The following is a 144,179-nucleotide window of genomic DNA, read 5'->3' as shown; positions in this document are numbered from 1 at the left end:
AGAAAGCAAAGGTTTTGAGAATAATGATGGCAACAAATGTAGAAATGTGCTCGACACAATGTATGTATGGGTTGTGATAAGAGATGTGCAAGCTCCTGATAAAATGATACAAACAAATACATAAATAAATAGAAAATAACTAGAGCAAAGCTGTATGTTTCATTGTTGCTCCACTGCACCCTGAACACCTCTTCTCTTCCCACAACCGTTCTGTAAGGGGATGTCCACTTTCCTTCAGATGGGTTTTGGCCTCGTCCCTACTCCATACCCTTCCTCATTCACAATGATGTGATTTTTTTTGTTCTTTAATGCCTGATCCCTTCAACACCTCGTGATCACACATGCTGGTGTGCTTCTCCCACGTGGGCTTTGCTGTTTCTGAGCTAGATCGCGGATTGTTTATTTTCAAGCTTTTAAGGTGAGCATCACGGCATGCCAGTTCAATAGAACAAAGTGTTCTTGCAATTGAGGGAGAAAAGAAGTGGAGGTCCAATGTCCATCTGCTACCTTAATTCTAAACCTATCAATATTAACAAGGGTTTAGGAGGGAGGGGGTAGGGAGGGAGATAGAAAAACGAGGAGCTGATACCAAGGGCTCAATTAGAAAGGAAATGTGTTGAGAATGATGAGGTCAACAAATGCACAAATGTCCTAAACACAATGGAATGATGTATTGATTGTGATAAGGGTTGTACAAGCCCCCAATAAAATGATTTAAAAAAAAGGGGGGGACTGATTACAAGGATTTACATATAACCCCCTCCATGGAGTTGCACAACAGAAAAGTGGATGAAGGGAGATGTGGGCACTGTAAGACATGACAAAATAATTGATAAATGATCAAGGTTCCATGAAGCAGGGGAAAAAGTGAGGAGCTGATATAAAGGGAGTAAGGAGAAAGCAAATGTTTTGAGAATGATGGCAAAAATGTACAAATGAGCGTGACACAATGTATGTACATATGGATAGTTATATGAGCCCTCAATAGAATGATTTTTATTTTTAAAAAAGGGAAAAGAGGAAGTTTCGGGGGGTGTGGGCGGTACATCTATTCCAAGCTATGCTGCTCCCTAAACTATGTGCTCAGATTAGTATTGGAAAATTCGTCTCACCTCATGGATAAAGTCAAATGGAACCCCAAGGACTCTTTCCGGAGGGCCGCGTTCCACCGGAAGAAGGCACCGGTCACCGCCTCCCCACTTCCGGTCATATTTCTGTACCGGGTATGGAATTGTCCCTTTGCAACCACCGTAGCCACGCAACCTGCGTCCTTGCCTTCCCATTGGTTGGGGATTTTTACCGCCAAAGCGCAGGCGATTTCCTAGACCTGCGCTAATAAGCGCGGCGCGAACTAGGCTGCAGGGAGCCCGCAGACTCTTCGGTCAAGTGGGCGGCCGACAAGGAGGTCCCGGTACCAGGTCTACCCGCCATGTTCTGTGAAAAGGCGACGGAGGTGGTCCGCGAACTGCACCACACGCCAGAAGGGCAGCTGCCCGCCTTTAATATGACGGGCTGGACGGCAGAGGGCGGGATGGAGGTCCGGGGAGCTTGGCTGAAAGGGGCTGGAGGGTGAGCGGGATCTCCCCTGGGCTGCTCTTTTCGCGGTTTGCTTCAGATTCCCCTGAGGGTGTGAGCCAAGTTCCCGAAGGGAAAGTAACAGCATAACAAAAGGTTACTGTGGGAGAAAGAAGGAAGTTACTGTACAACTCAGCAATTGCGCTTCCTCAAAGTCTACTTCCTTCCGTTTTGCTTCATTTTTAGCTTTGTTGCTTTTCCTTTGCTTAGCCAAGTAAAAGGTTGCCTAATACGAACTAAAGTAAATTCGAATCCACCTCCATTCTGCCGAAGAAAGCTGGAAGCTTTCTGTTCTTTTAAAGATTGACAGCCTCAGAAACCCACAGAACCAGTCGTTTTTATTGGATCTAGCGTTTTATGCGCGTTAGTGTGCGCGCACGCACTCAGTGAGCAAAATGTGATGATGAAGTAGGCCTCTGGTGCCAGACTGAGATTCATACTCTGTTCGATCACTGTGGACTCAGGCTTTCTGTGCGTCCAGTGTTCTCACCAACAAAAATGGGCATGATGATGGTACAGAGCTCTTGGTGTAGTGAGGAACTGTACCTGACACACCCAGGGCTGAGTCCCTGTATGCTGTTTCTACAAGAAATAATAATAGTGCTAACAGTCGTATTGTTACTATTATGATTATTTGTCCACTACAATAACATGGAAGTAGGAATGATGTTCAGCACTTAGCTTGCAATTGTCTCTCCTCATCATTGTGTGAGATCTGAGCTGTCTCCCCCCACCTCAAACATGTGAGTGGAGAATTGAAGTTAGGAGATTTGTCAGTGGTGATATAGCCAGTAAAGAGCAGAGCTAGAGCTTGAACCCTGGAAGTCTGGCTCAAGAGCCTGTACGTTTAAGCATCGTAGTAAACAATCATAGGGCAGCAACTAGATAGATGTCAGTGAGAGGACCAAGAAACACAAGTGAATAGAATGCAATGTGGTAAGTGAAACTGGTGTTGCGTAGATGGGAGCATAAAGAGAAATGCTACTGGGGGGTTGGGAGTGGGTGTTCGAGCCTTGTATGAAGTATTAGCCCTCACACAGGCAGGTGATAAACAATGGCTTAAGACTCATGATCACAACTGGAAAGGTTATGTATGGAGATGTCAATGGTGGGTTCTAGGATTAGAAAAACTTCGGCATTATTCCACAGGCATTTGGAATCAGGTAGAGGTTTTCAGGTAGGGGTGTGGCGGGATGTTTTTATATTTTGGAGTACTTATTGGCAGTAAAATGAGGCCTGGAGTTATGCATTGGGCTGCTAGCCTAATGGTCAGCAATTCAAACACACCAGCCATTCTAAGGGAGAAAGATAGCCGCTTCTGTAAAGATTTACAGCTGTGTAAACCATAGGGAGCAATTTTCTCCGTCCTATAGGGTCATTTAATCAAAATGTACTTAATGGAAGTGGTTTTGGTTATTGGCAATATGGAAAATGCATCAGAAGAGAAGAACTAATGGAGGCAGAGAGATGAGCTAGTGGTGAGAAATGTGGATGATTGAAACTCAATTCTACAGATATTGATAAATGAGTTTTTTAAGTGATTGAAGACTAGCAGGACTTGTAACTTTTAGAATTGTGGAGATGAAATGGGTAATAAATGACATCAAGAGTAAACAAGGCTATTCATCATCATCAGATATTTTCAACATATAATTGGCTACAGGGTTGGTTGAACCCAAGACTGTATTTTGGCTGAAAGAATATGTGATGTCACTTCTTTTCAAATGGTCAACTATCTTATTAACATTTATGAATTTTAGAATTAAAACATTTTATTTGTCTAAGTGAAAAATTTCTATCTTAAGGTAGATGGTAGGAAAAATTCCTTTGGCTTTTCTTTTCTTGCAATACAAACCAAAACTGTGTCTTTGGGGGAAAAAATTGGGAGAAATATTTTAAAACTTGTATTTGTTGTTTTTGCAGTGAAAATGTGTACTTTCATGCTCGATTAAGCCTTTATTTTTGATATAGGTACATAAATAGCCAGAATTTATGCAATGGCTATGGATTTTAAATAAATTATATATATAAATTGAGGATAAATGTAGTACAGATAGATTTAGGGGATTAATTGAATGCATTGGGGAATCCATGGATATATATCAAAAGCAGTTTATATATTCCAGGAGGATGGACTCAGACAAATTCTGGAGGAGATGAAGGCTTTATATGAACAAAACCAATCCGATGTGTAAGTTTTCATAAGATTTTTTTTAAGTTATCAGAGTTAAGAATTAATTAGAAATAATATTAGCTAGTTGATTTTGCATCATATTTGGGGTTTTTTTAATCTCTGTGCACCTGATTATATTCTAACTATATAATTTAGCCCAGCTCTAAAGGACTTAATATTGCTTATTGTTATATCTGCATTTTGGGTGCTTTAATGCATATTTGTTGGTTGATTGATATGACGGAATTAGGATAGACCCAAATTGAGATACAAGTGAGTAAAAGCACTAACAAAGTGGAATACATACATTTTACTTTTTTAAAAAATTAATAGATGTTTTAATGCATTGAGTAAAGAGAATAGACAATATATAGTAGGCAGTATAGACAATAGACAACATGATAGCTACATGTTGGGCTGCTGACTGCAAGATCAGCTGTTTGGAACCATCAGCTACTCTGAGGAGGAAAGATGAAGCTTTCTACTCCTATAAAGTGACAGTCTTAAAAATCCAGAGGGGCAGTTCTACCCTGTCCTATGGGCAGAACTGCTTTGGGTGGAAATCAACTCACTGGCAGAGTTTGGTTTGAGTATCGGCGCAGTAGAGATTATTCATAGTTGGAGTGGAGTTTATACAGAACTAGTGCTGCAGAAAGCTCAAAAGGTTTCTAGATTTACAGATAGTAAAAGTTCAGCCTGGGATTTGGCACAGTGAAGAATTTGAGCTGTAAGACAAAGTAATAGTGCCCTGTGATTTGGTCAAAAAACAAACCAAGCTCACTGCCATTGAGTCAATGCCGACTCATAGTGACTCTATGGGACAGGATAGACTGCCTGTGTGGGTTTCTGAGCCTTTTTTAAAACAGTTTTATTGGTACTTAATCCACATATATCACACAATTCAATAGTTCAGTCATATCAAGAAGACTTACATAATCATTAACACAATCAATTCTTTAGAGATAAAATTACAAATAATGAGTAAGAAAGAAAAGACCACCTTGTCTTAGAACAAGCAAGAAATGCTCTCACCTAAACAGCAGTTGTCAACCTGTTGGTTACTACCCGTTGGGGGTCAAACAACCCTTTCACAGGAGTCACCTAAGACCTGAAAACACATTTCCAATGGTCTTAGGAACCAAGACACTGTTCCTCTAGCTGTCTCTAGGCAGGGCTGCCCATATGCAGATATGCCCACATACGAGTAACTGGCGTGAAAACTGTTACCCATGCTACACTATGCTTTACAACAAAATTAATTTCATTTGTAGTTAGAAATTAGTCTTTCACAATAGAAAATGTTTTTGTGATTAATCACTCTGCTTTAATTGTGTTCAAATTGTAACAATGAAAATACTTCCTGCTTATCAGGTTTTACATGACGATTCATAACAGTAGCAAAATTACAGTTATGAAGTAGCAACAAAAATAATTTTATGGTTGGGGGGGTCACCACAATATGAGGGACTGTAGTAAATGTATATTAGGAAGGTTGAAAACCACTGACCAAGAACAAGTTCAGGTTAGAAGGGAGGTCATCTGACCATGTATCCAGTTCATTCCAGCATAATCACACTTACAATGATCTCTATCTGATAGAAAAGCTGTTCGAGACACTTTCCTGTGACTAGAGGGGATCTGCTGGTGGCTTAATCTGACTAGATACTCTGCAGATGGGTTTGGGGCCCCCCTATCTTCTATAGCATTCTATAAATTGGGTCTTCGAAATTTGGGCTCTGATACTTTTCCCTTTGTCATTTTTGAATTTTGTTTTGCGTGCCTTTGGGTCACGCAAGCTGGTGTGCTTCTTCTTTGTGGACATAGTTCACTCCTCGTTTAGATGACTACTTGTTTGAATTTAAGACTCCACACACTATTCCGATTGATAGTGAGCACCATTTGTTTTCTTCACCACACTTAGCTATAGCACCCTTATCTTCAGTGATTATTACATGAGGTGGGCAAGGCCATGTTATCCAAACTAACTGTCTTTGGATTGGGACTAAAGTTAAATTGGGGCCAGAATCCATCTGCTTGTCCCTGGGATATGCATAGCTCGGGTTTACTTTGACAGCCATACTATGACAAATTAATACCCTGTAAGACCAACTACCCCACCAACAGCAGCAAAACAACTAGCAGACAACTAAAGAGAAACACAAACAAAACAAGCAAATGAAAGGCAGGGAAAAAACCCATAGAAACAGAAAAGTAACACATTGTCAATCATTCCCCCTGGAGTATAAGATGATTGCACTGGCAACACCATCAAGTTTTCCGATGACACATCATTCTGCTGTAGGTTTGAGGAGTCTGCAAGTACAGTTCTAACTTGAGCCGAAACCCATGAGTTGTTGCTCCACACAGTTAGATCTCATATTCAGTTGAATTCTGTTTACCCTAAGCAGGGGGGATCGATGCCAGGGGAAACATCCTGGATCAATTCTTCCAAGTTTAAATCCCTGCCTAACAGATCAAAGCCAGTCATATCACTGAGAGGGGAGCATCAAGGTACTAAATATATGGTGATTCTGAGTCCCTTTTGATGGACTCCAACCAAATGGGGTTCCCCCCAAGGTCCAATGACCATCACTTCCACAGGTCCAGGGCAGCCACTCTGCTTCCTCTTCTATCTAAGCACCCCAGTCCTCAGTCCAAGGGTACAGGCACCTTTGAGGCCAGGCTCAGTTCATTCTGCTGGGCCTCTGTGTTAAGCGCTTGTGTAGCCCGAGTGATGCCATGCTGACCACAAGGTTTACCGTACCACAAGGTCAGCATCCAGTGACATCTTGGTGTTTAGTCCATGGCATGTTTTATTGAGCTTTGGCTAGAGACATATTTGTAGTGTTTACCCAGGAACATAAAATCTGTCCCTATAGGTTCCCTACAATCATTGTTTAGCACCCCTTCCCAATGTGAGGATATTTCTCCCCAATCACCTACCATGCTCGCCAACAGAACTATCAGTGATGTTCCTCTCCCCTGGCCTAAACTTGATTTCCTGGCAAGGTTCTTTCATTTCTGTGGGGATTTGCCCCAGCCTTGTCTTGGTGTAGACCCTCAGGTGGATGGTCTTATCCCATATCCCACCTCTTTGTGGAGTGACCCACTTTGGAGGATATTTTTGGTTTAAGGATTATTTTAGGACTTGGGTTTTTCCAGTTTACGTGGCTCTAGAAAGTCTAGAGTTCTTGGTAATTTGAAATTCAATTTTGAGTTTTTCCCTTTTGATCAGCATTCGTTTATAGATTCTTTAATCAAAAAGTTCACACTATCAATAGAATTGCCATGTGCCCCTGGGGGTGATTGATAATGTTCTCTAATATAAAATTACAATGATGTCTCTTAAGATTAACCAGAGATGTACGTAAACCATAGATAACATGAATGGGATTTAGACTTGCATTTAATTCTAGCCCAATATGAGAATTAGTTCTTGTGACTTGGCCCTTTTTGATGCTCACTGAAGATATGGATGCTATAGCAAAGTGTAGTAAAGAAATTTAGATGGTATGATTTTTAGAAAGAATGGCGCATGGGGGTCTTATTTTTCAACAAGCAGCCTTCTGAGTGAAATGTCACCTAAGTCCACATGGAAGAAGCACATCAGCCTTTGTGACCAGAGGAGTGTGAATAATTAAAACTCAAATATGAAGGAGGGAATAGTATTAGAGCTTAAATTGTGAACACCTGATTTGCAGAAGGATATGGATGACAGTGGAAATCCAAAATCATTTGCAAGTTCCACACAAGTGGTTTAAGATTCCGGTGAATCCTCTCTGACTCAGTTGAAGGATGTCAGTAGTCTTGCTATCAGACAGAGAGTGTTATAGAGATGATTACAATAAAGCATGATATCATTTGACCTCTGTTTTGACCCATTTTACTTCAGTAAAAACAAAGTGCAGGGGAAATACGTATGGATAAAGCTCTGTGAGTCCTCTCTGAGCATAGACAAGTGTTGTGGTTAGCCTTGCTGTTATGCAGAGTGCATTGGAAAGTGGATTATTGCAGATGCAATTCCTTTAAAATTTAGCACCATAGCCATTGATCTCCTTTTTGACCCATTTTAAATTGATTTTAGTTTTTTATATTTTCTGTCTTTTCAGTTGGGATACTTTTGTTTTACTTTGTTATTTTTAGTAGGTTTTTTGCTGTTTTTAAATGTTTTAGTGTATATGAAATCTAGGGTAGGTATATCTATTGAGACAATATCTTGATTAATGGTTCCTGAGTTGTGGCCGGGGCGGTTTGAAGGAAGTGAGTACAATAATAACAGTGAGTACAAGAAGGAAGAAAATGTTCTAAATTCGATTGTGGTAATGATTGTACAACTCTTCTTAATATGATTGAACCATTTAATTATATAATTTGCGATGGACTTTTTAACAGTTTATTGGTATATAATTCACATATCGTTGTAGAATCATCACCATAATCAGGTTTAGATATTTTCTTCATTCTTGGACTCATTGTTATTAGCTCCCCATTTCCTCCCCACCTCCCCTGCCCTGCCCCAAGGAACCATGAATCCAGTTACTGCCTCTGATTCACCTATCTTGGATTTTATATACAGAAAAACAGTGAAAACAATAAAAACAACACTAACAAGACTATGAAAGTAAAACAAAAACCTCAGTCAAAAGAAAGCTACAAGTATCTTAAGAACTAGAACACATTTAGATGGCTCATAAGGGAGAGCAAATGGTGGGGTGCTGAGTTTGAACCTAACCGCATCCGCAGGAATCCACTGCGCTCTGCATGCTAGCGAGGCCCTCCACCCCTCGTCCATGGTCACAGTGAGGCTCCAAGGGTTTGCTTCATGAGTATTTTCCCTTCACTTTTTTTTTAAATTGAAACAGCTTTAAAATGGGTCCAAAGGAAAATCAAATAAGATATACTGCATTTTGATCTATGTCTGACATATTGATTTACAGTGTCTGATAATAGAGCTCTTCACATCCCTCAGCTATAACGAGAGGGAATTCACAAGAGGCTTGATCTCTTTGTGGACCCTCTAAATGGATTTTGGGCTTCCACTGACAACCATAGCCTTCTACAAACCAATTGTTCACAATTTAAGCTTTGATATCATTCCAGCCTTTAGATTTGGATTATGTTCACACAGGCTGATGTGCTCCTTCCATGTGACACCCCACTTAGATGGCTGCTTGTTTGAAAACAAACCTTTAAAATCCCCAACACTATTTTTTCTAATAGCTGGGCACCATCTAGGTTCTTCACCACATTTTGCTGTAGACTCATATCTTCAGTGATTTCTTCATGAGGGCAACCACCAAGCAGGACCATGTCATAAGAACTAGCTGTTCTTAGATTGGGACTAGAATTAAGTACAAGCCTAAAATCCACTCATGGTTTATAAATGACTCTGGTTCACCTAAGAGACATCATTGTCATTTTATGTTACAGAACATTATCAATTATCATCCCCTTGCTGACTCATGACAACTTTATAGGGCAGGGTAGAACTGTCCTGTGAGTCTCCCAGCCTGCACATCATCACAGGAGTAAAAAGCCTCATCCTTCCCCCACAGACTTGGCTGGTGACTTTAAACTGCTGATGTTTCACTTAGGAGTCTAATGTGTAGCCGGTACACTTTGATGGTGTCATTAGTTTAGCCAATGTTACAGAATTTAGAACATTGTCGAGAAAGGGAAATTATACAAGTATGGGCCAGCTGTGAACTGCAATACATGAATTGTTGACTTGTGTAAATTAAACCTTTAAGTGACTGAGCACTATTTACAGAAACAACAGGAGTTGGTGATAGGGCAAACGTTCCAATAATATTTACAACAGCAGAGCCACACCTGCCATAAAAAGCAAAGAAGCATTAAAACAGACTGGTAGTTCTGGGCCACTGTTCTTGGTGGCAAGAGATTGAAACCAAGTCCCGTGCTGTGGTTGACTTCTTTCACTAGTTTAATGACATCGAGTCCCATCCATATTGTAGATTGTGCCAATTCTTCATTTCTCCGATTGGCTGAGTAACAACATCAGCAGCAGCAGTAGTGTGTACACATATATATCACATTTTCCTATTCATGGGCATTAGGTGGTTCTTATCTTCACCCATTGCAAATAGTATAGCAAGGAATGTTGGTGTACAAGTCTGTTTGCATGTCTTTTCAAATCTGGGTGTAGTAGATCAGATTTTTGTTGAGCTGCGACACTACTACCTACATTAGCGATACCATTTTACATTCCTACCAGCAATGGATACAGGAAAATTTTTTTTTTGGTAGTGAGTTTGGTTAGGGTTATTTATTTTATTAAATCATTTTATTGGGGCCTTGTATAACTAACTCTTTGCACAATCCATAAATCCATCTATTATGTCAAGCACATTTGTTGCCATCATCATTCTCAAAACATTTTCTTTCTTCTTGAGTCTTTGGTATCCGCTCATTTTTTACCCTTCTTCTCCCTCCCTCCCTACCTCACAAAACTTTGATAATTTATAAAATTTTTTTCATGTCTTACACTGTCCAATATCTCCCTTCACCCACTTTTCTGTTTTCCACCCCCAGGGAGGGGGTTATATGTGGATCATTGGTTCCTCTTTTCTCCCCCACCTTCCCCTTACCCTCCTGGTATTGCTGCACTCATTGATCCTGAAGGGTTTATCTGCCCTGGATTCCCTGTGTTTCTGGCTCTTATCTGTATCAGTGTACAGCCTCTGGTCTACCCGGATTTGTAAGGTAGAATTGAGATCATGATTATTGGGGGAGGAAGCATTAAAGAACTAGAGGAAACTTGCGTGTTTCATCAGTGTTATACTGCACACTGACTGGCTCGTCTCCTCCCTGTGACCCTGCTGTAAAGGGATGTCTACTTGCCTACAGATGGACTTTGAGTCTCCACTCCGCACTCCCCCTCATTCACAATGATGATTTTTTTTGTTCTTTGATGACTGGTACCTGTTCCTATAGATACCTCGTGATCACACAGGTTAGTGTGCTTCATCCATGTGGGTCTCTATCTTCAAGCCTTTAAGATCCCAGAGGCCATATCTTTTGATAGCTGGTACCATCAGCTTTCTTTTTCACATTTGCTTATGCACCTGTTTTGTCTTCAGCAATCATGTAGGGAAGGTGAGCATCATGGAATGCCAATTTAATAGAACAAAGTGTTCTTGCATTGAGGGAGTATTTGAGTAGAGTCCCAATGTCCTTTAATACTAAACCTATAAATACATGCACATTAGATCTACTTCTCCATCATCATATATAAATATTGGCATGTACACACCTGTATTTAGACCTTTAAATACTCTTTGACTCCTAATTCTTTCCTCTATTTCCTTTTGCTTTCTTCTTGTCCCACTATCATGCTCAGTCTTCATTTGGATTTCAGTAATTCCTCTAGGTTATACTGCTCTTGATCAAGCCCTACCAGGCCTCCTGCACCCTCCTGGCCATTGATTTTGAATCACTTATTGTTCCCTTGTCCCTAGGTTTGTTAACACCCACTTCCTTTCCCCCCACCCCCGCCTCCCCTGCTCCCATATCTCCCCAGAACCAGCAGTCCGTTGTTTTCTCCTTCAGATTGTTTATCCCGCCTATTTTTTCTAGATAGAATTGCAGAGATAATAATATGCACAAAAAACAAGACAGAGCAAAACGAAGCAACAAAAGAAAACCAAAAAAAGACAAAAAAAAAAAAAAGAAAAGCCTGTAAATAGTTCAAGGTCTGTTTGTTGACCTTTAGGAGTGTTTTCCAGTTGAGTCTGATGGGGTGGCACACTCTGGCCCCAAAGTCTATTTTTTGTACTCCCTCAAGACTTCTTTGCTCTGCTTCCTTTGCTGTTCTGTTGCATGGCTCTTAGTGTTTTGCCTCAGTGTGATGGGGTCAGATTGGGCACAGTTCCCACACTGTGTTTCCAGTGTTGTCCCCTGGTAGCACTATGGGTCAGTGAGGTACATCGTGTCTCATAGTGGACTGGCCATATGGTCCTCTCTGTGCTTTGACTTCTCTGAGTGGAAATATCGTCCTCAGGGCTTGGTGGGCCAGGATGTGTTCCACTTTGAACTACTTTCTTGTATTCATAACACTTGTAAATTCTTGTTTTAAAAATTTGTCCCCCATCTTCCTGATGTCCTTCTGAGAAAACAATCACTGTAAGCAATGTCTGGTTAAATTATATATCAAAAGAAATCTTTTTATTTTCCCACCTATAAATGTGATTTTTTTTAGGACATTTGATGTATGTTTTTAAGTACTTGGTATTAGGTGTATTTGTGCTTAGTTTGTACAATGTAGACCATAATCTGGTACCCATAGAGTGACAGCAGATAGAAAAACCTAACAGCACAGGGTGTGCATTTTTCCTGTTTTCATGGCCTAGTGCATTATGTGGAACAAAGCATGGTGGACCCTTTTTATATTCATCTAATTGCTTTAAAATGCTAAAGTAGATACTTACTCCTTTTGTTCTTCTGGTTTTAAAATGTGATCCATATCAAGTGTCTAAGAAGATGTGCATTTTATAGGGTGAAACTACTTCCTCTGTATATGAAAAAACCCTAAAGTATAGTAAAAAATATAGATGGGGAAATAGCAAATATTTGTTGAATGAATAAACTGCTGACTCCATGTCCAGCTACAGTAGTGTGGTGAGGATTCGGAAGTGCTCCTAGAAGCGGAGTGCTCATACAATAGAAACATCATGTAAGACCACCTTCTTCGGGCCATGATGTCAGGTTTTCTCTTACCTCAGTGAACAAATAGGACACTTGTCTTTTGAAATAATAGAAAGCAATCAGTGTGCAAAACTGTACAATACCAAATGGTTAAAGGAGATTAAATCATTATAGTATCATTGCATTGACAAGTTAGTTAACTTGGCTTTTTCTTACTTTAATCTTGTAATGTGTAAATAAAAGTTCTGAAGTAGAAGCAGCACAATTTGCTTAGGTAAACTGTTACGTACAAATAGGTAAAAATGTGTACGTGTATCAGTCCTTTGAAAAATATCATGGAAAAGTTAATTTTTTGGTTCTGTAGTGCCAGGAACTGGATTTAATGGTTTCTTGTGGGGATTGTAGGGGTGGTTGGTGGGAAACAGGAAGCTAATAACAATGAGTACAAGAAATAAGAAAATGTTCTAAAATTGATTGTAGTGGTAATTGTACAGTTTTTTGTACAATTCTTAATAACTATTGAATTGTTTGATGTGAATTGTTACATGTCAATAAAACTTAAAAATTTTTGTTGTTCTGCAGTGTATTTATCCTTTTTCTCTTTAATTCTCTTCCTAGTAATGAAGCAAAATCAGACGGAAGAAGCAATTTGATACCAACCATCAAATTTCGGCACTGTTCTTTGTTAAGAAATCGACGCTGCACTATTGCGTACTTGTAAGCTGCTGTGATTTTACTTGTAGTAGCAGGAAACAAAGAAGAGTTTTCCATGGGGTTTCTCAATTAAGTTTCTGGTTGATAGCAACAGATCTCAGATTTATTTATCTCTGTGGTTATGCATGGAGCCCTGGTAGCATGGTTACTTGTTGGGCTGTGATCTACATGGTCCACAGTTCAAAACCACTAGTAGTTCCGAGGGGAAAAGGCCGTGTTTCTATTCCTGTAAATAATTACAATCTCGGAAACCCACAGGGGTTTGCTATGAGTCAGCATTGGCATGATGGAAGTGAGAGTGTTTTCAGTGTTTATGCGCTGGACTGTTAACCAGAAACAGCATTTCAAAACCACCAGCTGTTCTGCGGGGAAAAGATGAGGCTTTCTACTCTTAAAAAAGAGTTACAATCTCGGAAACTCACTGGTGCGCTTCTATCCTGTCCTTACAGTGTCAGTATGAGTCAAACAACTCCATGTGGCAGTGAGTTATTTCTTTTAAGTTTGATTTAATGTAAGCATTTTAATTTCGTTTTTCCAGTTTAAAATTTGTATTGTAAAAGATTGCACTATTCTTGAAAGCAGAGAGAATAATATAGTGAAGCTCCTGGAGTTGTCTTATAAATTTAACAATACATTTTCCATAATTTATGACATATGTATGTTAGGCTACTTAAAACTAAGTACTAAACATCAGATAACATTTTACCACTATATACTTTAGGATACATCTCTAAGAAATAAGGGCCTTTCTGATCTTTTTCCACATTACTGCTGTGTCACCATCACAGTTACGACAATGAACAGTGCTAGGGGCATCAGCCCAGTTCCCTATTCCCGATTTCTGGTAGTCCCAAAGATGTCTTCTTAGAGTAGATCTATTTGCATCAGAGTCTTAAAAAAAAAAAATCCACAAATGACAGTTTAGTTGATAAGATCCTTGAGTCTTACTGATAGAACAGTGTCTGATTTCCTGCTTGTTTGTATGCTAATACTCTCTCAATGTCCTAGGTATGACCGGTTACTGCGGATTCGTGCACTTAGGTGGGAATATGGCAGTGTGTTGCCTAATGCTTTACGATTTCACATGTCTGCTGAAGAAGTAAGTTAGCACTTTTTCAAGTTAATGATTTTGGGAAAATACTGAGATCCTGGCTTTTTTTTTTCTACAATGATGTTTACTAGTATTTCTCTGTTTTCTGTAAATTTTCTATATTTTGTTTGTGAGAATGTGTAGAGGTAAATATAAACTACTAACTCAGCAGTTTGTATATATAATTTATTGACACATACTTTTTGAATTAAGCAACCATTCTTACCATACTTTTCTGAGTTATTCCTCACTAGCATAAGCTTACTACTCCAAGATTCCTAGCTAATCTTTTGAGTTGCTATCATTTGATCCATGATTTGATCACCTTTTCAGCAATAAGTTTTCAGCGTTTTTTAAGCAGTTAGTACTTACTGCGATAGGCATGGGAAGTATAAAACCAAACTCATTACTCTCAAGTCGATTGTGACTAAAACTGCCTCAGAGGTTTATAAGGCTATACATTATTTTTGTTTTGAACTGTCTTATTTGGCACATAATCCATATACACTATCAATCTTTATGGAAACCAACTGCCATATTTTTCTCTTACAGAGTAGCTAAGTGGATTCAAATTGCCAACCTTTCCATTAATAGTGACAAATGTAGCAACTGCCACTGGGGTACCCTCCTGGAAGGGAGTAGTAGTAAGTAATTCTAGTGCTACAGGGAAAACTGACAAACAATAAAAAAAGGAGTTTCTTTTATTTATTAGTGATTCATCAGTGGAGTTGAAAAGCCGACATTATTCTTAGGAGATATGTAGTTTTCTAGTCAGCATGAATAAATATTCAGAATAAGATGAGTATTTGTCACTGAAGGTAGGGTGCTAGACCAGTATTTCAAGATAGAACATTAGAGTCAGAACACTTGGTTTCAACTCCTGACACTGCTTTCTAATCTTGGGCAAGTAACCTCATTGCTCTGTGTTCACTCCTTTATTTACAAAATGGGGTCATAGTGTGTCCTACTACAGCCTTGGTTCTCAACCTTCCTAATGCCACGACCCTTGAATAGAGTTCCTCATGTTGTGGTGATCCCCAATCTTAAAATCATTTTTGTTGCTACTTCATAACTGTAATTTTGCTACTGTTGTGAATTATAATGTAAACATCTGATATGTAGGATATATTTTTAGTTTACAAATTGAACATATTTAAAGCATAGTGATTAATCACAAAAATAGGTAATTATATCTTGTGAAATACTGATTTCTAATTATAAATAAATGAAATTTTGTCTTGAAGCATGGTGTAGCATGAGTAACAGTCTTAATATAACAATAGTGAACTACATTGCTACATTTTGCGACAGTGTGCGTAAAAAGCCAGAAGGTTGAGATAGTTTCTTTCTCACTAGATCAGAAATTCTCCAGACAGTCTTTGCAAGAGCACAAGATCATCTTCCACAACAAATCTACTTCTTTATTTAGACTTGATAACAAACAAGCTGGAAAACCCTGTTTCACAAAGATAAGTTGTTGGAAATGGAAGAAAAAGGTGCAACACAGTCTCCGACAGAACAGGACCTGACTGCAAACACTTGATCCAGAATTTTGTAACTGGCATTGTAGAGAAATCAGTTCTCGCTGCATCGCTGTTAGTTCAATAAACGTCTCTTGTGCTATCTCAGGAACATCTTCAACTTTGACTGCAAATGGGCTTCTGGCAAGTGCAAATGAGGTGTCGGGTAGATTTGGAAAGTACGATGAAATTTCATCTGCAAGCATATGCAAGTGTTCTTTCACAGAAATTGTAATCCTTTTGTCTGGTTCAGTGTCATGTTCTTCAAAGAAAACAGATAGGGTAGGCATGTAAATTTTATTTTCTTTTTATTATTTTTTTGGTAAATTTTATTTTCATCCAATTTTTCCCCCAAAGCTGATGTTTCCTTTGGAATGGTCAGATATTTTCAGATAAATCAAGGCATGTTGCATTTTGTCCTTGCAGTAATAAATTGTAACTCATTCAAGATGGCAAAGATGGCAATCAAACTATTTTCTGTATCTCACTTTTATCGCTGCAAAATGCTTTGAACTGCGGTCATGTTTTCTGATAAAAAACGTTTTGAGTTCATCACCATGCTCAAAAACACCTTTTAAAACTTTTCCTCTGGACAACCGTCTCACTTCAGTTGCGAAAGCAGTAGACTGTTTAAAGTGCTCGCCTTTACAAAATTGACAGAATTTATGATGCTTCTCATTACTTCTTGTAACTCTTTTGGCCGTGTATTTGTTGCTAATATTTTCTGATGAGTTATACAGTGAGTTCCGGTGACTTTCGGTGACTCAGTACCAAACGTTGAAATTCAGATTGACATCCTAGCATAGTGGAGCATCATCTGCAAACACCACAAACCTTTTCCCAAGAGATCTTATGCTCTTTCAGAATGAACCAACTATCAAATACATCACGTGTAGTAGTTGCCATTTTAAGAGGTTTGCAAAAAAAGAAACTCATATTTAAAGTCGCCATCATTAATATGCCTCAGGTAAACAGTAACTGTGAACAGTTTGCAACGTCTGTAGATTCATCACGCTGGATGCTAAATATTGGAAGTGGAGCAGATTTACTTTCCTGGATTATCTGATCAAGAATATCAGCAGCCTTGTCTGCTATTCTTCTGCAGGCAGTGTCATTTGATAAGAAAATTGCGCTCAATTTTGTAACAAATTCATCTCTGATCATAACTCGAACAATTTACTGGCCCCTGGCAACAGTGAATCCTCAGCAATGGTGTAGGGTTTCATAGCGCTGGTGATTCTGAGTGCCACCAAATATGAAACTTCAATGACTGCTACGTTTTGTTTGTGGTACTTGCCACCAGTGTCAAGTCTGGCTTTCTTGAGTTTATCATCAGCTTTGCTTTTAAAATAGTTGGTATCCTTGCCAGCAAAGCTCGGATATTTGCTATCAAAATGGCATATTAGTTTGTTCAGCTTCATAGATTCAACTAATAGAACTTCACAACAAGTAAGACATTGTAGTTTCTCAGTTCCTGCTGTCATTGAAGTAAAACCATACCATAAAAAATCCTCACTATCTTTTCTTAACGTTCTTCTACATGATCCATTGTCATGGGATGGTTGGCTAATGAAAATAATATATAACCATAGCTTTAATAATACAAAAGATGGCTCTCCCTCCTCCACCACTGCCACCTCCTCCTGCTGTTCCTGCAGCTGCCTGTGTGCTCGTTTGGTGCGGACCTGGTACCTCTTTTGAGAAGACTTCAGCATTCACCCTGGCCAACAAAAAACTCAAGGGAGGAGTCAAGACTGAGAACAATGATCAGATTAACTTGAAGGTGGTAGGGCAGGATGGTTCTGTGGTGCAGTTTAAGATTCAGAGGCACACCCACTTAGTAAGCTAATGGAAGCCTATTGTGAACAGGGTTTGTCAATGAGTCAGATCTGATTTGATTCGACAGACAGCCAATCAATGAAACAGACACACCTGCACAGTTGGAAATGGAGGATGAAGATACAATTGATGTGTTCCAGCAGCAGACAGGAGGCATCTTCTAAGGGAGCCTGCTCCTTTCCTCCAGAACTCTCTTCCAGCCGACCAAGAATCCATTCTCGATTAGAAAACCACAGTTTGATTCCACCACCTCCTGACAACTACAGTATAGTTTTCTCTTTATTTCATTTCCCCTTCCTCATTCCTTTATTGTACACAAAGTAACTGGTGCATGTACACAAGCATATTAAATTTTTCCCTTTGTTTATTTATTCGTTTACTAAATCACCAATGGTATGTTTTGATCAACATCAGGTGGAGATGGGATGGGGAAAACACTGGTTCTGTGAAAGCTCCCCTTCTCCATCAGTGGCTTGCTCATTCAGCTTCTCTCTTTGTATTTCAGTAGGTTATTTTGCTCTCACTGTTTAACAAAAACAAAAAAAATGACATGAAAAAAATCCTTGCATGCCTTGTTCGATTGAAGAATTTTTATGTTTTTCATTTATCATTGTAAAACCAAGGACAGTTTTATAACATTTTTGTATGTAGCTATTACATGTAGGGCAATCTGTCTTTAAGTAGGCGTAAATTACTCTCAATGAAGCCTAGATAGTTTTCCCTTCAAGTCAAGCGTCTTGTTTAAATTTCTTATTTAAAAAAAAATAGTACTAAAGATGATACATGGCACAATTTAGTCAATACAGTTTATTAAAATTTCCTATGATTTAACATTCTCTATGTTGAGTTTTTACATACCTGTTACTATCACAAGGAGCAGTATTCACATCAACCACAGCTGAATATAAAAAGACCAATCAGCATCCAGATAAAGTTCCCATGGTACAGATATCGATTTTTTGCAGTAGTTTATGATTTTACCCAGAAATAATAATTCATGAAGTGTCATTTACCACCAATACTGCTGCTTTTAACACTGTCGCTGCTTTTAACACAGTAGCTGCTTTTAACACAGCAGCTGCTCTCTACGCATGTGTGACTTGTCCACATAAACACATTGTGGTGCCAACCCTGTCACATCCACCTTTATTTGTACAAGTTGAATGTGATGGGGTTGTCTGATTATGTCATTACACTGCGTACTCGTATGTGGGCAGACCCTCCTGGAGATGGATAGAGGAGCAGTGACTTGGTTCCTAAGACCATTGGAAATACATGTTTTCCAATGGTCTTAAGTGACTCCTGTGAAAGGGTCCTTTGACCCCAAAAGAGGTCGTAACCCACAGGTTGAGAACTGCTGTATTAACAGGGTTGTTACAGGATGATTAAGGCTGCCCATTTGGAACATAGCATAGAACGGAATGTGATCAATGCTGATATTGTGTGAGTTTGGTATAGTATATCACTTATGAAAGAAAGTGTTAGTCTGGGTTGACTAGAGGAACAGTCATACACTCATGTGTATAAGAACTTTATATAAAAGAGCAATTATATATTGAGAAAACATCTCAGCCCAGTTCAGATCAAGTTCCTAAGTCCGATATTAGCCTATATGTTCGGTACTAGTCGATAAATTCCTCTTTAGATTCACAGTATATGTAATGATGCCAAATGCAGGAATATCGCAGGCCAGTGGGTAGAAGGTCTTGTGGATCCAGTGGCAGTGTATGCATTTCAGTGTTGGCACGGGTCTCCTCCAGCTCTCTGACTGTCTCAGCGCAGAAAAGGAAGGCAGAGAGACTGGGTTTGATCTCCATTGAGCTACTTATTTCTGTCATGCCTCAAAATGAGGTCATCAAGCTGCAATTTTATTGACAGGCTGACAGGATATAATGTAATTGCCACGGCATGTATTCAGTAAATTTGCCATGAGTTTTATAAACAATTTACTTGCTAACTGCATTTAAAAAATTTAACTTGAGTTTAATTGACATAATTCATATACCACACAACCCAGTGGTTTAAATATATTAAAAAGAGCTGTGCAGTTATGATCTCCATCAATTTTAGAACATTTTCTTCAGTCTTAAACTCACCATTTGCCCCAGCCTGCCCTGTCCTAACCCAAAGAAACTTAATCCATTTATAGTCTTCACAGTAACTAAGTCCTATCCTAGATTTTACTTAAAGAAAATCATATGCGTATGGATTGTGATAAGAGTTGTATGAGCCCCTAATAAAATGTAAAACACAAAATAAAAAAAAACACCTAACTATCCTAAGTCATCATGGCAAAATATTGAATGCTCAATAAACCACTGAAAACTCCAAAAAAAAAGAAAGAAAATCATATGCAAAAAAAACAGCCCTCAATCCAAAAGAAAATATAAAAACTAGAACAAATTTAAAAGGGACCAAAAGAGAGAAAAACAATAACGTTAAAAATTATCTGTGTTAACCTACTTTCCAATGCACTCAGTGTATAACAAGACTATTTCCATTCTTTGTTCATGGTCTAAGGAGATTCACTGGAGGCTTAATCTGTGTGGGAACTGTGCAAATGGAGTTTTTGGGCTTCCACTGTCATCCGCAGTCTGCTCAGGTTTTAATCTCTAATACCATTGCCTCCTCTGATCTTGGATTGCTAAGTACATTTCCATGCTTTATTTTTATTCTGTTCATGTTCTGGAGAAAGAAACAAAGTACCTCAGCTTCTTGAGGGAACTACTAAATAATTACGTTACCAGTTAATTTTTCAGGTTCTTTTTCCATGGTCTTTGTGCCGGAATCTTACATTAAGTGGACTTGAGGGGTGCCTCTTTATTATGGTGAAATGAACAGAACATGTTCTTTCTCTAATAACAATAGCTATAGTATTTTTTTAAAAACATAGAGTGTTTAAGAGTAATAGTTCTTGTAGGATTTTATCTTAAAATTTAAGTAACCAATAGATGAGGATTTTATTTTAAACATAAATACATGAACTTGTCGTGCATAAACTTTTTTAGTTTAGTACAAGGTAGTCATGACAAGGCACACAAGTAAGACTTCAAGATGCTGATTTTAGAACCAGAAAATTATAATTAACAATTATAATGTTAGTCTTGAGATTAGATTTCCATACTTTAGACTTCATTTTGACCTTGAGTTCAATGGAAATCCCTTATAGCTGGGCTCCAAATTCTGTGTTAATAGAGTCTCTACAAGGTCTAGTCTATGGAGAGAATCACTGCCTCTGCCTTTTCCTTCTCAGAGCATAAACCGAAATTCAGTTTCTATATGTGAACATTTCACTTTGAACTCACCGATAAGGGATAGGTGATGCCATCTTTAACAAAGATTAGTGTATTATTTTTTTCCATGAAGGTAGACAAATAGTAGTTTACAAGTTAGAGACTCCAAGACACTTTAGAGAGAGATAATCTTATGTCATAATTTCTTTTTTAAAAATCATTTTATTGGGGCTCATACAACTATTATCACAATCCATACATACATACATTAATTGTGTAAAACACCCACTGCCATTGACTTTTAACAATCCTTAAGGATGAGCAAAGTAGAACTGGCTCTTTAGGTTTCTGAAGCTGTATTTCTTTATAGGAGCAGAAATCCCCTTTCTCCCTAGGTGTAACTGGTTGAGTCAAACTGTTGACCTTGGCTTTAGCCAACACATAACCCAATACTAACCAACATAGTAGTGGTGGGTGCCTTCTCGTCAGTTCCGCCTCATAGTGGCCCTGTCTAGATCAGCATGAAGTACTACTGGACTCTGCATCCTCACAATTGTTATGTTTGAACCCATTGTTGAGTTACCGTATCAATTCATCTCCTTGAGTTGTTTTTGTTTTTCCCACTGACTTTGCACTGTACCAAGTATTGTGTCGTTTTCTAAGGACTGGTCTCCTGAAAACGTGCCCAAAACTTGTGAGACAAGTCTTGCCATACTCATCTCTAAGGATCAGTCTGGCTGTGATCTTCTGAGACAGATTTGTTTGTTCAGTTAGCAGTCCATGGTACTTTCGGTGTTCTTTGCCAACATGCTAATTCAAAGGCATCTATTCTTTGGTCTTTATTAATTGTTGTCCAACTTTCATATGCTTATGAGGCAATGGAAAATCCCATGGCTAAGGTCAATGGAAAATCCCATGGCATTGCTCAGTCCTCAAAGTGTGACATCCTTGCTCTTCATCACTTTAAAGTAGAATTTCAGAAATCCAAAATATGTTTAGTGAAAGAAATTTGTCACAAAATAATAAATACTGTGTGGATCTATTTAAAGTACAAATAATGAACAGCACTAAACTAGTGTTTTAGGGATGCATTCTTGGGTGATAATGTAAAATTTTCAGAATGGAACAAAATGATAAGTCTCCATTTTGGGGCTGAGGATGTGTTACTCCTTGACCAGGCTGTTTCTTAATAATGTCATTAACCTGTACATCTTTGTTTTGCCTACCTTTCTGTAATTATACATAAATAAGATTCTGAGGAGATTGCAACTAATGTCACAAAACAAAATATATATAAATTATTGTATAAAACATGAGTTTTCTCTGTAAACTTTCACCCTAACCATAATAGACTTTAAAAAATAACAAATGCCTTTTATTATTATTTCCTTCCCCCAGCCCTTTGGCAACTCTTAATCTACTTTTTTACATTTATAGAATTCCGATGACTGACTTTCCTACAAATGCAGTCATAAAATAATGTGACCTCTTGCGCCACTTTACATGTGATAAAGGTTTACCCTTGTCAGATACAACTTAGAACTGAATTCCAAAGTAAGCCTCACTATCTTCTATTGTGTGCACTCCTCATTTTGCTTGTCCTTCCTTCTCTTTGGGGACATTTGCATTGTCTGCTCAAGCATGTTGTTCCATTCTTATAAAAAGAGTCCGTGCAGTATTTAAAGCGACCATAACTGAATCATGTGTTTTTCGTAGTGTTGTTTCTGGTTGAATGGTTTTTTTAGATCTGTGCTTAGGTCTACTGGTTTGTAAGCTATGTGATAACAAGAATTTTGTCTGTTTTGGTTGAATGCTCCATCCTAAGTGCACAGACAGTTCCTGACTCGTAGAAGACAACCATTAATGTTCGCTATATAAATACAGGAATGCCACACTCATGATCTACATGGGCGTATGTGCTGTTTGAAGTCACGATTACACAATGTTGGCAAGCTTGTTTTCTTTGTCACTTGGTAAAAAGACCATTTTTCTGTTTTCAGATAGAATGGTTCAATTGTTATAAGAAGTCCCTTGCTACTTACATGAGGTCATTGGGAGGAAATGAATGTTTGGACATAACACAGGATATGAAGCCTCCCCAAAGCTTATATATTGAAGTAAGTTTTACCTCTTGAGAATGGATTTTATTGAATGTGTGGATTATGCTCCTATTATGTAAGAAGGAGATATGAATATAGTTTTGTTAGGTGCCACCAAGTCCTATTCATAGTAACTAGATGTACAACAGAATGAAACACTGCCTTGCCCCGCACCCTCTTCTCAAACATTGCTGTTTGAGCCCATTATTGCAGTCATGGTGTCAATGTGTACCACTGAGAGGCTTCCTCTTTTTGACCATCCAGGGACTTGCCATCCAGATGACATATACACGGAGTCGGCCTCTTTAAGGGGCACTCCCGCTGTAGCTCTTCCAGCATAGCTTTGTTTGCTCTTCTGGCTGTTGATGTTTTGTCAGTGCTTTTCTGCGATATCATAATTCATAGTTATCAATTCACCTCTGTCTTATTCATTGTTCACCTTTCATATACATATTAGGTGATTAAAAAATAGCATGGCTGGGGTCAGATAAACCGAGGACTAGTTTTCATAGTTTTACTGAGATAAAAGGACCCCTGGTGGTACAGTGGTTACACATTGGGTTGCGATCAGCATGGTCCGCAGTTCAAAACCCACAAAAACTCTGTCCCTTGACTCCACCCCTTGAGGGATAAGATGGGGTTCCTGCCAGGTCTAGAGGCCAGGTGTGTGGATTTCTCACCCAATGGGGGGGGGTTAAATTAAACCTCTCAAGTCTACTTTGAGATTGGTGCGGGAAGTGCTAGGCTTCTCTTTCCCCCTTGCCCCCTAATTGTGTTGTTTTGCTAACACATTTCCTGCTTGGGGGTGGCAAGGTGAGGAATGTTGAGCAAGGGCTGGTGGAACTGTAGAACAAAGCAAAAGTTAAGCTTGGCTAGTGACTGTCTGCACCAAGCTGACTCTGCAAAGCTGTTCTTCACCAGAGGACAGCAAGCCAAGAGGCTTGGTCAGCTGGGTTAGCTCTGGGACCAGAAAAAAATGGCTATGCCAGGCAGGAGGGACGCTTCCCCAGCGTGTGGACAGCCTATAACAAAGAGGGGAATCTGTTAGTAGTTGCTACTGCTCTCTCAGTTTAAGAAGCTTGGATGTACTTCATATTGAGATTCTCTTCCATGAAGTTTAGGATATCGCTCCTAGTGGACCTTCTCTATAATTGCTGAGAGTTGTCCGAGTTTGTTGTCTGACAGTCATTTTGCTGACTCTGCTGCTCTTTAACACTTTAAAGAAGTCTTTTGCAGCATTTATCTCATGGCTTGATTTCTTCACTAATTCCATGAATGTTGATTATGCATTGAAATAAATGAAATCCGTGTCAATTTATTTTTTTCTCTTTTTATCATTGTGTTTATTGGCCCGAGCATGAGGCTTTTTTTTTCCATCGAGCCATAATCCCTACAGAAAGCTTTAGTCTCAGTTCTTCATTAATGTGTTGAATCCTCTTAGCTTTCCATAAGCAAAGTTGTATCATATGCATATCACAAGGTCTCTGCTTTTACACTGGACATTTTAATACTTTCATATTGCAAGTTACTACCACTAAGGAAGTACTTACCAAGGAGCTTCAAATGTTTCTGGGACTTTTTTCAGTTTTTAAATTCCATATTTGCACACACTTGAAGTCCCTGTCATATAGTTGTCATTTTGTTACTTGTTAAGTGGGTTATCCTCTCTTTGCTCCTCATTTCTTCCAGTAGTACCACGTACTTTGGCGCTTAGTTAATTTTTGGATTTTGAACCATCTTTATTATCCTCTTTTGTATACTTTTGAATATTGAATAAAGTAGACCAAAGAAAAATGTTTGCATTCAACTTAGGTGTTGGCTAAATATGTTAGGTAGCCAGAATAGGGGCCATAAAGGGGGAGTGTTAGTCTGGGTAGACAAGAGAAACAAATTCATAGAAACTCATGTTTATAAGAAAGAGGTTTATATAGAAGAACAACTGAATATTGCGAAAACGTCCCAGCCCAGTCCAGGTCAAGTCCGTGAGCCCAATATTAGCCCATATGTCTGATACCAATCTGTAAAGGCCTCGTCAGACTCACGAAACATGCAATGACTCCGATTGCAGGACGATCTTGAACCAGCGAGTAGAAAGTTTTTGGATCCAGTAGCATTGTAAACATCTCAGCGCTGGCAGGGTTCTTCTCTATGTAGCTTCTCTGGCTCCAGAGGTCTGTTGCATCAGGGTAGGTCCGTGTGGCTTTCCCAGGTACCAGGACGTAGTGCCATGTGTCTTGCCAGTAGAGCATCTCCAAGGAAGTGAGCTGAGAGAGAGAAGCGTCTCCTGTTTAAGGAGGAAATACTGGAGTTCCCAGAATTCTCAGGCGAAGGCAATGCCCACACAGAGGCCTCACTGGCTATCCTGATTGACCAACTAGACTCCACCACTTCACTCTTAATCCTCTCAAGTCCCAAATTGACATCAGATTACATAAGCACCACAAGGGGGTTGTCTCCGCAGTAACTGCATAAGGCTAAAGCAAAAGGATTGGAAGAAATCAGGCATCCATTAAATTTTAGAACAATCAAACTGAGCATGCTCAGACAAGAGCTCCCTCCGCCCCGAGGGGAGGTCCACCAGGGCACACAGATTAGGCTCAGTTACATTACCTCACACAGGTGGGCCTAAACTCAAGCCAGTGGAACCAACCAATACCTTCAACCATGCTTCCCCCAGCCGTTGTGGAGAGGAGGGAATAAAGACCCTGCCTTGACTTCCTTCCATTCCAGCATTCTCCACAAGTGGGGGGTGGGAGCCCTTTTGGCCCCTGGGATTTCCTGGTTCCACGTGCTGGGTTATGTGTTCCTGTTCTTTCTATGTGTTTTTTCCCCATTCAGCAGTGAACCCATGTGCAGTTCTGCGGATCCTTGTATGCTTTCTTAAAACAATGTGTATTATTTGAGGCTGTAATACCTGAAACTTCCCTTTTCCCCATAAAATCACTTGGATTACAAACCTGCTTCTGCTGTGTGAATTCTTTCAGGTACCTGAATCCAGGAACCTAACACCTTTTTCTCTATATTGCTTCATCTTGCAATCTACTCTCCTTGTATTTCAATCTAAAGGAATGTCTCAACATTCCCTCAGGTTTTATTTGTTTTCTTGAATTTTATCCTCATTTATAAAGGAAAGTTTTGCTGGCTATAGGAATCTTGGATGGCTGTTCATTTCTTTCATTATTTTAAATATGTGACTCTATTACCTCCTGGTTTCCAGGGTTTCTATATATGTAAATTGGTACTTCATTTTATTTGATATTGTCAAGATTTTATCTTTTTTTTAAAGAGTTTGATGATAAGATATTTTGGTGTGGATCTCTCAGGCTTTCTTCTGATTTGGAAATTCTTAAGTGTCATTGATATGTACATTCTTGTCCTTTGTCAAGTTTTGGTAATGTTCTGCTGTTGTCTATTAAGTTTTATTTAGTTACCCTTTGCCCTCTTCTGGGACTTCCATAATATTTGCATTGATTTGCTTGATGGTGTTCCTTGGGATCATGTTTCTTTACTTTTGTTCCTCAGACTCAATAAGCTGTTCTGTTCTTCTGCCAACTCAAATATCCTGTTGAGTTATCCAGTAACGTTGTTTCTCTTATTTGTTAGTGCTAGTAATTGGATTGGCTTCTTTAAATGTAGGAAGACATATCAGAGGGCCGTATTTGACTTTCCCTGGCTTCACTGTTTCCATGAGGCAGAGTTCAGACATGCCTCCATCCTTCATCCTTCAATATCTATTCTGACACCACCCACTCCTCCCTCACACACTGCCTTTCTGTCGGGTTCAATTATCGGTCCCAGTTAGCCTCACAGAACTCACAGACAATATTCACAATTTAGTGGGCTTATTAAGGAAGGTAACTAGTTACCACAAGTCAGCATCAGGAAACAGTAAGTGTACCTCTCCTGTCATCCAGCAGTCATGTCAGTCTTTAGTCCTTAGCCTCTCAGTCACATAGTCCCTTTGCCTCTTTGGGCCAGAAAGGCAGCCCACTGCTCTGCCTCAAAGTATCATAGTCTCAGTATTGCTCCTCTGTTTTATGTCATGGGCGCCTTGCCTCAGCTCTGGTCTTGGCCTAGTCCCTCTGTTCTGTCCCATGGTCTCTGTGATGCAGCCTTTGATGCCTCCATCTCAGTCTCTACCACTTCAGACAAAGATCTCAAGTATGTCCCACTAGGGCCTCTTACACCTTGATGGTCCAGCATTTCTCTGTGTTCCTGCTTCTGAGATGGCTTTTCCACATAACCATCCCTCCAAAATGGGATTTTAACCATAGCCATATAGGCTAGAATTGATAATACAATGCATAAGAGATGATGGCTAGATGGGCCTTATTCATTGACTACATCTCTTCATCTCTTTCTTAGGATCCCTGCTGGCATTGTAGGATAGGCATTGATTGGACTGCTAACCATAAGGTTCCAGAACCAAACTCTCTGGTATGGAGTCAATGCTGATTCCTAGGGATCCCCTATGGGTTTCTGAGTAGAAAGCCCAGGCTTTCTCCTACTGGTACTGGTAGTTTTGAACTGTCGACCATGCAGATTGCAACCCAGTGATTAACTGCTGTACCACCAGGGTTCTGAGGTTCTTACGGTTCAAATTTACCAACTGTTGCTCAGGGGAAAGATGAGACTCTTAGTTTCTGTAAGGATTTACAGCCTTGGAAAACCAATATAGGGTCATTGTGAGTTAGAATCAACTAGAGGGCAGTGATAGAATCTCTTTATAGATATTTTAATTTATGTATATATATTGCTAACCCAGTTTTCTTTTGTTCTTTGGGCCTGTTTTTTTTCCTAATTGTTTTATTAGGGGCTCATAGAACTCTTATCACAATCCATATATATACATACATCAATTGTATAAAGCACATCTGTACATTCTTTGCCCTAATCATTTTTTTACATTTTATTAGGGGCTCATAAATTCTTATCACAATCCACACATATACATACATCAATTGTGTAAAGCACATTCCTACATTCTTTGCCCTAATCATTTTGAAAGCATTTGCTCTCCACTTAAGCCCTTTGCATTAGGTCCTCTTTTTTCCCCCCCTCGCTCCCTTGCCCCCCTCCCTCATGAGCCCTTGATAATTTATAGATTGTTATTTTGTCATATCTTTCCCTATCCGGAGTCTCCCTTACCCCCCGCCCCCCCACCCTTCTCTGCTGTCCGTCTCCCAGAGAGGAGGTCACATGTGGATCCTTGTAATCAGTTCCCCCTTTCCAACCCACTCACCCTCCACTCTCCCAGCATTGCCCCTCATACCATTGGTCCTGAAGTTATCATCCACCCTGGATTCCCTGTGCTTTCAGCTCCCATATGCACCAGTGTAGAATTAGGATCATGGTAGTTGGGGGGAGGAAGCATCCAGGATCCGGGGGAAAGCTGTGTTCTTTTTTTTTTCTTTCTTTTTTTACATTTCATTAGTGGCTCATACAACTCTTATCACAATCCACACATATACATACATCAATTGTATAAAGCACATCCCTATATTCTTTGCCCTAATCACTCTCAAAGCATTTGCTCTTCACTTTACCTTTGCATCAGGTCCTCTTTTTTTTCTCCCCTCCCTCATGTGCCCTTGGTAATTTATACATTGTTATTTTGTCATATCTTTCCCTATCCGGAGTCTCCCTTACCCCCCCCCCCCACCCTTCTCTGCCGTCCATCTCCCAGGGAGGAGGTCACATGTGGATCCTTGTAATCAGTTCCCCCTTTCCAACCCACTCACCCTCCACTCTCCCAGCATTGCCCCTCATACCATTGGTCCTGAAGTTATCATCCACCCTGGATTCCCTGTGCCTCCAGCTCCCATATGCACCAGTGTACAACCTCTGCCCTATCCAGTCCTGCAAGGTAGAATTCGGATCATGGTAGTTGGGGGAGGAAGCATCCAGGATCTGGGAGAAAGCTGTGTTCTTCATCGGTACTGCATCGCACCCTGACTGACCCATCTCCTCTCCTAAACCCCTCTATGAGGGGATCTCCAGTGGCCGACAAATGGGCTTTGAGTCTCCACGCTGCACTTACCCCTTCATTCACTATGGTGTGTGTGTGTGTGTGTGTGTGTGTGTGTGTGTGTGTGTAAAATTAAAAACTTTTATACAATAGCCTATACTCCAGGATAAAGTGTAGCTATCTGCTTTGTACTCCTCCTGGATCATTGCAGTATCCCCACTTTGGGAAACACTGCTATAGAGGGACAGGAGTATGGAAATGCTTATAGTGCCCTCTCTGCAACAAACTTTGATTCACAGTTTTAAGGTAATAGTGATGTGTGAGCTGAACTATATTAAGCTTACATTTTATAGGTCAAAAATGATTGGATGTTGGCACTTTAATTTCAAGCATCTTAATGTAATCTAACATTCCATCTTCCATAAATTTTGTTTTATTTTTAAAATACTAAATGAAAATTAATTGATTGCTAAGTTACTGTGTAAGCAAAATGAAAGAGCATGAAACTGAATCTTTTAAATGTATTTTTAAGTATTCCTGAGAAACAAGAGATTGGAAGACTTGATTTCCTTTGAAAAACAGTTTGTTCACTCACTCAATGCATGAATATCTCCTTTTATTAAATTGGAACTCTATGATGCTCACTCTCCCAACGCAACGGCTGGAGCCAAAGTGGGTGAACAAGTAAATGTGGTGAAGAAAGCTGATGGTGCCCGGCTATCAAAAGAGGTAGTGACTGGGGTCTTAAAGGCTTGAAGATAAACAAGCGGCCATCTAGCTCAGAAGCAACAAAGTCCACATGGAAGAACACACCAGCCTGTGTGATCGAGTGGTCCCAAAGGGATCAGTTACCAGGCATCAAAGAACAAAAAATCATATCATTGACTGCACACCTCCATGATAGGATCGCTGAAGACAAATGGGTGCATAAGCAAATGTGGTGAAGAAAGCTGATGGTGCCTGACTATCAAAAGAGATAGTGTCTGGGGTCTTAAAGACTTGAAGGTGAAAAAGCGGCCATCTAGCTCAGAAGCAAAAAAGCCCACATGGAAGAAGCACACCGGCCAGTGCGATCACGAGGTGCCAAGGGACCAGGTATAAGGCATCATGCAAGGCCCAAGTGTCGGCCAATGGAGATCCCCTCATAGAGGGGTTTAGGAGAGGAGATGGGTTAATTAGGGTGCGAGGTAGTACCGATGAAGAACACAACTTTCCTCCAGATCCTGGATGCTTCCTCCCCCCAACTACCATGATACGAATTCTACCTTGCAGGGCTGGATAGGGCAGAGGCTGTACACTGGTACATATGAGGGCTGGAGGTACAGGGAATCCAAGGTGGATGATACCTTCAGGACCAAGGGTGTGAGGGACGATGCTGGGAGAGTGGAGGGTGAGTGGGTTGGAAAGGGGTTACTGATTACAAGGATCCACATGTGACCTCTTCCCTGGGAGAGGGACAGCAGAGAAGGGGGGTAAGGGAGACTCCGGATAGGGCAAGATATGACAAAATAACGATGTATAAATTACCAAGTGCACACGAGGGAGGGGGGAAAGGGGAGGGAGGGGGAAAAAATAAAAAAGAGGACCTGATGCAAGGGGCTTAAGTGGAGAGCAAATGCCTTGAGAATGATTGGGGCAGGGAATGTATGGATGTGCTTTATACAATTGATGTATGTATATGTATGGATTGTGATAAGAGTTGTATGAGTCCCTAATAAAATGTAAAAAAGGAAAAGAGAAAAATATGATTAGGGCAAAGACTGTACAGATGTGCTTTATACAATTGATGTATGTATATGTATGAACTGTGATAAGAATTGTATGAGCCCCAATAAATTGTTAAAAAGAAAAACAGTTTGTTTTTAGGTGTATGTTCTTTTATCCTGATGGATTATGGGAAGGATCTGGTCAATCTAGTTGAGGTAAAATGCTCTTTTCTTTCTTGTTTGCCACTGTTATGTCCCTCATTTTTATTCCTTCTGATTAATATAGTGCATTGTTTGAGAGGAAAACGTCCAACTATGTAGTCTCCTTTTATCTAAATCCCTGGTTTCCTTATTGGTAATACCATCCATGTATACATTTGCAAAGCTTATGTTTCCCTTCCTGGTGACGTAGGAAATTGAGATCTTTAGGTTTAGGACCACAGTAAATATCTGGGAATAGTAAGGGTCCTAAGTACACAGAGGAGGAAACAGACACATAAAATACAGTACTTTTACTGTTCGGGCATTTATATAATCCCACTTCATGTTATGATCACTGCATATTTTAAAAGGTAATTTGGATAAAATATCTGATTTTCTTTTCAGGTACGATGTCTAAGAGACTACGGAGAATTTGAAGTTGATGATGGTACCTCTGTGATACTAAGAAAAAACAGCCAGGTATTTATTGTCTTAAGAATGTATACTTTGAACTTCAATAAAAGTATTGAATGAAGAAAATGTTCGAATCAATAGTAAAATAATTACCTTGTGATGACAATTTATAGCACAGGCATTATGTTTAATATAGATCACCTTGTTTTGTACTTTTTGTAAATGTTAAGACTTACAGATATTGAATATACAATGGACTGCAAAAAGTGGGAAAATTCCATTCTGTGATTCCATTTATCTACCATGTGTTCTAAGCAATGTACTAGTAAAATTTTTATCTATTAATTACAAACAGATATAATTTTTATGAGTATATTACTTTGGCTTTGTTTGTTGTTTTTTCATTCTCTTTTGTTTTGTTTTTTCTATAGCACCTATATCTTTAGTGACTTCTTTAAGCATTAAAGAGGGCCACATCCTAAGAACTCATAGTTCTTAGATTGGGGCTAGATTTAAATGGGAGCACAAAATCCATTCACATATCTGTGGTTTATATATGTCTCTGGTTCACTTTAGAAACAACATTATCATTTTATTATAACGAAAACTTTTCAAACCATCTTCCTGGGACATAAGGTAACGATAGTGTTATTCATTTAGCTAATGATACAGAATTTAAAACACGGTTGAGAAAAGCATATAGAAGTATAGGCTGGTTTCAGACATCAATTCATGCTCGAATTGTTGACTTATATAGATTAAATTCAAGTTTCTGAACAATTTATTAAAAAATCTTTTCTGGGGGGACTCATACAGCTCTTATTACAATTCATCCATACATACATTGTGTCAAGCACATTTGTACATTTGTTGCCATATAATTTTCAAAACATTTTCTTTCTACTTGAGCCCTTGGTATCAGCTCCTCATTTTCACCCTCCTTCCCCCACCCTCCCTCACGAACCCTTGATTATTTATAAATTATTATTATTTTGGCATATCTCACACTGTCCAACGTCTCCCTTCACCCACTTTTCTGTTGTCTGTCCCCCATGGAGGAGTTTATATGTAGATCTTTATAATCCCTTGCCCCTTTCTACCCTACCTTCCCTCCACCCTCCCGGTATCGCCACTCTCACTACTAGTCCTCAGAGGGTCATCTGTCCTGGATTGCCTCTGTTTCTAGTTCCTGTCTGTACCAGTGTACATCCTCTGGTCTACCCGTATTTGTAAGGTAGAATTGGGATCATGATAGTGGGAGGGAGGAAGCATTAAAGAACTAGAGGAAAGCTGTATGTTTTATCTTTACTATACTATACCCTGACTGGTTTGTCTCCTCCCCAAGGCCCTTCTGTAAGGGTATGTCCAGTTGCCTATAGATGGGTTTTGTGTCCCCATTTCGCACTCCCACTCATCACAGTGATAGGACTTTTTGTTTTTTGATGCCTGATACCTGATCCCATTGACACCTCGTGATCACACAGGCTGGGCTGGACACTATTTACACAAATAATTAGGGTTGATGTTGGAACAAAACTTTCAACAAAATTCATTCCAAAAGGTAGCAACATGCATACCTGACTAATACATGTCATAACAAAATAAGAAGAGCATTAAAGTAGTAAATATTTGGTATTCCTGGATCACCATTCATTAGGCACCCTGAAGGCCAGAGAGTCAAACCAAAGTCCAATAACTGCCAATTCCATAACTTGGGATAGCAGTCATCATCTTCTCACACTGATGAATTTCAGTCTTAAATCAAAGGGCTCCTGATGAGTTTGAATGAAAGCCCAGTTTACAAACTCCAGTGAATGTAGCTTCCACATGGATTCTTTCTGGTGTGGCCTATGAAAGATATTGTGTGCCTCCAAAGAACAATATTAAGTCCACGAGTCTGTAGCACACACCCTGGATTACCAAGAGCTGGATAGAAAGTAGGTCCAAAAGGTCCAATTAAGTGGGCCTCTACTCAAGTACTCCCTCAACGCAAGAACACTTTGTTCTAGTCACCTGGCATTCTGTGATAACCTTCCCGCCAGAATTGCTGAAGACAAATGGGTGCATAAGCAAATGTAATGAAGAAAGGTGATGGTGTCCAGCAATGCAAAGATATAGCATCTGGGGTCTTACAGGCTTGAAGATGAACAAGTGACTCTCTCTAAGAAGCAACAAAGCCCACATGGAAGAAGCACACCAGCTTGTGTGATAAAGAGGTGTCGAAGGGATCAGGTATCTGGCATCAAAGACCCAGAACAAAAAGCCTTATTGATGTGATTGAGGGGGAGGGTGGACTGGAGACCCCAAACCCATTTGTAGACAGCTGTGAGAGTAGTGGTAACAAGAGGGGGCACTGATCACAATGTAACCCCTCCTTGGGCATGGGCAGTAGAAAAGAGGGTAAAGAGAGACCTCGGACAGTGTAAGACATGAAAAATTAATAACAATTTATGAATTATTAAGAGTTCGTGAAGAAGGGAAGAGGGAAAAATGAGGAGCCCATGCCAAGGGCTCAAGTAGAATGAAATTGTTTTGAAAATGATGATGGCAACAATGAACAAATGTGCTAGACACAATGGATGGATGCATAGATTGTGATAAGAGCTGTATGAGCCCCCAAGAAAATGATTTTGATCAGAATTGTGTTCTATCTATAGATTTATTGCTTTCAGTAATATTCACATTTTGATTTTTCTGTAGTTTCCTTTGTACAGGTCTTTTGTTTCTTTGGTTAAGTTTATTCCCAGGTATTCATCTTTTGTATGGATATTATAAATGATATTGTTTTCTCTTTTTTTATTTTTTTTCTTGATGTTTTTATTTTGGAGCTCTTCAATAGCATATTAAAATTGATTTCTGCTTATTAATCTTGTATGCCATTACTTTAACAGATTCGTTAGTACTTTCCAACAATCTTTCTGTGGAGTCCTTGGGGCTCTCACTATGTAAAATCATACTATCTGCAAATAGTGACAGCTTGACCTATTTTTTGCCCAATTATATTCCTTTTATTTTAAAATTTTTTTGCTGTCTGTCTGGCTAAGATGTTTATTGTAGTACAATGTTGAATAAGAATATTGATGAGGGACACTCTTATCTACTTCCTGTTTTCATTTTTTCTAAATGATCGTGATCAGGTTTTGAGGATTATGCTCATTTCATAGAATGCGTGTGGGAGTTTGCTGTCAGTTTCTATATTTTGGAATAGTCTGCACAGAATTAGTTATGGCTCTTCCCTGAATACTTGCTAGCATTCTCCTGTGAAGGCAACATACATACTTCTTTAGACTCTTTCTTGGTTGGAAGTCTCTTGGTGACCTCTAATTCTTCTTTTGCTCTACATGTATCTTTTTATTTCATTTGGATCTTTTGTGATGGCACCCTTTTCATCTCAAATTCTAGATATTTGCATCTTTCTTTTCCTTTGTTAAGTTTTCTAGCAGTTTGTCGATTTTGTTAATCTTTTCATAACCAACTTTTTGTCTTGTTGATTTCCCCCCCATTTTTCAGTTCATTTATTTCTGCTTCAATTTTTATTAGTTCTTTCCCTTTATTGTTGAAGGACTTATGTGGTTTCCCTCTTTCTACTTCTTGGAAGTGTTTTATTAGTATTGGTTTTGGATTTCTCTCATATTTCGTGTGTGTATTGATTGCTATAAATTGACTTCAGATAACTGCATTTGTTGTATCCGAGTTTTTGGTATGATGTGTTATAGGTTTGCTTGTTTTAAGGAGTTTCTTAATTTCTCGTTTTCGTTTACTCTAGTGTCCAGTCATTTTGAAATGGTATGTTGTTCAGTCTCCATGTGTTTGTCTTTTTGTTCCTTTTCTTTCTGTTGTAGATTTCCAGTTTTATAACATTGTGATCTGAGAAAATGAATTGTTGAATTCAAAATTCCTTTATTTTTTCCTCCTCAGGAAATAACCTTTATTTCTCCCTTGTATTTGAGGGATATTTTTGTTCAGTATAATATTCTTGGCTGGCTTCCTTCCGCCCCACCCCCCCTTCCACCCGTCACAATTGTATATATGTCATTCCATTGTCTTCTTGCCTGCAGGTCTTTTGCTGAGAAGTCTGAATTTATCCTTATCAACTTTCCTTTGTAGATGACTTTTCCTTTTTCTCTAGCTGCCCTCAGATTCTCTCCTTTTCTTTATGTCTTGATGTTTTCTCTTTGGTTGTCCATTCTTCTCAGCTTGTTGAATAGTATGTTGAAATTTTCTTCCATGGTTTCTTGTACTATTCTCTGTAGATTTTTTTTTTTTTGGTGGTGTTCTTTTCCCAGCATTTCTTTTCTTTTTTCTTTTCTTAGATGGGTTCTTATGATAGTGTCCTACAGGATTTATTTGGATGCTTCCGGGTTTTTTTGTTGATTGCTTCTCTTGTCTACTGTCGTGAGGGTAATTGTCTTCAAGCTCATTTATTTTATTTTCCTTTTCCATTTTATTCCTCTAGCCTTTTACTATGTTGCCTAATTCAGTTATCTCATTGCTTGTCTTCTAGAATCCTTTGGTTTAAGGATTTTAGTTTCTCAATTTCTTCTGTTTTTCTCATGAACATTCCCCAGATCTCTTGACCTAAGCATCATTCTTCTGAATTCTGTTACTGGTGGTTCACAATCACATCTTCAGACTATTCCATTGGTTTGAGTGCTACTTGGTTGTTCATGTTTGTTTTTCTTGAATTTGGAAGCTTTCTGTGCTTGACTGCTGTTTCTTCAGCATTGTGGTGTGTGAGCTGCTGGTCATACAGAGGTAGAGTTTGTCTAGTGACACAGGTGAGTTCTAATAGGAGCTGGAAAACATACAGTGGTGAAATGTAAAGAAGGGGAAAGGTGCCTAAGTGGGGATAGTGGCTGGGAAAAATAGAATAAAATAAAAGTAATGATAAGAATAAAGTAATGATAGTAATAAGTGACTGTGAATAAGCCAACAGACTTGCAAAAATAATGGGAAAATATTTTCAGAGGGGTAATCACAATAAGGAGCTCTGGTCATATAATGGTTATGTATTGAGTTGTAATCCGAAAGGTCAACATTTTAAAACCACCAGCTGCTCCGCCAAAAAAAGGAGACTTTCTATTCCCATAAACAGTTACAGTCTCAGAAACTCACCGGACAGTTTTACCCTGTCCTATAGGATCACTGTGAGTTGACACTTGCGGGCAGAGAGTTAATCTCAATTAATAGGTTTCATGGAAAGATATTTAATGAGAGAACAGCAAGAAAATAGAAAGATAATTGATAGAAGTACAAGGATCAAAAAAAAAAAAAGACTTGGGTATGGTTGTGGGTACCAGATTCTGCTATTGTGGCAATGTGAATGAATGTGAGCATATCTGTGCACTTAGGAGGTCCTGGAAAGCCCATGCTAGAGTGGGTATGCTGGGATACACAGACCTGTCTCTTCCTGGGAGGAATGTGGATTCTCAGGAGGGTGGAGTCACTCCAGAAGAGGAAGTAGGAGATCAAAAAAGAGAGAGAGAGAGTATTAAAATAGAACAAAAGTACAAAATCCAAAATTATATATAATAAAGCTACCTTGTGGGTGGGGATTCCTGCTCTTTTAGTAGTCTGTGTGTACATGTATGCGGTATCACGGCGCTGGCACACGGGATGGAATGCCTTGTAGAACAAAGCAGGAAAAGAGGAGGAAGATGGGGAAATGGTACAAAGCGTACCTTGGGTACTGAGCATGTGTGTACCAAGCTGCCCAAGTGATCTGCTAGCTATCTGTGTCCCTAGAGACCAGGGAGGTAGAGGGTTGGCTGGCTGACTGTCTTTTCTCAGGGGCCACGAAGAATCACGATGCTTGTAGAAGCAACTCATGTTGCTGCTCATCCGTAAAGGGGAGTCTGTCAGCAGGCCTTGCTGCATTCCACTTTGAGAAACTTGGGTCAACTTGGCTTTTAAGTTGAATTTCTTGCTACCAGGAAGTGCAGAATCTCTCTCATAGTGGAAACTCTTTGGTAGTTGCTGAGCACATCTTCCCGGGCTTGTTATATGGTGGCCATCTTACCCCATTTTCTGTCTTTTTCTACTTGAGGTATTATAGTAGTATAGATGTATTTTTATTCTCACAACAACAACCTTACATTATTTATTGTTAAACTTGATTAGGAAGTAAAAAAACAAGGAATAAACCAGATTATTTGCCGATTGAAGTTCAATTCATCAGATGGGGACAAAAATCTTAATTCATGATTTGAGCCTGGGAAAATGCGGCCATGCGTGCCATCCTTCAGGGGGCTCCTTACAGACCCAGCTTGGTTCTTCTCCAATGTCTTCTCTTGGAGTTGTACCTGATTTTATTACCGGTTTTCATTCGAATCCATTGGGGAATGGGCAGATTCTGCTTCTGTTTCTTGGCCAGGAATCTCTTGATCCTGAAAGTCTTATGAGATGACATGGTGAAGTCGGAGCACCACCACACTCGGGGTGGCAGAGAGACGGAGAGGTAGATGTATTTTTTAATATCATTTTACTAGGGGCTCTTACACCTCTTATAGCAATCCATATATCAATTGTATCAAGCACATTTGTACATATGTTGTCACCATTATTTTCAAAACATTTTCTAATTGAGGCCTTGGTATCAGCTCCTGTTTTATTTCCCTCCCTCCCTCCCTCACCCTCATGACTCCTTGGTAAATTATAAATTATTATTATTTTCATATTTTACACTGTCTGCAGTCTCCCTTTACTCTGTTGCTTGTCCCCTGCAGGTGGGGAGTGGCTTATATGTCGATCATTGTGACTGGTTTTCCTTTTCTCCCCTTCCTCTCCCATCTTCCCCTTCCCCTCATGGTATTGCTACTCCCATTACTGTTCCTGAGGGATTTATCTGTCCTGGATTCCGTGTACCAAGAGCTCTGATATGTACTAGGGTACATGTTCCTGTCAAGCCAGATTTGTAAGCTAGAACTGGGGTCAGGATAGTGGGGTGCCAAGGTCAATTAAAGAGCTAGAGTAGTGTGTATTTTGTTGGTGCTAAACTTCACCCTGACTGACTTGACCCTTCTCTGAGGAGATGTCCAATTGTTTACAAATGGGCCTTGGGTCTCCACTCCAAACCCCCCCCCAATTCATATCTATATGATGGTTTGTTTTGGGTCATCTGATACCTGATCCTGTTGACACCTTGTGATCACACAGGTTGTGTGCTTCTTTCATGTGGGTTTTATTGCTTCCCTGCTAGATGGCCGCTTGTTTAACTTCAAGCCTTTAAGACCCCAAACACTGTATCTTTTCATAGCTAGGCACCATCAGCTTTCTTCACCACATTTGCTAATGCACCCATTTGACTTTAGCTATCATGTCAGGAAGGTGAGCATCACAGAATGCCAGGTTATTAGAAGGAAGTGTTCTTGCGTTGCGGGAGGACTTGAATAGAGAACCAATATTCATCTGCAACCTTAATATTAAACATAAATATATGAACATAGACCCATATCCCTATCATTATATAAGTATATTTTTATATATGTGTGTATATTTACACCTCTATAAATGTCTTTTGCCTCCAACAAACGATCCTTGAACTAACTACAAGTTTTCTTTCTTGATGTGTTTTGTTTTGTTCTTTGTCAGTGATTTGTTGTTGTTTTGTTGTCTGGTTGTATACTGTTGCTTTGTTTTCCTCTGTCTTATTTTCGTGCATGTTATTGTCTCCACAGGTCTGTCTAAATAAGACAGGCTGGATGAACTATCTGGAGGCAAAACAATGGACCGACAGTTCCGGGGGGGGGCTTGGGATAGGGGAAGTGGGGGGGTAAGGAAGTGGTGTTAACAAACCCAGGGACAAGGGAACAACATGGGACCCAAAATGGTAGTGAGGAGGGAGTGGCAGGCCTGGTAGGGAATGATCAAGGGTAAGGTTACATAAAGAAGAGGTATAGCTGTAACCCAGGTGGGGATGGAGCTTGGTAGTAGGGCAGGAGGAAAGTCAAGGGAGATGGAGGAAAGAGCTAGGAGTCAAAGGGCATTTATAGAGGTCTAGACAAAGACATGTACATGCAAATATATATATGAGGATGGGGAAATAGATCTATGTTTCTGTATTTATAGGTTTAGTTTTAAGGTGGCAGAAGGACCTTGGACCTCTACTCAAGCACTCCCTCAATGCATGAATACTTTCTTTTATTAAGTTGGCACTCTACGATGCTCACCCTCCCTACACAACTGCTGAAGCCAAAGTGCGTGAACAAGTAAATGTAGTGAAGAAAGCTGATGGTGCCCGGCTATCAAACGAGATAGTGTCTGGGGTCTTAAAGGCTTGAAGATAAACAAGCGGCCATCTAACTCAGAAGGCACAAAGCCCACATGGAAGAACACACCAGCCTGTGTGATCGCGTGGTCCTGAAGGGATCAGTTATCAGGTATCAAAGAACAAAAAAATCATATCATTGGGTGCACACCTCCATGATACGATCACCAATGACAAACGGGTGCATAAGCAAATGTGGCGAAGAAAGCTGATGGTACCCGGCCATCAAAAGAGATAGTGTCTGGGGTCTTAAAGGCTTGAAGGTGAACAAGCGGCCATCTAGCTCAGAAGCAATAAAGCCCACATGGAAGAAGCACACCAGCCTGTGCAATCACGAGGTGCCAAAGGCATCATGCAAAAAAAAAAAATATATATATATATATATATATATACCGTAGTGAATGAAGGGGGAAGTGCAGAGTGGAGACCCAAAGCCCATTTGTCAACCACTGGAGATCCCCTCATAGAGGGGTTTAGGAGAGGAGATGGGTCAGTCAGGGTGCGATGTAGTACCGATGAAGAACACAGCTTTCCCCCAGATCCTGGATACTTCCTTCCCCCAACTACCATGATCCGAATTCTACCTTGCAGGACTGGATAGGGCAGAGGTTGTATGTACACTGGTGCATATGGGAGCTGGAGACACAGGGAATCCAGGGTGGATGATACCTTCAGGACCAGGGGTCTGAGGGGTGATACTAGGAGAGTGAGGGTGAGTGGGTTGGAAAGGGGGAACCGATTACAAGGATCCACATGTGACCTCCTCCCTGGGAGATGGACGGCAGAGAAAGGGAGGAAGGGAGCCTCCGGATAGGGAAAGATATGACAAAATAACAATCTATAAATTATCAAAGGCTCATGAGGGAGGGGGGACCGGGGAGGGAGGGGGAAAAAAAGAGGACCTGATGCAAAGGGCTTAAGTGGAGAGCAAATGCTTTGAAAATGATTAGGGCAAAGAATGTAGGGGTGTGCTTTATACAATTTATGTATGTATTTGTATGGATTGTGATAAGAGTTGTATGAGCCCCTAATAAAATGTAAAAAAAAATGTCTTTTGCCTCCTTTCCTCCTCTATTTCCCTTTACTTTCCTCCTGTCCCACTATGATGTTTGACCTTCATTTGGCTCTCAGTAATTCCTCTTTCAGCTACATTGCACTTGATCTAACCCCACCAGGCATTCTACACCTTCCTCTCCATCAATTTTAGATCTCTTGTTGTTCCCTGTCCGTGGGTCTGTTGGCTCCCCTCCCCCTTCCCTAGCTCTCCCTTTCTCTTATCCCCTGGAACCGTTGGTCCCATTTTCTTCTCAGGATTGTAGGATTTGAATTTTTCTAATATGGTTATAAAGTTCTTTCCTGTTGTTTTGTTTATATAGTGGATAACATTGATTGTTTTTCTAATATGTAACCATCATTGCACCCTTGTTATGAATTCATGTTGGTCATGATGATTTACTTTACTGAGATATTTATTGTTGGCTTTATTAGGTAGGGTTTTGTTGAGATATTTTTACATTTATGTTCATAAGGGATATTGCTGTATTATTTTCTTTCCTGGCTATGTTTCTGTCTGATTTGGGTATAATGATTTTACAAGTTTCATAAAATGAATTTGGGGACTTTCCATTTTTATTATGTCCTACAATGGTTTGAATAAAATTGGTGTCAACTCTTCTTTGAATGTATTGGGAGTTTTTAATTGCATGACTTGTTTCTCTTTTCAATATGTATGTTTACTTTTCCTGCTTCAGTGTGTTCGTGTATGATAGATGGTGGTGTTGTTGCTGTTATTGGAAGGTGCTGTGGAGTTATTCCAACTCAGTGTTCCTATGGACAATAGAGCAAAACCCTGCCCCATACTGTGCAGTCCTCACTATTGTTCTTATCTTTGAGCCCAGTGATGCAGCTACTGTGTCAATCCATCTTGTTGAAGGTTTTCCTCGGTTCTAAAACCCGGTACTTTTATCATGCGTGGGACACGTCTCCAAGGTCTGTCTCCCTGGACAACATGTCCAAAGTACATTAAACCAAGTCTCGTCATTTTCTGCTACAGAGCCTTCTGGATGCACTTTTTCTAAGACAATTTTTGTTTTCAGTTCCTCTTTTTAAGTAACTTATTTTTCCTCAATTGCTGTCAGGATTCCTGTCATTTGTAACTTTCATCATGATATGTCATGATTATTTTATTTCAGTCAGCCCTGCTTTTGGTTTGTTTAGCTTCATGAGTACATTTTTTACCATGTCATGATATATTAAGGAAGTTTCCTTCTCTCTGCTCTTTTGATTGTTTTGTTTGTTTCTTCCTGTTTTTTTGTCCAATCACACATAATGTACTTGATGTTGTCCCACAGAATTCTGTGATTTTCTCTAGATTTTCTTGTCTATTTTAAAAATTATTCCTTTACCAAATTAGGTTGAGAGATTTTCTTTAATCTCACTGATGAACTCTCTCTGATTCAATTCTAGTCCATTTGCTCTTTTTTAAAATTAAAAGATCATACTACTGGGGACTCAGTTAGTTTATTGTGCCAACCTGGCCGATAAACACATGTGGGGTTAATTGAAGGGCAGAGGGATAAATGGCTCAGTGAGCCTCACCTTTCTAGTTCTCGGGTCTCTTGCTTTGTGGTCACACCAGGGTGCAACTGCTTTCGCAGTTCCCTGCTTCAGCTTGCAAGACAGACTTCCTGCAAGACATCCCCAGGGAGAAGCCACATGAACGTACCCCGATGCAGCCCTGGGTGCTGGAGCACCCACGTGGAGACCCCTGCCAGCGCTGAGATGCTTACATATTCATTGACTCAGCTTTCCTCTGCAGTCGACATCATTGTGTCTGTTTTGTGAGATGGAGCAGGACTTTGTGGACTGTTATTGGACTAATGGGTTAATGTTGGACTTGTGGGCTTGGGCAGCACTGGGTTGGGATATTTTCTTGATGCGCACTTAACCTTTACATACAACTCTCTCTTATACACAAGTTGCTGTAGATTTACTTCTCCAAAGTACCTAGACTAATAAAGGGGCTCTTAGAGCTCTTATAACAATCAATACATCAATTGTATCAAGCATATTTGTACATATGTTGCCAAGATTATTTTCTAAACATTTACTTTCTATTTGAGCCCTTACTATTAGACGCCAGGGACTCTCAAGGGGCAGGATTGTACTAGGAGGCCAAGAGGTGCAGTCCTTATGCCCTTGTGATGATACTGGCCTTGCTGTGCCCCAGGGTCAGTTAGCCCCTAGGGCAAGGCAGGGCATGAAGTGAGACCAGTGTTAAGAGCTCCGCTGGTGTAGGCAGTCCCCAAAGGAGAGAGGGCCACCGTTGATCTCAAACCCTAGCGAGGTGATCTCCTGGCTGTCTTTTCAGGCAAGTGGGGGAGATATGTCAGTTACGTGGGCGCTGACAGAAAATGAACCAGCCATGTGATGGACATGGGGCTTAGAGGAGCCAGCAGAGAGCAGGCTGCCACGGTCAGGCCTTATCAGGGGTTTAGAGGCCAGGGTCAAAATATCAGTCCCTCTTTTTCCCCTCCCTCCCCACCCCACCTTGACCCCTTGATAAATTATAAATTATTATTATTTTCATATCTTAACCAACCACTCTCCCATCACCCTTGGTTTCTGTTGATCGTCCCCCTGGGGTGGGGGTGTGGTTATGTGTCAATCATTGGAGTCACCTTTCTCCTGCCCTCCTGGTATCACTACTTCCATTGTTATTCCTTATCTGTATCTGTGTACATGTTCTGGTCTAGCCCGCAGTGAAAGGCAGGACTGGAGTCATGGTAGTGGGGGGTGAGGAACCTCAAGGAACCAGAGGAATATTGTATATTTCATTGGTGTTATACTGCATCCTAGTTGACTCATCCCTTGTGACCCTTTTGCAAGGAGATGTTCCATTATCTACAGATGGATTTGGGGTGTGTGTGTGTGTGTGTTTTGGGTCTTCTGATGCCTGTTACCTGATCCCATCTCATGATCACACAGGCTGGTGTGCTTCTTCCATGTGGGTTTGTTTATCAGCTAGACAGCTGCTTGTTTAACCTCAAGCCTTTCAGATCCCAGATGCTATATCTTTTGATAGAAGAGGTACCATCAGCTTTCTTTTTTTTTTTAATATTAGCATGGTGTGTTTTATTTTTGCAGTACTTTCACATATCCTGCTCCAATTAGTGATACTTATTTTCCCCAGAGATAAAGAAAACAAGGGAATGGGTTATTAAGCTAAACTGAAATAAGGTATGAATAGCAAACTAGTAAATGTACAAGTAATTTTCTCACATAACACGTGATCACTAGAGTATGAATAGCAGCTTCTCCAACTCTGACACCAAGCGATTACATTTAATGCGATGGAAAGTTAATGTCCAAGCCTGGGTGAGCAGCATCTGACACTTGTCAGAGCCAGTCTTAGTTTTCTGTTGTTGTGGTGGTCGGGTGCTGTCGAACCAGCTCCACCTCACAGTGACCCTCTAGACAAGAGAGCACACCCCATCCAGTCCTGAACCATCCCCAGTATCGCTCTATTTTTGCATCATTGTTGCAGGCAATCCATCAGCTTTCTTTACCACATTTGCTTGTGCACCCATTTTGTCTTCACCGATCATGCCAGGAGGGTGAGCATCACAACATGCCAGGTTCTTAGAACAAAGTATTCTTGTATTGAAGGCAGGCCCTGAGCAGAGACCTAACGTCCATCTACTACATCAATGTCTTGCCATATATGATGTACATAGACCAATACCTCTATTTTTATGAATTAATGTATTTACATAGGTACACACTTATGCTTATACCTCTATCTATAGCTTTGCTTCCTAGATCTTTCCTGTTTCTTTTTACCTTTCTTCTACCTCACCATCACACTCACCCTTCTTCCACCTTAGTAGTTCTTCTCAGCTAAATTGCTGTTACCCCAACACCACCAGGATCTCTATGTCCTCCTCATTGTTGATTTTAATTCCTTAGTTATTCCCGTCTTTGGCGTTGTTTGCTTACCACTCCCTTCCCCTGCCTCCTTCTACTCGCAAAGTCCTTTGCTCTTCTAATGCGTTATCTGTTTCTCTCATCTTAGTATTAATCTTCTGAATTTCTCTTTGCTGTGGTGTACGGTTTCTAGTTTCAATTGATGTGTTATTTTAGTGCTTTCCTGAATTACTCTAGTGTGTGTGTGTGTGTTCAATTTTTCTTTAGCTTCGCAATCTTTCCTTTCTCCCGGTTCATTGATAGTATAAAAGTATAATTTTTAATAGTTTATCAGGTAATTTCAATGCCTTTTCTTCCTGAAAAAAGGTCTTCTAGCTCTATATTGGTCATGTGCTTCAGCTGTTCTGTCTTGTTTCTTCATATAAACTTAAATTGTCTTTGCCACTGAGATGTTGTAGTATTAGTGTTTTTGTGTTTAATTGATCTTAGTATCTTGAGACTGCAGACACTCCACCTATCTACTGGTTGTTGTAAAGGATAATTTGAGAATGTGTGTAGTACTGTTTGTTGTTATTATAGCACAGTTAGCAATGGTTTGTTTGGTGGTCTCACTTACGTAAAGATGATCAGGTGGTACAGGAGTATGTAGTGTCTGTCACTGTATAGGTATGACTACAGTCATAGAGGTGGCTAGGCCTGCGATTGCTGTCCACTGTCAGGTAGAACAGGAAGGGACAAAATAAATTGCCAACGAAGAAATAATTTTTGAAAAAGAAACCAGCAAGAGACAGCGGACAAACAAGAGCAAGTGAAAGGAATTTAATAACTAGAAGTGTGTGTGTGTGTGTGTGTGTGTGTGTGTGTGTGTGTGTGTGTGTCAAAAACCAAGGTAGAGAAAAATAAAAGAGAAGCTAATCAAAACATAAAAAAGGAAAGGAAGGGAACTGGAAAAGTAAATTAAAATGGAAAGAATAGAAGTAGAAGCAGAAATAAAGAAGAAAGCAGAGTGCAGAGTGATTAAAATAAATAAAAGGAAGTGAAGGAAAAGGAAAAACAAAGAGAAAACTTGGGGTGAGGACCTTTTTGTATAGGTCACAGCCTCTAGGGCGTTGAATATTGATTCCAGATGGAGCTTGGCAGGCCTATCTGTTTTCTGTGGTCCACGCACCTGATCCAGTAGGGTGTTTTTACAGCTTAGGTGATAGCTGAGGGGAATCTTTCTGGTAGAGAAGCAGCTGGGTCAGAATGGCTAATCATGGGGGAACTTTCCACGTGTCCAAGAGCAGCGAGGGATCCAGCATTGTATTTTTTGCTAGTGCTATGAGGAGAATCTCAAGCATTTCTGGGCATGGGGGTGATAATCCATCTCTAGGCATGGGGATGTTAAACCATGAGGGCATAGCTTTGTCTTCAAGCAGAAATGGACTTACAAGGATATCTCTGTCTGGTGTATGGGTGAAGGTAGGGGCTGGCAATTGTGATATCAGGAGGGTGTGGGAAACAAGTGAGGATCCTTTCTTAGTGCCAGCTACCAATGTGCCAGGCTTCTGTCTGGATGGAATGCGTCAGGCTAGCTGACAATTCACCTGTCTGTTCTTGCACCACTTTTGTTTCCCTTCATCTTCTAGTTAGTTTTCAGTCCACTTTTCTATAATTTCTTCTGAAGCTCAAGGTTCCAAGATTACCTAGTTTTACTAGATCTCTTGTATCTTTGTTGTAAGTTGTCTGTATAGTTATTCATTATACCTGATGTCCTTAATTCATAAGTTCTTCTTTTTTTAAAAAAAATATATACTAGTTACACTCCTGGAAAATTCAGGGTTTATTAAAGTTGGGCAAAAAACCACTTCTGTGTTTACAAGTTTCTTATTGAATTTAATTTAAACTATACAATTCATTTAAGTAATTCTGATTAAAATACCAATAGCTTTAACAAAATTTGAATAAAGCAATAAATATAGTAAAGTTAACTTAATTCCTTATTAACTACTTGTTGCTGTTGAGTTGATTATGATCTATCACTGTTGGAATTTTAAAATAAGCTATTAGTTTGTTTTTTATTGATGTAAAATATAATCCAAGAGGTTATTTTCCAATAATTTCTTTTCTGTGTCCCTTTTTTCCCTCAGCATTTTTTACCTCGTTGGAAGTGTGAACAGTTAATCAGACAAGGAATTCTGGAACATGTGCTGTCATAGCTTCACATTTAGACAGAGTCCAGCTCTTGGAGACATCTGTACATCTTTCCATCTACCTGACACCACTGTTTAATTGTTAAAATTACAGGCATTCTTTATGTAAAACCAGAATTACTTGACTACATAGTTTTAGTGCTCATTTCTAAGAATTTATTAGAATCCTAAGAATTCTCATCCTTGCAGTAATCTCTATCCATATATATAACATTTTATATTAGTGGTTTGTTAATTACCTTTGAGTCTTTTTCCTCTTTTCCCCCCAAACACAGTTGCATTTGGCTGTACAAGAAGAAGGCAGACCCTCATGGGTCTTACATTCGGCAGGGATGCTGTAGCATTCCTGGTGAAGCCAAGAAGCCCAAGATTCTTGAATATTTATTAATGTTTCACACAAGCAAGTTACGATGATGTGTAAGACCTCTTGCTATATTTAATGTGTAACCACAATTGTTTATCATCTGATTTGCGAAGGCAGACAGTAATGGCTAGCCTGGCACATGACTATCAATAAACTTGTGCATCAGCAACAACTAAATGCCATAAGCAAGGTAGCTTAAAACAAAGGGAAGTTTATTCTCGGTTCTGGAGGCCAGAAATCTGAAGGCAAGTGTTGACAGCACCTTGTTCTCTCTCTGAAATAAGGGAGGTCCGTATATCGTTTTTCTCAGCTTTTGGGAACTGCCAGCAATTCTTAGAGTTGCTTAGCTTGTAGTCAATCATTCATTATCTATTTACTTGTGTTTTTGGATTCAAATGCCTTTTAAAGATACCAATCACCATTTTGAAATAACAGTGAAAGCAAATAATAATTTATAAGTGTATGTATATATATAGGTAGATATGAGTTGAACCGGTGGTCTGTGGGAGTATACCTGTGTGGCAGGGACTATTTTGATATACTTATTTGTACTGTAAATATGTCAATATGTCCACGTATGTGATAGAGCATACAGGGTACAAAGTTATGAAAACTTATTCATATCCAAAAACACCTTCAAGTTCTGAGGCACTGGAGTGGAAGGGTAAAGACCATAGTTTGGAGACTGTCTAGGGCAATTGGTGTAACAGTCTTTAAACCGAATGTTTTGCATTTTATTTGGATGAGTAGCAGTTACAGGGAGTCTTATAAGCTTGCGTGGTGACCAGTTAAGTTCCAACTGTTAGTCTCTTTCCATTTGGAAAAGAGTTGAAATCAAAGACCCAAACAATTAGGTTAAAGAACTATTGGACCACATGAACTCCTACCTCCTGAGGGGTACCAACTCCCACAATCAAACGGGTCCAGTTGTGTAATTGAGGGGTAAAATTAAAGAGACAACAGACAAAATAAAGTATACAATTGCTCACCTTCAGGACCGCCATGATCTCAACAGCCAGGTCCACACACAGAGAGAAAATGTATCATATTTCTAATCATGCTGTATATACATTTTGAGGACATTCAAGCCCCCTAGTGACAGGTAACCATATGCGTGACAGGAAGGGGCTGTACAATAGGTTTATGCGTGACAGGAAGGGGACGAGCTAGGAATACACACACAATAGGAAGGGGGAAACACTGGGGATACACCTGTGACAAGATACCCTCTAAGCAGCTGACCTCCAAGTGTACAGTCATTTACCATGTGTCATAATAAGGTTGTGACAACCTGGGGAAAACCTTTCTGTATCCCACAACCTCTCTAACCTTAAGACGAGGAGAACTGGAAGGTTCCTGGCTACCACTCTAGTAAAAATCGAAGATCCTGAACAGAGTAGGAGAGAAAAGACCAGCTTCACTGGTCTGATAAAGACAGGTAGAGAATCCCCTCTCCCCCTAAGACTATAACCCTTAAACATCCGTCAAACCTGAAAATGAACCTATTCCCAGAGATCATTTTTATGCCATACTGGACAGACCTGTAAAATAGTAACACTTGTGAGGACTCATGAGAACAAAGTATACTGACAATCATATGAGAAGAAATGTTGCTAAAAGCCAAGTTCAGAAGGCAGGAAGAGGGTGAAATGGGAACCCAAAAAGGATGTTTAAGGGATTACAACTAATGTCACAAAAGAAACAAATTAAGAATTGTTGAATGCGAAACTAATTCTGTAAACAGGTACAATGATGAAGTGTTCTTTAATTAAATAAAAACTTAGTATTAGATTGTTGTTGCTGTGCATGTTGGGTGCTGTTTAAGATTTTCAACTCAGCAACCCCATAAGTGTTTGTTGGGGCTGTAGTTTTGGTCATCTCTACTATATTTTAAATTATGAAATGATGAAATGTTAAGTAAGTGAGTAAAGCTTTTCCAAAAAGTCATGTGGAAATAGAACTAAAAGATAATCAAGAAGGACTTCTGCCAAGATTAAATAGACACCGAGAGATTGAGACAGAGTCACAGAACAGAGGCAGGGTTCAGACAAAAATGAGTGAAAGAAAAAGATTTTATTGAGGGAAAAGAACTCCCAGATGGATTCCGCAACCCAACAAGAATAGGTTAAGGAAGTCGCGCATGGTGCTAGGGTGGCAGGATATATACATATTATATGAGCTTAAAGGCATATGGGCCGGTAAGGGGAAGGGAGGTTCTTTGTACTGCGGCTGCAAGTTTCGGAGCAGGAGATGACCTGTCCATAAATCATCTTGTTCTCAGCAAACTTGCTTCCTGGCACGCTGGGGGGGAGTCTGTGTTCTGCCCGGGGGTAAGCTTTGTGACATGCTGGAGGCAGCTGCTTTGAAGTTCAGCAGGTCATTTGTCTTCTTGAGAGGCTGGTGCAAGGGGCTGCCTGGTCCGGACCTGGCCCAAACAGACACACTACCAAGATCCTGTACAAGAAATATGTGAAAGACCAAATAAAACACGAATGAAAATCCAGGGACCCTCAGTTTTAGAGGAGAGGATAGAGAGATTATTTGAATGCTGACTACAAGAAGCTGAATAAAATCTAAATATGAAGACACGAGACTAGTAAATTCTCAACTGACATTACAACACATCCATTATGAAATTTGTGTTTAATGTGAAATCATCACTATAATCAACATTGGAAGATTTTCTTCTTGTACCCATTGCTGTTGAACATTATGAAGTTTTGTGAACAGGGTTTGATCAGAACAATGAGCTGACAACTGCCCCATATCAATAGCTGGCAGCCCAGGTGCCCAGCCCTCCCCCTCCCCCCACCCATTTACCATAGGAGTTCTACCTACAGGTGGGGGCCACTTTTTGACTAATGATAGTGGCCAACATCTTCTAAATCTGTTCTCAACTGCACTCCGCAGTGAACAGAGAATTATAGTCATTCCCGTTCTGTGTCACACCCATAAGGAGACAGGTGCTTAGCACCTAACAACATATAATCACCAATTAAGTACAAATAGTACCATTACAGTACACTGAAGAATTCAATTTCATTTCACCCAAAGAAACAATTCACCAAAATAAAGATCTAGAAACCCTTTCTAAGGAAGAAATGTCATGGGAACTTCCTAATAGTTAATAATTGGGCATTTTACATAGAGAATATTGCAAGGCAAACAAAACTTTGGGAAAATTCAGGGACGACTACAATAACAAAATAAATGAAACATTAGAAATTATACCAACACAGCAAATTAAAATCCAAAAGATTACAGAAGTAGGTAGCATTGAAGGTAAGTCAATGAAATGTAATCAAGAAGAAACATTCATCAAGAGAAGACCAAGCTCATTAAGCTGATCATTTTTAGGTGCTATTTAGTTGGTTCCTCATAGCAACCCAGTGTACAAAAGAGCAACATACTACCGTCCTGTGCCTCTTCACAATTAGGTTTGAACTTGTAACCATTTTATCAGTCCATTGTGAGAATCTTTTTTACTACCCTATTTTAACAAGTCTGATGTCCAACATCTTGAGACAATATGCTCAAAGTATGTGAAATGAAATCTTGTCATCTTTACCATTAAGGATCATTCTAGCTGTATTTGTTCTAGACTACTTGTTCTGCCTGTCCCTGGTCTTCTCACTGTTCTTCATCAATACCATGATTCAAATGTATCCATTCTTCTCTGGTCTTAATGCCCAAATGCCACACTCACTTGGGTCAGACAGGTCTCAGTCTCAAAGTGACTCCCTTGCTCTTCAACACTAAAATGTCTTGTGCAGCAGATTTGTCCAGTGCAATACTGTTTGTTTTCTTGACTGCTCCTTCCATGGGCATTGCTTGTCAATCCAAGCAGAATGACATTTTAGATAATATTAGTCTTTACCATAATGTTGACTACTGATTATAAGGGTTTTGGTTTCCTTTGCATTGAGTTGTATTCCATACTGAAGATTGCAACCCTTGATCTTCATCAGCAAGTGTTTCAGGTCCTCACCTGTAGCAGTTGAGGTGTCATCTGTATATTGTAAGTTGTTAATAAACACTCTCTCCAATCCTGGGCCTGTCTTCATATGTTCTTAGATTATTACTTCACCATATATTTTGATTAAATATGGCGAAAGAAAGCAGCTCTGACATGAATATTAGCTCCTTTTAAACAGCCCCATATTGTTCTACTCCAATGAATGCCTCAAATACCACTTGGTTTGTACAGGGATGATCAAGGGTTGAGGAATTCCCATTTTTCCAAATGTGATCAATAGTTATGATCTATGTACCCTGTTACCTTTACAACGCAAGTAGCAACAGTTGTTATCTTTGTTCAGCCAAGATCCATCTCATATAATCAATGATAAATCCTTTGTTCCACATCCTCTCCTGAATCTGACTTGAATTTCTGGCAGCACTCTGTTGATTGTAACCATTGATGAATTTTTTTCAGCAAAAGTTGATTTAACAGATATTAATATAAGAAGTTTGATAACTTCTGCAGTCTGTTGTGTCACCTTTCTTTGACGTAGGCACAGATTTTCAGTTGGCCTTGTAACCTTGTGCCAAATTTCTTAGGCATAGACGAGCCTGTATATTACTTCGCTGAAGAAACATTTCCATTGACCAATTGCAGGAACTTTATTTTTTGCGAATGCCTTTGATAGGGCTTGGACTTCTTCCTTCAATACCATTGGTTTGTGATCAGAAGTTACCTCTTAAAATAGCTGAATGTACTTTTCAGTACAGTGAGTGTTCTTCCCATCATCTTTGGGTACTTCCTGCTTTGTTCAATATTTTGCCCATAGGAATCCTTAATGTTTAACTCAATGCTTGGATTTTTTTTTTCAGTCCTTCAGCATGAGATATGTTGAGTGTGTTCTTCCTTTTTGGTTTTCTAACTTCAAGTCTGCATATTTGATACTTTGTCTCATTAATCTGCCCTTTGTGATTTTCTGTGAACTTCATTTCTTAAATTTATTACAGTTGATCTATGATCAACTGCAAGTTTTAGGGTCTCTTCTGATATCTGCTTTATTTTCTTTTTATTGGCATATTGCTTTCTTATTATATAACCTTGTCATTTATTTCATCCCACAGCATATCAGTTGTCATCAGTGTTGTTAATATTTAATGCTGTTCTTGATGTGTCTATAAAATTGAGGTGGGATATATGCAAGGTCATATTGGGGCTTTTGTGGGCATGTTTTAATTTTCAACATCAACCTGAACTTTTATGTGAGCAATTGATGTTCTGTTTCACAGTCAGCCTTTTGGCTGCTATTACTGAGCTTCTCTGTCATCTCTTCCCATGGAGGTAGTCAGTATGAGACCTATCTATACATTCTGCATGCTGTCTATCCAAGTACACATTATGTTGTTGAAAAAGGTATTGCATTTAAGTCCATCTCAGAAAATTCTATCATGCAATCAGCAACTTTTGTTTCTCTGAAGCCATAGTTTCAAACTATTGTCCCTCTTTGTTCCAGCTCTCATTCCAATTATCAATAATGCATCTTGATTATATTTGTGATCAGTTCAGACTGAAGTTGGTAGAATTCAATTTCTTTATTCTTAAATTAGAATAATAGTCATACTAATTGGGCTTCCTTGTAGGTATATAGATATTTTCATATTACAGAAAGCATTGTACTTTAAGTTTTGAAATTCTCTTTAATCCACATTCACACAATTCAATAGTTCAGTCATATCAAGAAGAATTGTACAATCATTACCACAATTTCAGAATATTTTCTCTATACCCCCCCACTCCCATGGTTAAATCATCTTTAAATTGAGTTGTGTAATCACCTTGAGTCCTAGTACTCACTCCCCCTCCCACCTTCATTGTTTACTCCCGAAATAGCCTCACCCTCCCCAATCCCTGCTCACCCACCCCTATATCTCCTAGAAACCCTTTCATCAGTTAACTATATTTATCCACTCCTGTGCTTCAACTGGTAAATCCAACAGAAATAATAACAAAAAATAAAATGATATGGATAAGACAATAATATATAAAGACAAATAAAAAGCACCACCATCATTTTTTTTTCCTAACCCACCACCATCAATATTTTAAAGGCCAGGGAAGAAGTTTTTATCATGGAGTAAGCAAGAGATCCTTACACCTAGAACAAATTCAAGATGGATCTAGAAGGTCAACTGATCAAATCCCAAGTTTGATCCAGCATAATCAGGATGACAATGATTTTTGTTTGGTAGTAAGTATTTCAGACCTTTGCCTGTAACTAGAGATCTGCCAGTGGCTTAATTTGTCTTGATATTCTGCAGATGGATTTTGGGCTCCCACTGTCCTCCATAGCCTTCCACAAATTGGGTGTTCATAATTTTAGGTCTGATATTACTTCTTTCATCATATTTGAGTTTATTGTCATCTTTGACTCATACGAGCTGGTTTTCTTCCATGTTGGCTTAGTGGACTCCTTACTTAGATGGCTTTTTATTTGAATACACACCTTAAAACCACAAACACGATTCCACTTGAGAGCCAGGCACCATCTGCTTTCTCACCACAATGCGTAGGACACTCTTCAGTGATCTTTTCATGTGAGTGAGTATTGAGCAGGGCCATGTTTTCAGAACTGACTATTCTTGGGCTGGAGCTAGAGTTCATTTGGGGCCCATAATCTAGCTGCTTCTCCCGGGGATATTCATGACTCAGGTTTACTGTGGTGGTTGTGTGTGTTAGTCCAGGTAGAGAGATCCAGGGAGACACTCGTGTATAAAAAAGAACTTTATATAAAAGAGCAACTGTATATTGAGAAAACATCCCTGCCCAGTCCAGATCAAGTCCATAAGTCTGATATTAGTCCATATGTCCAATACCAGTCTATAAATTCCTCTTCAGACTCAAGCAACACATGCAATGATGTTGAATGAGGAAAATCACAGGCCAGTGGGTGAAAAATCCGGATCCAGTGGTGGTGGAAGCATCTGAGCGATGTCATGGGTCTCCATATGACTCCTCCATCTCCAGGGCCCTGGCTCCATCAGTGTAGCTCCCAGTGGCTTGTCAACAGGAATGTCTCACAGGGAGACAAACAGAGTGAATCAGATACAGAAAACCTTAAGAGTAGAAACAACATTGTCAGAGATGGTGCCAGAAGATGAGCCTTCAGTCCAGAAGACACTCAGTATGAGTCCAGGAGAACTGCCTTCACAAAGTAGAGTCTATTGTGATGTGGGTGGAATACACCCTACATGAGTAAAGCCTTCAGGACCTTCATTTACTGATGGGACATGACTCAAAAGGAGAAGAGATAGCTGAAAACACCAATTACCATATATGCTTGAGTGTAAGCCACGTTTTTTGTTTTTTAATTTTAACAATTTATTAGGGGCTCATACAATTCTTATCACAGTTCATACATATACATAAATCAATTGTATAAAGCACATCTGTACAGTCTTTGCCCTAATCATTTTTTCTCCTCTTTTCTTTTTTTACATTTTATTAGGGACTCATACAACTCTTATCACCATCCATACATATACATACATCAATTGTATAAAGCACATCCATACATTCCCTGCCCCAATCATTCTCAAGGCATTTGCTCTCCACTTAAGCCCCTTGCATCAGGTCCTCTTTTTTTTCCCCCTCCCTCCCCTTTCTCCCCTCCCTCATGTGCCCTTGGTAATTTATACATCGTTATTTTGTCATATCTTGCCCTATCCGGAGTCTCCCTTCCCCCCTTCTCTGCTGTCCCTCTCCCAGGGAAGAGGTCACATGTGGATCCTTGTAATCAGTTCCCCCTTTCCAACCCACTCACCCTCCACTCTCCCAGCATCGTCCCTCACACCCTTGGTCCTGAAGGTATCATCCACCCTGGATTCCCTGTACCTCCAGCCCTCATATGTACCAGTGTACAGCCTCTGTCCTATCCAGGCCTGCAAGTTAGAATTTGGATCATGGTAGTTGGGGGGGGGGGGAAGCATCCAGGATCTGGGGGAAAGCTGTGTTCTTCATCGGTACTACCTCGCACCCTAATTAACCCATCTCCTCTCCTAAACGCCTCTATGAGGGGATCTCCATTGGCCGACACTTGGGCCTTGGGTCTCCACTCTGCACTTCCCCCTTCATTTAATATGGTATATATATACATATACACATATATACACATACATACACACACTTATATCGTTGTTTGTTTTTTTTTGCATGATGCCTTATACCTGGTCCCTTGGCACCTCGTGATCGCACTGGCCGGTGTGCTTCTTCCATGTGGGTAAGCCACGTTTTTCAGCACATTTTAATGTAATTTTTGTGGTAAAATTAGGTGCTTCGGCAGATATTCAGGTCATATACTTGAGTATATACAGTAATGGAACTTAGAATGTAGGGATTTAGGAAAATTGAGAGTTGTAAAAAATGAAATGGAAGACAGAAATAGATATTCGTGGTGTTAGTGAACCAAAATGGACTAGCATTGGCCATTCTGAATCTAAATGTAGCTTGCTGAGAATGATAGATTCAAGAGGAATAGTGTTTCATGCATTGTCAAAAAGGACATTTCAAGATCTAGAGTATAATGCTGTCTGTGATGCAAAATCTATCCTCATATAAGGAAATCCAAACAATTGTGATTATTCAAATTTACATACCAACCATTCAAGCTAGTGATACAGAAATTGAAAATTTCTACCTATGTACCTATGTCTCCATTCTGTAATTTATCAAACATGGGAATACTGCATAGTTTAAAATCATGAAAGGTGTTAGTCAGGTTTATACTGTCTTACCATACTTACTCAATCTGTATGATTAGCTCGATTATATGAAGAATGTGACACCAGAATTGGAGGAAGGCATATTAACAAACTGCAATATGCGGATGTCACAACCTTGCTTGCTGAAAATGAAGAGAAATGGAAGCACTTGCTGATGAAGGTCAAGGATTGCAGCCTTCAGTATGGGTTACTACTCTATAAGGTAAACCAAAATACAACTGGACCAGTAGGTAACAGCATGATAAATGGAGAAAAGGTTGAAGTTGTCAAGGATTTTGTCTTGATTGGATCCACAATCAATGCTCATGGATGCAGCAGTCAAAGAGATCAGAAGACATGTATTTGGGTAACTGAATATTTTGAGTACCAAGTTGCACCTGACCATGCCGTGGCATATTTTTTTCTTTTTTAAAATTTTATTAGGGACTCATACAACTCTTATCACCATCCATACATATACATACATCAATTGTATAAAGCACATCCATACATTCCCTGCCCCAATCATTCTCAAGGCATTTGCTCTCCACTTAAGCCCCTTGCATCAGGTTCTAATTTTTTTCCCCCTCCCTCCCCTTTCTCCCCTCCCTCATGTGCCCTTGGTAATTTATACATCGTTATTTTGTCATATCTTGCCCTATCAGGAGTCTCCCTTACCCCCTTCTCTGCTGTCCCTCTCCCAGGGAAGAGGTCACATGTGGATCCTTGTAATCAGTTCCCCCTTTCCAACCCACTCACCCTCCACTCTCCCAGCATCGGCCCTCACACCTTTGGTCCTGAAGGTATCATCCACCCTGGATTCCCTGTGCCTCCAGCCCTCATATGTAGCAGTGTACAGCCTCTGTCCTATCCAGGCCTGCAAGGTAGAATTCGGATCATGGTAGTTGGGGTTAGGAAGCATCCAGGATCTGGGGGAAAGCTGTGTTCTTCATCGGTACTACCTCGCACCCTAATTAAACCATCTCCTCTCCTAAACGCCTCTATGAGGGGATTTCCATTGGCCGACACTTGGGCCTTGGGTCTCCACTCTGCACTTCCCCCTTCATTTAATATGGCATATATATACATATATACACATATATATACACATATATACACATACATACACACACTTACATCTTTTTTTTTGCTTTTTTTTTTTAATTTTTTTATTTTAACAATTTATTGGGGCTGATACAATTCTTTTCACAGTTCATACATATACATACATCAATTGTATAAAGCACATCTGTACAGTCTTTGCCCTAATCATTTTTTTCTCTTTTCTTCTTTTACATTTTATTAGGGACTCAAGCAACTCTTACCACAATCCATACATATACATACATCAATTGTATAAAGCACATCCATACATTCCCTGCCCCAATCATTCTCAAGGCATTTGCTCTCCACTTAAGCCCCTTGCATCAGGTCCTCTTTTTTCCACCCCCCTCCCTCCCCATTCCCCCCTCCCTCGTATGCCCTTGGTAATTTATACCTCGTTATTTTGTCATATCTTGCCCTATCCAGAGTCTCCCTTCCCCCCTTCTCTGCTGTCCCTCTCCCAGGGAAGAGGTCACATGTGGATCCTTGTAATCAGTTCCCCCTTTCCAACCCACTCACCCTCCACTCTCCCAGCATCGTCCCTCACACCCTTGGTCCTGAAGGTATCATCCACCCTGGATTCCCTGTACCTCCAACCCTCATATGTACCCGTGTACAGCCTCTGTCCTATCCAGCCCTGCAAGGTAGAATTCGGATCATGGTAGTTGGGGGGAGGAAGCATCCAGGATCTGGGGGAAAGCTGTGTTCTTCATCGATACTACCTCACACCCTAATTAACCCATCTCCTCTCCTAAACCCCTCTATGAGGGGATCTCCATTGGTCGACACTTGGGCCTTGGGTCTCCACTCTGCACTTCCCCCTTCATTTATTATGATATATATATATACATATATACATACATATATACATATACACATATATACACATACATACACACACTTATATCTTTTTTTTTTTTTTTTGCATGATGCCTTATACCTGGTCCCTTGGGCACCTCGGGATCGCACTGGCCGATGTGCTTCTTCCATGTGGGCTTATTTGCTTCTGAGCTAGATGGCCGCTTGTTCACCTTCAAGCCTTCAAGACCCCAGACACTATCTCTTTTGATAGCCGGTCACCATCAGCTTTCTTCACCACATTTACTTGTTCACCCACTTTGGCTCCAGCCGTTGTGCTGGGAGAGTGAGCATCATAGAGTTCCAATTTAATAAAAGAAGGTATTCATACATTGAGGGAGTGTTTGAGTAGAGGCCCAAGGTCCTTCCGCCACCTTAATACTTGACCTATAAATATAGACACATAGATATATTTCCCCATCCTCCTATATATATTTGCATGTACCTGTCTTTGTCTAGACCTCCATGAATGCCCTTTGACTCCTAGCTCTTTCCTCCATCTCCCTTGACCTTCCTCCTGCCCATCTACCATGCTTCATCGCCACCTGGGCTAGAGTATACCTCTTCTCTAATCAACCTTACCCTTGATCATTTCCCACCAGGCCTGCCACTCCCCCTTCTCTACCATTTTGGGTCCCATGTTTTTCCCTTGTCCCTGGGTTTGTTAACACCACTTCCTTATACCCCTCTACCCCCCCACCCCAAGTCCCCCCGGAACTGTCGGTCCCGTTGTTTTTCCTCCAGATAGTTCATCCAGCCTGTCCTATTCAGACAGACCTGTGGAGACACTAACATGCACGAAAACAAGACAGAGGAAAACAAAGCAACAATATACAACCAGGCAACAAAACAACAAAAACAAACCACTGACAAAGAACAGAACAAAACAGTTCACAAGAGAAAAGCTTGTAGTTAGTTCAGGGATCGTTTGCTGGCCCTTAGGAGCGTTTTCCAGTCCAGTCTTTTGGGGGCCATGGCATTTTTAATCATCTCATTCACATGTAAAAATTGGACATTGATTAAGGAAGATCAATGTAGAATCGATGTATTTGAATTATGGTGCTTGTGAAAAATATTGGAAGTAATTGGACTGCCAAAAAACAACAACAAATCTGTCTTGGAAGAAGTACAGCCGGAATGCTCCTTAGATACAAGGATGGCAAGATGTTGGACATTGGACAGGTTTTCAGGAGAGACCAGTCCCTGAAAGAATGCTTGTTACAGAAAAGGCACAGCAAAAAAGATGGATTGACATGACTGAAATCATAGGCTCAAAGAGAAAACGTGTGTAAGGATGACACAAGAAACAAGCACTGTTTCCTTATGTTGTTGATAGGGTCACCGAGTCTGAACTGACTGGGTGGCACCTAACAAAACAAGATTGAATATATGCCATCAGTTATATCTATTTTTTATGTTCAAATAAATCTTTATTTTTTTTAATCATTTTATTGGGGGCTCATACAACTCTTATCACAATCCATAGCACATCAATTGTGTCAAGCACATTTGTACATTCGTTGCCCACATCATTCTCAAAACATTTGCTCTCCACTTAAGCCCTTGGCATCAGCTCCTCATTCCCCCCCCCCACCCGTCGCTGCCCTCTCTCTCATTAACCCTTGGCAATGTATTATTTTGTAATATCTTGCACTGTCCAACATCGCCCTCCACCAACTTTTCTGTTGTCCATTCCCCAGGGAGGAGGTTATATGTACATCCTTGTAATTGGTTTCCCCTCCCCCCCCTCCTTCCACCCTCCTGGTATCCCCACTCTCACCACTGGTCCTGAAGGGATCATCTGTCCTGGATTCCCTGTTTTTCCAGTTCCTATCTGTACCAGTGTACATCCTCTCATCTAGCCAGATTTGTAAATTAGAATTGGGATCATGATAGTGGTGGGGAAGGAAGCATTAAAGAACTAGAAGAAAGTTGTAAGTTTCATTGTTGCTACAATGCACCCTGATTGGCTGTCTCGCCCCACCCCCCAACCCTTCTGTAAGGGGATGTCCTGTTGTCTACAGATGAGTCTCTCTTGGTTCCCTAATCTGCACCCCCCTCGTTCACAATGATAATATTTTTTGTTCTTTGATGGCTCCTACCTCATCCCTTTGACACCTCATAATCCCACAGGCTGGTGTGCTTCTTCCATGTGGGCTTTGTTGCTCCTCAGCTAGATGTTCGCTTGTTTACCTTGAGTCTTTAAGACCTTAGACACTATATCTTTTGCCACCATCAGTTTTCTTCACCACATTTGCTTATGCACTCATTTGTCTTCATCGATTGTGTTGGGAAGGTGAGCATCATGGAATGCCAGTTTAATAGAACACAGTGTTGCATTGAGGCAGTACTTGAATGGAGGCCCAATGTCTATCTACTACCTTAATACTAAACTTTGAGGGCCCGCCAGTCCCTTCAAACCTTGTGGATCTGTGCCTACTTATCTTTATGATGCGCCTCCTGTGACCCAGCAGTGTTGAATTTCCCTCTTAGTAGCTCTCCTGGGTTGATTTCTGTGGAGTCCCTCTGGTATGTGTTACTCAGTCACCATCTTCCCTCCAAGATAGTTTTTTTAAAAAACATTTTATTAGGGGCTCATACATCCAAGATAGTTTTTATTGATTGTGTTATTAAACTTTTTTTGGTCTTCATTGCCTTTTTTCTTGACATTTTTTTTCTTTGAGAGTGGTGTATTGAAGTCTTCTGTTCTTACTGTCGATGTGTCTTGGTCCTTTTTCAATTCTATGAGGATCTGATGTATTTCAAAGGTATTTCATTGAGTGCATAGATGACTATTAAAGTTATGGTTTTCTGAGCTATTTTTCCCTTTATCATTATGTAGTATTCAATCTTTTCTCGTTATGTTGTTTACCTTGAAGTTTATCTTCTTGGAAATTAATATTGTTACCCCTGCTGAGTTTTGTTGTTGTTTGCTGGGTATGCTTTTGTTCCACCTCTGATTTTTAATGTCTTCAAGTCTCTGTTTGTGAGGTGTTTTTCTTGTAGGCAGCATATTGATGGGGCTTGCTTTCTTATCCATTCAGCTTCTCTCTGTCTCTGTACTGGTGTATTTAGTACATTAACATTCAGTGAAATTATTGACATGTATGTGTATTTGTTTCCACCATTTTGGTTTATATATGCGTGTGTTGTGTGTTTGGATGTGTATTATGTTCAGTTTCTTTGTTCTTCCTGTGTCGTTCCCTTGCTCTGGGTGTTGTTCCGTGTGTGCTGGTTTTTGTGAGGAATTGTCTTGAATGTTGGTTTCAGGTTTGTGTGTTGTTGCTGTTGGTTTTTTTGGCCAGAGTACTTCATTGAGTATTTTTTGTAATGGTGGTCTTGCTTTTGGCTTTTCTTGTCTTGAAATAATTGTATTATACCACCATATTTAGTTGCTGAACCTTTGTGTGTAATTGATCTTTTTCTCTAGGTGCTTTTAGATTGTTTGTTGTTTCCGTTCTGATGTTCGACATCTTGACTACAATATGCCGTGGAGTTTGCCTTTTAGAATCTCTCCTGGCTGGGGTTCTTTTGGCTTCCTAAATAATCATCTTTTTCTCTTTTAGACATTGAGCAAAGTTCTTTGACTGGCGCTCTTGGACTATTCTCTGTGTGGATGTAACTTTGTTTGTTTCTTCCTCTTCTGGAATTCCTACAAGATGCAGGTTGTTCCTCTTAATGGTGTCCCACATTATTATCAAGCTTTTCTCAGTCTCTTTTGCATTTTTTGGTTATTTGTCCTTCCTTTAGATTGGAATCTATAGATTTGTCTTTCAGTTCACTAATTTGGGTTTCTATCTCTTCAATTCTGTATCTCTATTTCTTTTACAGCCTCCCGCTTTTCCTTTATAGCAGGGGTGTCAAACTGGCCCTGTCGGCCGCATGTAGCCCCTGAGGAGCTTTTTTTGTGGCCTGCGATGCTCTGAAATAAAATGAAAATAGAAAAAAATTGTTATGAAGAAAATAGCACTTAGGGGAGATCGAGGCAATACCGTACACACAATTCCCTCGTTAACCCTTTATCTGAAGATGAGTATACATGTGGCCCAGTGCTTTTTGGGGGGCCTGTGGATGTGTATAAATGCACTGACCTAGTTCCAGTGATGATTGGAAGCGATCTGTCTGCCATTCTCAGTGTCACATAATGTAAAGAGATCCCAATAGTGAAAAGGTGAAAAATAGCACTCTGGGTTGTGCTGTTATGATCATACCTAGCAGCAGTGCTAGTGAACATTTTTAGAGGGAAGCCATTACAATTGTGCATCACGTTTGTCAGCTGCCCAAATCTTGGTGTTTTTTATTAGTTACCTTGTTATATTTTCCGGTCACAACATAAGACGTAGTGAAAACTAGTAGAAGGAAAGCACTGTCAAGTTAAGGGTAAAACAATAATTTTACTTTTATAAATACATTAAATAAAATAAATATTTAAATAAAAGCTATTATAGTATTTTAATTATCTTATCCATATTCCTGAATCCTCACTTCAAAATAGAAATTGAACAAAATTTGTAAATGTGATGTGGCCCATGTGAATCTTGCCTGTTGCACCAAATGGCCCGCTTTTTAATTGAGTTTGACACCCCTGCTTTGTAATTCTGCTATTTATTGTAGTGTTTGATTTTTGTGTTTCTGTTTGTTTCTCTAATGAGGTTATAGCTTTTCTATTGTTTTATTTTTCCTTTCAGACTTCTTTCAGCTGTTGCATGAGCACAAACATCATTCTTTACATTCTTTTTCTGGGAAATCCATAACTTGTACAGTTTCAGGTATTACATTTACGTCTGATTGCTATTTGGTTATTTGTTTCTGTTTCTCTTGTTGTGTGTGTGTGTGTGTGTGTGTGTGTGTGTGTGTGTGTGTGTGAGACTAATATCTTCTGTTGTTTCCTTGTCATCTTGGAGTCTATTGGGAGTGTTTTGTAGGCGATGTTATTTGGAACTGGTTAACTCTATTAGGTGGTGCAGTAGAGGGCTAATGGATAGTTTGTATTAAGTGTCTGAGGGAGGTTGCTAATTTATGTGTTAAGGGAGTCATATGAAATTTGGGGAGGAAATGTTATGAGTGTTGGGAGAGTGAAAGAAGCAGTAGGTTAAAAAAGAGGGTGGAGGATCAGGTAGCGTTATATAGTAGGTTAAAGGAAGGGGTATTTGGCCCTGAAATGCCTCATTTGCAATGATGGATCAATGGGTACTAGTATTTGAGAGCAAAAACAATTTTAAATATTGTGATAGTAGTATTAGTCTTTGGTTTTATGAGTCTGAAAATGTAAGAAAAATTTTGATGATCAGTACAGTGAAACTAAAAGACAGGTTAATGATGTTATGAAGTAAAACTTTGGATATTTAGACTGAAGAAAGGAAAATGAAAGAAAAGGGGTAAGAGATGAAAGTTTTAATAATAGTAATAGGAAAAATCATACTAGCATAAGATGCAGGAGATCTGTTAATGTATGTTTGTCCGGGACACTAAACTTCACACAGAGCTTAGTCTCTGTTGTGGGTGCGAACTAGTAGGTAGATGGGGTGTTAGGGGTCTAGGAAATAAACCAATGAGATCGGAAGGAAAAAACGTAAAGTAATATATCATACAAATATATACAAATGATATATATAAACTCCCTTATATAAATTCCTTGCCTGGGCTTGTAAAACCTGTTCTGCCTGCCAAACCTGCTCCAGCTTCTTGTTTTGTGATGCAAATACTTAGTCAATGAGTCAGGTGTATGCAATCCAGGTATGTGTAACAAGTAATATGAAAATAAATCCTCAGAGTGGCCCAATTATTTAAGGTACCAGGCCTTTGGGGTGTCTTCCGATCAGGGGTTGTGCTGAGTGGTACCTCAGGAGGGGGCTGGAGCTCTTGGTGTTAATCACTTAACACCTGCTTTTCAGCTGCCCTGTTCTCAGCCCTGTGAGGCTCAGTAAGCTGTGAAGTACCCACTACTAGGAGTGAGTCCTAGATGGGGGATCTCCACTGGCAGTCTTCTGGTCTTGGCAGGAAGCCAAAGAAATTTATATTTTTATTTTCCCTGGTCCCAGTCTGGTCACTTCGAATTATGATCCTTTTGCTCCATCACACCCCACTGGCACGTACCCCCCACCCCCTCAGCTAGCTTCCCAATTCAAAGACCCGGGAATCTCCCCTCAGGCGGCCGAGGAGATGCCCTAAGCGGTTCTAATTGGCTGGTGTTTCTGCTCTCTCGTTGTAGTCTATTTGTGTCTACCTATCTTTATGGTGACAATCCTGTGGTCTGGAAGTGCTATCCCTTTCAGTAACTCTTTTGCGCTGTTCTCTGCAGTGTGTGCTGCTTGGTCATCCTCCTCCTCCCAGCTGCCCCTCAATCCCCTCTCAAGTGCTGCTTATCTCCTCTTGCTGCTCTCATTGTCTTTCTTATTTGAAAGTTCATATCCCCTAGGAGGAGTCATCAGGCTGTAACCTGTTTGATAGGTGGGACTAGTGCTACAGTTTCCCACAGGGTCACGTTGACATAACATCTAACTGCCACAACAGCTAAAGGCAAACTGCTTGTGCTGCTCCTTTAAAACTGGAATTGAGAAAAACACATTTGCCCAATTAGTAGCTGCTATCAGATACTAGAAGAGATATTAATCTACTCAAGCAATAAAACCATTTCTGGGACAGTAGCTGCAATTGGAGTCACCACCTGGATAAGTTTCCAGGCACCCCCTGCCATTCTCAAAGATCCATCTGTTTTTTGCACTGACCAAATTGACAGGGACAGAAGAGGCATTTTCTGCCTGCAATATGGGAATTAACAGAAGACCTTGTGAGAACAGGTTAGTAAGCAGGTCAACCTTGAAGCTAGGCCCTAATGAATGTCCTCACACAGCAGTGCTGCTGGAGATAAATCTGACAGCACACTGATCCAGAGACAAAAGCTGAGATTGTAATTTAAAGAGCCTCAAGGGTGGTCTAAATAACTAATTAGAAAGCTAATTGTACATCTGTGGAGTGGCAAACTCCTCCCCTTTAAAACTGTCTTTTAGAAACTAGGAGTCTTCCCCTAGACAATGAATGACCCTTCTTAATTTGTGAAAGGGGCCCCCACTACATTCCGGGAACAAAGCATATTTTATCTATGCTTAAGGTATCCTTTTCACCATGCCAGAAGGACTCACATACTTTCTTTGGAAATGATTCTATCTATGCTCTAATAAAATTGTTGCCCAGCCTGTGTGATCACAAGGTGTAGATGGGATCAGAAAGTGTTAGGGAGCTAGAGGCAGAAACCTCTACCTCTACCTGCCAAGGCCTCCCTCCACCCTTACAGACTGTGGGAAGCTGCTCCAGGCTGGATGGCATGAATAAATTCAGGCAGTTGAGACGAAGCCAGTACTCTTGGGAGGACCTCAATCTAGGCCAGGTGAGCTTAATTGAGTCAATGGAGTCAACCAGTACTGTCAACCACGCCTCCCAGTGGAGGGCCCTGAAAAGTCAGAATTGCAAGGAGATGACAAGCAATTCTCCAGGTCTCCAGACCCCATATGCTAATTGCCATACATTCCTCACTACCCCTGTAAAAACCCTCACCCCCAGCTGCTGAATGGGACTTCCCTGACCTGTCCGCCTAGGTCACGAAACCTCGGCAGGGAGCCGCAGGAGCCGCCCTACTGCCCCACCTAATAAAGCTATTTCTGTTTCTGCTTTCCTTGTCCTGTCAGTTATGTCTGTCTTCCTCCCTGTACCTCAGTTTCACCTTTACACTTCTATCCTTTATAAAAATTCACTTGGATCACAAACCAGGCTTCGGTGTGAATTCATTCTCATGGGAAGCCAATGACCCAGGTATTTCCACCTGAGGAATCTAACAGTATCAGACATCAGGAGACCCCAAACCATCATATGATGTGAATGAAGGGAGTCGGATGGAGACTCAAAGCCCATCTGTAGACAATTGGACATCCCTCACAGGAGGGACAAGTCAGCCAGAGTGCAGTACAGCACCAACGAGACACACATTTCTTTAGTTCTTTAGTGCTTCCCGCACCCCACCCCACCCACCTATCATGACCCCACTTCTACTTTACAAATCCCAGTTCTAGCTTACAAATCTAGCTAGACCAGATGGTACAGATAAGAGCTCTTGTCACACGGGATCCAGGACAGATAAACACATCAGGAACAGTAATGGGAGTAGCAATACTATCAGCGTAGGCCACTTAGGGGGAATGTAGGGGGAGAAGGGGGAGAAACAGAGAATTGATTACAATGATGATGTAGACATAACCCCCACACCCTGAGGGGGACAAACAACAGCAATGTGGGTGAAGGGAGACAGAAGATGGTGTAAGATAGGAAAACGATAATAATTTATCAAGGGTCTTGAGGGTGGGAGGGTGGGTGAGGGAGGGAAAAAAGGAGCTGATATCAAGGGCTCAAGTAGAAAGAAAATGTTTTGAAAATGATGATGGCAACATATGTACAAATATGCTTGACTCCACTGATGTATGGATTGTTATAAAAGAGATGTAAGAGCCCCTAATAAAGTGATTAAAAAACCCCACACTAAAAACTGGCTTAACCGCTGCTGGTGCTTGTGTGTGTGTAAGCACAGCTTATACCTGGACCCTTACAAACCACATAGGTCTAGAGTTTGCTAGTCCCCCCATAGACAACAGCTCAGTTCGGAAGTAATGGTCTCCAGCCCTATATTCTTCAATTCCTTGATGGTGCAATCTTTGCACCCTGATCTTTGCAATCCCTCCAGGAAAACATAATTGCGTTGGCTTTACCATTTTCCTAAGTAGAGGTAGCTTTACTAGCTTCCACTCCTGCCCCTGCCATAGTAGTCCATGTTCTAGAGTCAGGTAGCCATATGGGGTACTGGCAGTCAGTGAGTCTGTCTATTCCATTTATGTGTTCTAGAACAGGGAAATTACTATAGAATAGGTTTGGGCTCATACTGGATCCCCTGTGAGATCAACCTGAGCTAAGACTCCATTATAACTTGACCTTTATATGCTCCTAGTCTGATTGTGGGACCTTAAAATTTAGGGTCACTTAGATTAATGTCAGTTTGGAGCCAATGTCCAGTAACCATCCCCAACGTCTGATTATTTCCTTTCTCCAATGAATTGTCACTTATAAAAGGCGCAGTTTCCACTGGGCAGGCCTGGGAGAAAGGCTAACTATGCATTTTTTTTATTAGTGTAGTGGGTGCCTTCCTCAAAGGGACCTGGCTTCCCCGTAAATGAAGGGTTTGTGAACTGGCTCAATTTTTGGGAATTGATCGAGCATTTGCGACTCTATATCTGGCTATTTGAATTAGACTGCTATTCAACTGGCCTAGAATTTTTCAACTTGTACAGATCAATGATAGATTTGGTAGGTTTCTCATTTATTTCACTCCTAGGGACACTCTGCTTAGGTATCCAATGCCATACAAATCAGGCTATTCTGTTACTACTTTGACTCTGCTAACCATTTGGCAACCACACCCACCTTGTCTCTGTTAAATGCTACTGCTTACCGCCTACTACCATGGGACCCAATCAGCCATGTTATGTGCAAACGTCTTAATTAGGGTATTTTCCACTGTCAAAACTGGCTCAAAATAAAATATCAATCACAGCAGTCTTTAGAGATACTTATGATCCCTTCAGAAATTTGTTTCCCACTGAGAGAAAAGGTGTGTCCTCAGTGCATTCCATTTGTGAGTCTATGGGTCTGCCCTGAAACACGCCCATTCCCTTAATCCTCTAAAGTATACCAAGCTAGGTCTGGTACTTCAACTTAACTTGCTCTAAGCCACTGCAGAAGCTTTGCTTCAGTAAACCAAACAGATAAACTATTAGATTCTGTCCTAACGTCTGGTGCTGAAACACTGACTGAAGGATCAGTGCTTAGTTGGTCCACGTCAACACATTCAGACTGATGCAACCGTTCGCTCCTTGCATCATCATCTCACTCCCGCACACATTCCTCGGGTCTCTGCCTGTACATACTAGAAAATGCTAGCAGTCCTTTAAGAGGATAGCACAGCTCTTTCTGGATCAATATTTGGAGGTCACCTTTGGGATTACTGAGACAAGTTTAGAGGCAGTGTCGAAGCAGGCATGAGTGTCGAAGGTGTTTCCCAGCAAGTGTCAGCATTATCTTGCAAGGCATCTGCTGCAGGGAATGCTCCAGATACAACTCGAGGTTCCCTATCAGCAGGGAAAGTTGGGCTAAGCTCAAGTGCAGGTGGAGGGGACAATGGCTTTACTAATGATGGATTAAACTCTTCAGATGTGAGTGGTAGTGTTGTTGGCTGAAGTAACTCAATGGCATGTCAAGGATCCATGTTCTGATATTTCTGAGAATAATCTTTCCGTGTGTCCCTATGATGGTTCGATTTTATATCAGTTTGATGCATCTGTGTGAAAGTATGGGTAGAGTTCAATCTCAATAAGGCCCTCTCCTTGGAGGAGGTGCCCAATTTAGAGAGATGCCATGGACAACTTTCCTTCCCTCTCCCTCCATCCTGCTTACCTTGATTCTGCATCTCTAGGATTCATGGCCGAGCCGGCCTGCTGATCATAGGAGCTGCAGTGCCCTGCCCTCTTCCTGCTGACCTTACATCCAGATGCTCTTGCCCCTACTGGCCTGTGATTTTCCCGATTCCTGCTTTGCCTTTGCTTCATTGGCTGGAAGCTGGGTGAGTCTAAAGGGGACTTCATCTAGCATCTGACCCATGGACTTGAGTTGAACTGGGCTGGGCTTCCTGATGTAGATTGATTTTTGCTATAAAGTTATTTGAGTGTAGTTTGATTTATTTCTCTAGAAAACTCAGCGTAGCACAGTCCTCTCCACCGTAACTTTCAGGTTCCCATTTAGTCCCAATCCATGCTCTCCTATTAACATCAGAAATCATTCTAAGTAGAGGGTTCAGTTAGTGTTGTAATTCAGCCACTCTTTTTTTTTTTAGATTTAGTACTTTTTAAAAAAACATTTTATTAGGGGTTCATACAACTCTTATCACAACCCATACATATACATACATCAATTGTATAAAGCACATCTATACATTATTTGCCCTAATCATTTTCAAAGCATTTGCTCTCCACTTAAGCCCTCTGCATCAGGTCCTCTTTTTTTCCCCCCTCCATCCCCGCTCCTCCCTCCCTCATGAGCCCTTGATAATTTATAGATTGTTATTTTGTCATATCTTGCCCTATCCAGAGTCTACCGCCCCCCCCCCCCTTCTCTGCCGTCCATCTCCCAGGGAGGAGGTCACATGTGGATCCTTGTAATCAGTTCCCCCTTTCCAACCCACTCACCCTCCACTCTCCCAGCATCGGCCCTCACACCCCTAGTCCTGAAGGTATCATCCACCCTGGATTCCCTGTGCCTCCAGCTCCCATATGCACCAGTGTACAACCTCTGCCCTATCCAGTCCTGCAAGGTAGAATTCGGATCATGGTAGGTGGCGGGAGGAAGCATCCAGGATCTGGGGGAAAGCTGTGTTCTTCATCGGTACTACATCGCACCCTGACTGACCCATCTCCTCTCCTAAACCCCTCTATGAGGGGATCTCCAGTGGCCGACAAATGGGCTTTGGGTCTCCACTCTGCACTTCCCCCTTCATTCACTATGGTGTGTGTGTGTGTGTGTGTGTGTGTGTATATATATATATATATATATTGCATGATGCCTTATACCTGGTCCCTTTGGCACCTCGTGATTGCACAGGCTGGTGTGCTTCTTCCATGTGGCCTTTATTGCTTCTGAGCTAGATGGCCGCTTGTTCACCTTCAAGCCTTTAAGACCCCAGACACTATCTCTTTCGATAGTCGGGCACCATCAGCTTTCTTCGCCACAATTGCTTATGCACCTGTTTGTCTTCGGTGATTGTATCATGGAGGTGTGCAGCCAATGATTTGAGTTTTTGTTCTTTGATATCTGTTCCCTTCGGGACCATGCAATCACACAGGCTGGTGTGTTCTTCCATGTGGGCTTTGTTGCTTCTGAGCTAGATGGCCGCTTGTATATCTTCAAGCCTTTAAGACCCCAGACACTATCTCTTTTGATAGCCGGGCACCATCAGCTTTCTTCACATTTACTTGTTCACCCGCTTTGGCTTCAGCAGTTGTGTCGGGAGGGTGAGCATCACAGAATGCCAATTTAATAAAAGAAAGTATTCATACATTGAGGGAGTGCTACTATCTACTTTTTTGCGACACTTCGCTGTAGTACCTTTATCTTCAGTGATCATTTCATGAAGGTGAGTACTGAGCAGGGCCATGATAATTCTTTTTAAGTGTGAGCCCCCAAACCATTCCTGAATCTATGCTTTTTAAAAAATTTGCTAACTTAGGAGTTAATACAAATGTCATATTATTCCATAGTTCAATCACATCAAACAGAATTGTAAAATTGCTGCCACAATCAGTCTCCACACATACATTTCCCTCCTAGACTACTTGACATCATCTCCCTCTTACTTCCCCCGACCCTCTTTATCCTCGCCCCCCCCAAACTATTGTTATATTTTCTTTCTCAAAGTCTCTGGGTCTCATTTACTAAAGAGCAGAAACAAATAACAGCTTCAAGAAAGTGACCCCCATGGTGCTGCACCCCTGAGACACACCTTAATATACCCAAGCACATGCAACACACAGTAGAGGGGCTGTCACAAGATTTCCAGAATAATAGATATCTTAACCCAGCATAAAGGGGGTTGATGTAACATGACCTTATTTGTCCACCAACCATCAGTACACCACTCTTGGTACAGCTGTTTTCTGCTTCCTCAGGCACCATGTATTCCCCGCTTAAGTCCTCATGTTACAAGTGTGTCTGAGGTAGAGTCTAGTTCACCCAGTGGGATTCCCATATGGGGCTCACTGATGTAGCCTCTGGAGCATGCATGCACCCCAAAGATCCAGGATTTGGTGTCCCAGCATTTTATGGCACCTGGTTTGCTTTCCTGGGATACCCCCCCCCCCAGATGCCCTACACCAGTTCTGCCCACCCATTGCATGCCACTGACGACACCTCCCATTTATTGTTGCCAAGAGCATCCTCAGTCTTTTGTCCCCCACCTGGAGGTTAGCTCTCCCTCCCCTCCCTTCAACAGGCATGCACCTATGTACCCCCAAATTTGACCATTCCCTTTCATCTCCTGTGCGGCACCTCTCATCAGTAAACCCCATTCCTCCGACGGGGCTACCTCCCTCTCTGGGAGACCTCACCACAGATCTAAATGGCTACTATTCCGCGAACAGCCACTACCCCCTCGCACCCTCCATTTGATCCCAGCTGTCGTGAGGTGACCTCCGGCCAAGTGACCTACACTATACTCACCAGGAGCAGATGATGTGTAGGTCATTGGCACTGGTCCAGCTCGTTAGCGGCCTGTCTGACCCCAGCCAGACGACTGCATGGCCTGCACGCTTGAGCTTGCGCCCCTTCTGCTGCTTGTTCCTGCTGCTCTGGACTCACACAGTGCTTGTCCTTTCGTGCTTCACTCGCTTCCCTCAGCATGTCTTCCAGAGCCCTCCACGACGTGAGGGGTCTCATTGCTGTTCTTCAGGCATGCGCAGTACTCATCATGTTTATGTACCAGAGGTTTTTTATCCATTGTTGGGAATGGAGGCCGCTTCTAGCAATTGTGAGCTGTGCTGTGATGAACATGGGGGAGCAAATGTCTGCTTATGATGTTTTTTATTTCTTTGGGGTATATGTTCAGTAATGGTATTGCTGGATCATATGGTAGTTCAGTTGCCATCTGTTCTAGGTATCGGCATACTGCCTTCCTGAGTGTCTGTACATATTTACAAGTCCACCAGCAGAGGATAAGAGTTCCTATCTCACCACACACTCTCCAACATTTGCTGTTCTCAGCTTTTTTACTTTAACTGGGCTACAGTTATGGGTGTTAGGTGGTATCTCATGGTTGCTTTCACTTGCATTTCCTGGATAGCTAATGACTGAGAGAACTTACTCATATGTTTATTAGTTATTCGCGTATCATCCTTTGTGAATCATCTGCTCCGGTCCTTTGCCCACTTTTTCATAGGGCTACTAGTTTGTTTTTCTTGCCACCTTGTAAATTCTGTAGATTTTAGTAATTAGTCCTTTGTTATGTCATTACTAAATATCTTTTCCCAGTCTATGGGTCTTTTTACTCTTTCAATGAAGTCTTTTAATGTATGCATGTTTTTTTATTTTTTAATATGTCCCACTATTTTGTTTTCTATGGATTGTGTCAGCTTTGTTATTTCTGATAGCCCATCTACTGCACTAGGGTTCCTAGTTTTGTCCCAGTTTTCTGATCCTGAGAGCTTTGGGTTTTACATTTAGGAATTTGATCCATCTTGAGTTTGTTTCTGTGCATGGGTGAGGCAGTCGTCTTTTTTTTTTGTTCTTCTGCAAGTGGATAGCCAGTATTTCCAATAGCATTTATTGAAGAGGTGTCTGCTTCCCATTTAATGTTTTTTAGGCCTTTGTCAACAATAAGTTCTCTGTCTGTGGAAGCTAGAGGGTAGACAGGTGTTATTTTTGTGAAGGGAAGACAATATAAAACAAGAGATTGGCAAAAAATATTGGAAATGAAAAGACAATGGTAGATTTAACGAGTTATTTAATGTAAAACTGATGTGTGCTCTATAAACCTTCACCTAAGTAACAATAGAAAATATTTTTAAAAACTTAAAAAAATTCTCTGTCTCTGAATTCTATTCTTTAATGACTGTTTTAACACAGACACACACACGTTCTATTTTGTTACCATTAGACTCACAGTTTAATGATAAAAATTACATTAAAACAGAACAGAAAAGTTGGTGAAGGGAGACGTCGGACAGTACAAAAAAAATAAAAGGAATTTTTTTAAATTTATTTTTTTAACAATTTATTGGGGCTGATACAATTCTTTTCACAGTTCATACATATACATACATCAATTGTATAAAGCACATCTGTACAGTCTTTGCCCTAATCATTTTTTTCTCTTTTCTTCTTTTACATTTTATTAGGGACTCAAACAACTCTTACCACAATCCATACATATACATACATCAATTGTATAAAGCACATCCATACATTCCCTGCCCCAATCATTCTCAAGGCATTTGCTCTCCACTTAAGCCCCTTGCATCAGGTCCTCTTTTGAAATTTTTGTTTTTTAAAAAAGTGACTTAAATAAGAAAAACTGTGCATGAGCAGCCAGTAGTAACTATTGGTCTCTCTGCACTCGGAGGAAACAAGAGTGAAGTCAAAAGACATGTTGAATACAATTATTACAATAGAATGATGAACAACCCAAACATTAGTCTCTATAATCTTGAGCTTGGAAAACCTAAATGGTGCCTGACTACCGCTACCTATTACTCTGAACACAATCACATTAGAAGGTCCTCAATGGAATGGGGGTAAAATGTGGAACAGAACTCATGATCATAAAACAGACTGGGTTTACTGGTTGAGTGGAGTCTAGTAGCATACCCCAAGAATATAGCCAATGTCCTCTAGGCGTGGAACTGAAATGACCTTTTTTAAAACCATCAACAGCTTAAAACCCAAAGGGCAGCATTTACCCAATGACAAAGTCCAGAGGGTTACTAAAGAAGGAGTGATGGTAAGAGAAAGCCCAGTGGGGAAGTAGGATGGCACATGGAAGGTATTGGAGTGGATGTGCAAAATCAATGTGTATGAATTTTTCGATGTAAAACTGATGAACTTCTCTGTAAACCTTCACTTAATTGGTAATAAGTATACTTCCCTTCCCCCACCCTAACAGTTTCAGAGTCTCAAATGTTTTCGTGTGTTGTATCTTCATTTTCATTTGACTCTAAATATTCACTGGTTGTTTGTATAATGGTTTAATTTCCATATAATTGTGTATTTCAGTTTCATTGTGTTACCAAATTCTGTTTACATTCAATTGTGATCAAGAAATATACTTTGTCGCAGTCTGCTCCAGCAAGGGGACAGCATGCCACCAGCTGTTGTCAGTTATCCAGTTCCCTCTGTGTCCCATTAGCTTCCCCCAGGGACGTCATCCTCCGAGCCTGGCGTGCCAGCGTGGGGTCTAGTCCCGCTCTCTTTCTCTTCCTCTCTCCTGGCCTGCCTCTGTGTGGGTGTAGCATGCTGGCTCCTCTCCCTAGCCTGTAGCTCTCTCTCTTCATGCATCCTTCCATGTGACCATGCTGTCCTCATGGTTTGGTGCTTCATAGTAGGGTCTACATGCACTCCAGGCTGGGAGAGGCAGCTCCTGGACAGTCTTGAAGGCCAGCGAAGAGACCCAGGATTTTTGTATAGTTCTTTTCTCTTTTTAAAAAATTTTTCTTATTGATTTACTATTTTTATTTTAAAAAATCATTTTGGGCTATGTCATAGTCGGTGTACCTACCTATATAGGATAGGTATGGGAGGCATGCTTGAGGTGAGAGCATTGGGACCAACGGTTCCAGGGAGACCTGGGAGGTCAGAGTGGTGGAGGAAGGGGGTGCTGAGCAGACTGCGCCATGGACAGGGGAACAACTGGGGTGTCAGAGCCAGTAATGAGGATATAGGGATCCAAGGTGGGGGTGGTGGTAATGTTGGAGCAACAGCAGACTAGCTAAGGGGGTTACCAAGAGGCAGAAATAAGGGGAAAGTGGCAGTGGGACATGAGGAAGGTAAAAGGCAACAGAGGAAGGACCAAGGAAGCAAAGCAATGGATAGAGGTATAAACATAGTGGTGTGCATATGTAAATACATTAATCTACAAAAATAGAGGTATTGGCCCATGTACATATATTTATATGGCAATACCCTGAGGTAGGGGATGGACATTGGGCATCCACTCATATCCTCCTTCCATTCAAGAACACTTTGTTCTATGGGGACCCAATGCCCATCTGTAGACAACTGGACATCCATTGCAGAGCGGTAGTGGGGAGATGAGTCACTCAGGCTTCAGTGTAGCAATAACGAAACTCACAACTTTCCTCTAGTTCTTAAACACTTCCTCCCCCCAACTATCATGATCCCACTTCTACCTTGCAAACCTGGTTAGACCAGAGGATGCACAGCGGTACAGTTGGGATTTGGAAACAGGGAATCTAGGACAGATGAACCCCCTCAGGACCAACAGTGAGAGTGGTGATACCGGGAGGGAAGGAGGGGTAGAAAGGGGAAACCAATCACGGGGATCTATATATAACCTCCTCTCTGGGGAATGGGCAACAGGAAAGTGGGTGAAGGGAGACGCCTGGCAGTGTAAGATAAGATAAAATAATAATTTATAAATTATCAAGGGTTCATGAGGGAGAGGGGAGCGGGGAGGGAGAGGAGAGAAAAAAGGAAAATGAGGAGCTTATTCCAGGAACCAAAGCGGAATGCGAAGTTTGAGAATGATGAGGGCAATGAATGTATAAGTGTGCTTTACACAATTGATGTATGTGTGGATTGTGATAAGAATTGCATGAGCCCCAATACATAAATTTTTTAAAAAAGAGAAAGTTTTGTTCTAACCAGTCAGCAGCATGAGATGTTTACCCTCCTGACACAATCGCTGAAGACAAAATAGGTGCATAAACAAATGTGGTGAAGAGGGCAAATGGTGCCCGGTTATTAAAAGATATAGTGTCTGGGGTCTAAAAGGCTTGATGTCACACAAGCTGCCATTCAGCAGTGAAGCAACAAGTCCACATGGAAGAAGCACATCGCTGGTGTGATCATGAGGAGTCATAGGAACTGGGCATCAGCAGACACATAACAAATAAAAACGAGAGGGCTGGAGCAGAGATCCAAAGCTCATCTGTAGATAGTGGAACAATCTCCCCACAGAGGGACCACAGGGAAGGATGAGTCAACTTTCCTCTAGTTCTTAAATATTTCCTCCCCACCACTATCATGATCCCAATTCTATCTTAAAATCTGGCTAGACCAGAGGATGTACACGGGTACAGAAAGAAACACAGGGGATCCAGGACAGATGAACCCCTCAAGACTAGTGGTGAGAGTGGCGATAATTCAAGGGTGGAGGAAAGGTGGGATAGAATGGAGGAACCGATTACAAGGATCTACAATATAAGCCCCTCCCTGAGGAACAGGCAACCGAAAAGTGGGTGAAAGGAGATGTTGGACAGTGTAAGACATAACAAAATAATAGTAATTTATAAATTGTCAAGGGTTCATGAGGGAAGGGGGGTGGGGAGGGAGGGGAAAAATGAGGAGCTGATACCAAGGCCTCAAGTAGAAAGAAAGTATTTTGAGAATGATGATGGAAATAAATGTACACATGTGCTTGACACAATGGGTGTAGATATGGATTGTGGTAAAATGATTAAAAAAGAGAGAAAGGAATATAGTCATTGTACAAAAAATAAGAAAAGAATATAAGCCAGGTGACATTCCACCATTTCCAGATCTAGCTCTTTCTTTTTTATTAAATCAGTTTTTGGGGGGCTCGTACAACTTAAAAAATAGTTTTATTGGGGGCTTGTATAACTCTTATCACAATCCATAAATATATCAATTTTCAAGCACATTTGTACATTTGTTCTCATCATTTTCCCTTTTGTGTTCAACTTTGAGTGACTTTCTAGTATCATTCCTTCACATTTCTCACGTTGGAGGACTGGATTTAAGTTTTCTTGTATGGGAGTCTAATAGCTATGAACGCTCAGCTTTTATCTTGGAATACTTAACTTTTTTTTGAAGGACAATTTTTACAGTCCTTAATTTTTGAAGGACCGCTTTACAACTTGTACAGTGTGAGCATTTTTCATAAAACAAGTATGGATAGATATAATCATATTTATCATATGAGCAAGGGGAACACTGCGGAGCATGTTTGGGAACATGGCAGTGCTGAAAGAGACAGGTTTTGTGCTACATTTTATTCATTCCTAAACAGTGTTATATGAAAAAAGAAACTTTTAATTAAAAATATCTTTTGAAAGAAGGGCTTGGCTCCCCTCCTTGACCCCAATGAAAAAGCCTATCACTCATACCTGGCCTGCCCTCAAAAGATCAGGTGATATTTTTACATCATTTACCACAATTCATATGCATTCTGATTCAACCCATTAATTGCAGCAATACCGTCAATGTACCATTTGAGTTCAGTTCCCGATCTGTAGGGGAAGAGTGCAAATCTTGGAGGTCCTGCCTATCTCTGTTCGATCAGTAAACCTGGCATCCTTTAGGGTTATGTTCTTAACTTCTCCCCCACTCTAGACAGAACCTTCTGTTGTGATCCTTTTCATAACACTTGGTCATGGTAGCTGGGTGCCGAACAATGTTTTCAATTTCTAGGTTGTGAAGACTGACGTTTTCCTGGTCCTTCAGTCTGGGCACTTAATTCGGAGACCTGGGTTTGCTGACCTGGGTTTGACCAGAGCCTGAGCTGAATGTCTTTGGGTTGAGGCTCATAGCAGAGTTGTATGCCACTTCGGGTGTTTATTAGCATACCTGAAACTCTGTAATGTGTCCTGTTAAACACCTACCCTGAGCATTTCTCTTGGCACTATAACTTATTGAGTTATTAAATTCTTTCATCACGCATTTTGTCTGTGAGTTTCTGTGTAGCCGTTGCAATGGATACATGCAAAAGTAAAAGAGTGGACACTAATCAAGACTATATAATGCATGTATAATAAATGTACAAAGAGACCAGGAGACTTACTTACCATCTTTGGGATAGTGCGTGCCTTTAGGACGAGTAAAAGGTTGCAATCAATAGAATACGACCTTCACCTCTATCTAAAATATTTTATACCTTTTAAAAAGAAAAATTTCAAAATATTATATTAAATGTATCTAGTTGATGGGTATATGGGTTTTCTCCTAAAACTGTATTTTCTAATTATTTGAGATATTTTATAATTGAAGAACAAAGGACAAAATTGAAATTTTTTAATTGAAAAACTGCAAATACAGTGACTCATTTCACATTACAGTAGTACATTCAGATAAACAAATGACCATCAATTTTGGTATAAAACTATATTTTTATCTTTTTTAACATATAGTTCAATTCCCAGTGCAAAAACACTCCAATGAAAAAAAGATTAATGTACAATAAATACAAGCCTACAGAAGTAACCACAGTACCAATATTTACATGTGGTAAAGTGGTTCCAAACGAACAAGAGTCCTCCCCTTTATTGTCTAGAGGACACTCTGCTTACAGAGGGAAGCCCTTCTGGAAAGTCTGCACTCAGCAGCCATTGGGAAGTGTAACAGAGGACAGAGCTGAATAACCAGACAGTAAAGCTCTTAGGTTCAGGGTAATGGTTTCATGGGACATACCATTATTTGGCTTATTAACATGTTTGGTGCTTCTGTTCTACCTCCTCCTTCAGTTGTCAGGCACAGTTGGTGTCGATTCATGTGGAACAACAGAATCGAATAGAGTAGGATTCTGGAATGCATGGCTAATTAGCTGCCTCCATAAACAATGCCCTCCTTTGTCACGAGTCCAAATGAACTGCATGGTGCCTGGCTACCACTGCTGAGCATTTTGATCAAAGAGTTCAGAGAAGGATCCTGAACAAAATGGGGCAAAAATACAGACAAGAATAGAAAATTCTCATAATTCCCAACTTTCTGGAGCCATGGAGGGTGGCTGAACTCCTAAAACTATTGCCTTAAACCAGAAATGTACCATAATGTCTTCTTGAAACCAAGTAATAGTTTGGCTTAACTAGTAAAAAAAAAGTCTGCTTTGAGCTTGATGATCTTTTAACAACTATGTATGTGGAATAAAATGGAAAACAACTTGAAGTATTTGCCTGGGACTTTAAACAAAAAACAAAGCCAACCACACTGCCATGAAATCAATTCTGATTCACAATGACCTTACAGGACCGAGTAGACCTGCCCCTGTGCGTTTCTGAGACCGCAACTCTTCATGGGAGCAGACAGCCATGTCTTTCTCCCAAGTCTGTTGGATTTAAAATGCTGCTTTTGTGGCTAGCAGCCCAGCGCTGTCATCACCATGCCACCTGGACTCCCCTGGAACTCTAAGGGGAGTGAATTTATGCTAACAGATGAGCAACAACTCAAAAAAGCTGAAAATGGCTACAGACCGGAGGAATAAAATCCGTATCAGCAAACTGTATACATTAAAAACTGCTGAAGTGATGTATGTTTTGTTGTGTGTCTGCTTAAGAAAACATAAATGAAATTTAAAAGGAAAAATATGATAAAGCTGTCTAGAGCCCTACTTTACATTTTAATCTTTGAAGCCAAAGTCACTACGAATTGTAATTGACTCGATGGCAATGAGAGCTTAAGTCGAAAATGCAGTATTGGAACTGCATTATCTTAACCCACTTTCTCTGTCAGGCCTGACCAAGTGTTTCCATCATGTTTTCCCAGTGGTAAAATTGGGAGTTTTATAAAAATGTGCTCTTGTCCAACACGTGTATGTTCCCAGGATCTGGCACAGAGCAGATGCTGCTGGAACGAGCCAGACACCACAGTCGCCCTGTGTCTGAGGACCATGGCCAATAAGCTGCAAGTGATTAAGGCATCACAGTGGCTCAGGTTTTAAGATTTTCTTTTCAGAATGAATTCCAAGAAAGCAAGCAGTCTTTACACACAGAGGGATGCCGGAGAAATCTTACTGATTAATTTGTTGAGAGCTCTGAGTTTTTCTTCCAAGATGAGGCTGTTTTTCTCAGCTCCTCTTTGTTTCTCTTCAGTAACCTGGAGGGCTTTTAGCAGGTGTGCGTTCTCCACATAAAGCTCCTTGAGCAGCAAATTGGACTTCACGCTGTTTTCAAACTAGAGAGGGAAGAGAGCCACCCATTACTGTGAGTGCAGGGAAGGGGTACATGCTCCCGACCCTGTTCATTCCACGGTCGTTGAAATGATAACTTTAGGCTCTTAAGGATATAACAAAAATATTGCGTGTATGACACTTCTTGTTACCCTGAAGTGAGACCTCCAACTGAGGGTGTGATGAATTATGTACTGGAGAAAATTTAAGGGAAATTGTGGGAATCAGTTTAACCGGAAGACCCAAGAGTCACAAATCAACAGTTCTCAGAAAGGCTATTGTACGATACAATAATGAATTGCAAAGAATGACAACAATTTTTGGTTCTTTACTGCCCCTTGCCCTAGGAATCACTGTGGCCCTGACCCCCACTGCTGTTTCCTGGGTCTGAGCTTTCTGCCAAACCCATACGGTTTCACAGATGTGAATGACAGGAAACACTAGCAATGACCTCATTCAAAATACAAGGGCACAAGAATCCCAGCATGGGGTTCAGTCAACACCAAATTTCACTTGTAGAACATAGTCAGTAAGCGCCCACATGCCAGGTCTTGCTCTAGCACTAGCGAAGCAGTGGTGAACGTAGTCTCTGGGCTGTGCACCACATATGCTAATGAGAACCAAACTTAGTATGCCATATGGGGGAAGTGCTGAGAAAACCAAGCAAGGAGCAAGAGGGGGGCAGCTAGTTGGTTGAGGGAACTGTAACGACTAATGTAAACCTCAATTTGACTAGACTGTGATTCTCATCAGTCTGACAGGTGCTTTTTCATAATGGAATCAACTTTCATTTTTGTAATCTGATATGAATAGCCAATCAGTTGAAAGGGAAATTGCCTCGGGAGTGTGGCCAGCTTCCTTTATCGAAGTGGAAGTTGTGGCAAAGTTTGCTCTCTTTCTTGACCTGCACTCTAGTTGCCTGATCTGCAGTTCCTGTGTTATAAACCTGAAGAAGTCTCCATCCTAACCAGCAGGTCGTGGATTCACCAGTCCTACAACCCCACAAGTCATCAGAAATCCTTAGCTTCCACTGGACACATACGGTAGGTTTGGGACTTGCCAACCTCTACAACTGCATAAACCCCTACCGTGCAGCAAATCTCTTTATATGTATGTATGTGTGCATCTCACTGATGCACCCCTCTTGAGAACTCAGACTTAGCTATTTGGCACCAAGAGTGATTCTAGAAGAACAAAACTCAAAGAATAAGTGGTAGTTACATCATTTCATGTCAACTTGAAGATATATGAAAGTGTAAGGGTAGAGTTTAGTCTGTCAATCAGGTCACACCCTGATGGTGACTCTCTGTGGGCGAGACTTTCTCATAAGCAGGGTCCTGGGCACCTCCCCCACTCTCTGTGCCTTCACTTTCCTGGCTGCTGCAAGCACTACGATACGGTCAGTTGGATCCACATAACTACACCCACTGGCCTGTGATTGTCCTGCATTCTGCATCATTGCATGTGACTTAATGAGTCTGAAGAGCGACTTATAGACTGAAGAGCTGGACTGGGATGGAATGTTTTTTTTTTTTTTTTTCCCCGCCCCGGCGCCCCCTTGGATGGAATGTTTTATTGATCCATAATTACTTCTTGAGATAAAACTTTTTCTTATACATATATGAGTATCTCTGGATTTGTTTCTCTAGTCAACCCGGCCCAACACAGAATGCTTTCTTTCTTTTTTAGTTATATACTTTCCTTGGGAACTCTTACATCTCTTATCACAATCCACACAATCATCCATTGTGTCAAGCACATTTGTACATCTGTTGCCATCATCATTCTCAAACATTTGCTTTCTACTTGAGCCCTTGGCATCAGTTCCTTGTTTCCCCCCTCTCCCCAGACCCCCTCTCTTATGAACCTTTGATAATTTATAAATTGTTATTTTGTCATGTCTTACACTGTCCGACATCTTCCTTCACCCACTTTTCTGTTGTCTGTCCCCCAGGGAGGGGGTTTTATGTAAATCCTTGTGACTGGTTCCCCCTTTCTATTCTACATTCCCTTGACACTCCCGGTATCACCACTCGTCCTGAGGAGTTCATCCATCCTGGATTCCCTGTGTTTCCATTTCCTATCTGTATCAGTCTACATCCTCTGGCCAGATTTGTAAGGTAGCATTGGGATCATGATGGCGGGGGAGGGAGAGGAAGCATTTAAGAACTAGAGGAAAGTTGTATGTTTCATCATTGCTACACTGCACCCTGACTGGCTTGTCTCCTCCCCATGATCCTTCTGTGAGGGGATCTCCAGTTGCCTAAAGATGGGCTTTGTGTCCCTACTCTGCACTTCCCCTCATTCACCATGATAGGATTTTTTGTTCTTTGATGCCTGATATCTGATCCCTTCGACACCTCATGATCACACAGGTTGTTGTGCTTTCTCTATGTGGGTTTTGTTGCTTCTGAGCTAGATGGCCAATTGTTTACCTTCAAGCCTTTAAGACCCCAGATGCTATATCTTTTGATAGCTGGGCACCATCAGCTTTCTTCACCACATTTGCTTATGTACCCATTTGTCTTCAGCGATCATGTCAGGAAGGTGAGCTTCATGGAATACCAGCTTAATAGAACAAAGTGTTCTGACATTGAGGGAGTACTTGAGTGGAGGCCCAATGTCCATCTGCTACCTTAATACTAAATCTATAACTATATGCACATAGATCTATTTCCCCATCATCATATATAAATATATTTACATATGTACACACCTGTACTTAGACCTCTATAAATGCCCTTTGCCTTGTAGTTCTTTCCTCTATTTCCATTTACTTTTCTCTTGTCCCACTATCATGCTCAGCCTTCATTTGAGTTTCAGTAATTCCTCTCAGTTACATTGTCCTTGATCAAGCCCTACTAGGCCTCTTACACCATCCTCGTCACTGATTTTGGAGCACTTGTTGTTCTCTTGTCCCTGGGTTTGTTAACTCCACTACAGCATGCTTTCTGAACTTATTCTCAAGTCTGGCTGGATTTAAAAGTACTAATTGCTCGACTTCCAATAGTAAAGAGGCATAGTAATCCATGGCATGAGGTGGCAATAAAGACAAGCATAATATCCCCACCATTAGATCAAACATCTGTGAGAGACAATGCTGTGAGTGACTACTATTTCATTATTATCTTTCAACATTTTTGTTACACCCACAAGCATAGTGAAGCTGGCTGGTTCAGCTTTCAGATACACAACGCGGAAAGAGAAAATGATGAGTCCAGAGCTTCAAAGTCCTGGCTCAAGCAGTACATAAAGGACCTGAAAGTTGCTATTTGGGTCTTGAAATAAAGTCTTATTTCTTGTAGCAGTGTTGAGATTGCTGAAAACCCATCCAGAGTCTTATCCTCACTACCACTGAGTTGGCTGCAATGCACAGTGACTGCATAAGCCAAAATCGAATGTCCTCGAGGGCTCTGGGGGCTATAAATATTTATCGGAGCACAAACTTCATCTTTTACCTGGGGCGTGGCTGGTGCTTTTAAAATCGCTGACCTTTAGCTAACAGTCCAGTTTGTAACACACACACCACCATCATTCCTGAGTCCTAGCTGAAGAATAGCTAATTACACCATCAACTGAATCCCTTATGTTGAAAGGTTTGACGGGGAAGATGTGAGATCCTGAAAATTGAGATGGGAAAATGTGGACAATAAAAGGATCAAGCTAGGGACATGGAGCCCTTATTGTTGAATTACCTTTTTTTATTTTCAGAAGGACCAGCCTCCTGCCCCCATCTGAAGGGATTAACCCACCTTCTTTGCCTGAATCACCTTCGAGAGTAAAATCAGCCCTCTTATCCTCATCTGACCATAGTCCCACAGCTGTGTCCCAGGAATCTTTGTATGAGGCAAATGCTTTGCAAGATGCACTTTTTGCTTTTAGAACAATAACTAGTGTGAAGTCCACTGTCCCGTGACACGACTTCTTTGAGGCATAAAGTGTGGCCCAGGAGGAGGTATGGCATACTCCAGACAGAGACTGCTTGCTTTTCCTACTGAACACAAGGAGAAACAAAGGCCTCGGGATTAGGTGTGGGAACTGTGTCAGTCTGAGTGTAGTGCTATGAGCCTGCCAAGTGGCAAGTCTTCATTCGATGTTTCAGCTCACGGCGTCAGAAAAGTACCTAGTAGTTACATTGTTGCGGGACGACAATGAGGACTATGAAGTGGCCTATACTGAATGAAGTTGAATTGCTTTTATATACTGGAAAAGGGATCTAAAAGCTGAAGTAAATTGGAATGTTAGAGTAGATTTATCAAGATGGACATACCCACACATGCAGGGGATGCTTAGAGGGCTCTATCAATTCCAAGATGAGCAAGTGTATAGGCCCACAACTCCTATGAATCCTCTGAGGTAGAAATCCACTACACTGTCAGAATATAGATAGTTAATATTTCTCAAAGGATCCCTATGGCACTAAACTGACACTCATTCTAGGAGGCCCAAATGTCAGCTCATGCCTATCCAACAGTGGGTACAGTGGTCTCTGAAATAATCCTGTAATAATCTCTCCAGGTCCAGAATATGCAATTGGCAGAATTTTGGATCCCTGACACATGGAGAAAGGGTTATTACAGTAAGAAAGGCCAAGTGGAAGCCATTAGAACTTTCCTCAAAGAAATATTAGACCAAAAGCAGTATTACATTGCTGGAGAACCTGCAGAGATTAATGTCACCATAAAGACTTGAAGAATGGAGGGGGATGATTTCCACCACAATCTCATTCAACTTACCTATCTGTCTTGTGCAAAAAAAAAAAAAAAAAGGATCTTAAGAGAGTGACAGTGAATTGATATAAACTTAACCAGTGGTGGCTCTGATTGTAACTGCTAATCCAGATGTGGTTTCACTGCTTGAGCACATTAGTACATTTCCTGGAAGACAGCACATAGCTATTGCTTTAATCAATGTCTTTTTCTTGATACCTGTCAGAAGCAGTGTACCTTTAGCTATCAAGGTCAAGAATACAAGGGGGCTTCAAAAAGTTCTTGAATGAGATCAGGTCCCTTAAGGGTAGCATTGGTGAAGAAATTAGATGGTGCCCCACTAATCAGACAGAACAGCATCTGGGATCTTAAAGGCTTGTTTCCAAACAAGCAGCCATCTAAGTGAGATGTCAACTAATCCACATGGAAGAAGCACACCAACATCTGTTATCCATGGATTGTAAATTATATAATCCAAATCGGAAGAAGGGAATAGTATCAAAGCTTAGCAGGCGAGATTCTGGTTTTCAGAAGGGAATGGATGAGAGCGGAAGGCCAAAATACATTTGCAGGAGCTACTCAGCGAATAAGTCTCCAGTGATTTTCCGATGAAACTGAGGAATGGGAAGAACCTGGTTACCAGATGAGAGTACTGAAGATGACTATAGGAAATTAAAATGATAACTCTGACTTGAATAGCTAAAATCTCGAACAGTTAAAACTATGGGGGTTTATTTCTGTTGTATTTTGTCATCGTGGTTAGCCGTCTCGATTCTTTGTTATGTTTTTGCTTAACGCCTGGCCTGCAGTTCTAGTTCATAAACCTGCAGACATCTGTTCCTCTGCTACCCCATGAACCAGCAGAGGTCTCCAAGTTGCCACTGGACCCACGGATATGGGACGTGCTAACCCCCCCATGTGTGTGAGTCACGAAGTACAATTTTCTCAATATATTTACATACATGTTTTACTGGTTTTGCTTGTCTACAGAAACCCCGAGGCTGTTCCTGTAAGATGACATGTGAACGGAGTTCTGAGTAAAATGAGAGTCCAGAGACTATCCCAGTATTTCCCAAAGGGGGCGGTACTGCCCGTTGGGTAGCAGTGAAACAGTCCAGTGACGATGTCTGGGCCTCAAAGCATCCAGGGGCGCTACACAAGCAGACACCCAAACCGTATCCTGAATTAAGGGCAATAGTACAAAAGATTTTAATGGTCAGGTGGACAATGAGTGATTTTTTTTTCCTGTAAAAAGGGGTGGTAGGCCAAGTAAGTTTAGGAATCTAGGGGCTATGTGAACACCAGGTAGCAAGAAGAGAGATTACAAAGACCTTGCAGCTGGTCAGGGCCTCGGGTGACTAGGTAGCAGCAGGCAGCCACCATAGCTGAAGGTGTGTGCTCCTGAGGAAACATAGACAAGAAGTCAGGGCAGGAGTGGACACTAAATCTAAGAGAGCCTTAAAGGACACCGTGACAAGGTTGACTTTTACTTTGAAGAAGATGGGAAGGTGTGAGGCGTGGTGAGCTGAGATCTCAGAGGTATTGCAGCGCCTGTGCTAAGAAGAAATCAAGGCCGGTATGCAAGGCAGAACCAGGAAGGCCAGAGAGAGGGCATAAAGTGAGGGGGTGTGGACCAGAGTGAGATCAGTGGGGTACGAGTGCTTGGAGTCTATATCCATTCTGAAAGCTGAGCTGCGAATTAGGTGTAGACCCAGGCAGGGGGGACGAACAGTGGCTGAGCCATGAGAGGAGCATGGAAGGGAGAGAAGCAGGGTTGTGAGCACAGAGTCTTTGAAGGGCATTTAAAGAGCAGAGAGGAGGGCTGAGGGCTAGGCCAGAGGGCCAGGCTTCTTTACAATGGGCTTACATACTTATGGCAAGGAGGGCTCCCAGTGAGTGGGGGAATAAAAAAGAGCAAGGCATGATGGAAAGAAGAGGAGAAAGGGGACTTAAGAGGAGTAGGGGAGGGGCAGGAGGAAGTAAAGGAACAGTAGAACAGTGACAGGCATGGTGCCTGGCACTCGGTAGAGCAAAACCTTTTACAGGGCCGAGACTATTTTCCCACAACCACGAACAGGGAAGTGTAAGTGTGTGGGTGCCTATTTATGGCTGTCTGGTGATCAGGAAATGTTACCGGTATTTAGCACCTGTCAGGAAGGATTCTCAAGTACAACACATGTGATATTCCACCAGTGAGCAACATGCTTCCCCCAATGCTAATCTGTTTTCTACTTGAGGTATACGATGGGGTACCCCCAAAACCTGGAATTTTGTTTCAAAGCTTTGTATTTAAATTTTTTTTACAAAACAACCTTATCACCTCAAAGTACTCTCCATTACACCTAATACATTTGTCAATTCTGCGCTTCCATTCTTGGAAACATTGTTTTTTTTCAAATTCAGCTGTTTGGACGGCTGACAGCACCTCTCTCATTTTTTTGCTTCATCTCTTCTATATCATCAACTAGCTGTCCTTTCATGTTCCTCTGCATTGGTGGAAACACAAAGAAGTTGCATGGAGTGAAGTCAGGTAAGGTGCATGGGACAAGAGAGGCATGCTGTTTCTTGTCAAAAATTGGCACACTGAGATGGCATGTGAGCAGTTGCATTGTCATGATGGTAAAACCAGTCCCCCATCTGCCACAAATCAGGTCTTTTTTGTTGCACATTGTTACACAATATTTTCAAAACCTCTAAATAGAAAGTTTGATTAACAGTCTGACCTAGTGGAAGGAACTCTAAATGCACTATATTATGGACATCAAAAAAATCAAATGAGCATAATCTTGATCTTTAATTTCACTTGACGAGTTTTTCTTGGGCAAGGTGATGATGGTGTCTTCCCCTGGCTTGACTGAAGTTTGCTTGTCACCAGTAATGACCTTGAGAAAAGTCTGGATCACTTCAGAGTTGTTCTTTCCAAGAATGACTTGTTTCCAGTTGACACTCCTTCTTGGTGGCCTGTCACAAATCTTCTGTTAAACTTCACTGAACTAAGCTCCAAGATAGTCCAGATAACTTCCCCATCTTTTTAATGGTCCATCATTGGTCTTCAAGCAAAAGTGGATGAATTTTTTGGACATTTTTGTCTGTTTGGAAAGTTGATGGACATCCAGAATAAGGTTTGTTATCGATCGACATTTTACCTTTTTGGAAATAAGAAAACTACTGGTACACTTGAGTTTTTTTCAGAGTGCTATCCTTGTAAGTTGTATTCAACATCACAACAGTTTCTGTGACATTTTTCTGGAGCAGAAAGCAAACTTTCACAGCCACACGCAGTTCTCTTAAATGAGCCATCACAAAAAAACAAGGTGTGAGCAAAACTGCTTTTATGAAAAAATTCACTGTGACCAGAGAACCTTCCCAGGCGACGCCGCTGGGTGCACTAACTCAGAACAAGTTGCTCGATGTTCAGCTAGTAGGAACAATGCATCCTATGAAAGCTCCACAGAGTGGAGTTTTCCTGTTTTTCTTTTTTACCCACTCATATATGTTAGGTCATGATTAAGGGGCTGCTCAGATACCTTATCTGTGCAGTATAGTCTCCCCTAACACCCTGACTCTACAGTCCAGGAAAATGTGTTTTCTTCAAAGCCCTTGGCCAACTACAATCTTATTATTAGCTCTCATCAGCTCTAGAATTTAAGTTCCATGAGGGCTTATTTATCTCAGGTCTACCTAGAAAAATGCTTTCCTACACAGTAGGTGCTCAGTAGGCAATGTGCTGAATGAAGGATGCATGAATAAATCCATAACCTTCCTGAGGTTATGTGGCCATCTCAAAAAAGAAACCTTAAAATGATACCCAAAAGAAAATAAGTCAATAAACAAGCTAGTTATATATATATAATAGAATCTTTTATTGACTGCTATCAATTATGAATCCTGTGGCAAATTACTTTATGTTCAAGAATAAGGTGTTGACAGAGGCTCAGTCTGAGGGGTAACTAATGAACATGGCCTCTCGGAGTCTGTGACCAGACAGTCTCTTACTACACCAGCTGTGTGAATACCCAGGAGGTAGAAGTGTGCAGATATAAGATGTTTGTGAGGAAATGACAAGAACTTATCACTCACCTGGTCCTTCTGCTCATCTACTTTTTCTTGTAGAAGCATTTCCATATTCTTTAAGATCATTTCCACTTTATCCACTTGCTTTTCTGTGGTATTAAGTTGTTTTTCATGTATTTCCTGACAAAAGGAGGTTACCAATCAAAAAATTATGTTTTAAAAGAACTAACTTCAAGACATTTAAAATGGTATTTGGGCGAAATGTACACATCTACAAGTTACTAGCTACGAGCCTCTGTCTGAACATGGGATGCTAACAAGCTCTGTCAGGAGTATAGGTGTGGCGCAGGGCGTAGTGTTTTGCATAGGAATCCGACAGTGGCAGTTTCTTACATAGGCTTACAAAAAAACAAAAACAATGCCATCAAGCCAATTTGACTCACAGCGTCCCTCTATAGAGTTTCTGACAGGATTTCTTTATGGGAATAGATAAGCTTATCTTTTTCCCTCGGATCATCTGGTGGATTTGAACTGTCAATCTCGCTGTCAGCAGTCCAATACTTATCTGGTAATGTAACCACTATTCCAAAGGCCTGTCATATGTTTTAGCAGTTGTGTTCCTAGGTATTTACTCAAATGAGTTGAAAATCTGTATCCACATAAAAGCTTGCATACAAATATTTATCGTAATTTTATTCATTATTGCCCCAAACTGGAAGTAATCAAGAGGTCCTTCAACAGGTCAATGGCTAAACAAACGAGCATATCTGTATCACGGAAATATTATCTAGCAAAAAAAATAAATGAGCCATCAAGCCATGAAAAAAATATGGAGGAAACTTAAGTACTTATTAAGTACAAGAAACCAGTCTGAAAAAGCTACATAATGCATGATTCCAATTATAAAGCAAAATTAAAGAGACAGAAACAAGGTCAGCGACTAGCAGGAGTTCAAGGAACAATAGAGGAACAAACAGGTGGAGCAGAGAATTTTAAGGGCAGTGAAATTATTCTGCATGAAACTTTAATCTTGGGTACAGGGCATGCCTACGGGCAACCCTAAGCGTCATCCTGAATGGGAACAAGAGACAGCAGTTAATAACGAAAACTGATGCTGTGGAGTTAGTTCTAACTCACGGCAACACATGTATTTGTCAGAGTCGAAGTGCTCCATGGGGCTTTCTTGGTCATGATCTGACTCTGTAATTCTAACATCCCAGAAAACCTGATCTGATCTGTAACCACATGGAGTTTCTTTCTATCTCGTTATTTATTTTTCAATATGAAAACCGTTTGCAGTAGTGGTCTCATACAATATCTGTCTCTTGTGATTGACTAATTTCACTCAGCATCATGTTCTCCCGAATAATCCATATTATTGTTTTGCATCACATCTTTTAAAACAGTTGTATTAGCACTTCACCCACATCATACAATTCAATCAGATCAAGAAAAGTTGTCCAATTGTTACAATATTTAATTCAAAACCTTTTTCTTCTTCCTTGTACTCATTGTAATTCATGTACTTATTTTTTTCTAACTGTGGCACAAATATACAGAAATATTTTCCAATTGCACAACTTCTAGTTGTATAATTCAGAGAGAGAAGAGGCTCAATAATATTCTTCATGTTGTACAACTATCATTGTTATCCTTTTTCAAACTATCGACCACAGTGACAGAAACTCAATGCTCCCAAAGCAACAGATCTTTCCCCTTCACCCATGGTAACTGTTGGTCAAGTTTGGTTTCTTTTTTTACAGTATTTTAAAAAATCATTTTATTAGGGGCTCATACAACTTTAAAAAAATTTATTATTATTTTTTAAACAATTTATTAGGGGCTCATACAACTCTTATCACAATCCATACATATACATACATCAATTGTATAAAGCACATCCATACATTCTTTGCCCTAATCACTCTCAAAGCATTTGCTCTCCACTTAACCCCTCTGCATCAGGTCCTCCCAAGAGCAACCTCACTGGACACCCCTCCCCCCACAATGTCAGCCCTCCCTCTTCTCCCCTCAACAGGCATGCACCTATGTTCCCCCAAATTTGACCATTGCCTTTCTTCTTTCCTGTGCTGCCCCTCACATCAGTAAGCCCCATTCCTCTGACAGGGCTGATTCCCTCTCTGGGAGACCTCACCCCAAATCCACATGGCTACCTCTCAGGGACCAGCATCAACCCCACCCCATCCATCTGATTCCAGCTCTCATGAGGTGACCTTCGGCCAAGTGACCTACATGATACTTACTTTGAGCAGATGATGTGTGGCTCTTTAGCGGCCTGCCTGGTCCCCAGCCAGACGACTGGATGGCCTGCACACTTGAACTTGTGCCCGTTCTGCTGCATGTTCCTATTATCGTGGACTCACACAGTGTTTATCCTTCTGTGCTTGACTAGCTTCACTCAGCATAATATCTTCCAGATGCCTCTACAACTTGAGGTGTTTCATTGCTGTTTTTAGGGATGTATTCCATTGTATGTATGTACCAGAGTTTTTATCCACTCTTGTACTGATGGTAATGTAGGCTGTTTCCAGCTTCTTCCTGCCCACCCACCAGCTTTTTGCTACTATGAACTCTGCTGTGATGACCATAGGGGAGGGAAACATCTGTCCGTGATCTGCTTCTTATTTCTTTGGGGTACATACCAGCAATGGTATTGCTGGATCATATGGTAGTTCAGCTGCCATCTGTTTTAGGTATCGCCATACTGCCTTCCAGAGTGCCTGTACATATTTACCAGTCCACCAGCAGGGGATAAGAGTTCCTATCTCACCACACACTCTCCAACATTTGTTGTTCTGTTTCTTTTGAAAAATCATTTTATTGGGGACTTGTACAACTTATTGTAATCCTTCCATTGTGTCAAGCACATTTGTTCATTTGTTGCCATCATCATTTTCAAAATATTTTCTTTCTACTTGAGCCCTTGGCATCAGCTCCTCATTCCTCCCCCTACCTCCGCCCTATCCTCCCTTTCACATTCTGGTTTTTTTTAATTGGGCTAGTTATGGGCATTAGGTGGGATCTTATGGTCATTTTGACTCGCATTTCCTGGGTGGCTAGTGACAGGGAGCATGTATCAGTATACCAGTATCAGACTGTTTTGACAACTGTGGCTGTATAAGTAGGTTTTGGGGTCAAGTAATGTGAGATCACCTGCTTTGTTCTTTTTCTTGGGGAGTTCTTTGCTTATCCTGGGTTTCTTCCCTTTTTATATGGAGTTAATAATCAGTGTTTCCATTTCTTTGAAGAATGATGTTAGAATTTGGATCGGCAATGCATTTTATTTGTAGATTGTTTTAGATAGTATCAACATTCTCACAATACTGAGTCTTCTGATCCACAAACACGGAATATGCTTCCATTTGTGTAGATCCCGGTTGGCTTCTTATAGTAATGTTCTATAGTTTTCTTCGTACAAGTCTTGGTTTTTGGTTAAGTTTATTCCCAGGTATTTCAGCTTTTGCAAAGGATACTGATTCCTTGGTATCTTTTTCTGTACCCCCATCCCTGGCATAGAAGAAGTCAATTGTTACTCTTGTATACTGCTACTCTACTAAACTCCTCTATGACTTCCAGCTAGTCTCTTGTGGACCCTTTAGGATTCTCAATATATAAAATCATATTATTTGCAAACAGTGAAGTTTCACTTCTTATAATGAGATTCTTGAGGCTCTTGCTATCTATATTTTCAACTTGTCTTTTCAGAAAGGTTGTAGGAATTTACTCTCTTTTTAAGATTTAATTCCTTTATGCTACTCTTCTAAATAAAGCAGATTTATAAAAAACTATGATATTCCATGTTCTTTTCCCCCAGGCTTCCTGGCTATGTGTGGGGCAGTGTATGTCTCCATATCTTTAAGTTGTTGCTCTCATATTCCCACTCTGCACTGCCCACTCACCTGCTCTTTCACCTGGTGACCAGCCCGATCCATCTTCAGTGTCAGCAACTGAACGGGTACTTGGTTTTTCTCATTTTGAGCCTTGTGGACAAAGGCCTCCTCACCCAGGTGAAGGATCCTATGGTTGAGCTGAGATAACTGATCCTTGTATTTCTGACTCTAGAGCAAAAAAGGGTAAAACAATGATTGAAAACAAAAACGAAGCCCCAGCAGATCCTTTCAGTGGTTAATGAGGGGTAATTTTGTCTCACTGTGGGACGTGGCAACATCTGGAGGCATTTTTCATTGTCATAATTGGGGTAGGTAGGGGTGGCTACTGACATGTAGAAATGCTACTAAATATCCTACAGTGTATAGGACAGCCCCTATACAGACTTATCCAGTCTCACACAGCAATGATGCTGAAGTTGAGAACTCTGCTTTATTCCTGAGAAGAAGTGAGAATACATCTAGACCATTAAGAACATTCAAACCACTGTTCTGAAGGCCTCCCACTTTTATCTAAGTTATTTAAAACATCGTGTTAAGGGGGGGGGGAGGAAGAAACTTAAAGCATATGAAACTCTTCAAAAGGACCTCTGACCTGTCCCTGATATCCAAATCTATCTGGCAGTAAGTTGTTGATATTCTCAGTACCACTGGGCCAGGAAATTAGAGTGTCTGACAGATGTCCTCTTGGTGTATACACAAATGGCCGTGTGTTCCAACAGTTGCTAGAAAATTTCTCAGTTTTTCACCATAGAGATTTCAGTTACTGTCAACCACTGGTCAGGAGCATCTTTCAATAAATTGCAATTTAAAAGAATCAAATTACATTTTTGTTGGATTGCCTTTCTTTTTTTCTCACAACAATTAGTTTTCAGGGGAGAGATCAACCACAGTTCCAAGGTATTCCCACGTTGGTGTGAATACCTATGGTTCAGCAATGAGCAGAATCATATCATTTTTATCTTGTAGGTTTAATACGCACACACAAGGGTAAGTATCAAAGCATTGTATAATAGAAACTTGTTAAAAATGATTATGGAAACATATGTATGAATGTGCTTGACACAATGAATGTATGTATGGAATGTGATAAGTTGTATGAGCCCCCAATAAAAGGATTAAAAAAAGAAACCTTAATTAAACAAAACTATCAAAATATGAAGCTACTGTTTCATGTCATATCTTTATCTATGCCTATATGCTTCTGAAGTGTTTTCATCTTTCTATTCATTTCCCAAAGAATTCTCACTCTTCAATTTATGTCATGTCAAATGGGAGTTTTGTCATGTTCAAGGGATGCAAATCATGTTCGTTTTAAATGTCCTCTGAGCTTGGGAACACAGAGCAGTGTGGAAGGCAGATAAGGCTGCGTCAGGTGGATGGGTCGTTCCCAATGAGGAGCTCGTCAGACAGTCCTTGCTACCCTCCAGGAGGAGCAGGTATGGCGCCGTAACAGAACACACGCCGTGGTACATTTTCCTGTCCTTCTTCCTCCTCCCCAGCGCAGCTTTCCATTCTCTTCAGATGTCTTCCTGAGAAGTCTCTGTGATCATCCTTGAGAAAATATACAGAGGATTCCTTTGAAACCCAGAAAGAGAGTCTCCAAAGCCTTCTGAGGTGACTTGCCTTGAATTCATCTTTGAGGTCTTCCCGACCTTCATTAAAACGCTAAAAAGTATTGTGTTATGTGGAGCAGCAGCATTCCTGTAAACTTGTGGGAAAACTTAATTAATTTGGGAATATTCACTTGAGTTTTGTTAAAAATGTGATAGCCCTGATGTAAATGAAAATTGATTTTTTAAAATTTATGTTTTTCCCAGATCATTTTATTAGGGCATAATCCAGACATCATACCAATAGCTCTATCAGATCAAGCAGCGTTGTGCAATTACTGCATATAATCAATTTCTTCCTTTTCATACTACGTGATGTCAGCTCCCCATTACCTCTTTCCTCCCCATCAATACACCCCAAGAACTCTTACTCCAGTTATTACCTCTACAGATTCACCCAATCTGGGTTTGATAAACCCCCAAACACAGAAAGATACATAACAGAGAATCAAGAAAGGTACCAAAATAACAAAATACAGCAGAGATAAGACCTAATCTAGAAAACAACAGCAAAACCCAGAAAATATTAAAAACTAGATAAAAGTCAAAGTGTATCTAAAGGGAGCTCAAATAACAAGATTTTAACCATTCAAGCCCTATTTATCATTTTAATTTACTATAATCGTCTTTCCAATACCAGCTGCCTGATAACCAGGTTATTCCTATCTCTCAGTGATAGTCAGAGGGGGGCCACTGGAGGCTTATTCCCTGTGGAGAACCTGAACATGTATTTTGGGCTCCCACTGTCAGCCATAGCTTTGTGAACACCAGAATGTCACAAATTTCAGCTCTGACAGCACTCCCTTCTTCAGATCTGGTTTATATAATTGATAATCCTTGGATCATCGATGATTGTGTGCTTCTTCCAGGTGAGTTTACTGACATCTCACTTAGATGGGTGCTTATTTGAAACAAGCTCCAATTATTTCCAACAGGATTTTGTTGAGAATCTATGTTCATGAGAGATATTGGCTTGTAGTTTTCTATTTGTGTGAGGTCTTCCTTTCATTGTCATTGGTTTAGTAAATTTTTCTCCATCTTTTGACTCTCAGTCTGTTTTTGTCTGTGAGTTTGAGGTGTGTTTCTTGAAGGCAGCAGATTGATGGATCTTGTTTCCTAATCCAGTCTGCTACTCTGTCTTTTGACTGGGGTAGTTAGCCCATTGATTTTCATTGGTATTAATTCCAAATGCAGGTGAGTTACTATCATATTGTATTATCTGTGTTTGGGAGGGAGGAATCTATTCATGTCCTTGTTTCCCGTCTAGATCTACTGTTTTGGGTGTTGTTTTAGTGTGTTGACTTCTGGATAGTAGCACGGACTGTGGCGATCTCATAATGTTTTTGTGCTGTTGATTTTCTGACCATAGAGATATGGTTAGTGTTTTCGGCAATGCTGGTTTTGTTTTTATGAATTCTCTAACTATTTCCTTGTTTGGGAATACCTTTATTTCTTCTTTATATGTGATATATCGCTTTGCTGGATACAGGATTTTGGTTGGCAGGTTTTTACTTTGAAAGTTTGATCTATGTTGCTCCATTTTCTTATTTCCTGCATATTTTCTGCTGAGAGCTCTGAGCTTATTCCAATCTGATTACCTCTGAAGGTGACTTTTTCCCTCTCTAGCTGCTCTCAAGATTCTCTCCTTTTCCTTGAAGTTGAATATTTTGACTATCATATGTCCTGATGCCCTCCTATACATGTCCCCTACCCCCACCCCCCGGGTCTAACCTCCTTGGAGTTCTCTCTGTCTCCTGAATGGATATTATCTCCTCCTTTATAGTACTGGGGAAAATTTCCTCCACAAATTCTCTTACTAATTTATATGTAGATTTGTTTGTTTCTTCCCGTTCCAGTATTCCAAACAAGACATTCATTACTTCTGTTCATGGTTTCTCACATCATCCTCAGGTTTACTTCAGATTATTTTACTTTTTTGTTTGTTTCTCTCATTTGCTGAAGTCTGCATGGTTGTCTTCAAGTTCATAGATTCAATTTTCATTTTCTTCCATTCTATTGTTCAGTTCTTTTTTGGGGGTAATTATTTTATTGGGGGCTCATACTACTTTTATCACAATCCATTCATACATCCATTGTGTCAGCACATTTGTACATTTGTTGCCCTCATCATTCTCAAAACATTGCTTTCTACTTGAGTCCTTGGTATGAGCTCATTTTTTACCCTCCCTCCCTGCCCCCCTTTCTCATGAACACTTAATAATTTATAAATTATTATTAGTCATGTCTTACACTGTTCAACGTCTCTCTTCACCCACTTTTCAGTTGTACATCCCCCAGGGAGGGGGTTATATGTAGATCATTGTAATTGGTTCTCTCTTTCTACCCCCACCTTCCCTCCACCCTCCCAGTATTGCCACTCCCACCACTGGTCCTGAAGGGTTCATCTATCCTGGATTCCCTGTGTTTTCAGTTCCTATCTGTACCAGTGTACATCCTCCGGTCTAGCCAGATTTGTAAGATAGAATTGGGATCATGATAGTGGTGGGGAGGAAACATTTAAGAAATAGAGGAAAGTTGTATGTTCATCATTGCTACACTGCACCCTGACTGGCCCATCTCCTCCCCGTGACCCTTCTGTAAGGGGGTGTCCAGTTGCCTACAGATGGGCTTTGGGTCCCCAATCTGCACTCCCCTCATTCACAATGATATTATTTTTTGTTCTTTGATGCCTGATACCTGATCCCTTTGACACTTCATGATCACACAGGCTGGTGTGCTTCTTCCATGTGGGCTTTGGTTGGCCTAGAAGGCCACTTGTTTACCTTCAAACCTTTAAGACTCTAGATGCTATATCTTTTGATAGCCGACACCATTGACTTTCTTCACCACATTTGCCTTCAGTGATTGTGTCTGGAAGGTGAGCATCATGGAATGCCAGTTTAATAGAACAAGTGTTCTTACATTGAGAGAGTACTTGAGTAGGGGCCAAATGTCCATCTGCTACTTTAATACTAAACCTATAAATATATGCATAGTTCTATTCCTCCATCATCATATATAAATATATTTACATATGTACATGCCTATATTTAGAGCTCTATAAATGCTATGTGCCTTGCAGTTCTTTCCTCTATTTCCTTTTACTTTGCTCTTGTTCATGTTCAGCCTTCATTAGGGTTTCAGTAATTCCTCTCGGTTACATTACCCATGATCAAGCCCTACCAGGCCTCTTACACGCTCCTCACCACTGATTTTGGATCACTTGTTGTTCTCTTGTCCCTTGGTTTGTTAACCACTTCTTTTCCCCCAACCTTCCCCTCTCTCATGTCCCCCCGGAACTGTCAGTCCCATTGTTTTCTCCTCCAGATTGTTTATCCCACCTATTTTATCTAGATAGACCTGCAGAGATAATAATATACACAAAAACAAGACAGAACAAAACAAAGCAACAAAAGAAAACAAAACAACACCACCAAAAAACAAATGACACAAAAAAGAAAAGCCTGTCAATAGTTCAAGGTCTGTTTGTTGACATTTGCGAGTGTTTGCTGATTGAGCCTGATGGGGTGCCATGCTCTGAACCCAAAGTCTATTTTTGATAATGCCTCGGGACTTCCTTGCTCTGCTCCCCTTGCTGTTCTGTTGCATGCCCTTCATGTTTTGCCTCAGTGTGGTGGGGTCAGATCGGTCTAATTCCCACACTGTGTCTCCAGTGTTGTCCCCTATAGGGCTATGGGTCAGTGGGGGATGTCCTGTCTCATAGTGGGACCAGCCATATGGTCCTCTCTGTGCATTGGCTGTTCTTAGTGGGGATATTGTCCTTAAGGCTTGGTGGGCCAGGATGTGCTCCAGTCTCTCTTCCTCCCCCTTCATTTGCTTCGATTTGCTCTGATCAGACATGTCCCTCTCTCGGAGCTGTAGCTTCAATGCTATCCTCTGAAGTACTTTCTTCTGGGGGCAAGGGCTGCTGTCCATGAAGTTGGGATTGGGGCCAACCCCTCAGACCTCTCTACTGGTTCCTTGCTTCATGCCAGTATGTTGCATTCACATCTTGGAGCATGGGGTAGAAGTCTGGTCCTTCTTTCCCGGCGACGATATGAACAAGACCCTCCCCTTGGATGGGTTAGTTCCCTGTTCCCCAGCTACCCATTTATTTCATTTTCTTCCCCCACCCCCCAACCTTTTTAATTGTCTACCATATGTATCCCTGGATTTGGTCTGGCCCCTGCCATACTACCTGGACCTCACCCCAGGAATGTTTGTATACAGTAGCTTTTTCCTTATGTCTCTTTTGCATTTTTTTTAAGTTTACCTCAGCGGACTCATGTTGTATTTGTGTTTTGTGCTTGGCTTACTTTGTTTAGCATCATTTTCTCCAGTTTTTCCCATGTGGCAAGGTGCTTCATGCATTCATCACTGCTTTTTAGTGATGTGTAGTACTCCAGTGTATGTATGTACCATAGTTTTTATTTAAATCATTTTATTAGAGGCTCATACAACTCTTAGCACAATCCATACATACATCAATTATGTAAAGCACATCTGTACCATAGGTTTTTAATCCATTCATCTGTTGATGGAAATTTGGGTTGTTTCCAACTCCTTGCAATTGTAAACTGTGCTGCGATGAACACCGGTATTGCTCAGTTCTCATACAATGTTTTTTAATTCTGTTATCTCATTGTTTTGTTTCTCGGTTTCTTTGGGGTGTGAGGTTTTTAGTATCACACTTTCTTCCTTTTTTCAGAATTGATCCCCAAATCTCTTGTATGGTCACAAACATCATTCACCTGTATTCTCTTTCTGGTAATTTAAGGTCTTCACTTTCTGTGTATTCCAATGAAGTTGCGTAATCTTCAGTTGTTGACTTTTGTTTATCTTGATTTTTTGTGGTTACTACTGTTGACTGTTGTTTGCATGGCATAGTGATCCAACTGTAGATGGTATGTAAGGTTCTGGATTGTGTGTGAGTAGGTGGAGGAGGGAGGGACAGGACTTGCTCTTTGGGTTAGTGGAGAAAGTTCAGATAGGGGCTGGAAATGTATTCTGTTGAGATGAGGAAGAAATGATAGAGCTGACTGGGTAGAAGGAATAGGAGATAGGAATACATGAGTAGGATTTAGGTGACAGAAATAATCATAAGTGGTGTTCTGGTTATAGTGGTTTTCTGATAAATTAAAAAAGGGGATTTTAAGGGGTCTGCTAGTACTTGTTAGTTTATGTGAAAGTGTGTCTCACTGTTAAGATTCTGGCTGAGACTGGCTGAATTCCCAAGGAGGTTCTAACTGGTGGCAGTTTCTAACATTTTATATTTTCTTTTGGCTGAGGTTTTTCTCTGTTTTGCTTTGTCATTGTTTGTGCTTTGTGTGATTTTCTGTGTATGAAATCCAGGCTATGTAAATCTCTAGAGACAGTAACTGGAGTGATAGTTGGCTAGGGGCATGGCAGGGAGGATGCGGGAAGTGGGAAGTTAACAATGAGTGGAAGAAGGAAGAGTTCTGACATTGATGGTGCTGATGACTGCACAACTCTTACTCTTGTACTTCTGCCAAAGAAGCCTCATCTCAATCTAATTATTATCAATGACTAGACAAGCCCAAACTTCAAGACACGGAACAAAACAATTGCATGTAATATTCAAAAGTGCCATGGTCTCCAAAATAAAGAATAGACCGAGAGAAAGAGACAAGAAGACATGATATAAATGCCACATGTGATTCTAAGAATTATCAGGATGGCTGGCAGCACCAAAATGCGGTGTCCCTGACGGCAGTAATGTATCCACACGAACTTTCTGATTTTTGACAAGGGAGGTAGTTACTGCATTCTGAAATCGTTGAGGAACAAAGTCCTCTATAATATTCGAAAATAGTTTTTAAAGAAAGAAAGAAAGAGAGAAAGAAAAGTTCATTAGCTTCACATCAGGTGGTAATACTAAACCTGACTGTTGATCATTTCCATTTCAAGGCAGGCCTGATATTTCTCTTTCTTTAAAATATCAATTTCTTTCCTGTTGAAAAAGCAAAATTAACAATATCATTGCCAATTAATGAGTTTTCTTCTTCTAGTAACAGTCCACCATGGCTTGGACAAAAAGGCCCACCCCTACCTCCCCTCATATTCTACGGCCCAGATCCCTCTACACTACTGCTACTGCTATGATTGACAATAGTGGTGATGGTTCAATCTTGATCCCAAGCTCCTAAAGCCAGAAGAATTTAGGAAAGTTTACCCTTAGGACTTCAAACCGATTCATTCCAGTTCCAACCCCTGTTGATAATTTGAATTTTTGACCTAAATATACTGAATCACAATCAATATTTTAGCAAAGTTCTCAGGCGATTCTTTAATTTTTAAAAAAGTTCTATTGATACATAATTCACATATATACAATTCAATAGTTCAATCATATCAAGATTGTATAATCATCACCACAATCAGTTTTGGAACATTTTCTTCATTCTTGTACTCGTCGTTATTAGCTTCCCATTTCCTTCTAACCAACTGTGTGAAACTCCCAAAGAACCATTAATCCAGTTAGGGTCTGTATAGATGCACCTATTCTGGACTTCATCTATAGGAAAACATACTTTGAAAACAACAGAAACAACTAACAATAACAAAGTAAAACAGACAAGAACCTTTAGAAAAGAAAGCAGAAAGTATTAAAAACTGGAACAAATTAAAAATGGAACTTAAGAGAGATCAAAAGACAAGGTGCCAAATTTTAAACTAACTGCATCTCCAATAATCCCCTTTCCAATGCATTTTACATGAGAACAAGGCTGGTCCCATCCTTGGTCTAGGGTCAGATGGGATTCGTCAGGTGACTCTTTTTGAGGCGGAAATGAAAATTTTCAGCAGGGAGGGTGAAACCAAAGCCAGGTGTCACCTTGGTTTGTGCTGGTAACTGCCAAGGTCAATGGAATAGCCTCCCACACCCCTTAACGATTCAGTCTTAGAAACCCTCTACAGACTCAATGAGAGTGGGTTTAGTTTTCGCTTGCAAGATTTTGCCAGATTGTACAAAAGGAGCATTCTCCGTGGCAATCCTTAGTCAAGCAAATTACTACGGATTTAGCAAAGTATGGAACTAGCCACCCAGCAACACAAACACAAACCATCTTACCCTCACTGCGATCTGCTGGGAATGGAGTCTGGTAGTAAACTTAGGAGAAAATGGTTTCAAGGGAAGACCTCCTGGATTTCAGAACTGTAATGATGCAAATCCCCGCTGGTCCCTTCCCCTGCCATCCATATTCTGACCGTCATGGCTACTCCATCAACTATGCTCCATGCTCGCAGCAGGTCAGAGTTGACTTTATCTTGAACTTCTTATTTGGAAGAAAAATCAAAAGGCAGACTGCCCTTGGATATGGCTACAGCAGTGAAAACTCACTGACCAGTGTTAGCACTCCACTCCCTGTCCCTTGTTCCTGCCTCAGTGTCCTAGGGCCCAGACCTACCCCTAATGCCGATATCTACATACAAATATAAACCGTGGTGAAAAGTCCACCTGAAATTATTACTGAGTCATGAACATAGATATTGTATTTGTCTAGGAAGGCCCTAGGATCATTTCACTGTACTAAACTATGTCCACCTGTCCTCACCATCAGGTGTGATGCGGAGTACTTTCATACAGGGAATAAGGTGGTATGCCACGATGGCAGAAGTAAGAAGGATGGGTGTAGCAGCTGCTCACTGTGGGGTGGGCAATGCTGCCACATACATACGTGTTCTACCTTTTACGTCTGAGACCAGGCATTCAAGTATGAGAGGGGCTGCCTGCATGTGGAGGTAGGCCAGGGCCCTTTACATATGTGTCATGTCATGGTCAGAGACCAATTAGGTTCATCCACTCTTGGCTTTCTGGAAAGTGAGGTTGATTTGAGAATACGCCCCACTTTCTATCTCAGTAACTTCTACACTCACTTTACTGAGAGGAAACCACTCATTCTGCTATGTGAAAACTGGGTCACAAGCTCAAAGGTCCTAAGTTGAACCTGGACAAGCCTTTACCTCTGTACATCATTTGTTCTTTCTGCAACTTTAAGTTCTTGCTGAATCCTTCCCAATTCATTTGTCAACGATGTGTTTTCTTCAGAAAGCCTCTGTAGCTCGGCTCTGCAAGCACAATTGACAATCAGAAGTAAGTTGGGAACCATGTGCCCATGGTTGGTATCAATGCGTAATACTGAATGTGAGACCTTGGGGCATTCCAAAAACTATTCCCTGCTAGTGAATCCCGGCAGGGATCTAAGAAACAAGAATGACCAGAGCTTAAAATATATGCACACATTTTCCTCTTTAGTGAGACTGTCACCTGCTATACTCCAAGGTCATCACTGGAAGGAAAAACTGAGGAAGAATACATATTGATTTATGGAGCGGCCTGATGCACAGTGAATACCTCAGCAGAGAAAGGCAGGTGTCACTATCTACTCCATGACCAAGGCTACCCTGGGCCACATTATTTCCTGACAAACAATTCTTAAAGAATCTCTGCCAAGACAACACAAGTGATTTATGACAGGCAAGTATTTTTACCAACAAAAAAATCCCTAATGAGCTTTGAACCCATACTTTCTGTCCTGAACACATGTCGATATTTATCCCCCCAACTACATCTTTGTCTGGCATCTTGTTAGATTCTAATTTTCCCAATCTAAGTAATCAAGGTACGATATAACCTTTCCATGCGTATCTTATGCATTATGTTCTAGTATCAAGCACAAGTATGTCTCATCTGACTTCATTTGATCTCATGGGGCACTAAGGGAAAAATAGAGAAAAAGAAGTCATGGGAACTTTAAAAGCAGCAAAGGGTTTAGAGTAGGGCTGTCAAATAAATGGGACATGAAATTTGAAATGGTCACTCTGGCTCTAGTATGGGAAACAGACTGATTCTAGGTGTGTACACTGTGTTAGGTGGAGGTGGAATTCTACTTTTGGCTGCTTGGAGCGCAGATACACTGAAGATTGCTCATCCTATCTGCTGAACAATTAAGAGACTATGTGAAGCCAAGTATGTAACTGCCCTCACAGAAGTAATGGAGAACACACTCAGAGCAGAAGACAATGGATGACTAGGGGCTCCGAAAACGTAGACAATTGTGTGTGTCAAGAGATTCCACCAAGAGTCAAAAGAGCAGCCAAAGGCTGTGGAATTTCATATTGGACAATGACATACTGGACAAGAGACTCATCTATAAAATTTACAGAAAATTGAGTATCTCAACAGAAAGAGATAGGCAATCTAATTTAAAAAATGGTCAAAGGATGTGAACAGATCCTTCACCAAAGAAGACATTCAGGGGGGCAAAAATATATGAAGAAATGCTCTTAATCATTAGCCATTAGAGAAATACACATCAAAATGAGATACGACCTCACCCCCCAAATTAACTGGAAGGTTAAAAAAACAACAACAGATAACAACAAATGATGGTGAGGGTGTGGAAAGACTGGCACTTTCATACACTGCCGGAGGAACTGGGAAATGGTGCAGCCACTGTGGCAGGCAGTATGGTGCACCCTGAGAAAGTTGGGAAGAGAAATACCATGACACATCAATCCCTCTACTTGGTATGTGTCTTCGAGAAATAAAAACTATGACACAAATAAATAGATACAGACCCATGTTCATCATAGCATTATTCACAATAGCAAAAAACAGGAACAATCTAAATGCCCTGCAGTGGAAGAATGGATGAACAAACTTGGGTGCAATAAACACACAATGAAATGCTATGCAACGTCGAAGAATAACGATGCACCTGCAAAGCCCTCACAGAGGGATGGACACGGAGGACAGTACGCCGAGTGGAATTAGTCAAAAACAAAAAGGACAGATATCGTATGAGACCACCACTATAAAAATCAACAGTAAGTTTTCTTATGGAAATAAAAACATTCTTTGATGGTTGCAGAGGATGGAAAGGAGGGTGGGGAGGTGCGGCTAGAACACAGGCAAGTGATAGCCTGGGCGGAGGGGAATGCAACACACAGGAGAAACGATGGAGGCAGGCAGGCGAGTACACCGGTAGTTTGCAAGAGTGAGAAACTACAGACGCAAACACTGTTAGATTCAAAGTCCTACAACAGTGGGGTATTGGGGAATCTACAAGTGAGTACTTGGACATACACACAGGCTGAACAGATAGGAGACTTTTACAAACATATATATATATATATACATATATATATATATATGTGTGTGTGTGTGTGTGTTTAAAAGAGAGTATTTGTATATTTACTTTTACTGCAAATATATCCATGAATGTGGTGGGGCGAACAGAGGACAAAATTATGACAACTTCTTAAATATAAGCAGATACTCTGAAGGAATAAGGTACTGGGCTTTGGGGGAGTGGTATCACAATAGTTGCAGGGGACAAAATGATCCATTAGCATATCATAGTTCACAAAGACAGTGCTCTACATTCTAATCTGGTAAGTAGCAGCGGTCTTAAAGGTCTCTGAGCAGCCGTCTAGGGTGCAAGGACTGATCTCTCCCTGTCCAGAGCAGAGCAGCGGGGTGGCAGTTACACAGACACAGGGAAAACACTTAGTCGAAGGGACAGTGAGAACACCGGTCTCCACAATCCTGGGCCCAGAAGAACGGGGTGATACCTGGCGCCACCACCACCAGCTCTGCATAAAATCACACTAGAGAGTCCTGGAAAGAGAAGAAGAACCTGTCAATCAAAATCCTAAAAGAAACCAGGCTTACTGGTCAGACAGCGTCTGGTAGGGCCCCTAAGACCGTGCTCCCTTGGGTCTGGACTTCAACTCACTACTGTGTTAGAAAAGTCAACCGTTAAAATGAGATGGGGAGCATTCACCCAAAGACAGAAGGCTAGGAAAGGAGGAGAAAAGGACATAGAAAACAGGGAAGTCGTGGACTAAGGGAGGGCATATTAAGGGGACTGGAATGAATGAATGGCATCAAAATATGTATGAATTGCAGAGTGTTAAAGTATGATCTGCTCTGTAAACCTTAATTCACAATAAAAACTTCATTAAAAAAAGAGTTGTAGTTGAGTTTTGCACAAGACACATTGTTTCTTATGTCAATAAAAAGGTAAACATTATTATATCTTAAAATCTAAAAAATTCCATTCCATACAAACATATTGCATTGACCCAGAACTTTCATAGCAGTAGAAAAATGCAGGCAAGAGAATGAAAAATAAAGTGCAAATGAAATAACTATAGCTCTAAGCAACAATATGGAAGAATCTCACAAACAACATATGGTAAGAAAGGACGGATGGTATGCTTCTTTTATATAAAGTGCAAAAACAGGCAAAATTAAGGAGTTAGAAGTCAGGATACTGGCTATGTGTGGGGAATCCAGGAGGGTTCTATTTCTTGTTTTGGGTGCTGGTAAAACGATCTGATCAATTTCTTATAAAATCATAGCAGTACACTTTTTTTATTGCATATAACATTAGAATATTTTAAAAAATACACACCTAAATACACCAAAGATATGTGATCATGAATGTATCAGAGATAAAAAACATCCAGATCACTGCTGTGGTTGGCAGATTAATGACCTCCTAAAGACTGTTCTGGGAAGCCATGGTGGTGCAGTTGGTATTGTATTCATCTGCATTTCACTCTAGGTTGCTAACTGGAAAGCCAGCAGCTAAAAGACCCACCCACTCACTGCTCTAAAGGAGAACGATGGGGCTTTCTGCTTCTATCAAGATTTATAGCCTCACAAACCCTAGGGATCAGTTTTACTCTGCCCTTTGGGGTGGATATGAGTCAGAATTAACTCGATGGCAGTTGGTAAAACATTATTCATGTTCTAATTCCCGATTGTGAATATTATGTTACATGGCTAAGGGGAATTACAGTTGAAGATGAAATTAAGTCTGCTGATCAGCTGACTGTGAGATAATGAGATTATTCTGGACTATTCTAGTGGGCCTATTGTACAGACTAGGGTCCTTTTAAATGAAAGAGGCAGAAGAGGCACAGCCTTAGATTCAGCCAGCCATTGGACGCTTTGAAAAGTGGAAGAGGCCACGAGTCAAGAAATGTGAGTGGCTTCTAGAAGGTGGAAAAAGTAAGTACATGGGTTCTCCTTAGAACCCCTTGGAAGGGGCACAACCCTGATGACTCCTCGATTAGAGTACAATTTAGCACTCAGTTCTAGCTAACATGCAACTAAGCTGTCAAGAAATTAGCTAAATTTTAACCTATTTCTGACCTGTAGCGTCTAGAACTGTAAGATATTAAATCTGTGTTGTTTTAAGCCACTCAGGGACATGGGTCCATCTATGGAAAATATTGGGAAAGGCCTTCCTATATCCCAGGCTTTTGAGATAGAGCATTTGCCAGCCAAAGTCCTCAAGCGAGAAGGCCAGTTCCACCTGTGGCCTTTCAAGCAGCCTGCCCAGCTGGTGGAATTAAGAACTCCCTCTCAGCTCAGCTTTCTCTAGAAGGCATTGGCTTCTGCGGCCAACATCCGAGTGTCCCAGTCAGTTCTTGGGGCTCTCACAGAATTCACGAAGCAGTAGATCTGCGCCAAGGACACTTTCAATAAATACACACAGTGGGACTAAAGGAAGGTGCTTGGAGCTGGCAGGCAGAGACCTTCAGAGACCCCAAAGGAATGAAATGGGGTTCAGGGCAGTCTTTCGTGGGCCCCGTGAGACAAGCACAGATTTCCTGCCGACAGAGATAGTGAAAACCTGAGTCTAAGCCACAGCAGTCCTCTTGGTGAAGTTCTGGGGGTTTCTGTATGGAAAATTTCTCTTTTCGCATTCACACAGCACCTAGCAACACCACGGCCCGAGTACAGGCCAGACTGGGCTTGTAAACTTGGGCACACCTGGGCTACGTGGTATTCTCCTGGTGCCGAGTCTACCAGCCTGCTAGGAGGAAAGGGGGTTATGCAATCAAGTCATCAGGGACTGAGATGACTCAGTTCCACTTGTTTAAGAATGGATAGAGGGCAAACCTGTTATTCTCTCTCGAGTCTGCTTCTTTCTCCCTAGCCAGAAGCTTATCTTCCAGCTGTAGGAGCCTGGTTTTCATGTCATTCTTTTCTCTCTCCAGCACAGTTTCTACCTTCTGTTATCGGTACAGCAGCTTCTAATTTCTGCTGTCCTGTCCTAGTGGTCCCTACCCCATGCTCACCTTCCAAGACACAGAGGCTCCTAGAGGGGCAGCTTGTGTCCAGCCATGTCCAGTAAGGGCTGCTCTGTGGCTTTGGACTCCTGCTGCTCAGATGATCTTTGCTTCTGACCAGCAAGGCTGCTAGCCAAAGGTACGGGTTTCTCCAGGAACATGGGCCTTGCCCCTCTAGGGGATAGCATAGATCACCCATGTCTCTAAAGGAGCAGGAGCCACCTCTATATCATTCACCAAGATGGGATGGCCCTGATAGTGAGCTATGCAGAGGGTCCTCTGGGTTGTGGGTCTGCTCTCGGGACCGGGCTCTGGACAGGATCTGCAGTGAGATGCCTCCCTGGCATACGCAGGAACTCAGCCTCTCCACGTTCTGACCCTGCTGGTCCCGTCTCCTTTCTGACTTCTGTGGACCTCAGCAGGCCTGGAGGCAGTTGCCTTTCCCTCCTTCAAGAAGGCTTTCAGCCCCTCTGCCTCCAGGGAAAGCCCTTTTAATTGCTTCCTATATGTGGTTTCTAACTTTTCAAGTGCAAACACTTTGCAAATTTTAGCTTGCTCTTTACTCATCAGCCCTCCCTGCCACCCTCCACCCTCCACCCCCCACCCAACTTGCATTGCTGCTTCTTGCACTGGGCTAGCATCTCCTTCTGCCTCTCTTCTCTATCCCTTGTCCAAGTCCAGCTGGGCTCCCATGTCTGTCACTAGCTGCAGTTGCCTCTGAAGCATCTTTTTCTTTTTACAGTCCCATTGCTGTAACAAGTGCGCTGCTTCCATCCACAGGAGTTTCTGGCTCAGTTCAGCCTTTGCCCCCTTTCTACAGAAACTTTCACATGGACCTGGCTCAGAAACACGAATGTCACATGTATCACAGGGTTAGAAAGGCCTGCCCAAGCGCACGTTCTAAGTGCACAACTCCTCGCTACTCGTGCCAGCTGCGCTCAGAGAGTGCATGCACAGGATCTAGTTGATAATGCAGCAGACACGACTTGTCAAATGGGACTAAATTTACATTTAGACGGATTAAAATGGAATAAAATCAAAGCTCAGATTCTTGGTCACATCAGTCACTTTCAGTGACCCCATGTGGCCAGTGGCTCCTGTAATGGGCAGGCAAACACAAGATATGTCTATCACTACAGAAAGCTGTATTGGGCAGTACTGGCCTAAAGTTTAGTGAAAAAAAAAAGTACCTTTAGTCGAAATTACTCTAAAAAGTATTTTAAACATCTAGGAAAGAGGCCTTTAGAAGCCCCAGGAAAATAACACTGCGGTGGAGTGAGGCCCAGCTGAGAGCAGTCAGCCTGGGAGAACAAGAGTAACTCAGCTCATCAGAGTCATGCAATATGGCTCGACTCACAATCATGACATGGGGTGGGAATGGGGGTGGGAGCAGCCTTCCAGCCAGTTAAGGAAACTCCTGGGACCAGACATGTCCCTTTGCTGCTTCTTAGAGCCTGAGAGGGCTTGGGAATAGTGGCAATGGTCTATAAGGTGTTCTGGACAGTAGCCCGCCCTTTACCAGACAGTTCACAGGTTCAGATACTATGAAGCAAAATTCTCAGGAGGAAGCTCTGGATCATCCTAGCGGGCAGTATGTGTTATTGCAACGCCCAGGTCTGAGGCCACTGTGTGGTCATCTTTTGGGGAACAGAAAGGCAGGGTACAGAAGAGGGTACAATTCAGTAGTCCAGGATTTTCTTTACCGCCCATACTCAAGCTGCCTCAATTTCCTTGCACCATGACAGAAAGGCAGACTGGCTCTGGGATCATCAACCTCCCCAGGTCACAGGACACGGGAGATGGCTTGGTCCACTGTGGTCATCGTAGTGCCACTTCTAACCCGAGCCATGTTCCCAGCTAAGAATGCTTCCCAAGGAGGCTTTGCAGGTCTGGTCAGCAGGGCTCTAGCCCGCTTGGTGTCCAAGTTGGCAAGGGCCAAGATTCTCTGTGGGAGAGTGAGGTCATGATAAATAGGCATGGGCTGGCAGCAACCAGTTATCATTCCACTAAGTGAAGCCTACTTGATACGCTCAGTTTTCCAAAGAAATCTTTCATTGCTTTTCTTTGTGATGACACAGCAACTCGCTGCCATGAAACCGATTCTAACTCCTATGCTCTGCAGGATGGAGCAAACTGCTGCCGAGGCTCTCAGATGGTCCCTCTTCTTGGAGGAGCAAGTCTGTTTTTCTCTCACAAAGCAGTTGGGAGGTTGGAATCACCAATCTTGTAGTTAGCAGCCTGATGCTAACCCAAAGCCCCAGCAGGGCTCCTTTCGCTTAGGACAGCTTTGAAAAGCTACCTTCGCAGATAACTGGCCTCCCTATTGCAAAGGAGCTTTTAGCCTTTTTCTCCATTTGCCCACATGCTACCGCGTGCACTGGAAAATTAGAACATGACATTAAATAAGGAAGATGCTTTGCTACTTTGTTCCTTTGCTACAGAGAAGTCTGAGGCAGAAAATAAATATGAATGTGTTAAAAGTAGTCTACAAACTAAATTACTTCATAACTTAAGTTTTAATATATATATTTCTAATTTAAGTTAAAACAACTCATACAAAGCCCTATTTTTTCCTACCTTCCTCTCTGTGGCCAGAGAAAAACTACCCACTTAGCATGCACTGCAGTTGAGTCATTTCCTGAATTAAATATCTAATGTGGGTTTTGGGGAAGAACTTCAGACTGAAGGAGGACCCAGAAGAAAACAGGGCAGCAGACCTGATTTGTGGTAGTCCGTGCTGGTGTCTCAGGCGTAGCTTCTCGTCTGGCCACTGAGCTAAGGTGGCCAACTCCTTGGGGCAATGTGGGCCCCCACTCCTTATCTCCCACAGCTGCCCCTGCAGGCTGCAAAGGGCATCCTGAGACTGTGCATGGAGCGCCTCCAGGTCTGCTCTCTGGCTCTCTAGCATGCTGACTTCACTTTTGAACATAAGCTCCATTTCCCTTTTCTCCTTCTCAAAGTTTTTCTTCATTAGTTCAATTTCCTGCTTGTAGTTTACCTGGAAAGAGAAACATTAGCCCCTGACAATATGACATGGAAACAGCAAGGTTGTCGGGCATGCCAAGGAGCTGAGGCCTGCAGAAGTCAGGGATGAAAAGGCAGCGGTGACATCCCCAAGACTCAGTGCTCAAGATGTAGGCACAGCCTTGTCTGGACCAGTTGGATAACCTCCCGTGGGAGAAGATATTGTCTGGCCGTTGGCTGGCAAGCTCCGTTTAGGTAAGTAACTTGCACCCAGGAGCTCAGAGGTCCCGGTGGAAACAGGGTGGCTGGCTCTCTGAGTCCTGAAAGTAGAAAGAACGCGGCACATGGCAACTGTGTGCGGACATTCTCTTAGTCACCATCTAAGGAGAGGCAGGAGCTAACTTCATCTGAGAAGACCTTGTCAGCCAGGGTAATCCTGGCTGAGAAACTATGCAGCATCCCAAGAGAGGCAAAGCCAAGGATAAGTTATGCTAAGAATGAGGTAGGTGGTGTGAATTCCCGCACAGCAGTTGGCAGGGCTGCACTCAGCATGCCAGCCCCCAGCGACTTTGGGCCAGGCACTGACAGTCATTTCTGCTTGTATTTCCCTCAAACTGTCTTCTTAGTGCCCGCTCACCAACCAGAGAAATCCAAGGCAGCTGCCTGGAGAAGGGTCAGCACTAAGCACGGCTCTCTGTGCACAAAAGGAAGCCCCAGGCTCCCCCTCGGGCACCCCTCACACCTACCTTCGTCTCCAGCTGGCTCTTGACGTCTTGGTAATGTTCTTTCACCTGCTCCATCATGAGTTCCGTTTCGAGGCTCACTGGAGTAGGAGCTGTAACGCATGTGAAAAAGCCTGCGAAGAAGAGGAAATCTCAGCTTAGCTCAGTGAGGACATTACAGGTTTCTTACAGCTTTCCTATTCCCAAGGGACAACAAAGCACAGATTCTACATGTGCTTTTTCAAGGGAAAGGCAGTGATGGTGGAGTCCTGCCGCACTGGCGTACAACAGCACGCATCACTGGTGATCTGCTATGTTGTATCCATGTAGAATAAAGGATCTCAAACTTATTTGGTCAGCTGTCCAATTTTCAGAAAAATAGTTACCCAGCAACCCTCTGGCAATTAACTTTTATACAATAGCCCATCCCTAATCCAGGATAGGGTGTAGGTTATTTGCTTTGGCAGCTCCCACGGATTATTCCAGTGCCCCCCAGGGGGCAGCATTGCCCACGTTAGGAAACACTCATTTAGAACCATTTCACACTTTCACCAGAACAGATTGCTCAGGAGGCTCCTGCAGCCCATCACACCCTTCAAGTTCCTACAAAGTGGCAGTGATATCGTGTGAAGGGACTTCAAAAAACCTCCAGAACACGGAAGAAAAAGATAATGGAATTGTCCATGAATGTAAGGCCCCCTTGTACTTCACTTCAAGTTTATTCCCTGGTGATGCCAGGATCATAGAGGAGGTGGGGAGATGGAAGAAGTGGGGTGACCTGGTGACACATGCCTCTGGGCAGTGTGATGCCTGGGAATGAGCCTCACTGTGTGTGAAGGTGGCCAGACACACCTCATGGCCTGTTTATTAGCTAAAGACTTCAAATTGGCCTCCTCCTCCTCCACATTATTATATCACACAAATAATGCTGGGTTTCAGGATATGTAGGAGCTCTGGTGGCATGGTGTTTATGCATTGGACTGTGATCTGAAATGTCAGCAGTTTGAAACCACCATCAAGAGTTACAGTCTCAGAAACCCACAGGGGCAGGTCTCCCATGTCCTATAGGGTCATTATGAGTTGGCATCAACTTGATGGCAGTAAGTCTGTGTGTTGCTCGATAAACTGGTCAGATGATTGCTGAAGCCAAAATGGGTGCATAAGCAAATGTGGTTGAAAAAAGCTGATGGTGCCTGGTTATTAATAGCATATGGGGTCTTAGATGCTTTGCAGTTAAATAAGTGCCCAACTAGCAGGTAAGAAACAGCCCACAAGGAAGCACACCAGCCTGTGTGATCATGAGGTGTTGAGGAGAAATGGTATCAGAAGTTCAAAAGATAAGCAACCAAATTGATGTGAAGGGGCATGGATGTAGTAGAGACCCAGAAATCACAGCCCCTCTGGTAATTGGACAGTCACGCTCAGAAGGGACACAGGAAGGGATGATAAATCCAGGGTGTGGTATAGCACTGATGAACTACATAATTATCCTCTAGTTCCTTAATATCCCCTCCCCTTATGATTATGGTTTTTATTTGTTTTGCCTCTTTAATCATATCAGATTTGATGTAGGTTCATCGTATATTTAATATCATTTGATACATGAAATCTAAGATAGATAACCCTTCAGAAACAATAAATGGAGTAACGGTTCCCTGAGGGTACAGGAAGGGGGGAGGAGATAACAGGGAGCTGAGAGCACTGATGACTGAATAACCCCACTCAATGGGATTGAACAACAGAATTGTATGTGAGTGGATATATTGGATGTGCAAGATATGGAAAAAAATAAAGTAAGGTTTCCTGGGGCGGGGTATGGTGGGCAAAGGAGGGAATAAATGGGGAGCAGATATCAAGGAGTTCAAGAAAAAGAAAATGTTTTGAAACGGATTGTGGTAGCAACTGTACAACACTGTTTGATGTGATTTAACTATGGAATGTTATACTTGTAAGATCTCCCAACAAAATGATTTTAAAATACAATAATAATAATAATAATAATAATAAATGAATAAATAAAGCAGTCAGGCACATTCCATACGTGTGGAATGAGGAATGGTGCTTGAGAGCACTGCAAGGACTCGCTTTCCGACCTGAATCACCACTCCGCACACCAGGCACACAGGGCACATCTTTGAACTACGTGTGTTGCTAGGGCTTGGAAGAGAGCTGGTCTGAGACTCAGAATTGCATTTATGCCATGACTCAGTCTTCATTTTGCAGTGTCAAGGATGGGACGTGGCAAAGTCATCCTCTACTCTCATTGTCACCCTGAAAATGGTGACAAACTTTGACATAAGGGACAAGACAAAAACCTGAATGAGAACCTCTGGAAAGAATTACTTTGCCTTGGAAACTGAGAACTGTCAACTTGCGCAGTCACCTGGGCTGACAGGAGGTCCGTGAGGCTGGACAGTCCACATCACTAGGCTTACTGCAACCCAGCTTCTTACTATTCTCTCAGCAGCAGACAAACATCGGAAGGGTCAACTGAGCCTTGGTGCTGCTTCTAAAATGGTTTCCATCAGAGGGATGGGAGGACAGTACATAAAAAGGCCACATTGTGAAACTGCTAGGTTTCATTAGCGATGGCATGAAGCCTAGGTCTGTGATCTGGTGCCGCAGTCCCCAGTCTCGAGCAGACCCAAGACTTCAGGGCCTTGTCTCCCAGGTTTTGGGTCAGTGGTTCGTGCTGAGGGCCATAAATTCTGTGTAGTTGAGGGGACACAGTGTCCATTTCCCTGGGGATGGCTGACCTGTCTGTTGTGTGGAAGAATACGTAGGATGCCTTAAATGGATGTCACAGCACCCTTGGCATCTCTGGATGTGGTGCAGCTGGCTGTGTCAGGCTCCATCCCACATTTCCCAAATGAGTCTAATGGCCTTTGGCTGTTGACTCACAGGATTTCAAGACACCAATCTGCCATTTGCAGGTGAGCAGGTTATGTTGGGGTCCAAAGACGCTGTACCCACATTCAGAGAAAACTTAAGGTTCCCAGGTTGGCTCTTTTAGCTATAATTCATTTACATTTTATTAAATAAATAGCTTTAGAGCACTACAAAACTGGGAGGGAGGAGGATGCAAAATGCTCGACTGCCAAAGATCCACAGGTCAGTGTCCACAGATCTCCCTGGGGTGAGGGAGTGGCCTGTCAGTGTCCACAGATCTCCCTGGGGTGAGGGAGTGGCCTGTCAGTGTCCACAGATCTCCCTGGGGTGAGGGAGTGGCCAAAACTTAGCACACAAAACCACTGTGTATCAGAGCTTTGGCAGCAGGGCTGAGAGACTTGCCACGGTGTCTGCTGATGCACAGTTGGGGGCACTGATCCAAGAACCAACCCCTGGCTATACAGGACTATGACAAAACTCTAGGGCAGCTGTGTTACCTCCTTGTTCTTGTCTTTTGAAGGAGCTGAGATTAATCAAACACAGTCTACACTGTAGGTGGAATTTGTCATAAACCTCAGCACTAAGAGGATCCTGAAGCCAGAGATATCTACTTTTAAGCAGATATGCACGCCTATGCACACAGGTCCCAACTGCTTCCAGTGCTTGACCTGTGTCCTGCGCAGGCGCCGCTGGCACAGGTCTATTCTGACGAATTCTGACACTCAAGGGGACAAATCTCAAGCTCTCTCTGAACATCAGGGAGTCATTAATATGTTTTAGATATAATTTATCTCTTTTATTAAAAGAGTTTTCACATCAACCAGCTTACAGCTCAGAGGACAATCTGTATAGAGACTGGTCTGTGACCTGGGCAAAGGAAATATAGCTCCTTTATTTACTGTCACATACCCTCACTCTCTCTGTCTCTAGCCTATGCTGAAACCTCACCACCAAGTCCCTTCATCTTAATCACAACTCTGGAGGTGGCTTTGGAACATCTACGAGTGATGGACATGCCTCTCATGAGGTCATTGTGAGATCACATAACTGCTGCCATTTCATTACAGTTGATAAAGCCCCCATCCCCTTCCATAAATTCCCAGCTACAAGGAACTCAGCCGGGTGGTGCCAGTGTGTCTGGGGCAGGTGTTTGTGCCTCAATATACCCTATGATGCTTGGAAGTGGCCCATGACACAAACTACGGGTAGGTCTGAGAGATAGCCCAGTTTGCTGGAACAAGGACTCCACCCTTTCCCCAAGAAGATCCTCTACCTTCGGAGCAATCTGCTGGGGGCAGGCATCCATCTGGCCGGAAACTAGATGGGCTACTCTGTGTCTTGTGCATCCATGTCTGTAGGCCTTCCAGCGCAGCCTGCAACTCATCATTGCGGTCCTGCAGGTCCCATAAGCAGAGTAGAGATGGCCCTGCAATCCCCATGCTACACAGCAAGGTCCAAGGAGCAATGCAGCACCGCAGGGTCTGCAGGATGCCCAGTGGAAAGGAAATTCAATTCCTGACAGCAAACATGTAACATTCAAACTATAAGTTTCCAACTATGCAGTGAGTTAAACATGACAGGGATAATTCAGCTTTCTTAAATCCTACATCGCCTTCTATCACTAGAATCATAGCAGGGGCTAAATTTTTTTTTAAGTGAAGTGAATGTGGAGGAGAAATGCAGATCACCAACATCTGACTCAACAGGAATGTGTGCAAGTCCACCACAGTGATGGGGTGTGGGCAAGAAAAGCAACTCACTGGTGTCCTTTCTCCAGAGGGTTCTGCAGCTTTGACTGTCAAGGCGTTGCCATCATCTTAAAACAAAATGCCACCCAGCAGAGCAGAAAGGCCACATGGATGGCTGAGGCCCAATGAGGCACATAGAGTGGGGGCTGCAGGACAGACAGGCAATGCTGGGAGGCTGCCCTGAATCAGCACCTGGCTGCAGTGGTCTGTCTGCACAGGAGTTGAGGAAATGCACTGTAAAAAGCACACTTGGTTGCCAGGGTTTAGAGGCGAATCTCCCAAGACACAGCTCTCACTTGTAGATTTAAGGGTAAGAAGGCAAGAAGCACCTGTCTGTGGGACTATCGTGGTGTGAACTCTCTTGGCATGGCTCTTCTGTCTAGGTCTTTGTGATTCCCATTGATGATTAGGTGGGACTTTGCAAATAGGGCATGTCTAACACAAAACAGAGTGGACTGGTTCATTTTCGTTGCCACTTCCCTGGCCATAGGGATGTGTTATCTTAGAACAGGAACAGAGAGGAATCCCATGAACTTAAGGGATAAAGAACTTCCAGTGGAGAACAAATGAGATCTCTGTCTAAAGACAAGAGGAACCAGAGGCTGTGAAACAGAAATTACTGGACAGACTGAAAGAACAAGGCAAAGTCAGAGGCTGAGGCAAGGAGACACGAGACAGAATTGAAGAGCAACACAGAGACTAAGGACTAGAGAAAGACTTGATTGAGGCGAGATGATACTGTGGACCAATGAGTGTATCCTTAGTGTTTTCTGATCTTGGCTTGCAGTAACCCATTAAGTTCTCTAAAAAGCTCCCTTAATTGTGAGTATTGCCTGTGAGCTCTGTGCGACCAGTGCAATGGATTATAGAACACAGCACAAAAGTAGAATGCTGTGGAAGAAACAGTTACTATCAGAAAAGGGTAAAGAATGATGGAGGGTGGAGGCATGCCTGATCTCTATTTTGTGGCAATCGGCCTTGATTGATGGAGCTACGTAGGATTCTTCTCCTTGATGTAGCCAGAGGTCAGCTATGCACTCCATGCGGTTTACTCAGGGACCCTAGATCCCTTCGTGAAGGAATGTGAGGTGTGTGGTCACTTTCCCTTTTGTGCACCTGGGGATGGGGGACTTGGGACTCTTCAGACCTAATGAATACGGCAGCAGTGCTCCCAGGGACTATAGGAGTATGATTCTACCTGGTTTCTCCTTTAGGAAACGTACTCTGGAGGGACACTAGACATTGAACTGTGAAGAAGCCCAAACTGGCCCATCAGGCAGCCACATGGTAAGCGAGCTTTCAGACATTTCTGGTCTAGCCAGTAAGGTGTGTAGCTGAGGCCCCGGCATCATAGGGCAGAGAAGAAACATGTTTGTTATGCTATGTCTGAGTTCCTTCCCACAAAATATAAAATCTATGAGCATATTTAATTGCTATTTTAGGTCATTAAGTGTTGGCGATAATTTCTTATGGAGCCATAGTAACTGGAATAACATGTATGAGTGAGTCACAAATAGCTCATGGAAATAGGATTAAAAGGTAAAGGAATTTTCCATGAATTTTTGAAGCCCTTTTTCTGTAATTTACAAAGGTAAATTACAGTCTCTTGAGGGGAAAAGTATATTAATTTTAAGTGGGAGAGAAAAAAAAGTTCTCACAAAAATCTGTTAAGAAATGGATGGTAGAGACTTCCAGGAAGATGGCGACTGAGTAACACATAGCAGAGGAACTCCACAGAAATCTGTGCAGGAGAGTCACTAAGAGGGAAATTCCACACCGCCAGGTCGCAGAAGGAGCATCAGAAAGATAAGTAGGCAGAGATCCAATAGGTTTTAAGGAGCTGGGTCTTTTGGCTTACCACAATGGAGGCCAGCTAGGGTTTGACCTTAGCCTAAGGTGACCAGACGTACCGCTTTTTAAACATTTTTTCTCGTGTCTATGGTGTTTTTAAAAAGTCCCAATTTTTGGAAAGAATGGACAACAAGTGAGGGTATGTACGGTTTTCGGCTGCCATGTGGCAATTTCACCAGGATATGAGTTTTATCAATGGTGTCCCGCTATACCAATGTTAAAATCTGGTCACCTTACCTTGGCCCGGCCACTGTCTTGGCTGGAGCCAGGATCATTTGTAGCCAACACAGGGGCTTTATCTCAACACAGCCACAGTTTGACACCATCTCAGGGCAGGGATTGAACCCCTGCAGCCCCATGGTCAAGGATCAGGTTCATTTATATTGATGCTTCAGTTTCCCTCTCTTCTCTCTATTCCCCCCATCCCCCTGTCTCAGTGGGCTGTTTTTTTCCTTCTCTTTTTCTCTTCCCCTTTCTCTCACACAGCACTGCCAACATCCTGACCACTACCCTTAGCCTAGGGCATTAATGCCTGCACTCAACCCTGCTGGGCGAGCTCCTCCCTCTGCAGCATAACCGGAAGCTGGGAAAGCCCACCCACACTCCAACAGGGGATATCCTGCCCAACTTCTTCCCTGGAAAAGCCCACCTGCCGGTCCTCTGTAGTGCTTAAGACATGGCTGGAGAAATTCGGCACCCCTTCTTTGGGGGAAATCCTGCCTGTGTGCCTTGGGGAGCTCCTATCCATCCTCTGTGGTCCCACGTTACTGAGGGAGCTTCCTCCCGCCTGCTGTAATGCCTCACAGACTAAGAAAGCTTATCAAACACTCACCAGCTTTCCACGGAGCAGTGGGAACCTCTGCCTAACCTATGCAGTGATCTACCTGATCAGGGAAATTCCGCCCACCATTCACGGTGCTCTATACCAAAGCAGGCAACCAACCAGATTTCTGTGACACTCCTGTTGCAGCGGGCACCTTTGCATGCCACCTGTGGCAACCCAAGCCGTCATGGGCCACACCATCATGGATTCTTGTGAGATCACCCAGTAAAGCACCATCCTCGTGGATCCACAACAACCCAACCAGCATCTCCGGAGAGGCCCATCCAACTTGTTGACTAGGGAAAGAGCGAAGCCACAGGAGGATAAAGTGGTTGGCTAATTCCATAGTGAAATTAGCTGTAGCAGTTCGAAGAAGCTTTCCTACGAGTCTCCCAGAGAGAGCCAGTGCTCTTTGACTCCCTGAAAAATGGCACCTGGCTCCTCTAAAACAAACAGCAATCAGGCCCAATGACCTCAACAAAAAAACATGAGAAACAAACTTCAATGGCAGAGATGTCCTGAACCGAACGACATGCATAGAAGAAGCAGATATTTATCTGCCACATAAAGAATTTTTCAGAATACTTCTTGCTGTAATACAGGATATGAGAAAAACAATACAGAAAAAAGATGAAATGAAAGAGGAGATTAAGTCCATACACCAAAGGGAAATACAAGAGATCAGGGAAGAGATAACAAAAACTAGTAGCAGACACGCAGACCACGAGAATCGACTGGAGGAGGCAGATAATTGCACCAGTGACCTAGAGGACAGCCAAGGAGACTTTAAATGCGAACAAAAATCTAATAAGATCATTAGTGAAGATGAAGAGAAGCTAAAAGCTAGGTCTGATGCTATGAAGTGGAACAACATTAGAATTATTGGATTACCAGAGGAAGACACCACAAAGAAGTCAACTGCAACAGAGAGGAAATTCTTGGAGGAAAACTTCCCGAGCTTAATGAATGAAAACCTGGCAACCATTCAGGAAGCTGAAAGAACACCAGTCAGATTGAAACCCAAGAAGAAATCAAGGCACATCATACTTACTATCCAACTTTGAGGAAAAGGAGAAAATCATGAGAAGAGCTAGGGAAAAACAAGCAATCACATAGTTTCCCAAATAAGAATATGCTCAGACCTATCATGTTTCCCCAAAAGTCAGACATCCCCCCAAAATAAGACCTACTCACAGTTTTGCCTCGGGCTGAAATATAAGGCATCTCCCAAAAATAAGACCTCCCCAAAAATCAGCACCCCCGAAGCTACCGTAACTCTGGACTCTGGATCATAGTGGTGGGCACCACCACGCAGCTCACTATTGGCTGCAGCGCAGTCAGAGCAGACAGGTAGTACGAGGTCTCTTTTAATAAAACAATAAACGTGTACCACATTCTTCTCCATGGAAAAATAAGATATCCCCTGAAAATAAGACCTAGTGCATCTTTGGGAGCAAAAATTAATATAAGACACTGTCTTATTTTCGGGGAAACAGGGTATCAGAGAACACTATGAAGAAGAGGAGAGAGTTGTTGAGTAACATTGCAAAAATTGAAGGAAAATAATGCAAACCCAAGAATACTCTACACAGCCAAATTACTGATCAAGATAGATGAAGAAGTAATTGTCTTGTTAGAGAAGGAAAAACTCAAAGAATACATTAGAAGAAACCCAGCCTGGATCCTTGTCGATCCAGTATAGGCAGAAGAACAGCACTCACCAAGCATAAGTAAGAGACTGCCACAGAGAACAACCTCACCCAGAGGGAAACAAAGAGAAAACAGCCCCCAAGATAGCATTGGATTAAGGGTGAAAAGAAGTCAAGAATGAAACACACACACACACACACACACACTACATTAAAAAGAAAGGGAGGTGGGAAAACACCCAACACAAAAGGTGTAAGATGACATCACAGAGTCCACGGATGGAAATAATACCCCTGAATATCTATGAACTAAACTCAGGCATTAAAAGACTGAGGCTAGCAGACTAGTTTAGACTAGTTTAGAAATACAACTAATCAATCTGCTGCCAACAGGAGACACATGTCAAGACTACAAACAAAACTAGGCTGAGAATCAAATGCTGGAGAAAAACATACCAAAGAAACAGCAATTAAAAAAAAACCAAGGGTTGCAATCGTAATCTTGGATAAAACTGACCTCAAAGTGCAAACCATAAAAAGAGATGAGGAACACTATATAATGCTCAAGGGAGCAGTAGGCAAAGAACCACTAAGCATTGTAAACATATTCCCCAAATGACAGACCTGCTGAATACGTCAAACAAATGCTTCAAAATATGAAAAAGGAAGTCACAGCCTCAACAATTATAGTAGGTGACTTCAATACACCACTCTCTGAGAAAGAAATATCACAGGGAAAGAAACTCAACAAGGAGGCCAGAGATCTAAACACTACAATTAGTCAATTTGACCTGATATATATTTACAGAGCTTTTCATGAAAATACAAAATATTTCACATTCTTTTCAAGCCCACATAGCACATATTCGAAGATAGACCACATGCTGGGGCATAAGTCAAATCTGCATAAATTTAAGCACATTGATATCATATAGACTTCTCTCACTGACCACTGTGCCATAAGGCTGCAAATCAGCAAAATGAAGATGAATAAAACAAGGCAAACAATTGGAGGATGAATAACTCTCTACTGAAAAAGGAGTGTGTACTGGCTCAGATCATAGATGAAATTAGGAAATTTCTAGAAACCAATGAGAATGAGAATAAGACGTACCAAAACTTATGGGACACAGCAAAGGCAGTTATCAGAGGAAGTTTCATAGCAATACATGCACACCTGAGAAAGGAAGAAAGCCATATGATTGATATGCTGGCACAAAATTTACAGCAACTAGGGCTGAGTCAACAGCACAATCATGCTAATAGCAAAAGAAAAGAAATAATAAAAATCAGGGCTGAGATTTAGGAGAGGGAAAATAAGAAAACTATGGAAAAAATTAATGCTGCTAAAAGTTGGTTCTTTGAAAAGATAAACAGAATCAACATATCGTGGGTAAACCTAACCAAAGAAAGACGGGAACAAATTTCAATAGCAAGAATGAGGGATGAAAGAGGGGGCATTACAACAGACTCTAATGAATTCAAAATGATAATTAAAGATTATTACGAAGGACTGTACTCCAATGAATTCAACAACTTGGAAGACATGGTCAAATTTTGAAAAACAATCCCTCCCTCGAATTTCCCAGAGGAACATCAAGAATGTCAATAGACCCATAGCAATAGAAGAAATAGACAAGGATATCAAGGGATTACCAACCCCAAATTCCCTGGACCAGATGGCTTCACAGGACAATTCTACCAAGCATTTAGGGAAGAAATGACACCAATCCTACACAAAATCTTCCAGAACCTAGAAAAGACGGCAACCTCTTGAAGCAAGTATAAATATGATACCCAAACAGGGCAGGAATCCTACAAGAATTGAGAACTACAGACCAATATTCTTAATGAACACAGATGCAAAAATTGTTAACAAAATACTTGCCAATAGAATACAAATGTATATAAAACGAATACCATATATACTTGAATATAAGCCGACCTGAGTATAAGCCTAGGTACCTAGTTATTACCTGGGAAACTAGAAAAACTGATGACTTGAGTATAAGCCTAGGGTGGGAAATGCAGGATGTGAATTAACACAGAGACCAGAGGGGAGAGACGGAGCGCAGCCACGGACACATCCTGACCAGTTCAGCTGCCAGCGTAAGTGAATCACTATGGGTGCTTCTGCAAATTGGAGCCTTCCACGTCATAGGATGGCTCTGATTGGTTAGATGTGAGTAACAAACATTCAAAGCCCTGCAGTATCAGTGGGGCTTTGAATGAACAGCGGAGGAACGACAATCACCTGTGAGATATTACACCTCGTATAAGTTAAACCCCAGTCTTTCAGCACATCTTTTGTGCTGAAAAATTCAGCTTATACACGAGTATATATGGTAATTCACCATGACCAAGCAAGATTCATACCAGGGATAGTTCAACATACGAAAGACCATTAGTATCATGTGCCACATTGACATGAAAAACTCTAAGAACCACATGATAATATTGATAGATGTGGAAAAAGCATTCGACAACATCCAACACCAATTCCTTTTTAAGACACGTCAGGAGATAGGAATGGAAGGACAATTCCTCAAGACAATACAAGCTATATATGAAGAACCAACAGCCAACATGGTAGTCAATGCAGAAAAGAGGAACACAATTCCACAGAAAAAGGGTCCAGACAAGGATGCCCCTTGTCCCCACTCTTATTTAACATCGTACTGGAGGTTTTAGCTCGCAGCATAAGGCAAAGGAGCGACATCAAAGGTATTCGTCTGGGGAAGGAAGAGGTAAAACTATCGTTATATGTAGATGACATGATTTTATAAATGGAAAATCCCAAAAGATCCAAAAGGGGCAGAGTGGCAGGATACAAGATCAACAAACAGAAGTCCACTGGACTGCTATACATATCAGCTAAAATAACAGAAGAGGAGGTCAAAAAGGTGGTACCCATCACAATAGCCAAGCACAAATTAAAATATCTAGGGAAATAGCAGACTAAAAGAACAAAAGATTTATATGAGGAAAACTATGGAACACTATTACAAGAAACCAAGAGTGATTCAACAAATGGGAGAATATCCCATTTTTGTCGATCAGAAGACTCAATATAGTAAAGATGTCAGTTCTCTCCTAGGCACTATATAACTTTAATGCAATCCTGAGAGAATTACCCTCATCTTTCTTGAAAGAAATGGAAAAACTGATTACCAAATTCATATGGAGAGGGAAGAAGCCCAGAATTAGCAGAGACTCCCTAAGAAGGACACAGTGGGAGGGCTTGCTTTACCTGACTTTAGCACATATTATAATGCCATCATGGTCAAAACTGGGAGGTATTGGTATAATGACAGATACTTAGACTACTGGAAAAGAACTGAAAACCCAGAAATAAAATCATCAGGATACAGACAACTCACTTTTGATAAAGCCCCCAAAATATCAAAAGCAGGTACCCTCTTTAACAAGCGGTGTTGGAAAAAATAGATATCTACCTGCAGAAAAATGAAGCATGACCCTTATCTGACTCCATGCACAAGAATAAACTCAAGGTAAATCACAGACCTTGAGGTAAAACTCCAAACTATTAGGTCCATCAATAAGGGAACTGGGACCAATCTGAGAATTTTGGCACTGGGAATACATGGGATAGCAGAAACAGGGAAGGACACAAATACACATGAGTCACAAATTGACATGTGGGATACACTGAAGATAAAACATCTGTATACATCAAAATAATTCACCAAGAGAGTAATAAGAGAGCCCACGGACTGGGAAAACATCTTTAGCCTGACACATCAGACAAAGGCCTTATTACTAAAATCTACAATACTCTGCTAGTTTCCAAAGAGAAAAAAAAAAACTAATTGCCCACCGAGGAGGTGGGCAAAGGACCTGAACAGCAGTTCCACAAGGGTACAAATCCGAATGCAAGGAGTTGGAAACAACCCAAATTTCCACCAACAAATGATTGGATTAAAAAACAGTGGTATATACATACAATGGAGTACTACACATCACTAAAAAGCAGTGATGACAAATACTAAGAGGACGCCTGGCCCTCCCACCAGAAGAACTTATTTCAAAAGACGGCATTGAATCTGCAGCTCCAGGAGAGGGACATATCTGATGGGAGCACATGGGTGATGATGAAGGGGGAGGAGGAGAAAGTGGAGCACATCCTGGCCCACCAGGTCTTGAGGACGATTATCCCGATTAGAGCAGCCAGTCCACAGAGAGGACCACATGGCCAGCCCCACTATGAGACATGACGCCCCTCACTGACCCATAGCTCTACCGGGACAACACTGGAGACACAGTGTGGGAACTACGCCTGATCTGATCCCGCCACACCGAGGCAAAACACTAAGGGGGTGCAACAGAATAGCAAGGGAATGGAACGGCGAGGTCCTCAGGGAATGATGAAGGTGGACTTTGGGGCTAGGGTGTGGTACCCCAATTGATTGAACTGGAAAACACTCCTAAAGGCCAACACACAATCCTTGAACTAACTACAAACTTTTCTTTCTTGTGTTTTTTTTTGTCATTGATTTATTGTTGTTGGTTGGTTGTATATTGTTCCTTGGTATTTTTATGTCTTGTTTTTGTGCATGTTATTATCTCCGCTGGTCTTTCTAAATAAGATAGGCTGGATGAACAATCTGGAGGATAAAACAACAGGACCGACAGTTCAGGAGGGACATAGGAGAGGTGGGGGAAAAGGTAGTGGTGTTAACAAACCCAGGGACAAGGGAACAAGTGATCTAAATCAGTGGTGAGGAGGGGCTGGGAGGCCTGGTAGGGCATGATCAAGGGTAATGTAACAAAGAGGATTTGCTGAAACCCTGGTCGGGACTGAGCATGATAGTGGGACAGAAGGAAAGTCAAGGGAAATAGAGGAAAGAGCTAGGAGACAGAGGGCATTTATAGAGGTTTAGATAAAGACATGTATATATGCAAATATATTTATATATGAGGATGGGTAAATAGATCTATGTGCATATATTTATACGTTTAGTATTAAGGTAGCAGAAGGACATTGGGCCTCCACTCAAGTACTCCCTTAATGCAAGAATACTTTCTTCTATTAAATTGACATTCTGTGATGCTGACCTTTTCAACGCAACTGCTGAAGACAAAGCGGGTGCATAAGCAAATGTGGTGAATAAAGCTGATGGTGCCCGGCTATCAAAAGATATAACGTCTGGGGTCTTAAAGGATTGAAGATAAACAAGTGGTCATCTAGCTCTGAAGCAACAAAGCCCACATGGAAGACGCACACCAGCTTGTGTGATCACAAGGTGCCAAAGGGATCAGTTATCAGGCATCAAAGAACAAAAAATCATAACATTTTGTGCTTGCCTCCATGATATGATCGCTGAAGACAAATGGGTGCATAAGCAAATGTGGCAAAGAAAGCTGATGGTGCCCGGATATCAAAAGGTATAGCGTCTGGTGTCTTAAAGGCAAACAAGCAGCCACTTAGCTCAGAAGCAACAAAGCCCACATGGAAGAACCACACCATCCCGTGCGATCACAAGGTGTTGAAGGGATCAGGTATCAGGCATCATCAGAACAAAAAATCTTACCATAGTGAATGAGGTAGGGGGGCGGGGTGCAGATTGGAGATCCAAAGCCCATTTGTCAGTCACCGGAATCCCCTTGCAGAGGGGTGTAGGGGAGGAGGCGAGCCAGTCAAGGTGTGATGTAGCAACAATGAAAAATACAACTTTCCTCTAGTTCCTAAATGCTTCATCCTCCTGCACTATCATGATCTGATTTCTACCTTGCAAGTCTGGCAAGACCAGAGGATGTACACTGGTGCAGATAGGAACCAGAAACATAGGGAATCCAGGGTGGATGATCTCTTCAGGTCCAGTGGTGAGAGTGGCACTACTAGAAGCGTAGAGGGAGAGTAGGTTGGAAAGGAGGAATCGATTTCAAGGATCTGCATTTGACTTTGTTACTAGGGGGTGGACAACAGAAAAGTGGGTGAAGGGAGATGTCGGACAAGGCAAGATATGACAAAATAATAATTTATAAATTATCCAGGGTTCATGAGGGAGGGGGAAGCGGGGATGGAGGGGACAAAATGAGGACCTGATGCCAAGGGCTTAAGTGGAGAGGAAATGTTTTGAGAATGATGAGGGCAATGAATGTACAAATGTGCTCTACACAACTGATGTATGTATGAATTGTGATAAGAGTTGTGTGAACTCCTAATAAAACAATTAGGCCTCCACTTACTCAATGCAAGAACACTTTGTTCTATTAAATTGGCATTCCAGGATGCATACATTCCCAACCTGATTGCTGAAGAAAAATGTGTGCATAAGCAAATGTGGTGAAGAAGGCTGATGGTACGTGGCTATCAAAGTGTCTGGGATCTTAAAGCGTTGAAGATAAACAAGCGGCCATCTAGCTGAGATGCATCAAAGCCAACATGGAAGAAGCACACAGCCTGTCTGACCACAAGGTGCAGAAGGGACTGGTTATCAGACATGAAAGAACTAAAAATCATATCAATGGGTGCCCACCTCCCTGATACGATCAATGAAGACAAACGTGTGTGTAAGCAAATGTAGTGAAGAAAAGTGATGGTGCCCAGCTATCAAAAGATATAGCGTCTGTGTTCTTAAAGGTTCTAAGATAAACAAGTGGCCATCTAGCTCAAAAGCAATAAAGCCCACATGGAAGAAACACACCAGCCTGTGTGACCACGAGCTGTCGAAGGGATCAGGTTTCAAGCATCAAGGAACAAAAGATCATATCATTGAAAATGTGGGTGAGTGCAGAGTGGAGACTCAAAGCCCATTGGTAGCCAATTGGACACCCCTTAGTGAAGGGTTGTGGGGAAGAGATGAACCAGTCAGAGTGCAGGGTAGCAGCGATGAAACATATAACTTTCCTCTAGTTCTTAAATACTTCCTCTCCTCCACTATCATGATCCCAATTCTACCTTACAAATCTGGCTAGACCAGAGGATGTACATTGGTACAGATAGCAACTGGAAACACAGGGAATCCCCAGACAGATGACTCATTCAGGACCAGTGGTGAGAGTGGCGATGCCTGGAGGGTGGAGAGAATGTGGGGTGGATAGGGGGAACTGATTACAAGAATCTACATATAGTCTCCTCCCTGGGGGAGGGACAGTTGAGAAGAAGGCGGTGGGAGACATCGGACAGTGTAGTATATGACAAAATAATCATAATTTATTAATGATGAAGGGTTCATGAGGTAGGGGACAGTGGGGAGGGAGGGGGAAAATAAGCAGCAGATATTAAGGGCTCAAATAGAAGGCAAATGTTTTGAGGATGATGATGGCAACAAATGTACATATGTTCTTGACACAATGGATCAAGAACATATTGTGATAAGAATTCTATGAGCCCCCAATAAAATGATTAAAAAAATAAGAAAAAAAGTAGTGATGAATGCATGAAGCACATTGGAAAGAATTGGAGGAAATTATACTAAGCGAAGTAAGCCAAGCAGAAAATGAGAAGTACTATATGAGTCTGATGAGGAAAGCTTAAAAAAAAAAAGTGCAAAACGGGCTTAGGGAAAAAACTATTGTATATAAACATTCCTGGGTTCAGGTTCAGGGAGTATGGCAGGGACCAGACCAAATCCAGGAATACATATGGTAGACAACTAAAAAGGAAGGGGAAAGAGAGAAAAAACAAAAACAAATGAGTAGTTGGGGAACAGGGCACTAACTCCCCCAAGGGGAGTGTATTATTCATATCTTCTCAGGGAAAGAGGGACCAGACTACAAAGCGGTGCTCTAAGATGTGAATGCAACATACTGGCATGAAGCAGGGAACCAGTAGAGGGGTCTGAGAGACAGGCCCCAATCCCAACTATGTGGACAACCACCCCTGCCCCCTGAAGAATTTACCTTAGGGGCAGCACTGAAGCTACAGCTCAGGGAGAGGGACATGTCTGATCAGAGCACACAGGAGCAAATGAGGGGGGAGGAAGAGAGAGTGGAGCACATCCTGGCCCACCAAGACTTGAAGATGATATCCCTGCTCAGAGCAGCCAATAGCTAGAGAGGGCCACATGGTCAACCCCACTATGAGACATGACATCCCTCACTGGCCCATAGCCCTATAGGGGACAACACTGGATACACAGTGAGGGAATTATGCCTGATCAGACCCCACCACACCGAGGCAAAACACTAAAGGCGTGCAACAGAACAGCAAGGGGAGCAGAGCAAGGACGTCTCGAGGGAATACCAAAAATAGACTTTGGGGCCATGGTGTGGCACTCCATCAGACTCCACCAGAAAACACTCCTAAATGTCAATAGACCTTGAACTATTTTCTTTTTTGTTGCAGAAAACAACAGGACCGAAGGTTCCAGGGGACATAGTAGAGGGAGAGGTGGGGGAAAGGAAGTGGTGTTAATAAATCCCAGGGACAATGGAATAACAAGTGATCCAAAATCAGTGATGAGGAGGGTGTAAAAGGCCTGGTAGGGCTTGTTCAAGGGTAATGTAACTGAGAGGAATTACTGAAACCCAAATGAAGGCTGAGCATGATAGTGGGACAAGATAAAAGTAAAAGGAAATAGAGGAAAGAACTAGAAGGCAAAGGACATTTATAGAGGTCTAAATACAGGCATGTACATATGCAAACATATTTATATATGACAATGGGGAAATAATCGATCTATGTGCATATATTTATAGTATTAACGTAGCAGATGGACATTGGGCCTCTACTCAAGTACTCCCTCAATGCAAGAACACTTGTTCTATTAAACTGGCATTCCATAAGGCTCACCTTCCCAACACGATCGCTGAAGACAACACAGGTGCGTAAGCAAATGTGGTGAAGAAAGCTGGTAGTGCCTGGCTATCAAAAGATATAGCACCTAGGGTCTTAATGGCTTAAAAATAAAGAGGCCATTTAGCTGAGAAGCAATAAATCCCACATGGAAGAAGCACACTACCCTGTGTGATCATGAGATGTTGATGGGTTCAGGTATCAGGCATCAAAGAACAAAAATATTATTATCACTGTGAATGAGGGGCAGTGCAGAGTGGGGATCCAAAGCCCATCTGTAGGCAAGTGGAGATCCCCTCACAGAAGGGTCGCAGGGAGGAGATGAGCAAGTCAAGGTGCTGTGTAGCAATGATGAAACATACAACTTTACTCTAGTTTCAATGCTTCCTCCTCCCCACTATCATCATCCCAATTCTACCTTACAAATCCAGCTAGACCAAAGGATGTATACTGGTACACACAGGAACTGGAAACAGAGGCACTCCAGGACAGATGACCCTCTCAGGACCAGTGGTGAGAGCGGCGAAACAGGGAGGGTGGAGGGACGGAGGGGTAGAAAGCAGGAACTGATCACAAGGATCTACATATAACCACCCCCTGGGGGACAGACAACAGAAATGTGGGTGAAGGAAGATGCTGGACAGTGTAAGACATGGCAAAATAATAATAATTTATAAATTTATCAAGGATTCATGAGGGAGAAGGGTTAGGAGGGAGGGGAAAAATGAGGAGCTGATACCAAGGGCTCAAGCAGAAAGAAATATTTTGAGAATGATGATGGCAAGAAATGTACAAATGTGCTTGACACAATGGATGTACGTATGGATTGTGATAAATGTTGTACGAGCCCTCAGTAAAATGATTAAAAAAATAAAAAGCAATGGATGGTAATTAAAATAGGAAAAATCCCACAAAGAATGGTGTCTTGCTAGGCACCCGGTTGAGTAGTACTGCCAATCCCATGGGTGTCAGGGTAGAACTGTGCTTCACAGGGTTTTCGATGGTGATTTTTCAGAAGTAGATCACCAGGTCTTTCTTTCAATATCCCTTTCAATGTGGGTGGACTCAAACTGCCAGCCTCGCAGTCGGCAGTGGGATGCGTCAACTGTGTGCACTTGCAGCTCATTTCCCTTTCCACTGGGCAGCACGGATCTTGGAAGCAACATCCACAGTCATATTTATCTGGTGGCCTGCTTCTTGTGTGGTTCTTCTTATATTCCAAATAGGTATTCTGAAAATGTCCACTGCTGATAACAAGTTGATTCTGACTCACAACGACCATATAGGGCAGAGAACTACTTCTTTCGGTTTTTGAGGTGGAAAATCTTTACAGGAACAGACGGCTTCATCTTGCTCCCACAGACTGGCTGATGGGTTTGAACGACTGACCTAGATTTTAACAGCACCCAAACATAGCCACTAAGTACCACTAGGACTCCTTTAGACACATCCACACCACTCAGCAGTGTGAGAAAGCTGATGCCTGATATACAACGAGTCGAAGTCTCTCTGTCTTGAGATTTAGTAACACAAAACCTAGGAGCATAGTCCATTACAACTGGTAGAGATGTGTGGAGCCTGAGCTGGAGCAGCAGGGCCTTAGCACGTCTACTTGGTGGCTCTCTGGAAGGATGGAAGTCAGACTACTGTTTTTAAGTTATCACTTGCTTAAGTGGGTGGCTGTGGATGTTGAAGGTGATAAGGAATCTGGGGAAAGTCTTGTGAAGTAGCAAGTCCACTCAGGTCTATCACAGCATTAAGAACAAAGGACTCTGGGTTTCTTACAGAGGCCACAGAAAGCCATTATGGTGTCCAGCAAAATACACAGCAGAAAAAAGTATCAAACCAAAGATAGCGGGTTACCATCTTATATTTCCTTTTATCAAAGGCAGCCTCACCAGGAAAATCAAGATGGACAGTTGGGGAAAAAAAAGAAAAAGCTGAAATGATGCTTAAAGAGAAAGAACATTTGATAAATCCATTGTAGTGTCCACAATAGCAGTAAAAACTGCCACTGAAAGCGATCTGACTAAAATCTTATATTTGCCAAGGGCAGCCTCATCGAGAAAACAAAGATTACCAGCTGAGAGAAAGAGAAAGAAAGTTAAAATGATAGCTAAATTGGAGGAAAATTCAGCGACAAAGGGAAGAAGCATGGTTGTTGTGCTTTGCAATATGCATTGTAAATTACAGTGAAACTTTACGCTAAAATTTGGAAAAGAATGGGCGCTATGCAGGGGAAAAGGTCATGCTATTTCTCCTTCTGTAGAATGAGTGTAAGACACTGAGTTCAGCCAACAAGCAAGGATATCCCTGTAGCAATGAGCCCATCTGGTAACCTAATCGACCTCAAGAATCATTCTCTTGTCAAATGAACCGGCAGTCATTGGAGAAATGGCTGATTCTGGGGTAAATGGCAGCAATGTACAAGGTAAATCTGGAGTATCTCAGGAACCACGTAATAAAACAACCAAAACAATGATGGTGCAGTGCAAAAACTTAGCAGATAGGTTGACCTGTCTGGCACAATTTGAACACCAGAAATCTAAGCACAGTAATGAATTATAAACCTTTGGTAATAAATCGGAAATTCTTTAATTCCATAACAACAGGTAAAAACCCACTGCCTTCAAGTTGATTCTGACTGTTCGTGTCCCTATGGGAAGAGTAAAACTGCTCCCCATGGTTTCTTGGTTTCTTTTTTTACCCTAGAGTTCTGAGAGCGTACATGTTTATGGGAGCAATAGCTTGATCTTTCCCCTACAGAGAAAGATGGATGTGAATTGCTGACTTGTGGTTAGCAGTATCACACCAATCTGCACCACCAGGGCTCCTTATACCAATATGTGACACACGCCAACCGATAGATGCCATCGCCCTACTTTAATTAAAAAGGAAACAACAGAAAAGCACTAAGTCAAGGCATTTCTTTGAAACAGGGAAGAAGAGTCCCAAATAACCAGAAGCCTTGGGAATTTGGCAATACCAGACCAGCCCTACATGTACTTAAGGAAGTTTTCTAAATGGAAAGGAAAGAACATTAATCAAACACTCAAATGTACACAAAGGGGGAGGAAGGAGTCAGACAGAGATCTCAGAAAATAAGTACATATTACGACTACTGGATGTAGGGTGCACATTACTGTCACTGGAGGTTCACCAACAGAAAAAGGAGAGGGAACAGTAAACCAGGAATACTTAATATTTCACATTCATTGTTGATTGCATGCTAAATGTTACTGTAATTGCATGTTGTATAGTATAATATTTGTAGTAACCACTAAGAGAATATGTAAAGAGGAATTAAAGCTCATAACAAAAGATGCTAAATACAAAAAATAACAGGAAAATTGATAAAAAGAGAAACCAGATAAAAGAAACTCAAAACCCAATTAGCTAAAAGAATGAAGAAAATGTAAATAGCCAAAATATTTACACAAAAGGCAGAGTGATAGACTGGATAAAAAACATGATTCATCTTTTGTTACCTACACAAAACACACATTCACATTAGGACACAAACTGACTGAAAATAAAGGATGGAAAAAATGTTCCGTGCAACCAGCACCCAAAAAAAGGAGTGTGGTCATACTGATAAAGGCTATTACATAATAAAAGCGCTAATACTTCAAGAAGATACAATTATTAGCATATATTCACCTAACCTGTCCAAAAACATGACACAAACACTAATATCAAAGAAAAAAATTACAGTGCCGCTATTAATATTTGTAGTTTTGAAACCTTCAATTTCAGTTCTCGACAGAACATTTAAAAAGTGAATCAATAAGGACATTAAGAACATAAAGAAAATCATAAGCCAATTTAACTTAGAACACTCCATCCATCATCAGCAGACATTTTCACAGGATAATTTTTCCAGAACCAACTACAGATTATGCCACAAATCTCAAGTTTTAAAACATTAAAATCATACAAAGCATACTTTCTGACCATAATGGTATGAAGTAAGAAATCAATCACAGGAAGAATAAAAATGAATAATTATTATTATACCAAAATTAAATATTGTACGACTAGAAAACAATTTCTCTATGTAAGAAATTAAAAGTGAAATAAAAATATACTTGGTATCAAATATAAAGGAAAGCACAACATACCAAATCCTTTGGGACACAGCACAAACCATTCTCAGAGGGAAATTCATAGCAATACATGCCCATATTTAAAAAGATGGATGAAAATCAATTGTTTAAATGAAAACTTGAACAAAAAGGAAAGGAAGAGCAAGAGGCCAAAGATACTAGCTGAAATGAATAATAAATACCAGTGAGAAAGAAATGAAATAGAATACAGTTAAACAACAGAAAAAAATCAATCAAACCAGAAGTTGGTTCTTTGAAAAGAATCACTGAAACAAACTACTGGATATACTGGGGGAGGGGGGAAGGGTAAATAATCAAAAGAAATGAATCTGGAGACAACACAACATATTCATTGAATAAAGAATCATAACACTATGAAAAAGAACTGCAACAGATTTGAAAGTGCAGATGAATGGGACAAATTCCTGAAAATATACGACATACCTAAACTAATATGAATAGAAATAGGTTTAAGCAGAGTAATTATGAAATAAGCAATTCAGAATGTGATTAACCCCCTGCTCCACCCCTTCAAAAAAGACCAAAAATATATATAAAAAGAAAAGTCAATGGCAAGATGGCTTCACTGGGATATTTCATAAAAAATTCAGAAGTGCTGACACCAGTTCTATAGAAACTTTTAAAAACATTAAAGAAAGGGGACTAGAACATGTCCAACTGAACACATACACACAGGTAGATCCTTATGTAACAACCAGGATAGACTAGGCCCTAAGAAAAGACAGGTGGCCTGTGATCTCAGACAATGGCTTGAAAGTGAAGTAAAAGGAGGCTTCCATATATCAGAGACTGTGGGAGCAAGCAGAGAAGGGAAGGAAAGAGCAGGTCCACTGAAGAGGCGCCCAGTGGTCTCCTGCTACCCATCTGTAGCTCCATTCTGCACTGCTGGCTACAGCAACCCAGCTCCACTCCTCAAAGACTATCATTGTGAGCAGGGTCCAAAGCTTCACGTGTAATAAGCACGCAGGTCCCATGTGGCTTCCAGCTCTCCAAGCAAGCTGGCCTGCACAGTTCCCGGAGCATAGGTCCCAAAGGACCAGCCTAGGCTATCCCAAGGACAAACTTGGCACCATGATGGTTTTCCTGAAGATTGCCTGTGCTTTGACGGACTATGTTAAGAAGCTCTTGGCCTTAGGGAAGAATACACTCAAGTACAGTGTTCCTCCCCCTCCCAACTTTTCTTAGTACAGCCTTTTACTGCCCAAAGCCTTTTTTCCCTCTCCCGTCCCTCTTCTATTATTCATTTCTGGCACTACTCAACAAAGTCATCGACTCCCACAAAATCTAGCAGCCCTCCCAACCGTAATACCCGGCCACGATGCTGCAGTGGCAGCAGTCACTCCTGATTCATCAGAAGAAGGATTAACAAATGAACAACACTCAGATCTCAAGGAATTTTCTTAAAAAGAACAGGCTCTGAAACTATCATAAATTGAATTCAGAAAAATGTTGTCATGTACTTTCAACAAAGAGTCTGCGAGAACAATGGTCAGAATAGAAAAGCTAGATATCTTCAACAAAAACCTCTAAAAAGAAATGCAGAAAATATTAAGATAAGAGAATTAGGCAACAATTTAGAAGAACAGAGTAAGAGAATTGAAGAAATGGAAAGCTGAATTGGTGAGTTTGAAGGCATATCTCTTAACTCCAATTTATGAGTGATACAATCAGCTAAAAGAACAAAAGAATCTGAAGAAAACATAAGAATGAAGTGGGATTCTATCCATATAAGAAATTCCGGAATAATACTTCCTTAACAGAACAGAGGAGGAGAAAATAATTCTCCAGGAAGCAGAGAGAACCCAAAACACCACAGATCCCAAAAGAAAACACTGGAACATATTGTCGTTGAAATTTCCAAGACAGAAACAATTAGCAGGCTGAGAACAGCTTGGAAAAATTGTTTTAATTCATTTACAAAAACACTTTTATTGGCATATGACTCACATGCCATACAATAGCTCAATTATATTAAGATAAATTGTAATAATCATTATCACCACAATCAATTTTAGAACATTTTTTCTTTATTGTATTCATGTTATTTCCCCCAACCTCCCCTGCCATAGCCCCCAAACCATTGTCTATATAGATTTAGTTATCCTGGATTTCATATACAGAAAAATGTATTTTTAAAAGCCTAACAACAATAACAAAGAAAACAGATTAAAAAAAGCTCTAGAAAAGAAAGCAGAGGTTAAAAGAACTGGAATATATTTAAAATGAGTCAAAAGGGAGATGTATAAATTTTAACTTAAATACATCTGCAATAACCAATTTTACAATGCTATCTGTCTGATAACAGGGCTGTTCACATCCCATGGCTCTGGTCAGAGAGGATTCCCCAGAGCTTGCAAATGTTATCCACAACCTTAAAACCAGGTGTTCATAATTGAAGCTGATATCATTCCCTCCTTCAGATTTGAATTTCATGAGTTAAAATCCTAGGACCTTACAGGCTGGTGTGCTTCTTCCACATGGACTTAGTTGATCCCTCACTTAGATGGCTGTTTAAGACCAGCTTTTAAGACCCCAGAGGCTATTTTTTTCTGATAGGTGGGCACCATCTAGTTTCTTCATTACACTTTCCTATAGCATTCATGTCTTGAGTGATTTCTTCATGAGGACGAGCATCAAATAGGGCCATTTCATAAGAACTAATTGTACTTAGATTGAGGCTAGAATTAAGTGCAAGCGCAAAATCCATTCACATATTTATGGTTCATCTGGCTCTGGTTCACCTCAGAGATATAATTGTTATTTTCTGTTAGAGAACATTATCAATCATCCCCTTGGGCAAAAGGCAATTTTATTGATGGTGTAGTTAATTTAGCCAATGGTATAGAATTTAAAACAAAAATATGTCTTGTAAATTTAAATTTTATGTTTTCTTCCCATTGTCTCTCTTTTGTTGCCTTTAATAGATATTTTTATTAATTTATTTCTATTACCATCCTTTTTGTCTTTTTTCTCATATTTTTCTGTGTTACCAATGTTCTTAGGAACCAAGACACCGCTCCTCTATCTGTCTCTAAGTGGGTCCGCCCACATGCAGATACACCCACATGTGAGTACCGTGAATGAACATTGTTACCCATGCTGCACCATGCTTTAAGACAAAATTTCATTTATTTGTCAACAGAAATAAATATTTCAAACAAAACAAAACTGTAAACCAATATCCCTTATGAATATAGGGGCAAAATCTCAAAATCCTGGCCAACAGAATCCAACAATCTATCAAAAAGCTAAGCAAAAGAACCACAGCAGGTGAGATTGGTTCCAGGGATGCAAAGATGGTTTGAAATGAGAAAAATAATGAATGTGATCTACCATATAAAAAAGAAAAACAACCACATGAGCATTTCAATTGATTCAGAAAAGGTATTTGATAATATCTAACAGCCATTCTAGATACAAATACTAAAAAATAGGAATCGAAGGGAAATTCTCAATGAAATCAGGGACATATATGAAAAACCAACTGCCAGCATCTTACTCAATAGGGAGAAACTGAAATTTTTTTAAATCTGGATGAGAAAGGCCAATCAGCTGCAGACAGACATGGACAATGGCCAAAGCCACCAAAGGAAATGGCCCGATGGAAAAATGTCCTAGACAACAAATGGTATGGCCCAGACCCCATATTAATCAGGTCCAGGGGAGCAATTTGTGTTTTTCCACAGAAAGAAGAAAACCCCATCTGGGTGCCAGAGAGACTGGTGAGATTAATTAAGGAGGATGAAGATCGTGCGAGCAGGAAGAATGAAGAAGACGATGATCAACCTAATAATGTTGCTGATACTGATGGTAATATGGACCCCAATAGTTAAAGGAGTTTTTTTTATGGGCCATAGCTAAAACTTGGCCTGTACCTATTCCCATACACTCGAATGCGTCAATATTACCCTTATTCTTATCAACGCAATGTGATTTGGGAATACCATGTATTACGCCTAGAGGGGAGCCTCCTAAAGTATATAATGCAAGCAATTTTACATTGGCATATAGTTTGTGTTTTACCACCATCAATACTAGTGCACCTTGTATATATGTAAGAAATGGATCTTTAGTCAATTGGGTGGATCCTTCTGGAGACTCTACATTTAATAATATTATATCCACCCTTATGAAAGTTGCACAAGGTGCTACAGGTGGAAGTGGCACCTCTGAGAAAGGAAAACGTGTAAATACAACAACACTTATGGTGATTCGTGAAGGATCCAGGCCCTCTGGGCCCATTAATGGATCAGTAGTGCCACCTAATGTGACCAGACGTGTCATATTACCTAGTTGCTCACCTGAAAAAAGTTTTCCGCCTACTTTTACTCAATGTCAGTCTCCAAATTATCGGAGCAACCCTATTATACCAGGTTTTGATATGACTCCGACTTTAGGTAAAGCAAAATGGAATAGTAATACTAATACCACTGGTCCTGATAATACCTGGCCATGGTATGAATGGATGGTATATAATCAACGTGGAGCATCTACCATAGTAACTCCTTTTGCAAAAATGTTTGGAATTAATGATACTTTATACAATGTCACTGGTGTATACAATACCACTACAAAGAGGTTGAAAGTAAATACTATGGTTAATATATCAAGAGTGCAATTTCAGCCATCACCTGTTTGTGTCCAGCCCCCATTTTTCTTTCTGTTAACATTCAACTTTAGTCATGCAATTGATACATTTTGGGAAGCTTCATGTAATAGCTTTAGCAGTCAGTGTTGGCTTGCTGAATGTTGGACTGGCTCTGAGCCATTTGCCTTGATAGTAAAGATTCCCACTATGATACCTGTACCGGTTGAAGCAGATCCCAATACTTTTCCTATTGCTACACTTTATAGATATAAAAGAGATTTTGGCATTACCGCAGCAATTATTACAGCTATTACTATCTCAGCTGCAGCAGCGGTTACAGCAGGATTGGCTATGTCTAATCAAGTAATGACAGCAAATGTCATTAGCAATATTACGCAATCTACATCAGAAGCTTTATCTACAGTCCATATGTTGGATGCTCGATTAATGTCTGGTTTACTGTTAGTGAACCAGAGAGTTGATTTATTACAACACCAAGTGGATACTCTTACGAGCATGGTGCAATTAAGTTGAGTTTCTTCAACACCTAATTTGTGCATAACACCTTTAAAATTCTTGAATGAGTCTTCTTTTAGCAGCAAGAATATATCCCAGTATCTTACAGGACAATGGACAGCTGAGCTGGAAGAACTTCAAGAACAACTCCGGATGCAGATTACGACTCTTAATGGCACAAGAATGAAACCCATAACTGTTGGAGATTTTACTTCTTGGCTTTCTACTGCCTTTTCCTACTTTAAAGAGTGGGTGGGGGTGTTTACATTTGCTGCAATAATGTGCTGTGGAGGAGTGTTGTTGCTATGGTTGCTCTGCAAGCTTAAAGCCCAGCAAAAACGTGACAAAGTCATCATCACGCAGGCGCTCTTAGCGATTGAGCGCGGTGGTTCCCATGATCTTTGGCTTTCTTTGTTAAGAGAAAACTAACCCCCATAAGTTGTCAGCTCCTGCACCCCAAGGGAATTGTCCCATTGCACTGAGAAGAGTGACAGAAATTGGATCTTGGTCAGCCCTTGCACCATGTGGAGCTTTGCTCATTGCACACATTAGGGTGACCAGATTTGGGTTTTTATATCCATCTTGATCTCCTGGGGCTGCTGGAGGCTCCGGGATGGATCGATGGACTTTATATCCATCTTGATCTTTTGGAGCTGCTGGAGGCTCTGGAATTGATCGATGGATTAGGCTTAAAATAAAAAAGAAAGGAGGAGATGTGGGAAGCCATAGCTCTCGCGAGATGTGGGAAGCCACAGCTCTCGTGATGTGGGTAGCCGCAGCTCTCGCCGCCATTACTAGATGGCGCCGGGCAGTCAGGGCGGTGGTCCAACTAAGTGATAAACAACCACTTAGCGCATGCGCGATGCTGAGATGACGTAGTCATAACTCCACCCTGGAGTATGCAAACGAAGGTTCTGGCGAACTCACCAATCAATGCATGAGGTTTTGGCAAATGCACCAATCAGGGCACAGCACGTCCCCATAGAGCATATATAAGCAGCAGTAGTTTGGGGTTTCGGGGTCTTTTACCGCATTATGAAAAATTAAATGCTTGTGGAAGAATCCTGTTGTGGTGCGTCTTTTCTTGCTGGCGAGACCTGGCGCGCGACAATCATGATTTTGAGTTTTGCCCCACATTTCCCTTCTACTCTAATCAAGCCCTTCTAATGTGATCTCTTTCATAGCAGTCGATAGTGAGAGCTAGGCACCATCTAGTTCTTCTGGTCTCCAGTGGTGGAGGGTGATCGTTGCTTGAGTCACTAGTCATTGATTCATTGTGCCCAATCAATTCTCCTCTTCTGCTGTCCTCTGGATGGGGAGAGACCAAACTCTTGCCCCTTTCCTGATTGCTCAGGAACTTTGAAAATCCCAGAGACGATGGTCCTGATCCCCCAGCCTCAACAACTCATTCCCTCACAGTTTTTGCATGTCTCAGAGATTTTTTTCCACCCCCACCCCGTTTTATGACATTGGTCCCTGTATGCTCCACCATATACCTGGATCTATTTAACAACCTAGGTCAATACATTCTATAAACTTTTCAATGGCCGAGGATTCTGAAGAAGATTGCCAGGCTTCTCTTTCACTGCTCCTCTAAGTGGGTTGGGAATGACAACTTTTCCCTTAATAGCAGAGCTCATTAACTGTTTACACCCCTAGATACTTCTTACTCTTAGAAAACTCACTGCCATCGAATCCATGCTGACTCACAGCCAACTTATAGGGCAGCGTAGAACTGCCCCTGTGAGTGTCTGAGACTCGAACTCTTTATGGGAGCAGAATGCCTTATCTTTCTCCCACAAAGCAGCTGGTAGTTTCAAACTGCTGATATAGCAATTAGCAGCCCAACTTGTAGCCACTAGGCCACAAAGGCTCTTTTTCTTCTTAGCAAAGAGAGGGAAAATAAGCAAACGGAACATTCCCCTGGTGCTTCCCGTGGATGCTGCGATGGGAGCTGGATCCTGAAGGCCCGGATTGGCTAAAGCTCCATTTACACAGGAACACATGCCTCCCTTGTTAGTATTTGCATTGGGCAAGCCATTTCCTGCGCTGACATTTTGCATCTAGTTAAATGCCAGCAACTCCAGAGAGATGTAGCTTTACCCTGTGGCTCTGCCCTTCTGGACAAGCCTTTGGTGCTCGATGGGGCTACTTTCAGTCTATGATCTTACATGTCCTTTTGGATCCCTTCATCTCTTGTTTTTGTTTTGATTAACACAAACTGGATGAACAGCTTCAGGCTTAATATAATCGCTGCTGAATATTTCATTGGGAAATGTTAAGAAGGCAGTTGGCATCCATGATCTAAGTGTATGCATAGAGATTTCTTTTCAGATGGTAAAGTGGCTTTGAATAATTATTGTTATTATTAGTGAATTAAAGACAAATGTGCCTCAAAATGTGAACATTAGGTGTGTGTGTGTGTGTGTGTGTGCATGTTTTAAAGAGCACATGGCGTGGTGATAGAGAGGGCGAAGCACTGGTGAGGAGCACATGACAGTGTTCAGAGAGATGACAAAGGGTAGTGATGAAACAAAACAGATTCCAACCTCAAATCCTCTGCTCCCTGCCTCAGAGGGAGGTCGCAACAAGGAGCAGAAAAGCCAAGGGCATTTCCTGCCCTCTCACAGCTGGCAAGCGCCACAGAAGGCACAGGGTTTTAATGCCGAGGCTTTGCTGCTGTGAGGCAGGGAGGGGGGCTTGCCATAGTTTCCACACGCTGACATCACAAACATACCGCAAGTGGGTGCCTTTAACACACCAAAGTCAATGTTCTCACAGCACCGGAGGCTGACAGCATCATGCCAGTGCACCAGCTTGATGGGCACGCTCTCTTTGTCCATCCCTGGGGGCTGAGGGCTGGTGGGCGGTATTCTTGTTTTGGCTTCAATGACCTCCATGGTTGGTGGTCCTTGGAGCTCTCTGCATGGCAGCTGCCTTCTTCCCTTGGAGTTGGTTTGCTTCAGTGTTGAATTGAATCCTTTTGTATCAGCCAAGTCATTGGTGTAAGGTACAGCCTCTTTAAGTCACAAAGAAAATCTCTGCCCAGGTGGGATTACATCCACAGTAAAAAATCCCACTCCTGTAGAGCTCACTCCAGCTCATCATGGCCCTCTCCAGGGGGGTTCCATGGCTGGGCATCTTTATGGAAGCACACAGCCACAGTTTTTCTCCAGAGAAACAGCTAGTGGGTTCTGAATTACTGACCTTGTTGTGAATAGCCCCCTTCTTAACGTGTGCGCCAGAAGCCCTGCTCTGCGGTTTGATGAGCAGCCCTTCTGGCCATTGCTAAGGGCTACATGGCAAAGCCATTTGGTACAAGCAACGTTGTCATCAGCAAAGAATGAGTTTAGCTGGCCTCAGTAGGATACTCAGCCGGGAAGTGATAAACTGCTTGGCTTGGGTTTTATGCAGGAGAACCATGGGAGTTGAGATGTGCAGTCTCTTGATTTGAACCCAGACACTCTATCTCCCAGCCTGAACTCTCACCATCATACTCAACTTTTGGGGGTCAAATGTTTGACTCACCTGAGAGATGTGCAGGTGAAAGCGTGCCCCAGGAACATCTCCCTCTCATCCCTGTCATCTCAGAGAGTTCTCCAGATAAGGATTGGTGGTTCATGTGAAGGGACATATTGTAGCATTTCCCTTGCACTCCTCAAAGGCAAGAAAATGACCCACAGCACCTCGAGTTGCCAGCAGTGTCAAAGGGGATGTGCTCCTTGAGACTCAAGCTGAGTCCCCAGGAGACGAGCTCTCAACTGTGGAATTAGCGCTTTTGAAAAGGGGCAAATCTTCCAGCAGTTCTCTCTTCAGAGGCCTGGCCGTACGCTCTGCAGACTTGTGGGCACGCTCACTCTGGTGAACCCAAATTCTTGGGAGAGGCTGATCTGTCCCTAGAAAACTGGCCACATGCAAAAGCATAGAGACCAATATCTGCCTCCTGCTGGAAGGATCTGGAAGGAGAAGGGTGGCTGGAGTCCTCTAGGAGGGAAGTTGAGAGCCAGGAGAGGCAGCAAAGCCACAGTTCCAGCAGGTGGTGTCCTAAGGCTAAGGGAGCTTGCCAAGGATCAAGTGAGTCCTGGAGGTGTCTGCAGCCCATCTTGCTGAGGGCCTCCATTTATTTCATATATCTATGGATAATGGGAAGGGCCCCCAAGGCCCGCTGGCTGACCTCATATGATACGCCGTGAACTATCCACATTGGCATCCTCCAAAGTCTCTGAAAGCTGCAGCCCCTCCCACCCACTGGCAGCCTTCTTGGACAGGATCTCCTCCACACTGCTGCAACCATGGGCTCACACACAAGGACCATTGTGAGGACGGTGCAGGACCAGGTGGTGCTTCAATCTCTTGTGTGTACTTTTGCTATGAGTCAGGAGCTCACTCAATGGTATCTAACAAGTTATTGTGAGATGACATAAGAGGACTTGGTGGAGGCCCTTCCAAGAGAGGGTTGGAACATAGCATGGTAAGAGGCCTGGTCAGGAATGTGCTCATTGTGCTCATTGTTTCCATCCCCTTCTCCCGGAAGCCAATGCTCTAGGGAGGAAAGGCAGGCCCAGAGACAGGGAAGGGCTAGGGAAGAGGGAGCGATAGGAGAGCAATAGAAAAGACAGGTTACTCTCCCTCATTCCCAGTATAGCTCCTCAAACCTCAGGTAAAGCCTCTGATTCTGAGGCTGAGGCTTATAATAGGATCAGACTGAACATTTAATCCCTCAAGCTGCCTGGAAAGTGTGGGAGCTGATTAAGATGGCAAGAGATGAAGAAGGAAGGAATCTACTGGTTACAGATGTGAAAGCACCTGTTAGTGAAGCCTTCTCAGTTTCTTATTGCCTTATCAATGTCATCAGTCCACTTAATGTACTCACTTTCCAAACGCCTATTAACCAATTGTACATACCTTGAGTTCTTTCTAGGAGGCAATAATAATATTCTCATTTCCGAGTTGAGGCCACAGAAGTTTGGACAACTTCTGGTTGTTGTTGTTGCTGGCAGGTGCTCATCAAGTTGGTTCCAACTCATAGCAACCCCTGTGCATACCGGAAGGGAGCATGGCCCCGTCCTGTGGCCCCTCTCTGAAGGGCACTTGCCTCAAATCTTTAAATTCAAAGCTTCTTGTTTTGTCAAATGAAATCATTTCTTCAGTCAATCTCAGAAATCTTTATGTAAAAACGTTGGAAACGCCTTTCACTCAAGGTCTAGGGAGGCTGAGTAAGGTGGGAGGGGCTCCAGGACAGATGGTGGGAATCACTCCTGCAGGTGGGTGGTAGGTTGGCGAGGCCAGTCTCACTTGCCTCCCTGGTGACTGACCTCAACCAGCAATGTGCAGCTGGACACATGGCATGAAGTGACCTCTGGTCTTCGTGGCGGTGGATGCCAGTAGACCGTCAGGTATGGGAGACCCATGAGAAAATAGGTTACTTTTCTCTTTCTCTCCAAGTTTCTCTGTGATCTCTTTATGCTGCCTGAGCCCGCATGCATACTGACAAAGGCAGACATGTGCACACACATGGCAAAGTAAATAGAGACGCCTACATTCACAGACGTATTCATCCACGTGCAAATAGGCACATATGTGCACATGCATGCCAAAGCAGACACAGACATCCATGAATGCACATGTATTCGTGAAAGTTGATTTTCATGGGGAAAAAGATCAGATCTATCACTGTCAAGTCCACTCCAACTCAAAGCAACTGTAGAACACAGAGGAGAACTGCCCCATTGGGTTTCCAAAGCTGTCATCTTGTCAGACACAGTCAGCCACCACTTTCTCCTGCAGAGCAGCTGGGGTTTTCCAACTGCCGACCTTTCACTTAGTAGCCGAGCACTTGCTGATTTTCATAGGAGTCTGGAAATCAGTTTCATTGCCTGCTAGTCACACCTCCTCTGTGAGTTAGCACAGCCTGGTAAGCTTGGAAGGAGAAAAATCTTCCTTCCCGAGGTAGTTGAGTGGTTTTCCCCTGAGGAAATGGTTCAGAAAAAGATTTCCTTCAAGAAATCAGAACACTCTTGAAGAGAAATTTCCTGCCAAAACATTTGTTTGCTTGACACTGAGACAAGTGAAGCAGCCCCCTGACTTCCCCCTTGGGTCCTCTTTCTCATCATGACTGCTCTGCTCAGCTACAAGGCTCCAGGTCCTGGGAGCAAGGGTGCCCTTCTATTTGGAACCTCACAGGGCTACACTGTGAGTCAGGGAAAGACCTGGAAACTTGAGCATCCTGAAACGAGGCCTGCATAGCAATATCATCTGTCATCAGGCTCATCATTTCTCTCATTTTTTGTAAGATCATTGAGCCCTTGGAGCCCTGAGAAGTTCTCTCAGAGGAAGCCATCCTCCTCCCATGAATCCAAGAGGGACTGCTTAAAGATTGTTGTCTTCTACTTACAGGAATACCAGCAACCAATTGCCATTGAGTCAACTCGGACTCATGGAGAGCCCAAGTGTGTTAGAGAAGTCCGGTCCCTAGAATTTTCCATGGCTGGGGTGGGTTTTTTTCCAGAGGCATAGCACCAGGCCCTTCTTGGAAGGCACCTCTGGGTGAACTCAAACCTTTAACCCGTAGTTCGCAGCCTAGCTCATGAACAATACCATCCAAGGACGGTACAGTTACTTGCTAATGGTCACCTGCAGTAGATGAACCGAGGTCAAGTAACTGCCTGAGAAACATCAACCAGAGGAAAGCAGAGTGAACCCCAGGGTTCTTGGGAAGAGGGCCAGAGAGAGAAAAAGGAGAAAACAGCTTTCTCGGGACATCAGAAAGGAAAGGACTCCACTTTGTGGATGCCATAGAACAATCCCAAGCCAAGCATGGGTGAGAAACAGACCCCACCCAAACC

This window comes from Tenrec ecaudatus, unplaced genomic scaffold, assembly GCF_050624435.1.
Source record: "Tenrec ecaudatus isolate mTenEca1 unplaced genomic scaffold, mTenEca1.hap1 Scaffold_552, whole genome shotgun sequence".
NCBI classification, from domain to species: domain Eukaryota; kingdom Metazoa; phylum Chordata; class Mammalia; order Afrosoricida; family Tenrecidae; genus Tenrec; species Tenrec ecaudatus.
Note: the sequence above shows the minus strand (reverse complement) of the source record.